This window comes from Lacerta agilis, chromosome 8, assembly GCF_009819535.1.
Source record: "Lacerta agilis isolate rLacAgi1 chromosome 8, rLacAgi1.pri, whole genome shotgun sequence".
Classification (NCBI taxonomy): domain Eukaryota; kingdom Metazoa; phylum Chordata; class Lepidosauria; order Squamata; family Lacertidae; genus Lacerta; species Lacerta agilis.
This window is the reverse complement of record NC_046319.1, coordinates 82,995,958-83,117,853: the sequence shown is the minus strand read 5'-3', so window position 1 is coordinate 83,117,853 and position 121,896 is coordinate 82,995,958. Positions and strand designations below refer to the sequence as shown.

General features: G+C 47.9%; 7 protein-coding genes across 8 annotated transcripts; 2 read left to right on the top strand and 5 right to left on the bottom strand.

Annotated features, from left to right (window-relative positions):
* Positions 1-1,487: 1,487 nt before the first annotated feature.
* On the bottom strand, positions 1,488-2,348 carry SDHAF1 (succinate dehydrogenase complex assembly factor 1). Its single transcript, XM_033159486.1, has one exon. It carries the CDS (start codon positions 2,300-2,302, stop codon positions 2,039-2,041), a length of 264 nt encoding a protein of 87 aa, XP_033015377.1. The 5' UTR covers positions 2,303-2,348; the 3' UTR covers positions 1,488-2,038.
* A 6,134-nt stretch (positions 2,349-8,482) lies between these two features.
* TBCB (tubulin folding cofactor B) lies at positions 8,483-18,758 on the bottom strand. Of its 2 annotated transcripts, XM_033158629.1 has the most exons (7): positions 18,602-18,701; positions 16,474-16,603; positions 14,950-15,093; positions 13,081-13,177; positions 11,095-11,286; positions 9,939-10,011; positions 8,483-9,083 (listed from the first exon to the last, which is right to left on the bottom strand). In XM_033158629.1, exons 3-7 carry the CDS (start codon positions 15,052-15,054, stop codon positions 8,963-8,965), a joined length of 588 nt encoding a protein of 195 aa, XP_033014520.1. In that variant the 5' UTR covers positions 15,055-15,093; positions 16,474-16,603; positions 18,602-18,701; the 3' UTR covers positions 8,483-8,962. The 2 variants fall into 2 exon arrangements, with proteins under 2 accessions (XP_033014520.1, XP_033014519.1); XM_033158628.1 differs by lacking the exon at positions 16,474-16,603 and having other exon boundaries at positions 18,602-18,758.
* Positions 18,759-21,451: 2,693 nt separating this feature from the next.
* Positions 21,452-34,840, bottom strand: LOC117052498 (sphingolipid delta(4)-desaturase/C4-monooxygenase DES2-like). The gene is made up of 3 exons (XM_033159484.1): positions 34,697-34,840; positions 30,334-31,076; positions 21,452-21,597 (listed from the first exon to the last, which is right to left on the bottom strand). Exons 1-3 carry the CDS (start codon positions 34,776-34,778, stop codon positions 21,454-21,456), a joined length of 969 nt encoding a protein of 322 aa, XP_033015375.1. The 5' UTR covers positions 34,779-34,840; the 3' UTR covers positions 21,452-21,453.
* Positions 34,841-44,064: 9,224 nt separating this feature from the next.
* On the top strand, positions 44,065-52,679 carry POLR2I (RNA polymerase II subunit I). The gene is made up of 6 exons (XM_033158627.1): positions 44,065-44,194; positions 48,900-48,954; positions 50,084-50,157; positions 51,219-51,293; positions 51,569-51,620; positions 52,430-52,679. Exons 1-6 carry the CDS (start codon positions 44,136-44,138, stop codon positions 52,490-52,492), a joined length of 378 nt encoding a protein of 125 aa, XP_033014518.1. The 5' UTR covers positions 44,065-44,135; the 3' UTR covers positions 52,493-52,679.
* A 3,183-nt stretch (positions 52,680-55,862) lies between these two features.
* On the bottom strand, positions 55,863-57,961 carry OVOL3 (ovo like zinc finger 3). Its single transcript, XM_033158823.1, has 2 exons — positions 57,807-57,961; positions 55,863-56,155 (listed from the first exon to the last, which is right to left on the bottom strand). The coding sequence occupies exons 1-2, from the start codon at positions 57,919-57,921 to the stop codon at positions 55,863-55,865; spliced, it is 408 nt and encodes a 135-aa protein (XP_033014714.1). The 5' UTR covers positions 57,922-57,961.
* Positions 57,962-70,435: 12,474 nt separating this feature from the next.
* WDR62 (WD repeat domain 62) lies at positions 70,436-104,366 on the bottom strand. The gene is made up of 30 exons (XM_033158822.1): positions 104,116-104,366; positions 100,015-100,106; positions 99,328-99,390; positions 97,562-97,619; positions 94,222-94,392; positions 93,716-93,850; positions 93,105-93,287; positions 92,848-93,008; positions 90,317-90,491; positions 89,027-89,164; positions 88,592-88,767; positions 87,787-87,878; positions 87,383-87,508; positions 86,471-86,538; positions 85,962-86,083; positions 82,529-82,604; positions 82,217-82,328; positions 81,160-81,223; positions 80,842-80,964; positions 80,612-80,748; positions 79,315-79,367; positions 76,410-76,613; positions 75,576-75,718; positions 74,807-74,943; positions 73,912-74,043; positions 73,308-73,434; positions 73,124-73,229; positions 71,452-71,518; positions 71,099-71,184; positions 70,436-70,864 (listed from the first exon to the last, which is right to left on the bottom strand). Exons 1-30 carry the CDS (start codon positions 104,206-104,208, stop codon positions 70,598-70,600), a joined length of 3,687 nt encoding a protein of 1,228 aa, XP_033014713.1. The 5' UTR covers positions 104,209-104,366; the 3' UTR covers positions 70,436-70,597.
* A 2,572-nt stretch (positions 104,367-106,938) lies between these two features.
* THAP8 (THAP domain containing 8) lies at positions 106,939-119,836 on the top strand. Its single transcript, XM_033158625.1, has 4 exons — positions 106,939-107,059; positions 112,325-112,517; positions 116,647-117,684; positions 119,446-119,836. The coding sequence occupies exons 1-4, from the start codon at positions 106,977-106,979 to the stop codon at positions 119,590-119,592; spliced, it is 1,461 nt and encodes a 486-aa protein (XP_033014516.1). The 5' UTR covers positions 106,939-106,976; the 3' UTR covers positions 119,593-119,836.
* The last annotated feature ends 2,060 nt before the right edge of the window (positions 119,837-121,896 follow it).

The window sequence follows — 121,896 nt, the reverse complement described above, 5'->3', positions numbered from 1 at the left end:
CATTTTTGGGTGGTTTCCCCACCCCTCCTGACCCCAGGACCCGCATGTTGTTCAGGAGGGCCCAGCAGCCTCCAGAGAGGCTCCATCAGAATGTGAACGGCTGCACGGCGGTTACGAGGGGAGAGAAGGAACTGCAAGTGTCATTTCCACAAATTTCCCTTTCATCTCTTTATCTTGGGACCCAAGCCTAAGTCTTTAAGGTGCTGTGGGCCTCGTTGTTAAATTTACCACCCACATTCCCAAAATTAAGTACAAAGGTATTCAATACACACAAAGGTAAAGCAGTTTTATTTCAGCTGCTGTGTGAGCAACAGTAGTGTTTAGAAACACATATTTTTAACACAATACCATAGAATCCTAGAATCCTAGAGTTGGAAGAGACCACAAGGGCCATCCAGTCCAACCCCCTGCCAAGCAGGAAACACCATCCAAGCATTCCTGACAGATGGCTGTCAAGCCTCCGCTTCAAGACCTCCAAAGAAGGAGACTCCACCACACTCCTTGGCAGCAAATCCCACTGTCCAACAGCTCTTACTGTCAGGAAATTCTTGCTAATGTTTAGGTGGAATCTTCTTTCTTGTAGTTTGAATCCATTGCTCCGTGTCCGCTTCTCTGGAGCAGCAGAAAACAACCTTTCTCCCTCCTCTAGATGACATCCTTTGATATATTTGAACATGGCTATCATATCACCCCTTAACCTTCTCTTCTCCAGGCTAAACATACCCAGCTCCCTAAGCTGTTCCTCATAAGGCATCGTTTCCAGGCCTTGGACCATTTGGGTTGCCCTCCTCTGGACACGTTCCAGCTTGTCAGTATCCTTCTTGAACTGTGGTGCCCAGAACTGGACACAGTATTCCAGGTGAGGTCTGACCAGAGCAGAATACAGTGGTACTATTACTTCCCTTGATCTAGACGCTATACTCCTATAGATGCAGCCCAATACCATTTCCCTTTCTTTCCTTTTGCGGGGCTGGGAGGGAGGGAGGGAGGAGCTCTTCCCAATTTGCCACCATCTGATGGTAGCACCAGGGGAACAAGTTCTTAGTTGAAGCGTTAAATGGTATCCCAATAACGATAATCCATTTTCAGTATCTAAACATCGGACCGTCCAAACATCCAGGAGTGATGTGCAGTCAGGAATACCATAAATATTAAGTGGAGAAGCAGTAGCTTAAAGACGTCAAGCTGCCAAACTGACTCCTCCTTAAAATTCAGATTATCTGCCTAAGCAGGACCTCCGTCCTCTGTTACAGACAAGAGGTCCTCTGCGTCACCTTCTACAAAAACCCCATAGGCTATTGTTAAAACATTTGCACAGGAATATGGCAGCACGCATCAGTTCCTTCTCCCGCCTTCAGGGCTTGATGTGGATCCTTGCAGCAGCTATGACCCGGTGGAAGCGATTTGGGCGACTGACAGAAAGGCTGTTAGAACAGGGCTCATCCTAAACAGTAATTTTTTAAAAAAAAACAGCTTACAAATAGCTGTTTGGCAATTTAGTTTATTCAAATTCCCGCCAAGACAGAACAACCAAGGTAGCAAGGAAAAACTGAGAAAGTGGGTTTGAAATGCGTCTACACAGGGCGCCTAAACCGGTTCAACCGCCATGTGAGCGTGTTGACGATCTCCAATACCGAATTCCCAACTTCCACACGGCAAACCCCAGAGTCTCTTGAGGTGAGCTGCGTCAATCAGACCTGCTTAAACCATTCTTATATCTGCTGGGAGCAAGTGTTTTTAGTTCCACTATAAGAAGGAGGATAAAAATGCGATGGGAACAGAATGATTATGTATTTCTCAACTGCGCCCTCGAGCGGCAACTGTGGGCAGCTCTGTTCAGTCATTTCTGAGAGGGCAACCCAGATCCTGTATTCTGGATTTGCTAAGCTGCTAAGCAGCAACTCCCATCACCCTGGACCACTGGCCACGCTCACGGAGAAACATCTGCAAGGCCACAGATTCCACGCCTGCAATGCCAGCAGCTAGGAGAAAGGACCATTCCAGGGAACCGTTTCCAAAAAGTAAAATTCCCGGCTCATCATTCCTCCTGTTCCGTCCTGACGAAGGCACCCATCTGCTTGGTGTGGGCGTCTCTGAGCTGCTCCAGCTGCCGCTGCCCGCGCCGGACGAGGTACTCTATAATCATGACATCCGTCCGGGGGATCTGGGCATTTTTCCTGAACTCGGCCCGTATCTGAGGAAGGAAGCCGGGCTTGTCCTTGCCGGCCCGCAGGAAGCTGCGGTAGAGGCCGAGCACTTGCTTCTGAAGCTTGCTGTGGCGGGCCATGGGGCGTTCGGACATCCCTTCCGGTCAGCCAGGGAGGGTCGCCCAAGGAGCAGGTCAGGGGCTGGGGAACCAAAAGGAGCAGCGTCAGAACAAAAGATGGTGCGAAAGTACCGTATTTCTCGCTCCATAAGACACACTTTTTTCCTCCTAAAAAGTAAGAGGAAATATCTGTGCATCTTATGGAGCGAATGGTGGTCCCTGGAGCCAAATTGACCAGGGGCCAAAAGAGGACCATGCCTTTTATTTTACAAAGAGAAAAGGGGGTGTTGAAAGGACCCCGCTCAGCAGCTGATCAGCAAGAGATCGGGAGAGAGATAAGAGTCCTGGCTCCCTTTCAGCCCGCCCACCTTTGTTGAATGTGCTGCAGAGGGAGGTTGTTTGTTTCCCCAGCGACATGGGACTGGCTGATTAGATTATCTGTCTGGAAACTGTAGAAAAGGCTCCCTTTCCTTTAGAAGCTGCAGAAATGTGAGTTGAACCCCATAAAAACGGGGCTTTTCCTCTTTGCAAAAAAAGCTGTAAAACTTTTAGCTGATCCTAAAAAAAACAGGGCTTTTAGAGGAGGAAAACCAGAAAAAAAATTTTTCTTGTTTCCTCCTCTAAAAACGAGGTGCACCCTATGGTCCGGTGCGCCCTATGGGGTGAAAAATACGGTATAAGGGTGGTGCCCAAGCAAGGCTGGAGGAGGGCGGGAGCAATCAGCCCTGGGTCCGAGTTCCAAGACCTGTGTCAGGGGTGCCAAATTGAACAGAATATGGGGGGGGGGGCACCGTATGCACACGCATAGGCAGGCCCTTGCAGAGCCAGGCAGAGGCCCAGGCCAGGTAGATAATGTGCCCCCCCTTTTTTTTACCCTGGGAATTTCAAGGCTTGAACCGTATCTGCATATAAAGACAAAATGGAAAATATAGATATACAATAGTGCTTTTTAAAAATACATAGGGAAAAGGATTGTTTTAAGTATTTACATTTGTGAGCGATTGTGAATATGCTGACCGAGGCCCCCTTTGGAATCGGAGGCCCGGGCCAATATTGGCCCATATGACACCCCCCCCCCTCTGTTTGGGCCTGCACATAGGCCAGAAATGCGCAGCCGTGATCCGGCCCACAGAGCAATCTCCGCAGGAGTGAACCAACCCAGGCGAGGTAAACCTTGCTGACCCCTGCTCTGCAGCATGTGCAGAAACCGCCTTCTTGACCCTTGGTCTCCACCTGCCCAATCAACCAGAGCCTGTCTTTGCATGCAGGGGAAGCCCCTAACTCACTGAGGGTTTGAGACCCATCGGCTGCCCTCACCTGGTTTAGCCATCCTGGGATTGTGGCCGCTGCCGACAGCTTCTAGGAGCGGCAGGTGAGAGCTGAGTGCAGGATGGGGACCAAAGGTGGACAGCCCCCCCCCCACCAGATTAAGCGCTGCAGCCTTAGCAAAAAGGCTCCACAGCGAGGAGAATGAAAAGTACAAAATCAGAGGCTAATTATTAATGGTCAGCGATGTTTCGGGCATGGGGGCCGGAGGTATCTTTGGGAACACATGGGCCACCAGAAGCTGCCCCCCCCCAACCCAGCGCCGGAATTACATATAAGCTAAACAAGCTCTATCTTAGGGCCCCACTCTCTTGGCCCCCCCCCAATAATTTAAAGGGAAAAAACACCTAGATGTGCATTTCGAAAACAGAAGATAAAAAAAAACAAATAAAAAAAAACCTACATACGGCAGCAGTGTTTTGTGGTCGAAAAAAAGAATATTAAAAAAATGTCCAGTATCACCTGAGAGAACAACTAAGTAGTTCTGGGTATAAGCTTTCGTGTGCACGCACACTTCTTCAGATACTTTTGTGTTGTGTCGGCTCCTATGATGTAAGTCATGGGCCCCCAATCATTTTAAGTTAGAGCTTAATAATTATTTCAATATTAATATACTTCTTCTTAATTGTATACTTCTTCTTAATTGTATTTCACTATTAATATACTTCTTCTTAATTGTATTTCAGTTCAACCATGACTTTGATAAGATACTTATTTTGTGATGCCCAAATGGCTTGAGATACCTATTAGGTCCATCAATTACCATCTAGCGTATAGTTACAGGTAGGTAGCCATGTTAGGAGAAGGGGACGACAGAGGATGAGATGGTTGGACAGTGTTCTTGAAGCTACTAACATGAGTTTGGCCAAACTGCGAGAGGCAGTGAAGGATAGGCGTGCCTGGTGTGCTCTGGTCCATGGGGTCATGAAGAGTCGGACACGACTGAACAACTGAACAACAACAACAAAGCCATGTTGGTCTGCCATAGTCAAAACAAAATAAAATAAAAAAATCCCTTCCAGTAGCGTCTTAGAGACCAACTAAGTTTGTTCTTGGTCTCTAAGGTGCTACTGGAAGGAATTTTTTATTTTACTGTATTTTGTTTTGACTATGGCAGACCAACACGGCTACCTACCTGTAACTGGAACTATGGAAGGCACCACATTGAGCCGCATGAAATGGAAGTCTACCAACCTCACCAAGAAACTTGCACATGTACAGAGTGACATCTTCTTTCTGACTAAATGCAAGGACTTATACCAAGAACAAACTTAGTTGGTCTCTAAGGTGCTACTGGAAGGAATTTTTAATTTCATCTAGCGTATATTCAACACAACACAAAGAAACAGCGACAATTTGTTGTTGGCAAAGGACAGCTGGACATTTAAACCTAAATCCGGCCCTGCCCCCTCCCCCCTGACCCGACTCGGGCTTGGCAACAGAAACAGCCCCCAATTCTAGTGGCCTTGAAGCGATCGCCCTGAAAACGCAGTCCGAGAGGACCTACCCCCCCCCCTGGTTACCCGGCGCCTGGTCCGCGATCCCGCGACGCTCCCCGCCGGAGCTCCGCTCTCACCTGCTCCGCCGCTCCTCCATGCGGACTCCGGCCAAAGGAGGGGATCCCCGCCTCTGTGCGTCACAAGCCGTAGAACGTTGAGACACCGCCGGCGCGTTCTACTCGCTTCCCATTGGCTCGCCGCTCGCGAGGGGGGCGTTCCCAGGAAGCTCCCGGCCGCTGCTGGAGGCCACGTGGGCGGGGGAGGCGGAGCGTCATTGTCCTTAAGGAGACCCCCAAGGAAGGGCGAGGGGGGGGGAAGGGTCGCCTCTTTGCCCTGGCGATCCCCTACCCGAGAAGGTGACCCAAAGGGGGCTCCACGTTGGCGATTGTATTCGGACTCACTGACTGGGTGAATGGAAGCTTTGCAAGAAATTTACTTTATTTTGAAAAATAAATAAACAGTGGGTGCATGTGCGCAGATTGCGGCTTCCCTATCCGCTGCTCCCACAACAACCTAGGCTTGATTAAGGCACACGGGAGTTAAAGGCCTCGTCCCTGGCGCGCCCCAAACGACCTGCCTGCCCCCCCTACACCCGCTAAAGAATTGTCCCTGTAGGTCTCTTGGAGGATCATACCGAGAGCAGCCAAGGGTTTCGGGCTGCCCGTGTTGCTTCAGACAGAGATAGGGAATCTGTGGCCTTACATATACCCAGGGCCGGTGCTATCACAAAATTGTACACCTGGGGCCGCGAGGGTCATCTAGTCCAACCCCCTGCAATGCGGGGCTCTTTTGCCCATGGTGGGGCTTGAACCCATAACTCAGAGAATAAGAGTATCACGTTCTACCTAGGGTGCAGTACTGACCTTTGAGGGGCTGAGTTTTTATACAGATTAAGTTTTTGTTTATCCTACGAATTTCTGACCATATTTTACTTATACATTTTGGAGAATTTTTTATCATTTCTACAAGATGGGTTTTTGAAATCTGAAGTTGGCGATTTCCACAAGGCACAAAATAGCCTGGCACCAGCACTGCATAAACTTCCTCTCAGCCCCGACAGCCAACTATGCTGGCTGGCACTGACAGGAGGTGGGAGCCCAGCGTCAGGTGGGGGGGGGGCAAAGATGTTCCCCAGTTATGGCAAGGGCTGGCATCTACAGTTCAGGCACTGTTCGCTCGGGGCTCCCCACCACCTGCCCCCAGAAGCCCTGGGTGGGCCTTCCTCGTTAAGAAGGCTTATGACACTTAGTCCAAACTCGTTTCCAAAACAAACGTTTAGGTTTCCTGTCATATGCTTTGCTTGAGGGCTTTAAGCAGCAGATTGGGGTTTGTTGTGTTTTTAAAATCCAATCATTTTTGAGGAAGAACTCAAACAGGGAATGTTACAGGTGGGTAGCCGTGCTGGTCTGCCATAGTCGAAAGAAAATTCTTTCCAGTAGCACCTTAGAGACCAACTGAGTTTGTTCTCGGTATGAGCTTTCGTGTGCATGCACACTTCTTCAGGTATCTGAAGAAAAGAATTTTCTATTTTGTTCAAACAGGGAATGTGACTATCATAGTAATCTATGAAAGGCAGTATAGTTTGAGCCCACTAACTTTCCCAGGCAAGGGACGCATACACACACACACACACACACATTTATTCGTTGTTGTTCAGTCGTTCAGTCGTGTCCAACTATTTGTGACCCCATGGACCAGAACACGCCAGGCACCCCTATTCTCCGCTGCCTCCCGCAGTTTGGCCAAACTCATGCCAGTCACTTTGAGAACACTGTCCAACCATCTCATCCTCTGTCATCCCCTTCTCCTTGTGCCCTCCATCTTTCCCAACATCAGGGTCTTTTCCAGGGAGTCTTCTCTTCTCATGAGGTGGCCAAAGTCTTGGAGCCTCAGCTTCAGGATCTGTCCTTCCAGTGAGCACTCAGGGCTGATTTCCTTCAGAATGGATAGGTTTGATCTTCTTGCAGTCCATGGGACTCTCAAGAGTCTCCTCCAGCACCAGAATTCAAAAGCATCCATTCTTTGGCGATCAGTCTTCTTTATGGTCCAGCTCTCACATCCATACATCACTACTGGGAAAACCATAGCTTTAACTATACGGACCATTGTCGGCAAGGTGATGTCTCTTGCTTTTTAAGATGCTGTCTAGGTTTGTCATTGCTTTTCTGCCAAGAAGCAGGCGTCTTTTAATTTCGTGACTGCTGTTACCAAATATATATATATTTGGCAAGCTTGCAGAATGCTGCAGCCACAAGACCACAGCGGTCACATTTCAGTGCTTGGATAGAGGCTTAAGTTTTCACTCACATTCATTTTTGCTCAACTACATGAAAAGCTCCCCCAATTACTACGGCACATTTATCCAGCCCAGCCGTGAGCGAGATGCAACAGCACCCTCCTAAATGATGCGGCCCTTGACCACAGAGCTTAAGATTCAGGAAGGGCTGGGAGAGGTTGAACAAATGAGGCGGGGGAACAGATGATTCGGATGAGGAGCAAACGAGTTGAAGCCTGGGCGATGAAGGATTTTGAAGGGAAACAGGACCAGCTGAGCAAGACTGAGGGATAGCGTTACCAGCTGAGGGAGGAACAGGCTGCGAAGATGAGAAAGGAGAGCAACGGCGGAATTCCACTTATGCCGAACGGACAGAGTGAAAGCAGCGCAAGGGACAGATAGTAACTAGCAGCTTGAAGCAGATGCAGAGAAAATCAGGGTTAAGCGCTTAAGGAGAGGGAGAATGTGAATTTAGCAGATGCTTCCCTAGAAGATCAGAAACAGAGCTGTCCTTGCAGTCAAGGCAAGAGAGGAGCCGAGCATGGAGATCACGCTAGAGGCAGGATGGGGAATCTCTCGTCCTCCTAATGAACGCGGGACTAAAACTCCCATCATCCTCCACCACTGGCCATGCCGGATGGGGCTGATGGGAACCTGAGTGCACCATCAGCTGGGCGGCCACAGGTTCCTCATCCATACATTGGTACTAAGGGGGCACACCCTCCCCACCCGTATTTGTAATCTTCAGAGGAAGGGGGAGAAAAACCCAGCGGCAGGGCTGCGCACTCTTTCCCTTGCACAAGGTTCCAGGTTCCATCCCTGGAATCTCCAGCTGAAGTGATCTGGAAAGCGAGGCAAGGAGACCCAAGGATCTGGAGAGCTGCTGCAAGACGACCTCCTATACCTCCACCCAGCTGGGACCCCCAGGAACTTGGCGTGCAAGATGGAAGAAGCTCACACAGAAGCAGCACTCGTGTCTGGAATGTATTTTCCCACCAACTTTTTTTTAATTTATCGTATTCACATAGCATCGGCCAGCAGCACAAAAAAAGAAGTTTTCACAATGGGGAAAAAAATGCATGGTCATAGAAATGTCTGCGTTAACTTTTTTTTAAAAAAAAAAAGCAGGAAGGGTCTTGTACAAATCTGCTCAGAGGTTCTCTTTTCAACCTGCTCAACTAACTGCTTCTGCAACCAGCAGGCCTTACTACCGGGGTGGGGTGGGGTGGGGTAACCAGGAGCGACTTTGCTGCCACCCCCAGGCCCCACCCTTTCGAGGATTGCTACAACAAGGCAAGGACACTCCGGTTTCCTCTGGGTTAACTCAGCTGGCACAGAACGGTGCAAATGTGAGAAAAATCAAGGGGATGTAGCATCTTCACGGAACAGACAAGAGACAACCAGGGGAAGGGGGGGGGGCAAGGAAACCAGCAACACAAGTCGAGGAACACACAGCGGTTTTTCGCGCCTTCTCCCTCTGGCTTGCTCAAGTGACCTCGCGCACGGGATCAGAGCGCAACAGCCAGCCATGGACAGAGGCCGCGTGGCGACCCGCTCCGCTTCCTTCAGCCACCCCTGCACCTCTTCCTCTCCCCGTCACATTTCGTCATCCAGGCCGTAGTCCACCACTTCCGGGAAATCCCCCACGGTGACGAAGCGAGGCTTGACGAAGGCCCCGTACTTGAGCTGGCACTCAAAGTACTGCTTTCCATTGACGCTGCAGGAGAAAGACAGTCACACTCAGGCTGGGGCGTCTCGAGGGATAGCAGTCAGTCGGAGGACAAGCCCAGCTGGCCAAAGGGCGGCCGAAGCCCCCATCCTCAGCACAAACCGCTGACTTTTTAAAAAGGAACACTTCTGCAATCTACATTCTGTGCCCTGTAGAAATTACAGGAGTTGCCTGTTTTGCTCTGCATTCTTTATCCTGCTCCCGCCATTTAAAAAATCTTTAAAACAACTATATGACTTCCAGAAGACATCCAAAGGTTTCACTGTGTTTTTGATATTTTGTTGGAAGCCGCCCAGAGTGGCAGGGGCAACCCAGTCACATGACTGACATATAATAAAATTATTCATATCATTATTTTACATTTACAAAAAACGTTTCCTCTTGTTTTGCTGGCTGTTAAGAACGGGTGGGAACCATGCGGGACTCTTGACATTCTGCCCCCAACTGCTGTTAATGTTATTCAGCCACCCCTCCGGCAGAATTCTGTACTCAATGCAACATTCGGCACTCTTGTCCTTCTCAACAGAGAAGCCGTATATTTAGTGAATTGCTGCCAGCAACACTACAGAGGAAGACCTGAAGCAAACTCGGACTTGCTTTTATCTTTCTAAGGCAGCCTAAAACGAACTACAAACACTATTTAAAAAAAAAAAAAAACCACGCTGAATGTTAACTGGCCCTGCAACACTCCTGTTAAGAAGCTGCGGACTGCCTTTAGATGCAGACCTAAAATGTCGATGCTTCAACATCAAGCTCTGAAGCTACCAGAGCCACCCAGATCCCATTATCTATGAAGCTACCAGAGCCACCTGCAAGAGACGTCAGGTGGAGGGAGCGATTTACCTTCCGTCGTGCTTCCCCACAGGCTCATCGTACTTGATGCCGACCCAGTAACCAGGCTTGAACTCCGTTAAGCCTATGGAGAATAAAGGAAAAGGTGGAAAGCTTACAATCCTAAGTCAGGCACAAGCGCAGTGGGCCCTACTTCCAAGGAAGCGTGCTTTGGACTAGAAGTCTCGCCGGGACTTGAAGCAGCTTATCTGTTTTTTGCAAGGAGGGAGGGACACTCACAATCCTTGTTCAAGCTGAAAAGCACCATCAAATTTCATAGAATCATACAGTTGGAAGGGACCCTGAGGTCTCTCTCTGTGTGTGAAAGGATCATTTGTTCCAGAAACAGAGATGAAGTTTCAAGAAGCAGCAGAAGGCTGGAGTTTTTTTGTGTGTGTGTGTGTGCGTGTACGCAAGGACTTTTTCCATGGGAACTGTTCTTTGGACATGCGCAGTGTTGATAGGAAGTACTGATAACAATGATTCTGTTCAGTAGCACCTTAGAGACCAACTGAGTTTGTTCTTGGTATGAGCTTTCGTGTGCATGCACACTTCTTCAGATACCTGAAGAAGTGTGCATGCACACGAAAGCTCATACCAAGAACAAACTCAGTTGGTCTCTAAGGTGCTACTGGAAAGAATTTTCTATTTTGTTTCGACTATGGCAGACCAGCACGGCTACCCACCTGTAAATGATTCTGTTGTAACTTGTCTCTTGCTTGCGTCTTGCAGTTAAGAGAGAGAGTCTTGGGACTCTTGTTGGACTCTAAGCATGCCTTGACTACGGCAGCAGTGAATGTATATATTCGCTACCAATAAGCTTTTATGCCTGTTTAGTAAACCTCAACACTTGACTGAATCTTTATGGCGTCCATGAGCGTTTATTTGCCTACTGTGTGTACCTTCAACCCCAAAGATGCTTCCAAGGATGGAGCTGCGTTGAGATGTAACTCTGCTGAGTGTTGATACTGACACACACGCACAGCCAGATGGAATCCTACTAAATCATCCATCAGAAGTTGATGGATTGATCCAACAAATCTAGTCCAACCCCTGCTCCTCACACTGGTTTCTGCACCGTATTTTAAATGTCCCACCCCCCTCCAATCCCTACAAAGTGACTCTCTTCTACAGTGCAGGAAGTAGGGACATGCAGGCAGGTACTCACCAACGTACATCACTGTCCCCCGTTTGTTGGGCTGCCCCGCTGCCCGCACCTCACACCTCGACCCCACGGAAATGGCTTCCGCCTGGGCCTTCTCCTCCATCAGCTTCTGTTCCCTGTCTGCTTCCCTCTTCACCATTTCTTCCGCATTGTACGGCCCCAGCTTACTTGTTTTCATGAAGGAGCGTGCTGTATCTGCAGGACAGAGAGAGTAGAAGAAGGGAAGAAGTGTTTGGATTTGATATCCCACTTTATCACTACCCGAAGGAGTCTCAAAGCGGCTCACATTCTCCTTTCCCTTCCTCTGTGAGCTGAGTGGGGCTGAGAGATTTCAGAGAAGTGTGACTAGCCCAAGGTCACCCAGCAGCTGCATGTGGAGGAGCGGAGACGCGAAGCCGGTTCACCAGATTACGAGTCCACCGCTCTTAACCACTACACCACACTGGCGGGAATCCATTAAAAAGGAGTAAACTCGTTTCTCTTCAAGCAGCGAACAGGAAGCTGGGTTCCCTCAAGAAACATTCAGGCTGAAACAAGGCCATCTACAACAGTACCACTGAGCCTTCACTGAGAGCCAGTGTGGTGTAGTGGTTAAGAGCGGTGGACTCGTAATCTGGTGAACCGGGTTCGCGTCTCCGCTCCTCCACATGCAGCTGCTGGGTGACCTTGGGCTAGTCACACTTCTCTGAAGTCTCCCAGCCCCACTCACCTCACAGAGGAAGGGAAAGGAGAATGTGAGCCGCTTTGAGACTCCTTTGGGTAGTGATAAAGCAGGATATCAAATCCAAACTCTTCTTCTTCTATGAATTAGTTCACTCAAGCAAAGGAACAAAGGTCTATCTAGCCCAGCATCCTGTTCTCAGTGTGGCCAACCTGAACGGGAAGCTCACAAGCAGGGCCTGAGCACAACAGCACTCTTCTCGCTTGAGATTCCCAGCAATGCCACAAGACACTGAATCTTAGAATCACAGATCTGTAGAGTTGGAAGGGACCTTGAGGGTCATCCAGTCCAACCCCCTGCGATGCAGGGATCTCATCTAAAGCATCCATGACAGATGGCCATCCAACCTCTGCTTAAAAGCCTCCAACGAAGGAGAGTCCACCAGCTCCCGAGGGAGTCCGTTCCACTGTCAAACGACTCTAACTGTCAGAAAGTTCTTCCTGTTGTTTAATTGGAATCCCCTTTTTTGTAGCTTGAATCTATTGGTTCGAGTCCCGCCCTCTGTAGTAGCAGAAAACAAGCTTATTCCCTCTTCCAAGTGACAACCCTTTAGATATTTGGAAATGGCTATAGTATCAGTCTTCTCTTATCCAGGCAAGGTAAAGGACCGCTGGACGGTTAAGTCCAGTCAAAGGCGACTATGGGGTTGCGGCGCTCATCTCGCTTTCAGGCTAAGGGAGCCGGCGTTTGTCCACAGACAGCTTTCCGGGTCATGTGGCCAGCAGGACTAAACCGCTACTGGCATACGGAGGACCGTGGCGAGTGCCAGAGCGCACGGAAATGCCATTTACCTTCCTGCCACAGCGGTACCTATTTATCTAATCACGTTGTTATGCTTTCGAACTGCTAGGTTGGCCAAAGCTGGGATAGAGGAACAGGAACTCAACCCGTCGCATGGATTTGATCTGCCAACCTTCCGATCGGTCGGCAGTTCAAATCCCCGTGGCGCGGAGAGCTCCTGTTGCTCTGTCCTAGCTTCTGCGAACTCAGCACTTTGAAAGCATACCAGTGCAAGTAGATTAACAGGTATCACTGCAGCGGGAAGGTAAACAGCGTTTCCATGCGCTCTGGCACTTGTGACAGTGTCCTGATGCACCAGAAGTGGTTTGTCTCAACCTCTTTCGAAGCAATCCAAGAATGTGAGCAGTTGGAACCCAACACACAAAACGAGAAGCCAGTTTCAAGAACCTAAGATACAATGGATGGGATTAGACAGATTCTTTTCTTTCAAACACAGATTCATTTGGGACACTGCCATCAGCTCTCACCTGATCGCTTGTCATATTCAGCATCGGTTATCTCGAATTTCTCCACCTTTGACACATTTTCGTATTCCCCGATGGTTGCACCGCTCTTGTCAATAACCTACAGGCCCCCACAAAACACAGTCATTTTATTTAGTCTTTAAATGCAGAAGCAAAAGAGAAATTTCTAAGCTTCTTTTTTTTAAAGGCATTTGTTGACACCAATTGCAAAGCGGCTCCAAGTTCTAGTTCACAGATGGCCATGTGCCGCATGTTTCATTCCATCTTTTTTTAAAAAAAATAAGGATTAAATTTATATATAGAACACAGTGACACAGTTACTACTAGGAATAGACCCCACTATGGAAAATACTCCAAAAATCAATTAGTCACATAATTTAATTATTTGCAGTGTGGCACCAATGTGCATAATGCTGCTCAGAGGAACATTAAGCAATGGAAGAGAGCAGGTCCCCATTCCCATGGAATGTGCAAACTACATTTCAGTAGCCAGGGAACCTCACTTTCATCACCCACTCACGAATCCTTTGGCAGAACCAAGTAATCTCCATAACCTACTGCAAATAGGAATAAGTGCATGCAGCTGAAATAAACGCTTCTTCTTCCCAATTCTCCCCACTTCAGTTTCCCTCCCCTGTGTCAATTTCTAGATCATAAGGACCCTGGAATGTGGCAGGGACCTGTCCTCCCATTCTTTACAGAGAATTATATTTTCTTTTATTTTGTTTATTAACATTTACTAGCAACACCAGTAGACCACCCATAATCACATCACTCTGATCACAGGGGGGTTGCCAACATATTAAAACATACAGCCAGCACCTAAAAACACACTGAATAAACCTATCATTTCTAAAAAGAAGGTTAGTGTACGCAGCAGCATAGAAGACCTAAAGCAAAGGCGGCATTCACAAGTTTATCGCCAGTGCATGGAAGAAGTGAAATGCTTTTACTTGGCAGTGGGATCTCATCAGGGCCTCTGCCGTCCCCAGCTTTGGGGAACGGTGCTATAAGGGGAGATGGTGCTGGAGGAGACTCTTGAGAGTCCCATGGACTGCAAGAAGATCAAACCTATCCATTCTCAAAGAAATCAGCCCTGAGTGCTCACTGGAAGGACAGATCCTGAAGTTGAGGCTCCAGTACTTTGGCCACCTCATGAGAAGAGAAGACTCCCTGGAAAAGACCCTGATGTTGGGAAAGATGGAGGGCACAAGGAGAAGGGGAAGACAGAGGATGAGATGGTTGGACAGTGTTCTTGAAGCGACTGGCATGAGTCTGACCAAACTGTGGGAGGCAGTGGAAGACAGGAGTGCCTGGTGTGCTCTGGTCCATGGGGCCACGAAGAGTAGGACACCACTAAACGACTAAATGGAAAAAAAAATCCCTTGACTGCACATGTCTGAAAGTACATTGATGCTGCTATATAAATACAGTTGTACCTCGTGTTACGAATGCCATATGTTGCGGTCGTCACGGGTTACGAACCTGCCGAACCCTGAAGTACCGAAACGGGTTACTTCTGGGTTCGGCGGTTTGTGCAGACGCGCAAAATGACATCACGCACATGCGCAGAAGCACCGAATTGTGTCACACACATGCGCAGACGCGGCGCTTCAAGTTGCGGACCTTTCAGGTTACGAACGGGGATCTGGAACAGATCCCTTTCATAACCAGAGGTACCACTGTAATAGGGGGAAACAGAGGGACAGCAACAGAAATCAGAAGGCGGCTTCTTATCAGAAGCGTAACAGGCCCTCATGCAGTCCAGGCCCCAGGACAGCTTCCCCCAATTTCTTGCAATAGCAAAAGTATTTTGAGGAGAGCCTCAGCCCGCGTCCTCTCGATCCAGGGAAGAACCAGCCCAACACTCACATGAATCCTGCACCCGTCGTCAATGGGGTAAGACCCCAGCAAGGCCTCATCGCTGTCGAGTTTCATCACAAACTTGTCGTCCGGAGTATAGAGCTCGAGGTCCATGCATGATGCCGGACTTCCCACAACCAGTTCCAGCTTACACTGTTCAGACAGAAGGGGAAGAGCATTTATCACAGGCAACAGATGATGCGAAATATCCCACCCCTCGCTCACCCATTCCCACCACCCCTCCCCACCCTCTCACTTTATATAAGGGTCTGGTGACTTCTGTATCAGTGTATCTGAAGAAGTGTGCATGCACACGAAAGCTCATACCAAGAACAAACTTAGTTGGTCTCTAAGGTGCTACTGGAAGGAATTTTTTTATTTATTTTTTATTTTGTTTTGACTATGGCAGACCAACACGGCTACCTACCTGTAACTGGGACCAGTCGTGTTTGTGACCTCTAGTGATGGGGATATGTCAAAGCATCTTAAAGCTAAGGTCAGCCACAAGTTTGCTTCAGTCTAACCTGGCTGTACGAATATGCTTTCTGGCCTGCCAGTTGTCAATCTGAAGCTCAAAAGAGACAGACAAAGAGGTGCCTGTGGCGACAGAGTGGGCAGGCCAGGCACTTTATGGGGCGGGGCTGCCCACCCAACCCCTCAATTACTTCACAAAATGGCCCTGCAGAGAAACTAGTTGCTGACCAAGGCACTACACACCCTCTGAGCAAGAAACAGGTCTCCCCTCTGTGATGCAGCCTGCACAGCTCCCAGCTCAGGGTGCTAAGTAGGGGATAGTGACATTCCTGACAGAGGTGGGGACTGCAAAAACAGCATCTCCATCCTTAAATTGTCACGCTAGTTCCTCACTGCCAGGGCTGGTGGGAAACAAAAGGCAGAATTTGGCAGAAGGCCACATGCTGCAGCCGTGGGGGGAGAAAAAGAGAGCTGGTTGGCTGGCTCACTCAGCTGGGCATTTTTGTTATTGTTGACCCAGGCCTGTTTGCTGGGGACCATAGCTCAAAATGGGGTCGAGTGCTGTTCTGCTAAGGACACCCCTCACCCCAACCCCCAAAAAGGCAGAAGCAAAGAGAGGCAAGTTTGGAACTTGAAGCAAGCAAATATAAGGGTTCCCCCCCCAAGATGGGGGGGGGGCAGGTGGGTGGAAGAAAGCATCAGCTTCCCAAGCAAGAGCAGGAGGCAAGTCCAACGACCATCTGTGCCCGCATGCAATGGGTGTAAAGGGCGTGCCATGCAGCTAAAAATCTAGCTGCAAAGCCTAAACCCACCTTCCCCCTGCAATGTCAAAGCAGAGGGAGCCGATTCTTCCGCAAGGAAAAATCCCCTCGTTTGGCGCTGGATGGGCAGCGCAGAAATCAACCTGCACGTGCAAGGCCTCTAACAAGCAGCCGCAGCTCTCTGCGTTCCTTTGGTACCCCATCGCACGTGCTTGCAGCAATCCTGCTGCCACCGCAAACCCATTCGGCGTGGAAGCAAACAGGCCGCGCCGTTGCCAGCGGCGCAGGAGTCGCTTACCCCAGGACAGGGCACCACCCCATCCGTGCCAGCTTCCTCTCTAGGGAGCCTGCAGGTGCCGCTGTGCGAACAGGCCAGAGCAACGCAGCAAGCAATTCGGATGATGCTCCGGGCGGCAGCAAGGGGAGCCCTGAGCCACGCCAAGTGTCTCTCGGGACAAAGACAACAGGGACAGGCGCATTAAAGTGGTCTCAGCACACACACACACCCCAAATCAGTGGAGCTTCAGGGGCCCTCGATATTTTTAATGCCCTCGGAAATGCACCTCTGTTTGGAATTACAAGAGAGCAGAATAGAGGAGTCTGTGCCAAACGCAACTGTTTTGAGAACCCCCACTTTCGTTGTAAAGGCCAGAACTTTCTTTTTTTGGGGGGGGGAAGAGATGTCATGCTCCTGGAGGAAGGGGAGGAAAAGTCCAAATTCAGTCTCTGATGGGACGGGAGGAATTTAGATTTAAGTCCATTTCCGAGAGGGGGACGCACCCCTCTGAACTGTGCGCTGGGGTGTGTGGAATCCAGCTCATCTTGGGGGGGGGGGGGGAGGAAGCATCCTCCTTTGATATCCCCACCCCACTTTTTAGTGGAAAGGAGGTTCCCCTGGGAAGGCTGTTTGCAGTGAACGGCTAGCTTACAAAAAACAAAACAAAACAGTGGCCCATTTTCCAGTATAGATTCAGGATGGAGAAACACATAGCAGAGGAAAGGAGGCAGGCAGGCAGTCTGGGTTGCATCTGGGTTCCCAAAGGGTCATAATTCAGTTCCCTTTCTGCGACGGGAGGGCCATAATTATTATTATTATTTGGGGGGTGGGTGGGCAGGGGAGATGAGGGGTCCCATCCATTTCTGCTTTTCATGAAAGGGCTGGTTAGGTGCCGCCAGGGCCGGATTGAGGTTTGATGCGGCCCTCAGCTCCTGAAGGTAAGGGGGGGCCCTTTATATGTGCAGCTGTCCTTTGTCCACAACAAATTGTCGCTGTTTTTTTGTGTTGAATATACGCTATCTATCACAAGAGACCAGGGCCCTGCGGGATTTGGCATCTTTCCGCAGGGCCTGCAAGACGGAGCTGTTCCACCTGGCCTTTGGGTTGGTTTCTGTTTAATATTTATGTTTCATCTTTTATTGGTGGGTTATTCTGAAACTGAGACCTGCAGTTTTAATTGAATTTTTAAATGTGTATTTTAATCTGTTATTTTAAATTGATCGTTTTTATGTTTTTTTGCTGTGATTTTAATTGATGTTAGCCGCCCTGAGCCCGGTTTTCTGGCTGGGAAGGGCAGGGTATAAATAAAAATATTATTATTATTATTTTATTATTATTATTTGTTATTATTATTATACGGTAACTGATGGACCTAATAGGTACCTAAAGCCATTTGCACATCACAAATAGGAGCCTACACAACACAAAACACGGTTGCTGTATGTAGGTTTTATTTTATTTGTTTTTTTATCTTATATTTTGGAAATGTACACCCAGTTTTTTCCCCGCTTTGAATTTTTTTGGGGGGGGCCCTAAACTAAAGCTTGTTTAGCTTATGCGTAAATCCGGCACTGGCCCCGCTGTTTCTGTTGCAATAATAGGCCTGCCCGTTTCCAATACATCCTTTTACATACATGATGTACTAGCCCTCTGGCTAGTATGTATGTATGTATTTACAGTATTTATTTCCTATACCGCCCTACCTATACCCCAAGGTCTCAGGGAGGTTCACATAAAATATAAAATACATTAAATCAAAACAAAACCAACAACCCAATTTAAAAAAAAAAAACCCAAAAGAGTCAGCATTTTTTTTTTTTTTTAAAAAAGGGTATAAAATGTTTTCATCCTGCAAAAGCTGGATCGTTTCTCAATGATCGCCTCCCCGCTTCGCCTCGCGCACGTTTTGAGCAGCCCCCCTTTTCTAATAAATAATAATAATAATAACTATTATTATTATTTCTTTGGAAGGGGGATCTCACCAGCAGCCCTCTTTTTAACGGGGGGGGGGGAGGGGGGTCTCCTCCCAATTCGGGCCCCTCCCCTTTTCTCTGAGAGAAGGGGGCTGAAGAACACGTGTTCTTTTTAGACACGTTTGCGCGCGTCTTCACGTGCCCGGCTTCTCCCCCCCCCCGTCCCGCCCCCTCACCTTGAACTCGGCGAGGGTGAGCCCCCGGGCGTATCTCTTGAGGGCCCGGAAGGAGTTGAGGGTGCTGCTGATGGACACGGACACCACCGCGGGCGTCCCCGTCACGACGCTCATCCCGACCCGGCTACCCGACCGACACGAGAAACCGCCGCCTCAGTCGCCTCAGCCGCCGCCTCACAATCCCCTCACGGGCCGCTCCCGCCTCCCGGCCAATCAGCCGCCGGCAGCTCCCTCGGCCAGCCAATCGCCCCGCGCTCTTCCCGCCCCCGTGACGACCCTCGCCAATCAGCGTCCGAGGCTCGCCACCACGCACGAAGAAAAACGCAGCTTTCCTTCCCTTCCCCCCCCCTCGCCGCCTCTCTCTCTCTTATCCGTGAAGCCAGAGCGGGGAATCCACCAATAGAAAGCCGGGATGTTTCCAGAGTGGCCAATGGCGAGGAGAGATGAGGAAGCGAAGGAGGGGGCTGAAGCCGGCTGGAAGTTAGGGCAAGGATGTACGCAGTGCAGGCAGGCAGGCATTCACCGATAGGGAGCGGAGGCAGAGAGGTGGGGGAGGGGCGGTTGTAGTACTCGTAGTAATAGTAGTAATAATAGTAGTAATAATACTAATAGTACTAATAGCAATTGCAGATCCCAATTTTGATCAGGCTCAAAAACATAGACTGTTGAAATGGAATAAGCTGGCAAGGTGGGCTCAGTCCAATTATGCCCAAAGGTGAAACTTTTATTTTATTTTATTTTTTTGCTCTAGCCTTTAGGGAGCTACAGTTCCCAGGACCCTTTGCAAACTATGGTTCCCAGGAACCGTTGCAGGGGGTTGGACTAGATGACCCTGGGGGTCCCTTCCAACTCTCTAAGATTCTATGCATGCCTGGGCTTCTAGGTGAACGTCCCTTGTGGGAATTATCGCTCCTGGTGGCTGCAATTTTCTCACGACATCCACGACATGGTTGGCATCGGAGCGCCAGATTGCATCCCACCCATCACATTGATTTAACCCAGATCGATGTTTCCCGGGGGAGGGGGGAACGAACCCCAATGCATTTTTTTAATTGAAAAAACAACCTGTTGTTGTCGCTGCTTATTTGCAATATCGAGCCCCCATCGGGAAGCCCCTCTTCACTAGAGGGCGACATAATGCAAGGAATACGCCAGTTTTATTCCCTGCAGTACATGATGCTCAATTTTCTGAGCATGGACAAAGCGATTCCTACCCTTGGGCCCTCCCTCAAATGTTGAGCTTGGTCATCTGTTGAGGTCAATCTAATTTAAGTTAGTCCTGGCCTTCATGAGGACCATCTCCCAGCGCAACAAACCGTCTGGACCCCACCCCATTTTTTATACAAGTATTTGATTTTTTTAAAAAAATCCGCTTGACATCTTATAAATTTAAAGGCCTTCTCTCCTGTGAGTACGGAAGGACCTTTGCACATCAGCTGGTTTTAAATAAATTGGGCTACTTACTCCTGTTCCAGAAGTGAAGTGTTTTTCCCTAGTCATGGGCAAACTTTTGCAGATTCAATTAATAAGTTAACTAACTAAACCCTATCCGATTTAGCATCTATAATTTCTTTAATCGGGGGACAGCTGGTGGTGTAGTCTAAAATATCTAGAGTGCAACAAGTTGCGGGAGACCTATTTGAGCCAGCTGCCCTCCATCTTTTGATGGGGGTAAGAAATGAGTGGGGCGGTGTGTTGGCAAGATGCCTTGCCCCCTTTCGTATTCACCCGTGTTCTCTCCTGTGCCACTCTCTGACCCCCCACCAAACCCTGCTTGGAAGAAGTGAAGGGATGAAGCTGGTTCTGGCATCTGGGAAAGGGTTGGGTCTTCCTGCTGGTCTGGGGAGTCTGGCATGATTTGCACACAGAACCCCTTAATTCACAGCCCACACACACACACACACACACACACCCCTAGAGATTAAGCGTAACTGAGTCATGGTAAAATCAAAAATTCTTTCCAGTAGCACAAAAATTCTAAAATCAAAGAATTTTTGATTTTGTTTTGACTATGGCAGACCAACACGGCTACCCACCTGTAACTGAGTCATGGTAGAATTTGACAATAGTTGATGATGATAGCCCTGTATACGGAAGCTGTTCAATGTTTAATTTTTTATTATGTGTTTATATATGTTTGGCCAAACTGCGAGAGGCAGTGAAGGATAGGCATGCCTGGCGTGCTCTGGTCCATGGGGTCACGAAGAGTCGGACACGACTGAACGACTGAACAACAACAACAACATATATGTTGGAGAATGGCTGGGGCAACCCAGTAAGATGGGAGTGTTACAAGTAATAAATTATTATTATTATTATTATGAGAAATTCGTAGGCCCACGATACCGCCGTTTTGATTCCTAGCCCCACGACGCTGCCATGTTGACGGTCCCTGGAGGTAAGAGGCACACGACTCCATCCCCGTTAGGAGCTTCCATGAGAAACTGGAAATACGTTTCAGATCAATTTATTGTGCCCAGGAATCTCTCTGACTCCTCCCAACATTTGGAACTTGTGGACATCCAACGAAGTTTCAGTTGCAAGATTCAGGACACATGAAAGGAAGTAGCAGTGCAGAGTTAAACTGTGGAACTCCCTGCCACAGGAGGCAGCGGTGGCCACCATCTTGAGTGGCTTCAGAGGAAGATTAGACAAAATCACGGAGGAGGAGGAGAGGGCTGCAATGCTCTGCCTCCACAATCGGAGGCAGCAATGTTTCTGCACAGCAGTTGTCGGAAACTGCAGGAATTATGGGGCATCTGGTTGGCCACTGTGAGAACAGGATAGTGGAATAGTGGAGTAGATGGGCCATTGGCCTGATCCAGTAGGCTCTTCCACCGTTCCCTCCACCTTCATAAGGTCTTGTCCCCCTTGGAGGTCCTCTTCACGCGGGAAAAGAGCCCCAGCTCACTTTTGAAAACAAAATCCCAAAGCACAAGGATCCAGGAGTTGTGGTAGGGAAGGTTGTCGTAATACTCCGGGGCGATTTTCCTCACCTGGAAGGAAAAACATTGAAACACTCAAAAATCAGACAGAAACAGAAGAACGAGGGGCGTATGCCAATCAGGGCTGTCTTTGCCTGGGGGTGAAAATTCTGGTGGGCACCCACTGCTGAAGCCGCCTAAGCTCTTAACTAACTATCTACCTGTGATGAAATAATAAATAATTTTGAACGAGCTAGAAAAACAAAATCCATATATACCTAGGTATTACCAAAATGTACACCTGCTGTTTCACTAAAGGACTTGGTGTGTTCATTTACCAAAGATCGCAACGGCGGTGCTTGTCAAACTGGGGCGCTGGGCGGATCTTTGCACCCCGGCGGCGCATATGCTAAAGACTCCCCTGATGCCGCCGATGATGGGATCTGAGTTCAAGTCAGGTTCTGGGGAAGTGGAACCTCCCCAACTGATGTGTTCTGGGCTAGAACTGAGATACGCTGAAATCACAGCTCAATTCACTTTCATAATGTGCGCATATATTAATGAGCACATGTTCCACAGTGGAACGGTTTCCCGCGAGACGTGGTGGACTCTCCTTCCCTGGAGGTTTTTAAGCAGAGGCTGGATGGTCATCTCTCGTGGATGCTTTAGCTGAGATTCGTGCATTGCAGGGGGTTGGACTGGATGACCCTTGGAGGTCCCTACAGTTCTGTGATTCTATGACTCTACTTACTATCTTTCAAAAGGAAAAAGATCCAAATGATTCAAGACTCTTTTGCACGCACATGGAAAAGGGACGTGATTTGCTTCATTGAACGGCTATTATTTTTTTCATTCACGGTTTCATAGATTCGTAGAAATGTACAGTTGAACGGGGCTCCAGGAGTCATCTACAGGTGAAACTCGAAAAATTAGAATATTGTGGGAAAGTCCATTTATGTAAGCAATTGTTTTCATTAGCTACCGGAGTTTCATATATGAGATAGACTCACGACATGCAAAGCGAGATACGTCAAGCCTTTGCTTGTTATAATTGTGATGATTATGGCGTACAGCTGGTGAAAACCCCAAAGTTGAGATTGTTAATTTGGGGTTCTCTGCAGCTGTACGCCATAATCATCACAATCATAACAAATAAAGGCTTGACATAACATATCTCGCTTTGCATGTCATGAGTCTATCTCATATATTAGTTTCACCTTTTAAGTTGAATTACTGAAAGAAATGAACCTTTGCACGATATTCTAATTTTTCGAGTTTCACCTGTAGTCGAAGCCCCTGCATAGCAGGAAGCCCAGCTAAAGAATCCCTGACAGATGGCCACCTGTTGGTTGAAAAATCTGCAATAAAGGAGAGTCCAACACATTAGGTGGTCTGTTCCACTGTTGAACAACTCTTACCACCAGAAGGTTCCTCCTAATGTTTAGTCAGAGGCTCAGACACATTTCCTCTTGCCCCCTGCTCTTTATCGCTCAGTTAGAGCAAACAGGAAATTCAGGTTTTCTCAGGGTTGACATTTGCTCTGATTTAGCACTAAAGGACCGGTTTCCCCCAGAACAGGAGGTGTGGGAGGAGAACTTCCTGAAGAAGTGTGCATGCACACGAAAGGTCATGCCAAGAACAAACTTAGTTGGTCTCTAAGGTGCTACTGGAAGGAATTTTTTATTTTATTTCATTTTTCCTGAAGTGCGGGTGAGCCAATAATCTCCTTTCTTGTCAGTTGAAACCATGGGTTTGAGTCCTACCGTCCAGAACAGGAGAAAACCAAGGAGTGTGGTGGAGTCTCCTTCTTTGGAGGTCTTTAAGCAGAGGCTATGGTTTTCCCAGTAGTAATGTACGGAAGTGAGAGCTGGACCATCAAGAAGGCTGATCGCCGAAGAATTGATGCTTTTGAATTATGGTGCTGGAGGAGACTCTTGAGAGTCCCATGGACTGCAAGAAGATCAAACCTATCCATTCTCAAGGAAATCGGCCCTGAGTGCTCACTAGAAGGACAGATCCTGAAGTTGAGGCTCCAGTACTTTGGCCACCTCATGAGAAGAGAAGACTCCCTGGGAAAGACCCTGATGTTGGGAAAGATGGAGGGCACAAGGAGAAGGGGACGACAGAGGATGAGATGGTTGGACAGTGTTCTTGAAGCTACTAACATGAGTTTGGCCAAACTGCGGGAGGCGGTGAAGGATAGGCGTGCCTGGCGTGCTCTGGTCCATGGGGTCACGAAGAGGCGGACACGACTGAACGACTGAACAACAACAACAACAACAAGCAGAGGCTTGACAGCCACCTGTCAGGAATGCTTGGATGGTGTTTCCTGCTTGGCAGGGGGTTGGACTGGATGGCCCTTGGGGTCTCTTCCAACTCTAGGATTCTATGAAAACAAGCTTACTCCCTCTTACTTGTGAGAGCCCTTAAGATGTCTGAAGATGGCTATCATATCTCCTCTCAGTCTCTTCCTCTCCAGGCTAAACATGCCCACCTCCTTCAACCGTTCCTCATAAGGCGTGGTTTCCAGGCCCTTGGTCACCTTGGTCGCCCTCCTCTGCACGCCATCCGCCTTAAAATGTGGTGCCCGGCAGTTCCATAGCCAGGGGCGTAGCAAGGGGGGGTGGGGGCGGTTCTCCCTGGGTTCCAGGGGAGGGGGGTTGACACTTCGGCCGGCCCCCTCACCCCGCCCCGCCAGGCGGGCCCCGAACGGGGACATGCCGCCTTTCCCCCCCTTCCAGCGGCTATTTTTCAGCGCGAGGGGCGGGCCAGCGAGGAGGGGGCGTCACGCTTGTCCCTGGCATGATGCCCCCTCCTCGCTGGCCCGCCCCTCGCACAGAAAAAAAGCCGCTGGAAGAGGGAATTTCCCCCTTTCAGCGGCATCCACGTGCGTCGTGACGTCACGATGCATGCGCCGTGACCCTCCCCCAGGGGGGTGCCTCTGCGCCGCTGCCGCCCCTGGCAGCGCAGAGGCTTGCTACGCCCCTGTTTATAGCAAAAACAGATAAGTAGCAATACTGTATTTCTAACCAGGACATGGTACGTAGCTCATTCTCCCAACTGCTGCTCCTTATGCGGGCAAAGCAACACCACCCGGCCTTAAGGGGTTTGCAATCCGTGCCCTCTCTCGGAGGAAAAAACACAAACTCTATGGAAAGGGGGTATCAAAAGCTGCCCGGTGAGGATCAAGAATGCTTTTAGTCCTTCGTTTTAATGTTGGAGGTGGAAACAGAGAACTGGAGGCAGAGGGGAGGGGAACGGAACGGAACGGAGTATCTGGGAAAGGGAGATGAAATGGCTGGCTGGCTTGGATACTGCAGAGGAGCACTCTGCACGGCAACATTTTGCAGGAGGTCCAAATTGTTTCAGTAACTGAGGGTCTTGGGTGTTTTAATGGTGTATTTTTATTTTATTTTTTGGCTCTATTCGAACGGTTGTCTCTGGTCCAAGCCTGGTTTAAAAACCAATAGCCCTACAGAGGGAAAGAGCCTTGAAGCTATGAAGATTACTCCTGGCACCCTGGAACCAGAAACCAAAAAGCAAATTGCCTTGCCAAGACGCTTCCTCCTTCCCGCTGAATCAGATAGCACCTGCCCGGGGTTAAAAGAAAAAGGCTCTCCCTATTTGCATTATTTAAAATAGCGCTTCCCTTGAAGTCGACTCTGCCTTTGTTTTCAATTAGCCGGCGCTCCAACTTTTCATACCAAGTAGACCGCAAAAGCACTGTTTAGATAATAGCTGCCACCCGTTTGTCTCCAGAGACAATGGAGTGCAGCTCAAGTCAAAATTCTGTTAGCAACATTGAAGTGACCTCTCCGAGGCGCAAGAGGTCCTGGGCTGCCCAGATGACAAGACACCCCCAAAAAAGCCTTGCTGATGTGATCCAAAGGAAAGCAGAGCTATGCATTTGGCACCACCTTGGCAGCAGGAGTTGCCGGAAGTAAATAATAATAATAATAATAATAATAATAATAATAATAATTTATACCCTGCCCATCTTGCTGGGTTTCCACAGCCATTCTGGGCGGCTTCCAACAAAATATTAAAATACAATGATTCATTCAGCGACTGATACCAAGAAGCATCAGCACACTTATGGGTCCACAGAGTCTTCGCAGCATGCATCAATAATAATAATAATAATAATAATAATAATAATAATAATAATAATAATAATAATAATTTATTATTTATACCCCACCCATCTGGCTGGGTTTCCCCAGCCACTCTGGGCGGCTTCCAACAGAACATTAAATTGCAATAATCTATTAAACATTGAAAGCTTCCCTAAACAGGGATGCCTTCAGATGTCTTCTAAATGTCAGATAGTTGTTTATTTCCTTGACATCTGATGGGAGAGCATTCCACAGGGCGTGTGCCACCACTGAGAAGGCCCTCTGCCTGGTTCCCTGTAACCTCCCTTCTCGCAGTGAGGGAACCGCCAGAAGGCCCTCGGAGATGGGACCCAGGTGTCCGGGCTGAACATTGGGGTGGAGATGCTCCTTCAGGTCTACTGGGCCTTTGAGGCCGTTTAGGGCTTTCAAGGTCAGCACCAACACTTTGAATTGTGCTCAGAAACATACTGGGAGCCAATGTAGGTCTTTAAGGACCGGTGTTATGTGGTCCCGGTGGCCGCTCCCAGTCACCAGTCTAGCTGCCGCATTCTGGATTAATTGCAGTTTCCGGGTCACCTTCAAAGGTAGCCCCACGTAGAGCGCATTGCAGTAGTCCAAGCGGGAGATAACCAGAGCATGCGCCACTCTGGCCAGACAGTCAGAAGGAGGCGTACATGGCGCCATCCAAACATCTTAAAGAGATTCCACTCAGGATTTGTGGAAGTTTTTCTGCTGAGCCTTTCCTTCTCCACACACACACACACACACACACACAGCTTAGAACTTTGTTTTTTTGCCTTGCAAGGCGGCAGAAAAATCAACGCTTCAGAGCGGCTAAAATTGATGATGTCGGACTGTATGTCTCCCACCTTTTGGGTGCCAGGATATGTGCAGAATCTTATTATAGAATCATAGAACTGTAGAGTTGGAAGGGACCATGAGGGTAATCTAGCCCATCCCCCTGCGATGCAGGAGTCTTTTTGCGCAGCGTGGGACTCGAACTCACAACCCTAAGATCAAGACAGCTTCCAGACAGCTCAGTCACATTGGCAGGATGGATTACACTAAATTGACAGGAAGCTGAATCAATTAGTTGGGAGGCCACTCCGCCCCACGCTGGTATTTCCCCAACTTTCGAAATTCCAGCAAATTCACAAAATGCCACACGCCTTTTGATTATTTCGAAAGGTTATCTTTCCTGAACTAGGTCATCCTGCTTCTGATCTCTTAGTAAAGTAATTGCAGGTGACTGTTTGAGGTGTTAGCATGTTAAAAAAAAAAAAAACCTCCCTGGCAACAGAAAAATTCATACTTGTACATTCATTTGTACAATGAAACCACCTTTCTTTGCCTCTAAGAACTGGACATTTAATGAAGCAGCATTAAAGACCTCCCTTTTCATGGAGTCTCTGCTTTGATTTCTGGCCTTTATCTGTTTCAGGCAAACCTTTCCCACCCGGTAACGAACCGCAAGGTGAATTGATTTCCCCCTCAACAGTGAACGGCACCTGAACAGCAGGCAGGAACACAAACCACATGGCTTCGGTTTCCCCCTCTGTGGCGAAATGCAGTATATTTCTAAATTTGCATCGCTTTATAAATTAGCATCTTAAAAGGCAAAGACATCACCTTGCCGACAAAGGTCCGTATAGTTAAAGCTATGGTTTTCCCAGTAGTAATGTATGGAAGTGAGAGCTGGACCATCAAGAAGGCTGATCACCAAAGAATTGATGCTTTTGAATTCTGGTGCTGGAGGAGACTCTTGAGAGTCCCATGGACTGCAAGAAGATCAAACCTATCCACCCTTAAAGAAATCAGCCCTGAGTGCTCACTGGAAGGACAGATCCTGAAGTTGAGGCTCCAGTACTTTGGCCACCTCATGAGAAGAGAAGACTCCCTGGAAAAGACCCTGATGTTGGGAAAGATGGAGGGCATAAGGAGAAGGGGACGACAGAGGATGAGATGGTTGGACAGTGTTCTCGAAGCTACTAACATGAGTTTGGCCAAACTGCGGGAGGCAGTGGAGGATAGGGGTGCCTGGCGTGCTCTGGTCCATGGGGTCACGAAGAGTCAGACACGACTGAACGACTGAACAACAACAATAAATTAGCATATTCACAATGGATGTAAATTTGTGCCCTGTTTTTCAATGTGTTTCCTTTCCCTGTTATTATTATTATTATTATTATTATTATTATTATTATTATTATTATGCAATGCACAAGCGGCCACTCTAGTTTTTGGCTATTTCGTGATGAATGTGACCTTTTCTTCTTCCTAATAATAATAATAATAATAATAATAATAATAATGGGTTCAGTAGTTTGAGAGCTGCCTTGGGCTTACATGAGACACAGTGTTGCGTAGTGGTTAGAGTGCTGGACTAGGACCTGGGAGATCTAGGTTTGAATCCCCACTCAGCTGTAAAGCTCACTGGGTGACCTTGGGGGCCAGTCACCATCTCTTTGCCTAGCCTACCTCATAGGGCTGTTGTGAGGCTGAATAAACAATAATAATGTAAATAAACGAAAATAATTTGGTACTAAATACCCAAAAGACAGTAGAAATGGTAATTGATTTCAGAAGGCACTCTTCCGTCCTGCCACCACTTTCCATTCTTTGTAACATGGTTGAGGTAGTAGAGTCCTTTAAGTTCCTGGGCTCTATAATTTCTTATAACTTAAATTGGTCAAGCAACATCAATAGTATTATTAAAAAGGTCCACCAGAGGCTGTATTTCCTGCGTCAACTAAGGAAATTTAAATTGTCCCAGGAAGTGTTGATCCAATTCTACAGAGGCATCATTGAAACTGTTCTCTGTAATTCTAGAACAGCTTGGTATGGTACAGCCTCCAAGAGAGACAAGAAAAGGCTCCAACGAGCTGTAAGAATTGCAGAAAGGGTAATTGGTGTTAGCTTGCCTTCAATAGAGACAATTTATGCTACCCGAGTTAGGAAGAGAGCAGAGAGAATTGTAGCAGATCCTTTACATCCCGGTCATCATCTGCTTGATTTACTTCCATCTGGACGTCGCTACAGGACTTCATATACAAAATCGGCCAGGCACAAGAATAGTTTTTTTCCCTTGTGCCATTAAATTGTTAAATTCGTAGTTGTATAGCTGAAGGGGAGGTAAATTATGGGTGGGGTTTCTTTGCTTCTTTGTATTGTGAGAGGAACAGTGTCTGTATGTTTACATTGCAATGTAGCCGAAACAAATTCCAAGTATGTTGGAAAATGTACTTGGCCAATAATATTCCTATTCCTATTCCTAAATAATATGTTGAAATATTATCACCATTATAATTAACTGTTGTAGTAATAAGGACGCCCTTTGCACATCCTGTTTTGGACTGGGGGATGGCAGGCAGGGACTATACTGTTTTCTCAATGCCTACATAGTCTGGGCTGCATGAATGCAAATAATTAGCGTGGGGTTTTCCCCAGAATATTGCAAGATATGATCAACAGGCAATGGGACCAAACAGGCTGGGCGGTCAAACAGTACACTCTTCAACTGCTTAGTTGCTTATATGTGTGTCATGCACCCTGCCTTTTGAAGGCACGCAATACGTTTCGCTAGGACAGCGTGGTCCAACACGCATGCGGCCCTTGCTAAGTACCTAGTGAGCATTGCTGGGGGCAACGGGAGACCCAAAGCCAGTGCCGGATTTTGTTGTTGTTGTTGTTGTTCAGTTGTTCAGTCGTGTCCGACTCTTCATGACCCCATGGACCAGAGCACGCCAGGCACGCCTTTCCTTCACTGCCTCCCGCAGTTTGGCCAAACTCATGCCAGTCGCTTCGAGAACACTGTCCAACCATCTCATCCTCTGTCGTCGGATGCTGGATTTACGTATAAGCTAAACAAGCTCTAGCTTAGGGCCCCACTCTCTTGGGCCCCCCCAAAAAAAACCCTAGATGTACATATCCAAAATATAAAAAAACAAATAAAATAAAACCTACATACAGCAACCGTGTTTTGTGTTGTGTAGGCTCCTATGATGTAAGTCATGGGCCCCGCCTGCTAGCCTGATCCCGAAAACATCACTGGTTTGCTCCTTTCTATATATAGGGTGCCTACATTCTGCTATTTGTAATTATTAATAGTTTGCATCATGCCTATTATTGAGATACCTACAAGGTCCATAAATTACCATATAGCATATATTCAGCACACACAAAAACCCAGCAACCATTTGTTGTGGACAAAGGACAGCTGGACATAGAAAGGGCCCCATTACCTTCAGTAGCTGAGGGCCCCATCAAACCTCAATCCGGCCCTACACAACGTCCAGGATCCCTCCCACGACCGGTTGATTTCTCACGGCAGGAGCAGCGACAAATCCTTGCACTCTGGTGTTGTCCGAAAGTCCCGCCTCCCCACTTTCCCAGGAGCGTTCGGAGGGATGGAAGGCAGGGGCCTTGAGGTCCCGGCGGCAGCTGCTCTGTAGGGGCAAGACCTGCTGGGAAGGGCAGCCGAGTCGCATGCCGCTTCCTGGACTAAAGAGTTAACATTGCCCACAACGGACGCTGCCTCTTCGCCCCGAGCTGCATCTGACTCCAGCCTTGGCAAGGGCTGGGAGAAGTCTGCCGTTGGTGAGACCCCACTCGCCCTCGGCGGATCCCCCCCTCTGCTACACCGAGCCTGGGAGGCTCTACGCGACGGCAACCCGAGGGAATCTGCTGGCCTTACCAGTGGCAACCTGCTTCCTGGGATGCTGGGGAAGTCGTGGTGCTCCATGTGGTAGCCCACGTTGAAGGTGACCCAGTTCAGGGGCCCGTAGTAGGAGACCGTGTCGTAACCCTTGGCGTACATGTAGTGCTCAGCGATGAAGTGCCCAGAGAAGGGGTGGAGGCCCATGGCCAAGACGGAACCGGCGACCATGTAGACCAGGGGCTTGAACCCCCACAAGCTGTATATGAGGAGGTTATAGCCCATTTGCACAGCTGTGTTGATGACCTCCATCTTGGAGACAGGCTTGGGGTTGATGCAGAGTGGCCGCAGGACGTAGAAGAGGGGCTGCAGGAAGAGCCAGAGGACCTTCCTCAGCGGGGTGTTGAAGAACCGCCCCTCGAACTCGGTGGGGACGTCGACGTCCAGCCCATCCATGGCCAGGCAGCGGTGGTGGTCGACGTGGTACTTCTTGAAGGAGGTGGCGTAGGGGAAGCCGATGGGCAGGTTGGCGAACATGCCGAAGAAGCGGTTCCACCTGGCCCTCTTGTTGCCGAAAGGCACGTTGTGGGCGATGTCGTGGATGGCCAGCGTCATCGAGTGGTTGACGCAGCCCCCAAAGGCGTAGGCCCAGAAGAAGACCCACTTCCAAGGCAAGCCCATCACCAGGTAGCAGGCGAGAATCTGAGTCAGGACCATGAGGGTCACCACCCACTTCATTTTGGGATCGGGGCCCATCAGCTTCTTGATCTCCGGGTACTTAGCTGTTGTGGAGGAAAAGAGGGGCGAGAGGGGGAATCGTTAGCCCAGGAATGGAAAACCAGCAAGGTCCCAACTCACGAAGAGCGGCAACTTAAGTTGACAGATTAAGCACAGCTCGCAGACTTAACATATGGAATAAGAGAACAAGAAAAACGTACGCTTAAAAAAAGAATGGAAAATGTTTATTGATCATACGGGAAACGATTGTGTACAGCTGAAAACGCTGGCAGCCTTAAGATAAATCCAACAGCGCAAACAAGTTTTGATGGGTGCAATAATGGGACACCGATTGGTATAGTTTTTGAAAAACAGGCAGGGATTTACGATATGTAAAATGAACCATGGAAAGAGAAGAAAGGAAGCCATTGGTATCTTAAGGATGTAAAATGAGTATTTAAAATTGTAAAACAAAATTTGATAAAAATTATATACGGTGGTACCTCGGTTTAAGAACAGCCCTGTTTATGAACGATTCGGTTTACAAACTCCGCAAAACCAGAAGTAGTGTCCAGGTTTGTGAACTTTACCTCGGTCTAATAATGGAATCCGAACGGTGGAAGGGCACCGGTGGCGGGAGGCCTCATTAGGGAAAGCGTGCCTCGGTTTAAGAATGGTTTTGGTTTAAGAACGGACTTCCTGAATGGATTAAGTTCGTAAACCGAGGTACCACTGCATATACCGTATTTTTCGGTCCATAAGGCGCTCCGGACCACAAGACGCACTTGTTTTTTAAAGGGGAAAAACCAGGGAAAAAATATTTTCCTGGTTTTCCTCCTCTAAAAAACACGGAGGGGAGTGCTGGAGGGGAAGCCCCTTCTCCCTTCACAGCGGCTCATCCCCGCTTCCTTAAAGGGACATGGGGACGAGGGGAGAAGGTTTCTCCCCTCCTCCCCATGTCCCTTTAAAGCAACAGGGGATAAGCCTGCTTTTGGCATCGGGGTGCAGGGTGGTGGAGAAAGCAGCAGCATCCCCGCTGTTTCCTCCACCACCCCGTGCCTTGCACCGATCCTTTTGGGATCGGCGGGCAGCGCGTGGGGTGGTGGAGGAAATCCTCTACCAACCTCCCTGCCGCCCACCGATCCCAAAAGCAGGCATCGCAGCTGCCTCCCCCCACCTCCCGCCGAATACGGCGGGACGTGGGGGGAGGCAGCAGAGATGTTGGTGGTTCATGCTAGCAGCTCCGTGAACGGAGCTGCTGGCACGATCCACCAACATCCCCTTCTCTTCCCGCCGCCTCCCCACATCCCCCGTCGCGTTAGGCGGGACGTGGGGGGAGGCGGCGGAGGTGTTGGTGGATCATGCTAGCAGCTCCGTGAACGGAGCTGCTGGCACGATCCACCAACATCCCCTTCGCTTCCCGCCGCCTCCCCCCATCCCCCGTCGTGTTCGGCGGGAGGTCGGGGGAAGCAGCGGAGATGTTGCTGGATCGTGCTAGCAGCTCCGCTCGCCGAAAGAAGCTTCTTTCGGTGAACGGAGGTGCTGGCATGATCCGGCAACATCGCTGCTGCCTCCCCCCACCTTCCGCCGAACGCGACGGGGGATGGGGGGAGGCAGTGGGAGCGAAGCCTTCGCTCCATAAGACGCACAGCGATTTCCCCGTCCATTTCAGGAGGGAAAAAGTGCGTCTTATGGAGCGTAAAATACGGTATATAGGCTTGTGGGCTTCCCATCGGGGGATCTTGCTGTCAGGGGCTGGTTGGATGCAGAGGAGAGGTGGAAGGTGCCAGCTGGGGAACCCCCAAGGGAGATCCCAAAGGGGGAAGACTCGGAGCCCGGGGACTGGTGGTGGGACACTGAGGAGAGGTCAGAGGAGGAAGCTTGAGAAGAGATGCTGGATACGGAAGGGACAACAGGGTTTAGTGAGAAGGAGGAGCTTGTGACAGAGAGCAGTTCAGACTCCGATGGTGAAGCAGAGGAGGGGGGTCTAGAGATCGTTGAAGCATCCCAGGAGCATCCCCCTGCAGCTGCAACAAGCTCTCCTCCCCACTGGTCTCCAAGAACCCGCAGGATAATGAACAGAGCAGAGCAAAGGCCAGAGGTGTGCAGATGCAGTTTGGGACTACTTGGGAAACATCCGGGAGAGGAGGAGCCTTAGGAGGGGTGCAAGGCAAGGATCTTCACTCCTGGCAAGAGCTGCTGGGAAGAGTTGCTGAATTGCATGCCATTTCCTGGACTAAAGGAGCGCCCTACTCTCATGTAGGACCCTGGCAGAGACACATGCCCAGCTGGCATATTCTCTCCCTCCTGTTCATTCGTTCGGGAGCTTCAAAAGCTTTCTTCTGCCCGAACATCACAGCGACTGATACCAAGAAGCATCAGCACACTTAGGGGTCCTCAGAGTGTTCGCAGCATGCGTTAATAATAATAATAATAATAATAATAATAATAATAATAATAATAATAATATTTCTACCCTGCCCATCTGGCTGGGTTTCCCCAGCCACTCTGGGCAGCTTCCAACAGAACATTAAAATGCAATAATCTATTAAACATTAAAAGCTTCCCTAAACAGGGCAGCCTTCAGATGTCTTCTAAAAGTCTGGTAGTTGTTTTTCTCTTTGACATCTGGTGGGAGGGCGTTCCACAGGGCGGGTGCTACCACCAAGAAGGCCCTCTGCCTGGTTCCATGTAACTTGGCTTCTCGTAGTGAGGGAACCACCAGAAGGCCCTCGGCACTGGATGTCAGTGTCTGGGCAGAACGATGGGGGTGGAGACTCTCCTTCAGATATACTGGACCTCAGCAACTCAGCATTTTGGCTAATCTACTTTATTTACATATACACAACACACACGGAGCAGTGCAACATGGCTCCCTCTCTCTCTAGCATCAGACAGCAAAGAAAAATAAACAAAGAACAATAGTCCCACTTCACGGAACACAGTAAGACAAACATCCTGTCTTCCGTCACTTCCCACTTCCCACTCCGTGGAATTAAAAGATACACCATCATTTGAGAGATAACAATCCTATGACTGCAGACATGGGGAAGTTAATAATTGTTGTTGTTCAGTCGTTCAGTCGTGTCCGACTCTTCGTGACCCCATGGACCAGAGCACGCCAGGCACGCCTATCCTTCACTGCCTCTCGCAGTTTGGTCAGACTCATGTTGGTAGCTTCGAGAACACTGTCTAACCATCTCGTCCTCTGTCGTCCCCTTCTCCTTGTGCCCTCCATCTTTCCCAACATCAGGGTCTTTTCCAGGGAGTCTTCTCTTCTCATGAGGTGGCCAAAGTACTGGAGCCTCAACTTCAGGATCTGTCCTTCTATTTCACTATTAATATGCTTCTTCTTAATTGTATTTCAGCTCAGCAATTACTTTGATAAAATACATATTTGGGAATGTGCAAATGGCTTGAGATACCTAGTAGGTCCATAAATCACCATATAGCATACTGTACTCAACACAAAAAGCAGCGACCATTTGCTGTTGACAAAGGACAGCTGGACATAGAAAGGGCCCCATTACCTTCAGGAGCTGAGGGCCTCATCAAACCTCAATCCGGCCCTGCTTGTGGCTGGTAGCCATGTTGGTCCAGTTCCCTGCCCGGCTTGTCCCACTTCACCCACTTCGCCCACCCTCCAGTCTCTCCCCTTGGCAGAGTCCTCCACCTACAACCTCACCCAGGATCTCCTTCCTTCTGCTCGTGTGGGGTTGCTCCGTGTAGACCCACTCAAAGTCATCTCTGCTCCCGGTGTTACCCATGGGAAGGACCTCTCTGAGACTGACTCAAGAAGACTCTCCCCGCTTTTATGGAGAGTCCCTTGGGGTGTGCTCCCCACAGCTGAGGGTGAGGTGATGCCTCCAAGACTACTTTCGTTGAACCCAAATCCTGTCCAACCTGCTGGACCAAGGCACCCGCTCAACCAGTTTGCTCTCTCTGAGGAATTCCTAACTCTGTGGGCAACGGTGGGTGAGCCGGAATAGATTTGCACTTCGGAAAGTGTGTCATTATCACACGGGACTAACTCCTCTACGGCGAAGAGGACGATTTGCTATATTCGAAAGGAACAGTGTGCAGTTCTGGTTTGCATCGTCTGGAAAAAGGAGATATTGTCCTGCCAGGGGAACCTGTAGCTGTCAGTCAAGGGTAATTGTTAAAATCAAGGGGCTGTAGTGACTCTGCTCTGTGAAGAAAGATTTCAGCGTTTTGGGCCATGTTTAGGAAGGTGTGGTTTGTGTCTTAACTGTGTATTGCTGTAGTTGGTTTTTGTAATTACTCTTTTGAATGATGGGTGGGTTTTGTTTAAAGACTGTTGTGCAGATCATTAGCGACAGTGTGACCATGAGACTTGCATACAGTGGGAAGGGTGAAATACACTCGGAGCATTTTCTTCGTGTTTGAGGCTATTAAATCAAATAAGGGGTGTGCGCGAAGGTTTTATGGGCATATTTGCAGGGGGTGAACTAGAGGGCCTTTGGGGTCCTTTCCAAATCTACAGTTCTATGGTATTATGGTTCTACTAGCTGTCCCGGCCACGCGTTGCTGTGGGGTGTTTTGCTTTTTAAAATTCTGACCCCGAGATTATTCTGGAAGCTCCTGTTTTCGTTCTTCCCTGTCCCTCTAGAGCAGGGGTCAGCAACCTTTTTCAGCCGTGGGCCGGTCCGCTGTCCCTCAGACCATGTGAATGAACGAATTCCTATGCCCCACAAATAACCCAGAGATGCATTTCACATAAAAGAACACATTGGTCGGTGGTATTGATCACTTGGGACTGTGTGTGTTGAACATGCGAAGCTGCGGCAGCCATTTGAGGTGAGGGCACTTGGGAAATTGTAAAATGCCTGTGAGTGTGCAGCGGCCATTTTAAGTGAGGGCACTGGGCACCTTATGGAGGCCTACTGTGGGCCTTGCTGTGGTTTTTTTACTGTAAAAGTGCCCCACCACCACACAAAGACCCTCCTCCTCACAATTAACTGGCCCCATGCTCTACGCCATTAAAAAGAGCATTCTCCCCCACCCCAGCGACAAAATCCCCTCAGAGCCGGTCTTACTCCCTGCGACCTCTCAGGCAGCCTTGGGCTTATTTCGCTCCCGCCTTTTTCCCCTCCCCCCTCTCTTCCGCAACTGCCCTGCCTCCTGCTCCGTCTTTCCCCCACATTTCCACTAAGCAGTTTGTGTCAGAAAGTCCTTGGCAGTTATAAAATGGTGGACGGGGCATTATTTGTCGGCGCAGGTCTGATGACGTCAGCAGGCAATCCGCCTTTCTATTGGATGCTGTTGCGAGTCTTCATTCCTTTTGCTGGTGAGGTATAATAGGCGCGCCACTCCCCACCCCCTTTATCCTTTATTTTAGGTATGACAGGTGAGGTTTTTTATATTTTTTATTATGCCAGATCCTTCCTTGATGGTCAAGTTACGCTTTGTCCTAATTTGATGCTGTTACTAATTTGATGCTGTTACTAATTTGATGCTGTTGCAGCGGTTACAGAGAACATAGGTTTCCAGCGTACATGAAATGGGAATATATATATATATATATATATATATATATATATATATATATATATATATATATAGACTGTGTGTGTGTGTGTGTGTGTGATATGGGGGGTGGGTGGGTCAAACTGATGTACATTTGGCTCCAGGTTGTTTGTTTGGTCAGAATTGAGTATACACTCGCTGAGTAAATGCTAAATACATGGCTTCTGCTCAAGGAACCACCATAGCTTCTAGAGGGCCATGAACATTTGTGTCCTGGGCTTTTTAGACTCATCTACCCATGTACTATGTGAAACCAAAGTGGAACAATGGCTGCCATATGTGACTTCCCCCCCCCCCCCCCAGCTCTCCCACCCCGCTATCAGGCGTCTCCTTGCCCCTGAAATGATCTTTATAGGGACAGCTGTTTGGTAATCAGTGATTTTGGTTTTCCTCTTCCCTCCCCGTCCTTTCCCCCTTGCGTGCCGTGTCTTTTTCCAGATTGTAAGGCTGAAGGTAGGGAGTGTCTTGTTCCGATTGTATGTAAACTGCTCTGGGAGCCTTTTTGGCTGAAGAGCGGGGCACAAATGCTCTGAATAAACAAACAAACAAACAAATAATGAATGAATGAATGAATAAATAAATAAATAAACAAATAAATAAATGAATATTATTATTTATACTCCGCCCATCTGGCTGGGTTTCCCCAGCCACTCTGGGGGGCTTCCAGCAAAATATTAAAATACAACAATTCATCAAATATTAAAAGCTTCCACAAACAGGGCTGCCTTCAGTGAAACTTATCCATAAGTGAAACCTGGGTGTGTGTGTGGACCCCTCTCGCATGAATTAGAGATTTTGTGCTGTCTGCATTTTTCCATGTTGTTTTCAGAAATTATTTCAGGTCAGGTCAGTTTGAACCCTTTGGGGCCTTAATTGGAAACAGGGTGTGATAATTACAGTCCGAAACCGAGTATTATGCATTTAAGTTTTAAACAATCAACCTCTTGTTTTTTCCTGTGTAGTGTAGTGTATCTATTGCTAATAGCCAACATGGTCGATCATTTTAATAAGGTCTTCGGCTATCAAAAAGAAATAATAATGTTTCTGGCTCATGGACAATTATCAATTTGGATATCCACTGTTGGCAAGCAGCATCGGGGCTCCGTCAATGGATGCATCTGCGATGGTTTCAGCGTTGTTCCCTGAGCTGTCGCAAGAACCAACTATATCTGTCCAACAACTTTAGCCAGGCTAGCTGGTTACAACTTACCCCTATAAATTCATTGGGAAAACAGATTCCGTGTCTCTGCCTCTTCTGACATGCAGATTTCATGTTCCGGAGAACAGGCTATAATTCCAGTAGCTTGTAACTCTGTTCCCGCCGATGAACAGTTCTGTGAAACTCCAAACTCTGCGCACTCCACGTTGTCTATCAGCCTTAATGTTTCCATGCTGTAAAATGGGAGATATGCATAATTAACCGTGCTTCTTTTCAGAACCGGATTGGCAGACCGTTTCGGGGTAATTTACAAACCACCCCAATCTCTGAGCGGTGTGAGATTCCAGGGGTACCAGACATGCTTATTAGGGTCTCTGTTACCTTTCGGAACAAAGAGGCACAGCGGAGTCTGCGGTGCCTTTATGATATACTAGCTGACCTGCCACGTGTTGCTGTGGCTGAATAGTTGAATAGTTGAATTATTGAATTGGTTAAAACAAAATAGAAAATTCTTTCCAGTAGCACCTTAGAGACCAACTGAGTTTGTTCTTGGTATGAGCTTTCGTGTGCATGCACACTTCTTTAGATGCACTGAAACTGAAGTCACCAGACCCTTAACTATAGTGAGGGAGTGGGGAGGGGTATTACTCAGAAGGGTGGTGGGAAGGGGTGATCAGCTGATAGGTGTGGAAAACCTGTTGCCGACTGTTAACGACTGCATTTGGTCTTACAGGAAAAAGCAAGGGGTGAGATGGCTAAAGATAGCTTTGTCATGTGTAATGAGATAAGAATCCAATGTCTTTGTTCAGACCAGGTCTCTCCGTGGTTTTGAGTTTGGTAATGAGCTGCAATTCAGCCACTTCTCTTTCCAGTCTATTTCTGAAATTCCTTTGTAATAAGACAGCTACTCTGAGATCTTTTATAGAATGTCCTGGGAGACTGAAGTGTTCTCCTACTGGTTTCTCTGTCTTGTGATTCCTGATATCAGATTTATGTCCATTTATCCTTTGGCGTAGGGTTTGGCCTGTTTGTCCAATATAGAGAGCTGAAGGGCACTGTTGGCATTTGATTGCATACACAATGTTGGAAGGTGAGCAATTAAATAGTCCTGAGATGGTGTGTTTGATGTTGTTGGGACCAGTAATGGTGTTGTCCGGGTTTATGTGGGAACAGAGTTGGCATCTGGGTTTATTGCAACTCCTTTTATTACCCAGGTTTATTATACCTGAGTTTATTACCCAGATGCCAACATTGCTGCCACATAAACCCGGACAACACCATTACTGGCCCCAACAACATCAAACATACCATCTCAGGACTATTTAATTGCTCATCTTCCAACATTGTGTATGCAATCAAATGCCGACAGTGCCAAAAACTTCAGTCCCCAGGACATTCTATACAAGATCTCAAAGTAGCTGTCTTAATACAAAGGAATTTCAGAAATGGATTCTTATCTCATTATACATGACAAAGCTATCTTTAGCCATCTCAACCCTTGCTTTTTCCTTTAGGACTAATTGCAGTCGTTAACAGTTGTCAACAGGTTTTCCACACCCATCAGCCACTCCCCCAATGGGAACATTTATATTATATCTCTCTCTATAGATATATATATAGATATAGATGGTTTATTTCCACTGTTACGGAAATTACAGGGGGGGGCACATCTTTAAAGTTGTTAAATGTTACAAATATTATTCATAAATGTATCCTTTCGATTTGACAGCTCAGCGAAGTTATCTAGCTTTAAAAATCATATAAAATCAACTCCTTTGCCAGTTTCCTCCATTCCAACGCTATTTTGCCCTTGAAAAGGGACTCCAGGAGGTGCCCAATGGTGACAATTGCTGAGCTGAAACAAAATAAAATAAAAAATTCCGTCCAGGAGCACCTTAGAGACCAACTAAGTTTGTTCTTGGTATGAGCTTTTGTGTGCATGCACACTTCTTCAGATTGCTGAGCTGATTGTTGGCCAAGGAAAGCATAATTCCATCCCCAGACTTGCCAAGGGGTCCAGACATGCAAAGGAAGTTCTATTGTGCTTGGAGTGGTGGGACTTCAGAGGTGTTTGCCTAATCTTATACCTGGGTCTTCATAGAATCATAGAATCCTAGAGTTGGAAGAGACCCCAAGGGCCATCCAGTCCAACCCCCTGCCAAGCAGGAAACCCCATCAAAGCATTCCTGACAGATGGCTGTCAAGCCTCCGCTTAAAGACCTCCAAAGGAGGAGACTCCACCACACTCCTGGGCAGCAAATTCCACTGTCAAACAGCTCTTACTGTCAGGAAGTTCTTCCTCATGTTTAGGTGGAATCTTCTTTCTTGTAGTTTGAATCCATTGCCCCGTGTCCGCTTCTCTGGAGCAGCAGAAAACAACCTCTCACCCTCCTCTAGATGACATCCTTTTATATATTTGAACATGGCTATCATATCCCCCCTTAACCTTCTCTTCTCCAGGCTAAACATACCCAGCTCCCTAAGCCTTTCCTCATAAGGCATCGTTTCCAGGCCTTGGACCATTTTGGTTGCCCTCCTCTGGACACGTTCCAGCTTGTCAGTATCCTTCTTGAACTGTGGTGCCCAGAACTGGACACAGTATTCCAGGTGAGGTCTGACCAGAGCAGAATATAGTGGTACTATTACTTCCCTTGATCTAGACGCTATACTCCTATTGATGCAGCCCAGAATTGCATTGGCTTGTTTAGCTGCTGCATCACACTGTTGACTCATGTCAAGTTTATGGTCTACCAAGACTCCTAGATCCTTTCCACATGAGCTGCTCTCAAGCCAGGTGTCACCCATCCTGTATTTGTGCCTTTCATTTTTTTTGCCCAAGTGTAGTACTTTGCATTTCTCCCTGTTAAAATTCATCTTGTTTGCTTTGGCCCAGTTCTCTAATCTGTTAAGGTCATTTTGAAGTGTGATCCTGTCCTCTGGGGTATTAGCCACCCCTCCCAATTTGGTGTCATCTGCAAACTTGATCAGGTTACCCTCAAGCCCATCATCCAAGTCCTTGATGAAGATGTTGAATAAGACTGGGCCCAAGACAGAACCCTGTGGCACCCCACTAGTCACTTCTCTCCAGGATGAAGAGGAGCCATTCATGAGCACCCTTTGGGTTCGGTCCGTCAGCCAGTTACAAATCCACTGAATGGTAGCATTGTCTAGCCCGCATTTTACCAGCTTCTTTACGAGAATATCTTTTTTTTTTTTTAAGAATAGCTTGTTTACAAGAATATCAAAGGATATCAAAGATGGATGGATAAGCTCCATATGTTCCTTATGTAGATGCTATCTTTTAATGACAGAGTTGCAAGCTGCAATTTACACCCTGGTCTGAATATCGTGTAAAATGTCTTTCCTACTCACATACTGTGGAGGTGGGGGTTTTATTCTCCTCTCTCTGTTCACACTGAGAGCCAGTGTGGTGTAGTGGCTAAGAGTGGCAGACTCGTAATCTGGTGAACCGGGTTCGCGTCTCCTCTCCTCCACATGCAGCTGCTGGGTGACCTTGGGCTAGTCACACTTCTCTGAAGTCACTTAGCCCCACTCACCTCACAGAGTGTTTGTTGTGGGGGAGGAAGGGAAAGGAGAATGTTAGCCGCTTTGAGAATCCTTCGGGTAGTGATGAAGCGGGATATCACATCCAAACTCTTCTTCCTTCCAAGGGAGTCAGTTCCACTGCCAAATGGCTCTTGCTGTCAGAAAGTTCTTCCTACGGTTTTGTCGGGATCTCCTTTCTTGTTTTTTGAATCCATTGATTTGGGTCTTAATGCACACAGTTCTGGGATTGTTTATTTTTTATTTTGTTTTGTTTTATTAAAGCAGCAATGACAATCTGCTGTGAGATTGCAAGCTCCATGGGGGCGGAGCGATGTGCTTTGCTCTCAGTGGACACCAGAGGGTGGTGTAGTGGTTAAGAGCGGCAGACTCGCAATCTGGGGAACCGGGTTCGTGTCTCCACTCCTCCACATGCAGCTGCTGGGTGACCTTGGGCTAGTCCCACTTCTCTGAAGTCTCTCAGCCCCACTCACCTCACAGAAGGGGGAGGAAGGGAAAGGAGAATGTGAGCTGCTTTGAGACTCCTTCAGGTAGTGATAAAGTGGGATATCAAATCCAAACTCCCCCTTCTTCTTCTTCTTCTTCTTCTTCTTCTTCTTCTTCTTCATGACTTCTAACATGGCTTCACTTATGTCAAGGAAGCAGCGTCTTTTAGGCATTTGGTATTGTCCTCCAAGGGACCCAGGTGGCACTGTGGGTTAAACCACCGAGCCTAGGGCTTGCCGATCAGAAGTTCGGCGGTTCGAATCCCTGCGACGGGGTGAGCTCCTGTTGTTCGGTCCCAGCTCCTGCCCACCTAGCACTTCGAAAGCACATCAAAGTGCAAGTAGATAAATAGGGACCGCTCCGGCGGGAAGGTAAACGGCGTTTCCGTGCGCTGCTCTGGTTCGCCAGAAAGCGGCTTTGTCATGCTGGCCACATGACCCGGAAGCTGTCTGCGGACAAACGCCGGCTCCCTTGGCCTATAGAGCGAGATGAGCGCCGCAACCCCAGAGTCGGACACGACTGGACCTAATGGTCAGGGGTCCCTTTACCTTTACCTATTGTCCTCCATGTCATATTCCCTGTTCATTGGGTGCGCTCTTACAACATCATACTTGATAATACTTGCTGGTTGCATTATCCTGGCCAGCCTGAGCCATCTTTTGAAATGGTACATACCCTGGTTCCATAAACCATGGTCACACAGACCTCCCCTATCGCTATCCATGCACAAAATGTGCTCTTTCGGGTGCCTCTGAAGGATTTGTTAAGTGAAAATAATAACTATCGGGAGAGGTTTTCCCAAGATATTTCCTCCCGCAGAGGAAATATTTGCGGTCAGGACTGCTCCCCTGCACTATTTCAGACACGGGGTTTAGGTACTTACGTACGCTTTATGAACATTCGTTTTTATTTGTGATACCTTAGAATTCTTAATAATTTTTTTTAAAAAATCCTTCTAGTAGCACCTTAGAGACCAACTACTGGAAGGATTTATTTTTTATTTTTTTATTAAGAATTCTATGGTGCTACAATGAATGGGGTAACTGTGCCCCTGAAGGACCAGGTGCGCAGCCTGGGAGTCATTCTGGACTCACAGCTGTCCATGGAGGCGCAGGTCCATTCTGTGTCCAGGGCGGCTGTCTCCCAGCTCCATCTGGTAGGCAGGATGAGACCCTACCTGCCCGCAGACTGTCTCACCAGAGTGGTACATGCTCTGGTTATCTCCCGCTTGGACTACTGCAATGCGCTCTACGTGGGGCTACCTTTGAAGGTGACCCAGAAACTGCAATTAATCCAGAATGCGGCAGCTAGACTGGTGACTGGGAGTGGCCGCCGGGACCACATAACACCAGTCCTGAGAGATCTACATTGGCTCCCAGTACGTTTCCGAGCACAATTCAAAGTGTTGGTGCTGACCTTGAAAGCCCTAAGTGGCCTTGATCCTGTATACCTGAAGGAGCATCTCCACCCCCATCATTCAGTCCGGACACTGAGATCCAGCGCCGAGGGCCTTCTGGTGGTTCCCTCACTGCGAGAAGCAAAGCTGCAGGGAACCAGGCAGAGGGCCTTCTCGGTGGTGGCGCCTGCCCTGTGGAACGCCCTCCCATCACAGGTCAAGGAAATAAACAACTACCTGACATTCAGAAAATACCTGAAGGCAGCCCTGTTTAGGGAAGTTTTTAAACTGTGATATTTTAAATGTATGGAAGCCGCCCAGAGTGGCTGGGGAGACCCAGTCAGATGGGCGGGGTACAAATAAATTATTATTATTATTATTATTATTATTATTATTATTATTATTATTATTATTACAGGAAGGATTTTTTTTATTTTTTATTTTGTTTTGACTATGGCAGACCAACACGGCTACCTACCTGCAACTGGAACTTAGAATTCTTGTGACACTGTGAAGAGGGTTGGAGGGGGGCAGCTACTGGAAAGAATAATCATCATCATTATTATTATTATTACATGATTAATGTGTGGAATATTAAATTGTAAAACCAATAAACATATTTGAAAAAAATATTATTATTATTCCCTTATTTTTTATCATTACTTATTCCCAGGGTATAACCTTTCTCCAAAGCGGGGATCCTCTGGATCATTTGGGGTCCCCTTTCCCCCCCTGAATCCTTTTCCAGGCGAGGCGACCAGAACATCCATCTCTGCGCGCGCAGGCTCCGGAGCGGCCGCGCTCGAATCTATTCTGGCCGCTGACGGCTGCCGTAGCCGAAGCGCCGAAGAGAAGAAGAGCGGGTGCGGGCGCCAGGAGCCGCGCCTGCGCAGTCCGAGTACGGGAAGCCGAGCCTGAGACGGGATACCGGCGGGAGGACCGTTTTGCGCCTGCGCGGTCCGGACGGTTGCCATGGAGTCGGAAGGGGCCTACGAGCCGGGCTTCGTGGGGATCCGCTTCTGCCAGGAATGGTGAGGCGCCGAGAGCCTGGAGGGTGAGCCGGGGGGGGGGGGGGGCGAGATAGAGAGACGGCGGGGGCCGCGTTGAACGGCCCCCCATCAGTCACCTTAGGGGGCTGGGCTAGATGACCCCGGGGGTCCCCCTTCCAACGCTGCAGGTTTGTGATATGCCGAGAAGGCGCCGGGGGGGGGGTATACTGTATAATCAATAACCGAAAGTAAGCAGGGACTGGGATGGTTTTCCAAAACACACCTGAAGAATCTGAGGAAGTGCGCATGCGCACGAAAGCTCATACCAAGAACAAACTTAAATGGTGCTACTGGAAGGATTACTATTATTATTATTATTTTGTTCCAAAACACAGTCAGGGGTTGGGGAGAGATGCACGTGGTGGAGCAACAGCAGCAGCGATCATAGCAAGAGGAATAATAGGAAACAAACAAACAAACAACCAACAACTTATACCCCGCCCACCTGGCTGGGTTTCCCCTGCCACTCAGGGCGGCTTCCAGACTAAATATATCTTACCCTCAGCTGTTCTTGAAGGTAGATACCAAAAAATTCCAATCGAGATCCGGCTATGCCCCTGTGGATCCGGTTATGTAGAGACTGTGTCGCACGTACTCTTGTCCTGCCCCCTATATAAAGACCGGAGGGATGAGACCATCACGCCGCTCCTATCTGCCATCCCAGGCCGCTCTTGTGAAGCCAAATTCTAGCCGACCAGAACAGCTCGATAACAAGAGAAGGTTGCCAGATTTATCGAGAGAGCAATGAGATTGAGAGCTGCTATCTGAACGACAACAGTGTAGTCATCCGGATTCCCAGCATAGGATTTTATTATTATCATTATTATTAATATTTTACTATTTATGCTAAGTTCCAAGAAGATATTGCCTTGAGTTTTAATAGGTTATAAGGTTTTATTGATAACCATATATGTTGTATTTTTGTTGGTGTTTGTCTTTTGGATGCTATGGCCAGTCGGCTACGCAAATAAAGTTTGAATTTGAATACTAAAATACAACAATTCTTCAAATAATAGAAGCTTCCCTAAACAGGGCTGCCTTCAGATGTCTTCTAAACTTCAGATAGTTGTTTATTTCCTTGACATCTGATGGGAGGGCGCCACCACCGAGAAGGCCCTCTGCCTGGTTCCCTGTAACCTCACTTCTAGCAGGGAGGGAACCGCCAGAAGACCCTCGGAGCTGGACCTCAGTGTCTGGGCAGAACGATGGGGGTGGAGACGCTCCTTCAGGTCTACTGGGCCTTTGAGGCCATTTAGGGCTTTCAAGGTCAGCACCAGCACTTTGAATTGTGCTCGGAAACATACTGGGAGCCAATGTAGGTCCTTCAAGACCGGTGTTATGTGGTCCCGGCGGCATAGCTGTCAACTTTTCCCTTTTCTTGCGAGGAATCCTATTCGGAATAAGGGAATTTCCCTTTTTTTTTTTTTAACAGAATTTATTAGCATTTTCGTACAGAAAAAAGAAACACAAACCCGACCCCACACCTACAAATATAAAAACAGATACAAACACACATAATGCCAGGATTTTCTTCTTAGTTATATGCCTAACAAAGAAAAAATTTCTACTTTCAAATCTTGACGCTTGACTTCCCCCGCCTTTTCACCTTCGGTTTTAAATCAATATACTTAATTCCTTAACAACTTCACTCTATAAAAATTTAGTTTTACTTGAAAATAACACAATTATCTTAATTTTACTATTATAACCTAAATCATAATCAAATATTCTTATAACTAAACTTATTTCTTCTATCCTTTAACATGCTGCTTTTAACTTAAAGTTCAATATCTCCTTTCTTACTTAGAATAACCTTATACTTAACAGACTTCACACACCGATTTCGGATACCATGACAGACCATTTAGATTGTACATTTAATACTTCAACCCACTCCCCTTCTGTCCATTATCTTTTTCTGTCTTTCACCAGAACTGGCTCTCCAATAAACTCCTTCCAGACGTCCACAAGTCCAGGCTGCATTCACAACAAACCTTGCGTCGAGCTTCAGGGTGTTCAGCATTCTCCTTCTGGGCTCCTCCGTTTCTTCTTGCCATTCTTGTTCTTGTAAAAATCTTAATTCCATGTCCCTCGACGCCAAGCTGCCACCTCGGCGTCTGGATATTCTGAATTTCCCCGTCCTGGGGCTGCCACCCCCAGAGATCGGTTCCTGTTTCCGGAGTTGCCCAATCGCTTCAAAATATTTTCCAATCACCCCTTCTAGCTCTTTGCACAGGCATGATTCCATTTGATCAATCTTTTTCCAAGCCTCCTCTGTGGAAAGTAAATTCTTTTCCCTTAGAATTCCACACAAAGCTTGTAATTTACGATTTATCAGTTCCAGCCTCAAAACAGTAAGCCTTTCTTCATCTTGTAAGTCCAAATTCAGCGACAGTGCAATCGCAAAGTCCAGCATTTTCAGAGGGAGAGTGAGTATCCAATTTCAGTTCCTGTCTCTTCCTCCCTTTGTATCAATTTTTTCCCACGTCAGTCCCGGTCGCCATTTCTCCGAAGCCGAGGTGTAGAGCCCAAAACTTCAAAAGGAGATATTTTATTCCCAGTTAACCCCCAAAAGGAGATCTCTGCAGTCTCAGTTTTAAAATTCCCAATGCTTTCTATCGATTGTAGTAGCAGCAGTCACTTAAAGAGTTAATTTCTTTTCATGCCGAAGGGAGGGAAGGCGGGCTGCCTTTCTTCTTTCCCCCAGATCGTTCCAAGAATACAAAGAGTCATTCAACTACTCACAGTCACTGGGTTCTTATCAGCTCATCAAAGACAGGTAGAACTTAGACGCTCATCAAAGGCTCTGCCGCCGCATTTACATCCCGGTTGGGGCATGTCCCCTAAAGCCCGGCTCCGTCGTCCCTTCACCCCCACTCCCCCTTTACAGGGGGAGCGGGGGAAGGGTTCAGAGCCACAATGGGCACAGCCGGGGAGCCCAGGGTGGGGGACGCTCTTCCCCCACCCCAACCGGAGCCCCGATATGCGGGTACAGGGCTCCTAACCCCCGGGATGTACTGAGTTGCCTCGCAGCCGAGGCAACTCACGACCACCATTCAATTGCGTCGCCGCCGGAAGTCTCGAATTTCCCTTTTTTAAAAAGGGGGAAAGTTGACAGCTATGCTCAGCGGCCGCTCCCAGTCACCAGTCTAGAGTTATCTGGATCCATTTTAATCTGGTTTTGGGATTTAGATTCAAAGCCACAAGAGCCTTGATGCGCTGGCTGGTGAGCTGTGGGACTGTTCCCAGAGAGAGGCGATGGAGGGATGAGCGCCATCTGCCCTTCTCTTCCCTCTGTAGCATGGACAGTAACCGCCTTCTTGGCCGCTGGACCTCCTGTTGGTCTCATTTGCTCAATTCGCTGGAAACTGTCTTCATACGTAGGGGAAGTTCCTAACTCGCAGAGGATTTGAGACCCATTGGCAGCCCTCCAGGGGCATATGGGGGGTTAGGGGAGGGGACATGTCATTCTCCTTCCACCTTTGGTCCCAGCCTTGCACTCAGCTCTCATAGAATCCTAGAATCCTAGAGTTGTTTATGTGTAAGAGAAGCCCACACAGGTCACGCAAAAGATCTCCAAACCTCCAAGCCTTCTTGGTAGTGGTGCCCACCCTGTGGAACGCCCTCCCATCAGAGGTCAAAGAGATAAGCAACTACTTGACATTCAGAAACTACCTGAAGGCAGCCCTGTTTAGGGAAGCTTTTAATCTGTGATATTTTAATGTATTTTAATATTTGTTGGAAGCCGCCCAGAGTGGCTTGGGGGACCCGGCCAGATGGGCGGGGTACAAATAATAAAATTATTATTATTATTATTATTATTATTATTATTATTATTATTATAACAATCATTATACCCTTATTGTCATTACTAATTCCCTGTGTGTGGCGGCAGTTGCATGCTATCGGATTCAAGGAGCCACAGGTGAGAGAAGAGAAGCTTAAGGGGTGATATGATAGCCATGTTCAAATATATAAAAGGATGTCATATAGAGGAGGGAGAAAGGTTGTTTTCTGCTGCTCCAGAGAAGCAGACACGGGGCAATGGATTCAAACTACAAGAAAGAAGATTCCACCTAAGCATTAGGAAGAACTTCCTGACAGTAAGAGCTGTTGGACAGTGGAATTTGCTGCCCAGGAGTGTGGTGGAGTCTCCTTCTTTGGAGGTCTTGAAGCGGAGGCTTGACAGCCATCTGTCAGGAATGCTTGGATGGTGTTTCCTGCTTGGCAGGGGGTTGGACTGGATGGCCCTTGGGGTCTCTTCCAACTCTAGGATTCTATGATTCTATGAGTCAGACTTATTGGTCCATCCAGCCTAATATTGTCCACACTGACGGGCAGCAGTGGTCTCCAGGATTTCAGGCAGTGAGTACCTCCCAGCCCTACCGGAGATGCTGCAGAGAATTGAACCCGGGACTTTTTCCACGCAAAGCAGCTGCTCTCTACCACTGTGCCACAGCCCCTTGTAGCTTTGGGCTTCAGCTCCTGTCAGCTCAAGGCAGAACAGATGTTGCTGCCCACATCTGGAGGGCACCAGGTCCGGGCAAGGCTGCTCTCAGCTGTTGACAGCCCACTCCCCACTTCATTGGATGTCTGTCCACTAGTTCTAGTTTTACATTTCCGCCTCACCTTTTCTCCAAGAAACTCACTTAAATCTTTCTCTCTCTTCTCTCTCTTTTTTTAACAGCAACAACATGTTGTACCCTAAAGAAGACAAAGAGAACAGGATCCTTCTCTATGCTGTGAGTGTCAGGTGGCAATGCTCACTTCAGGTAGACTCTCTTGAGTGCAGAGTTTCACCGTGAGCTGTTGTGGCTTGGTGGCAGTCGAGCTTGCCCCAAGTTTGCTAGCTTAGAGCTGTGGACCTTGGGAGGCAGCCATAACTCAGCCTTTTGAGATTGCTGGGCACGGATCGCGAGTGTGCAGTATCAGGAGCGAGACAGCAGTGGCTCACACAGAGCAGGTGGTTAACTCTTTATTAGAAAAACAGGATCCGCACAGGAATGCCAGGCCTAATGAGCACAGCCACTCTTCTTTGGTAGGTCTTGTCGTTTATGAACCAGTCGCGGAGACTGAAGGCCCCCGCCTTCGCACAAGTCTCCTCTCCCAAGTCTTTCCTAAGCAATCTGAGACTGTGCCTGCAGTTCTTCCTTTGCTCCTCACACTTCATACCTCTGCTGGTCCTGGGAGCCCGGGGAAGAGGGGCGCTTGTCACAGCAGGAGGGGAAAGACACCTGTGCTGCTTCACCAGCCTGACTCATCCCTGCCTCTTGGCCTCCCTCATCCTGCTCTGCCGCTTCCGCCTCTGTCTTGACTTTTCTCTGCCACAGACTCCGAGCTCACTAAGCCCTGCTACATCTTCAGCTTCTGACACCTCCTCCTCCCCATCTTCTCCCTCTGACCACTCATGGTTGTCCCACCACCAATCCCCGCACTCGGAGCCTTCTTCCCTTGGGGGTTCCCTAGCTGGTGCCTCCCACTGTTCCTCTATGTCAGGGGTCAGCAAACTTTTTCAGCAGGGGGCCGGTCCACTGTCCCTCAGACCTTGTGGGGGGCCGGATTATATTTTGAAAAAAATATATGAACAAATTCCTATGCCCCACAAATAACCCAGAGATGCATTTTAAATAAAAGCACACATTCTACTCTTGTAAAAACATGCCGATTCCCGGACTGTCCAAGGGCCGCATTTAGAAGGCGATTGGGCCGCATCTGGCCCCTGGGCCTTAGTTTGGGGACCCCTGCTTTATGTCAACCAGTCTGTGACATCCAGGCGGTTTCTCCCTCCTGCCATCAGTCTTGCAGGTAATGTTTTGCCCCAGGGCTTGCTGGGAACGTGAACGTGTGACCGTTCTTCTCTTCTCCCTGCAGTGCCGGAACTGCGACTACCAGCAGGAGGCCGACAATAGTTGCATCTACGTCAATAAGATCACGCATGAAGTTGAGTAAGTACCAGCAGCTGCCTTGAAGGAATTGCTGGCCCTGTGTTGATCTGCCGGAAACCCCGGGGAGGCCGTTGCCAGACATGCTACACAAGGGAATGCTCTGACTTTGCATAAGGCAACCTCCTGTATTCCTGTGTTGCAAATCCAGCCTAGTTTTGCGTCCGCTCTGTTCAGACAAGTGAAACATGGGGAAATGCCCTAGTGGTTGATCGCAAGCCGAACGTGAACCGGCAAGGTGACATAGCTGCAGTGAAAAGTTATTTCTCGGCTGCCTTCACAGAACCATAGTTTCCAAGGCAGGTGCCAGGCCAAGAGAAGAGGGGGGCTTTTTGGAAAATCCAGAAAGGTGGTAAGGAAGCAGCCAGGTGTGATGGGGGAAGCGCAATGAGAAGAATGATGAGTGCAAAAGGGCAGGGTGTTGTCCCCCCCGGGGGTGTGGGGCTGACTTTTGACAGCAAGAGATTGCCGTTCAACACATGATGGTTTGCAATGTACAGTGGTACCTCTGGATGCGAACGGGATCCGTTCCGGAGCCCCGTTCGCATCACGAGCAATCCGCATCCTGAGTGCCGCATCTGCGCAACGCGATTTGGCGCTTCTGCGCATGCTCGTGACATCATTTGACGTGTCTGCGCATGCGCGAACCGCCAAACCTGGAAGTACAGTGGTGCCCCGCCAGACAAATGCCTCGCTAGACGAAAAACTCGCTAGACGAACGCATTCGTCTAGCGGAAGGCTGCCCCACAACATGAATTTGTCTATGGGGCTGCCTCGCAAGACGAAAATTTTCCCAATTTTTTTTTCGTCTAGCGAAAACCGCGGTTTACATTGCCGCTTCGCTAGACGAAAAACCCGCTAGACGAAAAAACTCACAGAACGAATGATTTTCGTCTAGCGGGGCACCACTGTAACCCGTTCCAGTACTTCTGGGTTTGGCGCATTCGTAACCCGTGACACGCAGCGTTTGTAACACGAGGTACGACTGTAGTTTCAAGATGGGCTGGCTGGGAGTGCGCAGGCTAACTATCGGAAGAATCACTTTCTAACCATCTGCATTTCAGTGAACTAACCCAGATCATTGCTGACGTTTCCCAGGACCCAACTCTGCCCCGAACAGAGGACCACCCCTGCCAGAAGTGAGTGCTGAGCTGTAGCCATTCTACTTTTTTAAAAAAAAGTCTGGCAAATGCCACAAAGCATAGAACAGCCTGGGAGAAACAAAAACCTTCGATGGAGGAGGCTGGCCTTCCCCGACTTGGTGCCTCCCAGACATTTTGGACTACAACTTCCATCACCTAGTCCAAAACATTGGGCACGGGGTACCAGGTTGGGAAGGCTGGGTGTGTGCCATTTCCTCTGCATTTCCGGGATCCGCCTGCCTCAACCAGATCTTTCTACCCCTGTCTTCCAGGTGCGGCCACAAGGAAGCCGTGTTTTTCCAGTCTCACAGCGCAAGGGCTGAGGTGAGGAGCCAGTGTGGTGTAGTGGTTAAGAGCGGTGGACTCATAATCTGGTGAACCGGGTTTGCGTCTCCGCTCCTCCACATGCAGCTGCTGGGTGACCTTGGGCTAGTCACACTTCTCTGAAATCTCTCAGCCCCACTCACCCCACAGAGGAAGGGGAAGGAGAATGTCAGCCGCTTTGAGACTCCTTCGGGTAGTGATAAAGCGGGATATCAAATCCAAACTCTTCTTTTGAGATCTAAGGCAACTGGTGTTTTTGTAACCCCTGGCAGCAACACCCCTCTTAAAAATTACGAGCAATGACATTCGCTTGCTTTGCATGTGGGTTTCCCCACATCGGGTCCTCTACTTCAGTAGCAGAATTTCAGCCGTGACTCCCACTTGATTTGCATGTCTTGTTTTCCACCCTCTGCCCCACTCACTTATTCAAATATCTCCTCTTAAAGCCAGCCGGGCGACCGCCATAGAGTTTGGAGTCTCTGTCGCTTAAAAATAAAACCACCGTGGGTGTTTCAGCTGAGCTCCTTACAGACTCGCAAAAGGGCGTTGTTCCCAGTGCCAAAACAATTTTCAGTTCTGCATAGAGGACAGCTCAAAACAAAACAGCATTATGGTTAAGTTGCAAACGCAACTGGAGTTCTCCCCCCCCCCCCGAGCTCCAAAACCTGGGGATTAGGGTCTGTGGAGGTTTGAAAAGTGGCCTCTGGTTCTGTTTGGTTTTAAGCCTTCACATTTCCCGGGAGGTCATGGGGGCAAGGCATGAAAACACACCTGGAATACCCGTCTCACCCCTCCCCTCTCTGCTTTAGGATGCCATGCGACTGTATTACGTCTGCACAGCCCCACACTGCGGTCACCGCTGGACAGAGTGAAGCCCGTGGAGATGTCAGCCTCCTCCTTGTCCCTTTCCTGCCGTTACCTTCACTTCTTCTCTCCTTTCTGACAAACTTCCGGATGATTCAACTGCTGCCTGCCTGTGCCTAGACACCCTCTTTGACGTGGGTGGTTTGTGTTTTCGGCTCTGTTAATAAAACATGGTATATATTTTTACAAAAGTCCCAGAGTTGTGCTTCCTCAAGCCTTCCTGGGTGGGGCAGGTGCGGCTGGCACATTTGTAGGAATAGGAATAGGAATAATTTATTATTGGCCAAGTACATTTTCCAACATACTTGGAATTTGTTTCGGCTACATTGCAATGTAAACATACAGACTCTGTTCCTCTCACAATACAAAGAAGCAGAGAAACCCCACCCATATTTTGCCTCCCCTTCAGCTATACAACTACGAATTTAACAATTTAATGGCACAAGGGAAAAAACTATTCTTGTGCCTGGCCGATTTTGTATATGAAGTCCTGTAGCGATGTCCAGATGGAAGTAAATCAAGCAGATGATGACCGGGATGTAAAGGATCTGCGCCAATTCCCTCTGCTCTCTTCCTAACTCGGGTAGCATAAATTGTCTCTATTGAAGGCAAGCTAACACCAATTACCCTCCTTGCAATTCTTACAGCTCGTTGGAGCCTTTTCTTGTCTCTCTTGGAGGCTGTACCGTACCAAGCTGTTATAGAATTACAGAGAACAGTTTCAATTAAAGTGGCTTGGCAAGAATAATAAAGCCTTAAGAGTTGGAAACCTAGACAGCATCTTAAAAAGCAGAGACATCACCTTGCCGACAAAGGTCCGTATAGTTAAAGCTATGGTTTTCCCAGTAGTGATGTACGGAAGTGAGAGCTGGACCATAAAGAAGGCTGATCGCCGAAGAATGGATGCTTTTGAATTCTGGTGCTGGAGGAGACTCTTGAGAGTCCCATGGACTGCAAGAAGATCAAACCTATCCATTCTCAAAGAAATCAGCCCTGAGTGCTCACTAGAAGGGTAGATCCTGAAGTTGAGGCTCCAGTACTTTGGCCACCTCTTGAGAAGAGAAGACTCCCTGGAAAAGACCCTGATGTTGGGAAAGATGGAGGGCACAAGGAGAAGGGGACGACAGAGGATGAGATGGTTGGACAGTGTTCTCGAAGCTACTAACATGAGTTTGGCCAAACTGCGGGAGGCAGTGGAGGATAGGGGTGCCTGGCGTGCTCTGGTCCATGGGGTCACGAAGAGTCGGACACGACTGAACGACTGAACAACAACAAGAGTTGGAAGCGACCCAGGGGTCATCTACTCCACACCCCATGATCTAGGCTTCAGATCATGTGTGATAAAGCATGTGCGGTTTGCCTACCTCTCCCTCATTCCAGCCCACTCCATCTCAACCAGGATGATGGGCCTGAGTGTCTGGTTTAGAGGTGTGGTTTTAAAGATAGCTTGTGTCCTCCCGCTTTTTAAAAAAATGAGCTACAATGCAAGACTGCCATGTTCAGAGTGGAGGCCGGTTACGTTGCTGCTTTTAAGCAAGAAGCAGAACAAAATATGAGGAAACATGGTTTTTAATATAATTTTATGCTGCCTCGCCACCAATATTGGCCCCCCCCGGAGGGGGCATGCGACAAAACGCAACTCGTTACAAGATTAACAGATTAGAAACAGCCACGTATTCAGCCCAACCAAAACCTTGGTCAGGCGCAAAAAGGTTTTGGTTGGTGCCTGGAAGAACGTCACAAAGGCCGAAATGCCTGCAAGAGAGCGTTCCACAGCTTGGGGGCCGCCACAGAAAAAGCGCTGCCCCTGGTGGTCACCCATCTCGCCTCAGAAAGCGAGGGCACCTGCAACCGAGCTTTGGAGAGAAGACGTGAAAACACAGCCTTCTGGGAACCTTCATTTTGAAATGAAAAGTTTCTAGTCCTCTGAGACTGCCGTCGCGTGCTTTGCTAACAGCTAATTTTGAGTTACAGGTAGGTAGCCGTGTTGGTCTGCCATAGTCAAAACAAAATTAAAAAATTCCTTCCAGTAGCACCTTAGAGTCCAACTATGTTTGTTCTTGGTACGAGCTTTCATGTGCATGCACACTTCTTCAGACACCTAATTTTGAGAAAGTGAAATCCTAGAATCCTAGAGTTGGAAGAGACCCCAAGGGCCATCCAGTCCAACCCCCTGCCAAGCAGGAAACACCAAGCATTCCTGACAGATGGCTGTCAAGCCTCCGCTTCAAGACCTCCAAAGAAGGAGACTCCACCACACTCCTTGGTAGCAAATTCCACTGTCCAACAGCTCTCACTGTCAGGAAGTTCTTCCTAATGTTTAGGTGGAATCTTCTTTCTTGTAGTTTGAATCCATTGCCCCGTGTCCGCTTCTCTGGAGCAGCAGAAAACAACCTTTCACCCTCCTCTATATGACATCCTTTTATATATTTGAACATGGCTATCATATCACCCCTTAACCTTCTCTTCTCCAGGCTAAACATACCCAGCTCCCTAAGCCATTCCTCATAAGGCATCGTTTCCAGGCCTTGGACCATTTTGGTTGCCCTCCTCTGGACACATTCCAGCTTGTCAGTATCCTTCTTGAACTGTGGTGCCCAGAACTGGACACAGTATTCCAGGTGAGGTCTGACCAGAGCAGAATATAGTGGTACTATTACTTCCCTTGATCTAGATTCTATACTCCTCTTGATGCAGCCCAGAATTGCATTGGCTTTTTTAGCTGCTGCATCACACTGTTGACTCATGTCAAGTTTGTGGTCTACCAAGACTCCTAGATCCTTTTCACATGTGCTGCTCTCAAGCCAGGTGTCACCCATCCTGTATTTGTGCCTTTCATTTTTTTTTGCCCAAGTGTAGTACTTTACATTTCTCCTTGTTAAAATTCATCTTGTTTGCTTTGGCCCAGTTCTCTAATCTGTTAAGGTCATTTTGAAGTGTGATCCTGTCCTCTGGGGTATTAGCCACCCCTCCCAATTTGGTGTCATCTGCAAACTTGATCAGGATGCCCTCAAGCCCATCATCCAAGTCATTGATGAAGATGTTGAATAAGACTGGCCCAAGACAGAACCCTGTGGCATCCCACTAGTCACTTCTCTCCAGGATGAAGAGGAGCCATTGATGAGCACCCTTTGGGTTCGGTCAGTCAGCCAGTTACAAATCCACTGACTGGTAGCATTGTCCAGCCCACATTTTACCAGCTTCTTTACAAGAATATCATGGGGAACCTTGTCAAAGGCAGAAGAGGTGCAGAATCAGCACAGTGGCCTCTTGCCACGGGCAGCGGAACAACTTGCTCCAAATGCACGATTTGGCTAGTTTTTTCTACTCCCTAGTTTTTCCGACATGCCCGGTTTCCTCGGCCCTGGCGTCTGGGCCTCAGTATGCGGAAGGGTAGAGGACGTGGAACCTGGGCTGGAGGTCGGCCGGCGCCACCCTCTGTAAACCTCTGGCCAGGAGCCCGTGGCTGGGGTGCAGGCTGCGGACGTGGCCGTAGTACTCCTCGCTCTCGCCGCAGGTGAAGCCGCACTCCTCGCACACAAAGAGCTTGGAGCGCCGCTCGCGGTAAGCGTACCGTTGCTGGACGCCGTGGATTTTCTTGAGGTGCGACTCCAGGGAGCAGCGCTGGGTGAAGGCTTTGTCGCAGACGCAGCAGCGGTACGGGCGGATGCCTGCAGAGGGGCAAAGGGAGGGCAGAAATCACGTCAGCTTGACAGGCCGATATCCTTATCATTTACTGAATTTATATACCGCCCTATACCTGGGGGTCTCAAGGCGGTTCGCAGAATGAAATCAAGATATCAAGCAGGTGCCAAGGCAATAAGCAGCTACTGTATATTCTGGCGCATAAGACTACTTTTTAATCCAGAGAAATCTTCTCAAAAGTCGGGGGTCATCTTATACGCCGGGTGGAGAATCTGCGGTCGAGTATATCTCAAACTCTATATTTTAACTGGAGAATTTGGAGGTTGTCTGATACGCCAGAAAATATGGTATTACTTTTAAAAGACAACTGAAGGCGGCCCTGTTTAGGGAAGTTTTAAATGTTTGATGTTGTATTGTTTTTAATACTCGGTTGAAAGCCGCTCAGAGTGGCTGGGGAAGCCCAGGCAGATGGGCGGGGTATAAATAAATAAATAATTATTATTGTTATTATTGTTATTATTATTATTATTATTATTAAACAAAATAATACAACCTGCAATTCAGTATTTTGCCCATCTTCAACTCCAGATATTGCAAGTTCATTTTTGCTTTCATGCCAAAAAGGCCCTTAGAAATTTCCAATCCTTAATGAGTGTCAGTAATGAGTTTTCTCTCGTTAATTACGTAAACTTTGCCATCTCTGGGGAATTTTTTTTTAAAAAAAAAATATTTTTATTTATTGGATTTATATACCGCTGTATACCTGTCTCAGGGTGGTTCATAGAATGAAATCTAGATATACTGTAAATACATAATCAAAATAAAAACAACCCGATAGCGCCCCCCCCCCATTATTATTATTTTTTAAAAAAAGAGCATAGGATGTCCATCAGGTCAACCAAAGCCCTGGCTAAAGAGGGATGTTTTTGCCTGGCGCCTAAAGGTGTATAATGAAGGTGCCAGGCGAACTTCCTTGGGGAAAGCATTCCACAGATGGGGAGCCACTGCAGAGAAGTCCCCGTTCTCGTTTTGCCACCCTCCGGATCTCTCGAGGAGGAGGCACACGAAGAAGGGCCTCAGAAGATGATCAGAAGTTATGGTTTTGCGGATTCAAAATGACCTTAACAGACTGGAGAGCTGGAGCTCAAATTACCACCATGACTTTCAAGAGGGACAAATGTAAGGGGTCTGCACTTCGGCAGGAAGAACCAGATACGCAAATATAAAACGGGGAGACACCTGGTTTGCTAGTAGTACATATGAAAAGGATCCAGGGGAGGGGTGTCCAAAGAGGGCCAGATTTGATGAAGTGAACATGCGCGAGGGCCGACCCGACCAAAGTTGACCTTGCGATTTTACCCCAAAGTTGCTGGGTCGTTCTCCTGTCGTCCCCATGTCCCTTTAAAGCAAGCAGGGATGAGCCGCTGTGAAGGGAGAAGGGGCTCCCCCCCCAGCGCCCCCTCCCTCCCTTTTAGAGGAGGAAAACCAGGAAAATATTTTTTCCCTGGTTTTTCCCCTTCAAAAAACAGGTGCGTCTTGTGGTCCGGAGTGCCTTATGGACCGAAAAATACGGTATGTAACCTGAGGTAAACACAATACGTTGGTCAATACAGATGTGACGTTTGTAAATTCCCCAGCAAGGTGAGCAAAAAGAGCCTTGCAGGGTGAGGTCCCCACCTGTGTGCGTCCTCAGGTGCCTCTTGAGGTCGAAGGTGTCGTTGAAGCCCTTGCCGCAGTACCTGCAGACGTGCTTCTTGACCGAGCTGTGGCACTTGAGGTGGCGCTTCAGCATGCGCTGCAGAGGGAAGGGCTTGCTGCACACACAGCACTGGAACGGCAAGGCTGCGGGACTCCTGCCCTGGACGGAGAAGGAAGGAAGGAAGGAAGGAAGGAAGGAAGGAAGGAAGGAAGGAAGGAAGGAAGGAAGGAAGGAAGCGGGGCAGGTTGGGAGTCGCGGGTTTCTGCAAACCAGATGCTTTGAACTACCATTCCCGTCAGTCTCAGCCAGCATGGCCATTCCGTTCATTATTCTTTTCATAGAAGGTGCGCAGCCTGGGAGTCATTTTGGACTCACGGCTGTCCATGGAGGCGCAGGTCCATTCTGTGTCCAGGGCGGCTGTCCACCAGCTCCATCTGGTACACAGGATGAGACCCTGCATGCCCGCGGACTGTCTCGCCAGAGTGGTGCACGCTCTGGTTATCTCCCGCTTGGACTACAGGTGAAACTCGAAAAATTAGTTACAGGTGGGTAGCCGTGTTGGTCTGCCATAGTCAAAACAAAACAAAACAAAACAAAAAAATTCCTTCCAGTAGCACCTTAGAGACCAACTAAGTTTGTTCTTGGTATGAGCTTTCGTTCTTCAGGTATCTGAAGAAGTGTGCATGCACACAAAAGCTCATACCAAGAACAAACTTAGTTGGTCTCTAAGGTGCTACTGGAAAGAATTTTTTATTTTGTTTTGTTTCGAAAAATTAGAGTATTGTGGAAAGGTTCATTTCTTTCAGTAATTCAACTTAAAAGGTGAAGCTAATATATACGATACACTCATGACATGCAAAGCGAGATATGCCAAGCCTTTGCTTGTTATAATTGTGATGATTAGGGCGTACAGCTGATGAGAACCCCAAATTAACAATCTCAACTTTGGGGTTTTCATCAGGTATGCGCCATAATCATCACAATTATAACAAGCAAAGGCTTGACATATCTCGCTTTGCATGTCATGAGTCCATCTCGTATATTAAACTCCAGTAGCTAATGAAAACAATTGCTTACATCAATGGACTTTTCCACGATATTCAGATTTTTCGAGTTTCAACTGTACTGCAATGCGCTCTACGTGGGGCTACCTTTGACGGTGACCCGGAAACTACAACTAATCTAGAATGTGGCAGCTAGACTGGGGACTGGGAGCGGCCGCCGAGACCCCATAACACTGGTCCTGAAAGACCTACATTGGCTCCCAGTATGTTTCCGTGCACAATTCAAAGTGTTGGTGCTGACCTTGAAAGCCCTAAATGGCCTTGGTCCTGTATACCTGAAGGAGCGTCTCCACCCCCATCATTTTGCCCGGACACCTGGGTCCTATCTCCGAGGGTCTTTTGGCAGTTCCCTCCCTGCGAGAAGCAAAGCTACAGGGAACCAGGCAGAGGGCCTTCTCGGTAGTGGCGCCCTCCCTGTGGCACGCCCTCCCATCACAGGTCAAGGAAATAAACAACTACCTGACATTTAGGAGACATCTGAAGGCAGCCCTGTTTAGGGAAGTTTTTAATGACCGATGTTTTAATGTATTTTTTATCTTTTGTTGGAAGCCGTTCAGAGTGGCTGGGGAAACCCAGCCAGATGGGAGGGGTAGAAATAATAAATTATTATTATATATTATTATATTTGGAAGGGATCCCGAGGGTCATCTAGTCCAACCCCCTGCCACGCAGGAATCTTTTGCCCAATGTGGGGCTTGAACCCACAGCCCTGAGATTAAGAGTCTCGTGCTCTACCAAGTGAGCTCCAATATTTATTGCACATAATTTATATAGCGCAGGATTGCAGGAAACAAACCTCCAAGCAGTTTACGAAAACGTCAATAGAATTATCGTTACGCGATTGAAAAGGTTCATAAAAACCACAGCAGAATAGATGAAAACAAGTCAAAACTCACGCGAGTTTCCTAAACTATCTAGGTAGGCTTGTCTAAAGAAGAATGTCTTCAGCAGGTGCTGATAAGTATACAGTGAAGGCACCGGCCTGATATCAAGAGGCAGGGAGTTCCAAAGGGTCGGTTCTGCCACACTAAGCGACTTTGCTCTTACAGACACAGGGGGAGTGTTTTGTGGCACCTATTTTTGCGACAACATTTATTTGGATAAAGAAGCACCTCCACTGCTTTTGGAAAACCAAATGATTTTTACGTTTGCTAAACATAATGCTAAATAACAATAATATATAATTGTCCAGTAGCACCTTAGAGACCAACTAAGTTTTTTCTGGTATAAGCTTTCGTGTGCATGCACACTTCTTCAGATGAAGAACTTACTTGGTCTATAAGGTGCTACTGGGCAATTTTTTTATTTTTTTATTATTTCGACTGCATTAGACCAACACAGCTACCTACCTGAATAATATACAGCTGCAAGCACTTGGAAATCATTTTTTATGGGTTCTGTGAACCTTTGCACACATTTTACGTACCCAGCCAAACTTGACATGAGTCAACAGTGTGATGCAGCAGCTAAAAAAGCCAATGCAATTCTGGGCTGCATCAATAGGAGTATAGCGTCTGGATCAAGGGAGGTAATAGTACCACACAATAGAACACACTCCCACAAAAGGTAGAATCCTAGAATCCTAGGGTTGGAAGAGACCCCAAGGGCCATCCAGTCCAACCCCCTGCCAAGCAGGAAACACCATCCAAGCATTCCTGACAGACGGCTGTCAAGCCTCCGCTTCAAGACCTCCAAAGAAGGAGACTCCACCACACTCCTTGGCAGCAAATCCCACTTTCCAACAGCTCTTACTGTCAGGAAGTTCTTCCTAATGTTTAGGTGGAATCTTCTTCCTTGTAGTTTGAATCCATTGCTCCGTGTCCGCTTCTCTGGAGCAGCAGAAAACAACCTTTCTCCCTCCTCTAGATGACATCCTTTGATATATTTGAACATGACTATCATATCACCCCTTAACCTTCTCTTCTCCAGGCTAAACATACCCAGCTCCCTAAGCCGTTCCTCATAAGGCATCGTTTCCAGGCCTTTGACCATTTTGGTTGCCCTCCTCTGGACACGTTCCAGCTTGTCAGTATCCTTCTTGAACTGTGGTGCCCAGAACTGGACACAGTATTCCAGGTGAGGTCTGACCATACAGTGGTACTATTACCTCCCTTGATCTAGATGCTATACTCCTATTGATGCAGCCCAGAATTGCATTGGCTTTTTTAGCTGCTGCATCACACTGTTGACTCATGTCAAGTTTATGGTCCACCAAGACTCCTAGATCCTTTTCACATGTACTGCTCTCAAGCCAGGTGTCACCCATCCTGTAGTTGTGCCTTTCATTATTATTATTTTTGCCCAAGTGTACTACTTTACATTTCTCCCTGTTCAAATTCATCTTGTTTGCTTTGGCCCAGTTCTCTAATCTGTTAAAGGTCATTCTGAAGTGTGATCCTGTCCTCTGGGGTATTAGCCACCCCTCCCAATTTGGTGTCATCTACAAACTTACCTTGTTGCTCCTGGGATATTTTCCCACGGGACCCAGTTGAGGACGACATGGGCTTTCAGCGACGCCTTGGAGGAAGTTCCCCGCCTGGGTTCTTTCCCACACACTCACGGAGCTGCCTGCGACGATCCTGGGGTCTACCAGGGTTTGAGCCAAGCTGCCTTCTGGAAGAACCAGTGCCAGATTTACATATAAGCTAAACAAGCTCTAGCTTAGGGCCAAACTCTCTTGGGGGCCCTCAAAAAATTGAAAGGAAAAAACAACAACTGGATGTACATTTCCAAAATATAAGATAAAAAACAAATAAAATAAAACCTACACACAGCAACCGTGTTTTGTGTTGTGTAGGCTCCTATGGTGTAAGTCATGGGCCCCGCCTGCTAGCCTGCTCCCGAAAATATCACTGCTTTGCTCCTTTCTATATATAGGGTGCCTATATTCTGCTATTAATAATTATTAGTAGTTTGTATCATATATTTACAACTATTATTATTATTTCATGTTCTAGCAAGTTTCTAGAGACTAGATAATCAGTCTTTGTAAATTGTGTTTCTCAAGGAACTTTTGTTATTGCCAAATGCCAACGTGTTTGCATTATGAAGTTTGTTATGAATAAAAAAACCATTTTAAGTTAGAGCTTATTTCACTATTAATATACTTCTTCTTAATTGAATTGCACTATTCATATTTTGTTGTTCAGTTGTTCAGTCGTGTCCGCCTCTTTGTGACCCCATGGACGCCTATCCTCCACTGCCTCCCGCAGTTTGGCCAAACTCATGCCAGTCGCTTCGAGAACACTGTCCAACCATCTCATCCTCTGTCGTCCCCTTCTCCTTGTGCCCTCCATCTTTCCCAACATCAGGGTCAAAGTACTGGAGCCTCAACATCAGGATCTATAATTGTTGTTGTTCAGTCGTTCAGTCGTGTCCGACTCTTCGTGACCCCATGGACCAGAGCACGCCAGGCACGCCTATCCTTCACTGCCTCCCACAGTTTGGCCAAACTCATGCCAGTCGCTTCAAGAACACTGTCCCACCATCTCATCCTCTGTCGTCCCCTTCTCCTTGTGCCCTCCATCTTTCCCAACATCAGGGTCTTTTCCAGGGAGTCTTCTCTTCTCATGAGGTGGCCAAAGTCTTGGAGCCTCAGCTTCAGGATCTGCCCTTCCAGTGAGCACTCAGGGCTGATTTCCGTCAGAATTGAGAGGTTTGATCTTCTTGCAGTCCATGGACCTCTCTACACTCTCCTCCAGCACCAGAATTCTAAAGCATCCATTCTTCGGTGATCAGTCTTCTTTATGGTCCAGCTCTCACTTCCATACATCCCTACTGGGAAAACCATAGCTTTAACTATACGGACCTTTGTCAGCAAGGTGATGTCTCTGCTTTTTAAGATGCTGTCTAGGTTTGTCATTGCTTTTCTCCCAAGAAGCAGGCCTCTTCTAATTTCGTGACTGCTGTCACCATCTGCAGTGATCATGGAGCCTATCCAAGATCCAACCGATCCATCCTTAAAGAAATCAGCCCTGAGTGCTCACTAGAAGGACAGATCCTGAAGTTGAGGCTCCAGTACTTTGGCCACCTCATGAGAAGAGAACGACTGAACAACAAAATATACTAATATGGATATTCCATGGACTGCAAGAAGATCAAACTGATCCATCCTTAAAGAAATCAGCCCTTGAGTGCTCACTGGAAGGACAGATCCTGAAGTTGAGGCTCCAGTACTTTGGCCACCTCATGAGAAGAGAAGACTCCCTGGAAAAAGACGCTGATGTTGGGAAAGATAGAGGGCACAAGGATATGGGGGCGATTGGAAATTTCTAAGGGACTTTTTGCTTGAAAGAGAAAAGGAACTTGCAATATCTGCAGTTGAAGATTGACAAAATACTGAATTATAGAGGGTTCAATGGTTGGATCTTAATGAGTGAATACCGTATTTGACTAGTCCTTTTATCTTTTGTTCTCGTTCTTTAATCCTTTCTTCTCTCCCTCTCTCTCTTCTTCAGCTTTCTCTCTCCTTAAGTCTTTTCCCTTTCCTTTTCTACTTTCATGTTGAAGGCAGTGCCAAAAAAAAAAATTAGCACACCTACCTGGGATGTACAAATCTCCGCGGAGTTGGTCAGAGAGCTGTCCCCAATCCTGGGATGCCGGTCGTGTTGAGACTCGCCGCTTTACCAGGAATGATTTGGGCATGGCTAGCGCAACCGTGGGCTTGCGATTCCAGGGCGGTACTTTGGCAAGATATGGGGGACGTGATCAACAATGGAGAACACCTTCGAGGGAAAGGACCACAAAACCATTTCTCACAAAACTGATCTGGAATCAAACAAGACCAATTTCTAACCCTTACTGCTCTAACCTAGAGCCCTTGCTTCCATCTTGCAAAAGGGGAAAGGAAGTTTATTGGGTTGTTTTTGTTTTTATTATCCGCTTTGTGTGAATCCTGACAAGACAAAAGTACTGTTTTGGGGGGACAGGAGGAGGGCAGGTGTGGAGGATTCCCTGGTCCTGAATGGGGTAACTGTGCCCCTGAAGGACCAGGTACACAGCCTGGGAATCATTTTGGACTCACGGCTGTCCATGGAGGCGCAGGTTAATTCTGTGTCCAGGGCGGCTGTCTCCCAGCTCCATCTGGTACGCAGGATGAGACCCTCCCTGCCCGCAGACTGTCTCTCCAGAGTGGTGCATGCTCTGGTTATCTCCCGCTTGGATTACTGCAATGCGCTCTATGTGGGGCTACCTTTGAAGGTGACCCGGAAACTGCAATTAATCCAGAATGCGGCAGCTAGACTGGTGACTGGGAGTGGCCGCCGGGACCACAAAACACCGGTCCTGAGAGATCTGCATTGGCTCCCAGTAGGTTTCCGAGCACAATTCAAAGGGTTGGTGCTGACCTTTAAAGCCCTAAACGGCCTCGGTCCTGTATACCTGAAGGAGCGTCTCCACCCCCATCATTCTGCCCGGACACTGAGGTCCAGTTCCGAGGGCCTTCTGGCGGTTCCCTCACTGCGAGAAGCAAAACTACAGGGAACCAGACAGAGGGCCTTCTCGGTGGTGGCACCCGCCCTGTGGAATGCCCTCCCACCAGATGTCAAAGAGATAAACAACTACCTGACATTCAGAAAATACCTGAAGGCAGCCCTGTTTAGGGAAGCTTTTAATGTGTGATATTTTAATGTATTTGATTTTTGTTGGAAGCCGCCCAGAGTGGCTGGGGAGATCCAGCCAGATGGGCGGGGTACAAACTATTATTATTATTATTATTATTATTATTATTATTATTATTATTATTATTATTATTTTGTGATTTTATGTCGTAACCACTCTGAGACCTGCGGGTATAGGGCGGTATACAGATTGAATAATAATTTATTTATTTTTTAAACTTGGCTCTTAAATTTCCAAACCTCTCTACACTGCACGTTCTTCCGAAGCCAGAAATCAGAAAGATTATTGCCACCTGCAGCCAGACATATCCCTTTCCTCCAAGTTAACGAATCTGGAGGGCCAGTGTTAGCGTAGTAGAGCGCCAGACCTGGCAGACCAGGGTTCAAATCCGCACTCGGCCATGAAGCTCACTGGGTGACTCAGCCTAGCCCACCTCACAGGGTTGTTGTGAGGGTGAATAAATAAAAATAAAATAATAATAATGTAATAAACAATATGTTGAAATATTATCACCATTATAATTATCTGCTGTAGTAATAAGGATGTGATAAATGAGGAGCGTGAGGACCACGTATATACCACCTTGAGCACCTTGGAGAAAAAGGGCGAGATAAATGCAATTAGGAAAAACGACTCGCACTCAATATTTTGTAGAGCCCTCGCTTTTTACCAGGCTTTTAAGCTTCCTGATAGAAGACAGAAGTTTGGTTTAAAATGCTTTGAAGGAGACACGTTCTTCAGTATACCTTGAGATATGTGAACCAACCCACTTTCCCCCTGCTCTGCTTCCTTTCCAGATCAGAGGCTACAACCCCAGTTATTCATTCAAAAGGTAAAGGTAAACGGACCCCTGGCCATTAGGTCCAGTTGCGAACAATTTTGGGGTTGCGGCACTCATCTTGCTTTACTGGCCAAGAGAGCCGATGTTTGTCCGCAGTTTTTCCAGGTCATGTGGCCAGCATGACTAAGCCGCTTCTGGCGAACCAGAGCAGCGCACGGAAACGCCGTTTACCTTCCCGCCGGAACGGTACCTATTTATCTACTTGCACTTTGATGTGCTTTCAAACTGCTAGGTTGGCAGGAGCTGGGACCGAGCAACGGGAGCTCACCCTGTCAAGGGGATTCGAACCGCCGACCTTCTGATCGGCAAGCCCTAGGCTCTGTGGTTTAGACCACAGCGCCACCCGCGTCCTTCCAGCAAAAGCAGGAACAGGCACCCAGAAGTCATACCACTCACCTTCTGGTCTGCTGGCCAAGCCGAATACAAAATCTCTGCCCGAGTCAAGTGAAGGTTGTGATTCTGGAGATGAGTGCGAATGAGCCTGGGCTGTTTAAAAGAGCGACGCTGGATATCTCGCGATTTGAATTAGTGTTGCGGGGCAGGTGTGTGTGTGTGTGCGCGCGTTCTGAATGCGAACCGAATCCCAGCTCCTTTGCATACTTTGTCCTCCTAACTGCAAAGGCAACAGGAGATCTCCGTCCTCTCTATGCAAATCCTGCACTTCAATAAGAAAGGGAAGAGCCGAGGACGGTTAGCCGGCTTGCCTCTTTGAACAGGACAGCTGCAGGAAACTGGGGATTCACCCGATACTCGATGGCAGCAACGCTCACGCACACGTGTGCCAAACTGGACGTTGAAACAAGCCAACCTGTTCACCGCCCAAACACCATCAGTTGGCCTTGAATTTAGTGACCGGAAAAACTGGGCACGTTTTTGAAAAGTAAGCTTTGCACTCTAATGCAACACGCCACCGTTAGATCTTCGCCCGTCACCGGTGTGTTCTGAGGAGTGCACCAGGTTGGCAAAGGCTGGGCGAAAGGGTACGAGAAAGGCCTTCTGTTATGTACTGAGTTGAATAGGATCCAAAATGCACCAGTCTGATTGGTCCTAGAACAATAGGATTGATATTGCAGCAGTCTGACTGGTCCCAGAACAATAGGATTGAGATTGCAGCAGTCTGATTGGTCCGCAGGAGCCACCCAATCCAGCTCCAGGTGGAAGTGAATCTGCACTCCGATTGGCACACAGGAGTATCCCAGAATTAGCCAATCACGTGGGGCCCATTGTGTAAATAGTGTATATAAAGCAAACGTTTTGGGGGAACTGCATTCCTCACTACTATGAGCTGAATAAAGAGCATGAAATTCACACTGGACTCCGAGTATATTTCACCTTCCTTCCCACCGCAGAAACGGCCCACTTTGTGAGCAAGCCTGGGAGTGAGGTTGTTTGGGCAGCCTGCTCTCGGTGGGTTTTTCCAGCACTTAGAATCCTAGAGTTGGAAGAGACCCCAAGGGCCATCCAGTCCAACCCCCTGCCAAGCAGGAAACACCACCAAAGCATTCCTGACAGATGGCTGTCAAGCCTCTGCTTCAAGACCTCCAAAGAAGGAGACTCGGCCCGGATGTTTGCAAGCAAACAAATCTCTCCTTTCAAACAGAGCCACATTTCCATGTCTCGCTCAGATTTGAATAAACCCGTTTCCATGGACAGCTTTCTGAGCAGTTTGATTTTATGCAGCCAACTCTCTCTCTCTCTCCGATTTTGATTAACAAACCATGCCGGAGAGTTCAACCGAGGCCTTACCTTTCCGGTATCGCTAATCAGGAGTTGCTGCAGAAAGTTGCCGTGGGAAGGGCTCCTGAACAGGGTTCCAGACAAGCAATTTTCCGGGAGATTCCATTCCGTCCCTCACGCCTCCCATTTCCGTATCTATTCCATAACTATTCCATATTTCCATCCACTACTGAGTTAGGTTCAAGAGCCTTGTATTAATTTAAAAAGCGCCGAACAACTTCAGCCAGCCCTAACTGGGGGAACTGCCTAAACCTTTATATCCCCGCTCAATCACAGAGATCGTCTGCAGGACCATAACTGGTCGTTCCCCGTGTTGGCGTGGCTCATTTGACAACAAGAAGGAACCAAGACTTCAATGTCAGTGGGCCCCGCCCTGTGGAACTCTCTGCCACTAGATTCAGCAGGAGCCTTCCGTTTTGACTTTTAAATGCTTGCTGAAAACTTTTCTATCCCAGCAGGCTTACGCATGCAGTTGAGAATACATTGTACCTCCATAGTGAATAGTGATCTTAATTTTTAATACTTTAAATCTACTGTATAGATTTACAGGTGAAACTTGAAAAATTAGAATATCGTGGAAAGGTTAGTTTCTTTCAGTAATTCAACTTAAAAGGTGAAACTAATATATGAGATAGACTCACGACATGCAAAGCGAGATATGTCAAGCCTTTATTTGTTATAATTGTGATGATTATGGCGTACAGCTGATGAGAACCCCAAATTCACAATCTCAACTTGGGGGTTTTCATCAGCTGTGCGCCATAATCATCACAATTATAACAAGCAAAGGCTTGACATATCTCGCTTTGCGTGTCACGAGTCTATCTCATATATTAAACTCCAGTAGCTAATGAAAACAGTTGCTTACATCAATGGACTTTTCCACGATATTCTAATTTTTCAAGTTTCACCTGTATGTATGTTTGTTGTAAACTGCTTTTATATGTTTTAAGAGGTAACGAAAATAAATAAAGGAAATAAATGTTTTCCTCTCAACGGTAGGTCTTCAGAACATGGAAGAGCCCTCCTGCAGGATCATACCCCCCCCCCCAGCCCAGTCCTAGTCAGCTGCTAGGAATGTAGAAAGCTACCAAGTCAGACCATGGCTCCATCAAGTTCAGTACTGTCTACACTAACTGGCAGCAGCTCTCCAGGGTTTCAAAGATCGTTCCCAGACCTACCTGAAGTTGGCTCTGCAATGCTGCACCGTTGAGTTACAGCCCCCTCCATGTGCATAACCACACATTCATGTAAAGTCCATAAGCAGGATATGATTCCTGCTTGTGCAACAGGACTTCACCTTCCATTCTCTCTCTCCCCCCCCCCCAGCTCTCTATGTGCCCCCATACCGTATATACGTGAGTATAAGCCGACGCAAATATAAGCCGAGGCACCTAATTTGACCACAAAAAACTGGGAAAACTTATTGACTTACGTATAAGCCGAGGGTGGGAAATGCAGCAGCTACTGGTAAATTTCAAAAATAAAAATAAATACCAATAAAAGGCTTGGAAAGAAAGGGTCTCTTACAGGGAGGGCTCAGGGGGTAAGGGGGCATATTGTGGGTACATTTCAGGGGGCAAGGGGAATATTCTGGAATGGATTAAGGGGGAAGGGGGCAGATTCTGGGAAGGTTTCAGGGTGGGTGGGGCATATTTAGGGAGGGCATGAGAGGCAAGGGGGCATATTCTGGGAAAGTTTCAGGGTGGGCAGTTTCTAGGGTGGGCAGAGCTGGGATGGGCAGGGGTTAAGAGGGAAGGCTTGGAAAGAAAGGGTCTCTTTACAGGGAGGGCTCAGGGGGAGGGGGCATATTCAGGGAGGAATTAAGGGGGGAGATTCTGGAATGGATTAAGGGGGAAGGGGGTTGATTCTGGGAATGTTTCAGGGGTGGTTGGGGCATATTTAGGGAGGGCATCAAGGGCAAGGGGGCATATTCTGGGAAAGTTTCAGGGTGGGTAGTTTCTAGGGTGGGCAGAGCTGGGATGGGGGAAGGGGTTAAGAGGGAAGGCTTGGAAAGAAAGGGTCTCTTTACAGGGAGGGCTCAGGGGGAGGGGGCATATTCAGGGAGGAATTAAGGGAGCAGATTCTTGTAAGGTTTCAGGGGTTGATAGTTTCAGGGTGGGCAGTTTCTACAGTGGGCAGAGCTGGGATGGGCAGGGGTAGAGCAGGCACAGGATCATAGAGTCTCAGCGCAGTTTCTACAGTGGGCAGAGCTGGGATGGGCAGGGGTAGAGCAGGCACAGGATCATAGAGTCTCAGCGCAGTTTCTACAGTGGGCAGAGCTGGGATGGGCAGGGGTAGAGCAGGCACAGGATCATAGAGTCTCAGCGCAGTTTCTACAGTGGGCAGAGCTGGGATGGGCAGGGGTAGAGCAGGCACAGGATCATAGAGTCTCAGCGCAGTTTCTACAGTGGGCAGAGCTGGGATGGGCAGGGGTTAAGAGGGAAGGCTTGGAAAGAAAGGTCTCTTTACAGGGAGGGCTCAGGGGGAGGGGGCATATTCAGGGAGGAATTAAGGGGGGAAGTTTCTGGGAAGGTTTCAGGGGTGGGTAGTTTCAGGGTGGGCAGTTTCTATGGCGGACTGAGCTGGGATGGGATGGGGGCAAAAGCAACAGGCTCTCTGGGGCTGAGCCGGCTCGCGCGCCTGCTCGATACTTGTCCTCCTCCTGCTCCCGCTGCCCCGTCGCTACCTCTGTTCCCCTTGGGGAGAAGGGACGGGAGGGGGAGGAGGAGGAGGCGATCCTCGCGCAGAGCAGGCACAGGAGGAGGGATCAGAGAGCAGGCACAGATGGGGGATCGGCAGGGCAGGGGAGACAAGCAGCAAGAAAGGATCCCTTTCTTGCCGCTTGTCCCTTTGCAGCCGCCCGCATCACTTGAGTATAAGCCGAGGGCGGCTTTTTCAGCCCAAAAAATGGGCTGAAAAAGTCGGCTTATACTCACGTATATACGGTAAGTCTCTTCTACAGGGTTGGGAGCAGATCTGGAGCAGATCTGGGAAGCATGAAGGGGGATGAGAGGAAGTCTGCTCACTCGGCAATGGGTCCCACCCAATCAACACACACACACAGACACATTCTTTTCAAAAACTAATACAATTTTATTAATTCTCAAAACCAGGAAAAAAAACAGCAAACGTTTTAAGAACCGCTGTTGCAAAGCAGCGTTCGCACTCACACCCGCAGACAGACGAGAAAGCGCCCATAAGAACTCGCAACACCTGCTTCTCCTCCTACTTCCCTCATTCTTATAAAGAACGTTTTTTTGTAAGAGGTCCCTGGGAAAAGCTAAAAACAAGTTGTCAGTATTTGCTTCGAGGGAAAAAAATGGGGGTGGGGTGGGGTGTACACAGGAAAGAGAGACTAGAGTTATAAACCCTAATCCGTTCCCTTTTTGACTGCTGTTAACTCCTCAGGAGTCACACGGAAATTAATGGGCAAGTTCTCTTGACCTCAGCGCTGCAATAAAGTTTGTTTGGGGGCGGGGCAGATGTATCCCTTGCCTGGGGCGATTCAGGCGACATCCGCCTTGTGGGTTTCCTCCAGCTTCTTCTGGACCATGTTCAGCAGCGAGTCGGAGTAATGCTTCAAGAGAGAGCGGGTCTCGCTGTCCTGAAGGCGCTTCAGCCAGGGCGACGGGCTGTCTGTGGCCGTTGCCACGTCCGCGTTGTTCCTGACGGCTCGGGAGTCCAGCTCCCTTTTCATCCAGGAAAAAGTGCTAGCCAGCTGGTTCTTTATGTGGAGAAGCTCCTCCTCGGTGGAGTGGCTGCAAGATGTCACCTGCACAGCAAAAGGAAGAACGCTTTCACAGCCAGGATTCGCACCCGTGACCCAAACTGGGCTGTGACAAGGATGCCAGGGACACACACCGCCACAGTAGTACCCCACGGCCCAATATAAACCACCCCCTAGATATCTGACACGATAATCTGATGACCAAAAAAAAGTAGATTGAGAAGATTTTTTTTTTTTAAAAAAAAGTTCTTACGTTTGCTGCCTTTTCCTATATCTTACCTGATCGTAAAGCTGCAAAGTCTCTTGAAACTTGGTGCACAAAGGCTGCAGGTTTATTTCAAAGTTTTTGACCAGGACCTGTGATTCTAAGAACATAACGGGAGAGAGAGATTTCTACATTTGGAGCCTTCCCAGAAGGGGAAGAAGGGAACACGCCCAGCAGCATTCTTCAGTTTCAAAGAAGAACGAGAACTGATCGTATCAACTCGCATTTCTGGAAATCCACCCTACACAGTGACAGTGTCAAATCTACACCCTGCAGCAGCGAATCTTTCTCCACAACAGGGAGCAGTAATAGTTTCCGCCTCTGCTATATGACAAACCTGCTGCAAACATTCCAGAAAGTTTCCTACCTGAGGCGCTGAATGTTCTGGCATCAAGATTTTCCTTCAGCTCACAGTTGGTTTCTTCAGAAAGTTTCTAAAGCAGTTACATTACAGGCTGTTAGAAACCGAATCCCTGGGCTGCAAGTTTAAAAGCATTGCCGATGTCCAAAACCCAAATCTCTCGGTCCCTTCCTTGCCTGCAAAGTAACTAGCCACCATTTCACATGCATCAACTCTGAGGCCTGAGAGTTTGGGTATTTCAGCAGGCTACAGAGATGCCAGTGCAGCATTTGCCAACCTGGTGCCCTCTGGAGGTTCTGGACCACAACTCCCATTAGCCACAGCCAGTACAGCTGCATTAGTGTAACAAGAAATGCATTGGGAATTCCACACACACTAAATGATAACGGGCAACTCCCAATTAATGCGGGGTTTCTGTTCCAGTTAAACTGGTTTCAAGTCATTTACATTTGCATATGTGGAGGGACCCAGGTGGCGCTGTGGGTTAAACCACAGGGTCTAGGGCTTGCTGATCAGAAGGTCGGTGGTTCGAATCCCCGCGACGGGGTGAGCACTCGTTGCTCGGTCCCAGCTCCTGCCCACCTAGCAGTTTGAAAGCACGGCAAAGTGCAAGTAGATAAATAGGTACCACTCCGGTGGGAAGGTAAACGGCGTTTCCGTGCGCTGCTCTGGTTCGCCAGAAGCGGCTTTGTCATGCTGGCCACATGACCCGGAAGCTGTCTGTGGACAAACGCCGGCTCCCTAGGCCTATAGAGAGAGATGAGCGCCGCAACCCCAGAGTCGGACACGACTGGACCTGATGGTCAGGGGTCCCTTTATGTGGAGGGATCATATCTGTCTAGACGACAGCCTAGTGGGGTCTTTTCCGAGACCACATAACACCGGTCCTGAAAAACCTGCATTGGCTCCCAGGACGTTTCCGAGCACGATTCAAAGTGTTGGTGCTGACCTTGAAAGCCCTAAACGGCCTCAGAGGCCCAGTAGACCTGATGCCCGTGATGGAGGAAGCCTCTCCGTCACCCGGTGCGGGGCGGCGAGGGGCAGGACGAACCGTATCCTCAGCCACTCTACAGCTGGGGGAAGGCAGCTGGCCACCTTGTCACCCCCCAGGGTGGCACCCAGGGCGAACCGCCCCCGCCCCCTATCCATACGCCCCTGCCTTAAGGAGTGCCTCTACCCGCCATCGTTCAGCCCAGACACTGAGGTCCAGCTCCGAGGGCCTTCTGGCGGTTCCCTCCCTGCGAGAAGCCAAGTTACAGGGAACCAGGCAGAGGGCCTTCTCGGTGGTGGCGCCTGCCCTGTGGAACGCCCTCCCAGCAGATGTCAAAGAAATAAACAACTACCTGACGTTTAGAAGACATCTAAAGGCAGCCCTGTTTAGGGAAATTTTTAACGACTGATATTTTAACGTATTTTTTTAATCTTTTGTTGGATGTGGCTGGGGAAACCCAGCCAGATGGGCGGGGTATGCATAATAAATTATTATTATTTTCCATTGTGGCTACCAGAGATCTTTTAACTGAGATTCCCTTCTTCCTGCAGAGCCCCTGTTCCGCTGCCACTGAGTCGTGGCTGTGCCCAATCTTCATAGAAGGGCTTGGAGACAAGACGTCTGCCAAGATGCAAAAGGTAACGGCTGAGCCCAGTGGCTCATCCTCGACTTAGGCGGTCAACTTGCCTCTGGTTTCTTGTGCTCGTCGGACAGCAGACTCTCCTCTGCCAGTTGGTCTGCAGCAGCGGCCTGAGACTGTTGACGGACCCTCGGAAGAAAGGCAGCTGCAAACCTGTGTGAAAGGAACACAGCCGTTCAGATTGTTCTTTCATGAATGGAGGGTTTAAAATATAGGTATATATCCGCCAACCTGCTGTTTTTTTGGCAGCTGGAGAGAAAACGGGTAGATATACTCAGGCGAGGGTTCTGGAACAAGGCAGCCTCCTCCTCTTCCTCTTCGGGTGCCTTCAGATCCTTTAGGCAGCCATCAAACTTTTCTGCATCAAAAAGGGGAGACCAAGAGGGAGCTTTTCTCAAGTCCTTGACACAGCCAGTGTGGACTAGGACCTGGAGACCAGGGTTCAAATCCCCACCCGGCCATGAAGCTCAGTGCGTGGCCTTGGACCAGTCACTGCCTCTCAGCCTAGCCTACCTCACAGGGTTGTTGTGAGGATTAAATGAGGAGAGGGAGAACCAGGCACCCCACCTTCAGATCCTTGGAGGAAAAGGTGGGAGATAAACACAGCAGCAGCTGAAAAGGGAATACTGTCAAACACACCCGAGGCAAATGACCTCTAATCTGCCGTCAAGCTGCCAATCGCCTGCCAAAGGGTCGGCTACTTAGTTGGTGAATCAGAAGAACAGCACCCTGAGAAATTGCCCCTCCGGCTGTGCCCATTAGGCAAGGGGTTCTTGCTTATGGGAAGAGCAGAGCCGCTGTGCCGTTCGGCTCATTGCCGCAGCTCTCGCCTTACCTTCAGTCTGGGCATCAGCCAGCGTCTCAAAGTGATTCCGGAGGTATTTCTCTTGCTCGGGGGTTTGGGGCAAAGAGCTGGTCTGCTGGGAGTTCTCATCCACGTCGGTCATTTCCGCTTCTGCCTCCGAAACTGCAGCGTCCAATTGGCACGTTGTACAAAGCCAGGGCCAGGGGGAAGGAAGGAAAGAAAGAAAGAAAAAGCTCAGAGGCGAGCTCAGTCTGCAGACTACAAAGCCATTCTGGATTCTGCGCAAAGCACTGGCTTCTTCTCCCACCCAAATCTCCTGAATGATCTGGCACATGAATGAACCAGAAGCCAGTGCTTAAACTCAGAGCTGCGGGTTCAAGACTCACATTGGGCAAAAGATTCCTGCATGGCAGGGGGTTGGACTAGATGACCCTCAGGGTCCCTTCCCATTCTACAATTCTATGCTTCTCCTCCTCTCCCTGATTCTCCCTTTCTTGCAAACACACACCTCATTCCCTACAGCTGACTTATAGAGGGTGTGGGAAGGTCTCATCCTGTAACTTTAAGTCCCTTTTTCCTTAGCTGCTGCCTTTCATGCAGGATCTTTTTTGGGGTGGGCTGTGGCCCCTGTGACAGCAGATTCCCTTCCCGCTGCCCCTCTACCAGCCCAATTTGTAGGGTGCGGACAGAGGCCGAGACAGGCTGCATACCCATCATCTCTTCTTGGGCACAGCAGACAGCTCCCCCCTCACATGCACTTGGGGGTTCAAGGGCCAGGTCTTCCTGCTTCATTGGCCCCTGGAAACTGGCACTAATTGGGCAGGGGTGGAGGCACAATGGCCAACTGAGTGGTGAGAGTCCTTCTGCAGCTCAAGCACCAAAAAATATCCCAGATGTGAGCAGGAATAATCGTCCTTCAGGCTACCTTCTTGCTGGTGGCTGAAAGCAGAGACCTCTGAATCTAAGGATGTCACAGAGTAGATTTTGTCTGGCAGCTTCTCCTTGGTGTTTGCCTCTTCCTTCTGGTATGCCGGCTGAAGGAGCAGCTCCTTCATGTAGCTCCTTTAAAGGAAGGGGAAAAGTGGAAGTGGAGGGGTGGAGAGAAAAGCATTCATTCATCAGTTCAAGCTTCTTTCAAAATTTCAAGGGCAGAGGGCCCCAGGTGTGCCCTTGAGATGTCTCCAGCCAAATCCAAACCAGATCAGGCTCTCCCACTCTGTAAGTCCTGCAGGTCTACCCTAAGCGCATTTACTCGACGGTAAGCCTGCAGAGGAGGAGACTCTTGAGAGTCCCACGGACTGCAAAAAGATCAAACCTATCCATCCTTAATGAAATCAGCCCTGAGTGCTCACTGGAAGGACAGATCCTGAAGTTGAGGCTCCAGTACTTTGGCCACCTCATGAGAAGAGAAGACTCCCTGGGAAAGACCCTGATTTTGGGAAAGATGGAGGGCACAAGGAGAAGGGGACGACAGAGGATGAGATGGTTGGACAGTGTTCTCGAAGCGACTGGCATGAGTTTGACCAAACTGCGGGAGGCAGGAGAAGACAGGAGTGCCTGGCGTGCTCTGGCCCATGGGGTCACGAAGAGTCGGACACGACTGAACGACTGAAAAACAACAAAGCCTGCAGACTTCAAGGGCAGCTCCTCCCAGGCCAGCTTCTGCAGCCCTGAGCGTCCAAGCAAGGACTGACCTTTCGCCCTCTGGGGTCCTGCTGCCACTCTGTTCGGGGCACAGGCTGTCCCCACTGATATCAAGCTCTTCTTTCGCCTCATCATCAGAGGACAGATCTGGCTGCTGGAAATCTTCAATAATGTTGCTGGGGTAGTCCTTGGCCTGGAGGGGAAACCAAAATTAGCCTGTGACCTGCCCCCCCCCCGAAAAGGGAATTAGTCCCTGTGACTCTCCCTTCCAACTTTTTAAGAGGATTCAAAGACAGACAGCAGAAAAGATGGAAGTAAGAAATGTTCTGGAGCCAGAATATTCAAGGGCTGCAAAATAAGTTTAAAGGAGCATGAAAGCTCTCATCGACGGATGACTCCAGGTTCAATCAAACTAAAAAAAAATCACAATGGCTAACTGGAAGATCTGCTTGCCACCTTGTGGAAACCCAAGGCAGCTGCACCCTCCAATAATCTGGTTTTGTAAGAGAACACCTGCCTTGATTGGTTGGTTTGTGTGCTGTTAAGAGCTGGGGAGCAGATGCAGGTTCCGCTGCAAAAAGCCACAAGCCTCCTAGCGCAAGCTCTGCCCGAAATAAGCAAGAGCCACGGAAGCACATCCAAAGTGCAGCCCAAAAGGGAAATATTTCTCCCTGCTTCCCAGGTGGATTGGGGCTCATTGGCACACACACAGCATGCTCCAGGAAGAAGCACCACCCCTGAAAATTAGTTCCAAGCCTTGTCCCTGGGCTTCTATCCCTGGACTCAAAGGACACGGGGTCTGTTTTTCAGACGGAGAGTGTGTGGGGGGGGGGTGCAGGTGGACAGCAAAGTTAAGCCCCTTGTACCAAGTAAACTTTTCTCACCTCCGAGAGCAGCTGATTCAGATTCTGCGGTTCCAGCTCACTGTCATGCAGGGTGCTGTTTTTAATGGGGGTGAAGTAATTCAGGTCTGCATCCAGCATGGTCTTAATGGGCTCTTTGGTGGCACGTTCTGCCCATCGCCCTTGCGGCTGGTAACTCACCCTGGAGTTGAAGGCGCCGGTGTCTGCATTATCTGCCTCTCCGAGCTAGAGAGAGGAAAGTTGAGAGGGTGTGTGTGTGTGTTGGGGGGCGGGCTGTTCTTCATGCCACTCATGTGGTTGGATTAAAAATCACCAAGCCAGAGAACTAATCATGGATGGGTAGATGGCTAGCAGTTGATGTTTTGTAACCCATTCCTAACCTATATTATTATTATTATTATTATTATTATTATTATTATTATTATTTATCATTTCTACCCCGTTCATCTGGCCGGGCCTCCCTAGCCACTCTGGGCAGCTCCCAACAGAATATTAAAAACATGATGAAACATCAAACGTTAAAAACTTCCCTAGGGCTGCCTTCAGATGTCTTCTAAAAGTCGGAAAGTTGTTTATTTCCTTGACATCTGATGGCAGGGCATTCCACAGGGCGGGCGCCACCACCGAGAAGGCCCTCTGCCTGGTTCAAATGCTTCACTTGACTCCTCTGCCTCGATCTGCAGAACATTTGGAGACCCACAGATCACAGTAGAAGCCCCCCCCCCATTTGAATATCAACACACTGAAGAGGACCATTTGCCTCTCTGCAGGACCCGGCAAGATCGGTTCTCATTTTCATCCTAGCCAAGCAAAACTTGCACCAACAACGCAGCCAACTGCTTAACTGTCAAGCTGGAGGACTGGAGCTCCTTTCATTTTTGGAGCAGCATGCAAAAATAACTGCAGTTAATGCTAACCCGGATGGAGGGAGAACCCTTTGTCTCTTAACCATGGGCGACGTTGCTGCCAGTGGCCACATTCGGACACCACGCTAAGCCACGCCACATCTCCAGAGGGAGGGAGGGAGGGAGGGGATGGAAGCTTTTTCAGGTTGGCACAGCACAGAAGCTAAGCCAAACCTGACATGCAGCCAGGCCCAAGAAGTGGAGCAAATCCACCCCTGCTAACACCACCTATTTCATTATTATTTGCCATGCCCTGGCTCAGGACCAAAGGAGCACTTTCTGCAGTATCAGCCAACTCTTGCTTGGAGATCTGCAGGAGAGGCCAGGTTTTTGTGCTGGTGCACATCACACGAGACAGGGCCTTCTCAGTGGTGGCACTCCAGCTATGGAAGTCCCTCCCTCCTGAGGTCAGGTGGTCCTCCCCGTTATCAGATGGCAACTGAAGACCTTGTCGTTCTGACAGACCTTTGGAGCATAATACGAGTGACACCATTTGTATGATTTGATGCCAACTTGCCTGCTGTACTTTGTACTGTGATTTTACGTTTCTTTTTATTCTGCACCTTGGTTGTTAGATGCCCTGGGCAAGATATAGGAAATTAATTATAACAGGAAGAACGGGATTCTATGCCTCATAATCCATAGAATCCTAGAGTTGGAAGAGACCCCAAGGGCCATCCAGTCCGACCCCCTGCCAAGCAGGAAACACCATCAAAGCATTCCTGACAGATGGCTGTCAAGCCTCCGCTTAAAGACCTCCAAAGAAGGAGACTCCACCACACTCCTTGGCAGCAAATTCCACTGCCGAACAGCTCTCACTGTCAGGAAGTTCTTCCTAATGTTTAGGTGGAATCTTCTTCCTTGTAGTTTGAATCCATTGCCCCGTGTCCGCTTCTCTGGAGCACCAGAAAACAACCCTTCTCCCTCCTCTATAGGACACCCTTTCATATATTTGAACATGGCTGTCATGTCACCCCTTAACCTTCTCTTCTCCAGGCTAAACATACCCAGCTCCCTAAGCCGTTCCTCATAAGGCATCGTTTCCAGGCCTTGGACCATTTTGGTTGCCCTCCTCTGGACACCTTCCAGCTTGTCAGTATCCTTCTTGAACTGTGGTGCCCAGAACTGGACACAGTATTCCAGGTGAGGTCTGACCAGAGCGGAATACAGTGGTACTATTACTTCCCTTGATCTAGATGCTATACTCCTATTGATGCAGCCCAGAATTGCATTGGCTTTTTTAGCTGCTGCATCACACTGTTGACTCATGTCAAGTTTATGGTCTACCAAGACTCCTAGATCCTTTTCACATGTACTGCTCTCAAGCCAGGTGTCACCCATCCTGTATTTGTGCCTTTCATTCCCCCCCCCCCCAAGTGTAGTACTTTACATTTCTCCCTGTTCAAATTCATCTTGTTTGCTCTGGCCCAGTTGTCTAATCTGTTAAGGTCATTCTGAAGTGTGATCCTGTCCTCTGGGGTATTAGCCACCCCTCCCAATTTGGTGTCATCTGCAAACTTGATCAGGATGCCCTCAAGCCCATCATCCAAGTCATTGATGAAGATGTTGAATAAGACTGGGCCCAAGACAGAACCCTGTGGCACCCCACTAGTCACTTCTCTCCAGGATGAAGAGGAGCCATTGATGAGCACCCTTTGGGTTCGGTCAGTCAGCCAGTTACAAATCCACTGAATGGTAGCATTGTCTAGCCCGCATTTTACCAGCTTCTTTACAAGAATATCATGGGGCACCTTGTCAAAGGCCTTGCTGAAATCAAGATGGGCTACATCCACAGCGTTCCCTTCATCTACCAGGCTTGTAATTCTGTCAAAAAATGAGATCCAGCCATGGTTAACCAGGTGCCCTCCACCTGCTTTGGATTACAACTCCCATGAGCCCCAGTCAGCTGTGTCGGCCAGGGCTGATGGGAGTTGTAGTCCAAAATACGAGGAAGGTTGGCAATGGCTGAATTAATCCATCTATAAAAAATACCTTTTTTGTAAGAACACATTATTACATACCAGCTTTTTGGCCCACATGGGTAGTTTCCCATTGGTGAGAACGCATGCAGGAGCTGGAGAGAGCAACAGGGGAGGGAGATCGGGGTGAGCAATGGGACAGCAGAGTCAAAACTATTCATACAAGGCACATATATATGAACAAGAAATCCCCCCTTTGCATTTAACACAGAGCAAACGAGAAAATACTGAAAAGCAGAATTGGGTCCCGTGGAAACTTTATCTAGCAACTCCCAGAAACCAAAGCAAGTAGAAATAAGAGGGGTTTTGCTTTTCAAAGTAAAGCAGGGTACAGATTCTCAGCAATGCTTCTGAATAGCAGTCGCTGGAAACTGAAAGAGAGCGCTCTTGTGTTTGTGTCCTGCTTGTGCATTTCGCATTGGGGCACCTGGCTGGACTAGATCGGCCTGATCCAGCAAGTCACTTCTTATGTTCTGAGGTCCTCCCCCACCAAGCTTTGCATCCCAACAAAATATTGCCAGAAATTTTATAGGGGGCAGGGAAGAGAGGACAAAAGAGGTCACCAGGGTCTCCACCTGGGCCTGTCCTGAAACCAGGGGCGTAGCAAAGGGGGTGGGGGGCGGGCCACCCCGTGTTCCATAATGGAGGGGGTGACAAATTATGAAGGAAATGTTTTTTTGAAAATGCCTGCTCCGAAGGTCTTATCTTACTATACTAGGGATTATATAGCTATATATGAAATTTCATGCATATTGGTTAATATCTTGACCCTCCTCCACCAAAATAGCTGTTCACTTGGCTGTTTTCCTATGTCATAAAGGCTGAAATTTCAGTTCAGAGAACGCTTTACTGTTCCCAACCCTAACCCTGTGGAAAGCCATCTAATTAAACTTTAATTTGATTCTGAGATGTTTTTAGGAGGTAATTTAATTCTTGTTCGATTTTATACCAATGTTATGTATCTGATGTTAGCCACCCTGAGCCCGACTTCGGCCGGGGAGAGCGGGACATAAATAAAAGTTTATTATTATTATTACTTGTTATTAATCCTTTGTAAGAAAATATGAAATAATGTAAAACCATTTGTTGCGGGGGGGAATCAGAGTGTGTGTGTGGGGGTTTGACAAGAAATTTTCCGCACCGGGTACCACCTTACCTTCCCATGCCGGGGGGGGGGGACAAATTTTTTTTTGCCCCCGGGTACCAATTTACCTTGCTACGCCCCTGCCTGAAGCAGGATGCAGTTTGATGGGTTTGCTGTGGTTTCTCGCCAAATCACACGCACCCCCTGGGCCCACTCCCTTCCAGCTGCCTTGGGAAGTGTCTCGTGCCTCCATACCTGTATCAGTGACAGCTTTGGGGGGCGTCAGAAGAGCAGCGTCTTCCTCTTCCCTCTCCTCCTCCGTGTCATAGTCAGTCAGGTGTTCAGTCCCACAGGGAGTCGCTTCGCCTGGCAGAGCAATGTAGGGCTCCCCCCTGGAGGAAATGAAGAGTTAGAGGGACAGAGTCACCCCAGTCCCCCCACTGGGAGCAGAGAGCATCACCCCAAGACCGCAGCTTTTCCAGTACCTGACCTGATGAGGCCACACTGGCTCCCTGGCTTTCCTCTGCTGCTGAACTTGATCCAGGTCCATCAGGTGCTGCTTCATGCAGGTGGTAATTTCAGGACTCAGGTGCCAGATAAAGATGCAACTGGAGAGAGGGAAGAGGGCGGAATCAACGGCCTGAAACGTTCCACATCCCTGGTGTGTTTCCTGCTCTCTCTTGCCTAGATCTGAAAAGGCCACACGCATCTGGCAACCCCATCCAGAGGTCCTCTTCCCTTAAAGCGGATTGAGCAATAAACGCACACTCAATGATCCCACTTTCGCAGTTCAAGTTGCCCACCTGTCTCCCGAGACGGTGATCAAATGTTTGCAGTCAAAGGTGAATTTCATCCCGGTAACGACTTCTGCAATATAAAGAGGTTTAAACTTTAGAGTTTAGGTTTAAAGAGAGCCAGTGTGGTGTAGTGGTTAAGAGCGGTGGACTTGTAATCTGGTGAACCGGGTTCGCGTCTCCGCTCCCCCACATGCAGCTGCTGGGTGACCTTGGGCTAGTCACACTTCTCTGAAGTCTCTCAGCCCCACTCACCTCACAGAGTGTTTGTTGTGGGGGAGGAGAGACTTTGAGACTCCTTCGGGTAGTGATAAAGCAGGATATCAAATCCATAGAATCCTAGAGTTGGAAGAGACCCCAAGGGCCATCCAGTCCAACTCCCTGCCAAGCAGGAAACACCATCAAAGCATTCCTGACAAATGGCTGTCAAGCCTCCGTTTAAAGACCTCCAAAGAAGGAGACTCCACCACACTCCAAACTCTTCTTCTTCTTCTTCTTCTTCTTCTTCTTCTTCTTCTTCTTCTTCTTCTAAGAAGAGGTTTAAAGACTGTCTCAAGGCAAATCTGAAAAACTGTAGTATAAACACTGACAACTGGGAAACACTGGCCTGTGAGTGCTCCAGTTGGAGAACAGCCTTCACCAAAGGTGTCCTGGGCTTTGAAGACACTCGAACTCAGGATGCAAGGGAGAAACGTGCTAAGAGGAAGGCACGGTTGGCAAATCTACACCATGATCAACTCCCGCCCGCAAACCAATGTCCCCAACTGTGGAAGGACGTGTGGGTCCAGAACTGGCCTCCACAGTCACTTACGGACTCACTGTTAAAACCGTGTTTATGGAAGACAATCTTACTCGGGTATGAGGGATTGCCAAAGAAGAAGAAGATAAAGTTGCAGCATTGGTTGTTTGGTTGAATCAGTTATCACTACAATTTATAAGAAACAGACTGTAGTGTCTGGGGCTAATGGGATCCAAAACAGGCAGAGGGCACCAGGCCGGGATAGGCTGTACTATGTACTAGATATGCGCTTGCAAAATAACTGAACCAAAAAACAGCCAAACAAACCTGAGTGTCCAAACATTTTGGCAACACACTCCCCAGAGTGGAAGTCGATAATGGAAATGCTCTTGTCTGAGCAACTGGTGGCCAAGAATGTTCCAGAAGGATCCAGTTGGACCTGCACAGGGATTGGAAACAAAGAGGATTCACTCTTTTTGCTTGAATAATGAACCACTTATTCGCAGTTCAACAAAGTGAGTGTGCTTGGCATTCCTTACGCCGTTTAATGGGAAGCAATAGCTCACGGGAGTATTTGGCCACATTCCAGGAGGCGTGGAATTATTTCTACCGGCACTTCCCGCATATCAACTCGGTTACCTTCAGAAGGGACCCGTCATCGCCTTGAGAGCCTTTGTAGCACCACTTCTGTTTCCCGCTGGCTGTGTTGTATACCCTGGAGGAAGGTCAAGTTACATTTTGGTGTGTGCAAAGGCTTGTCGGTTTGACACTACTGAAGAGCTACGCTTTGATACTGGGCTTTGCACCCTGTGCCCAAAGCCTTTGAAAGAGCAGCGGAGCAACAGGTTCATTATGCAAACACTGGTCCTTTTCTCTGGGAATGAAACGCACTCTCAGCGCACACAGGCCGGGAGTCAACGCCTCGGGCTTCCTAGACGTGACTGTGCTGTGGGCACACAGATGCTCGTAAACTGGCCAAAATGGCAGTTTGCAAGCGTAAAGTTAATCTGAAGGAATCGGTAAGGTAATTAAAATACACAGGAAAACAATCTCATCAAAATGAAACAAACATGTATAAGAGCTAAGCTACTACTATGGGGGACAGGAGGAGGGCAGGTGTGGAGGATTCCCTGGTCCTGAATGGGGTAACTGTGCCCCTGAAGGACCAGGTGCGCAGCCTGGGAGTCATTCTGGACTCACAGCTGTCCATGGAGGCGCAGGTTAATTCTGTGTCCAGGGCAGCTGTCTACCAGCTCCATCTGGTACGCAGGATGAGACCCTCCCTGCCAGTGGACTGTCTCACCAGAGTGGTGCATGCTCTGGTTATCTCCCGCTTGGACTACTGCAATGCGCTCTATGTGGGGCTACCTTTGAAGGTGACCCGGAAACTGCAATTAATCCAGAATGCGGCAGCTAGACTGGTGACTGGGAGCGGCCACCAAGACCACATAACATCGGTCCTGAGAGATCTACATTGGCTCCCAGTGCGTTTCCGAGCACAATTCAAAGTGTTGGTGCTGACCTTGAAAGCCCTAACGGCCTCGGTCCTGTATACCTGAAGGAGCGTCTCCACCCCCATCATTCAGCCCGGACACTGAGATCCAGCACCGAGGGCCTTCTGGCGGTTCCCTCACTGCAAGAACTAAAGCTACAGGGAACCAGGCAGAGGGCCTTCTCGGTAGTGGCGCCCGCCCTGTGGAACGCCCTCCCATCACAGGTCAAGGAGATAAACAACCTGACATTCAGAAAATACCTGAAGGCAGCCCTTTTCAGGGAAGTTTTTAATGTGTGATATTTTTGTATCTGATTTTTGTTGGAAGCTGCCCAGAGTGGCTGGGGAAATCCAGCCAGATGGGCGTGATACAAATAATAAATATTATTATTATTATTATTATTATTATTAGTCCGAGGGGTGCTGCTTCTGACTGGTGAGAGGACTTACCAACTTTCCTATTGCGGGATTGTACTCTGGATTTGAACCCGGACCCCTGTGCATGCAAAGCATGAGCTAATTTTCCTGGCTAGCACTTCTCCAACAGCCACTCTGCTTTTGGTATCTAACTGGGCCTTGGAGCTGGAGTTTGAGAGATGAGGATGAATTCCCTGGTCGGTCTGGCTCCTGCCTGCTGCTCTAGCCAATTGCTCTGTGGTGCTTGCAGTGATTTGCACGGATCCGGAGCTTCATATATTTCCTCTCTGAGGCTCCTTCCAGCCACTACAACTCATACGGGTCCAATTTACAGACCTTTGTGGAACCAGCAGAGCCCTCCATAAAAAGCAACCGAGGCGTAATAGGAGGGGAAAGCCCTTGCAAACTCTTAGAAAAAGGGCCAAAATAATTAAGAAATTCTCATATTTTGTTTAGAAGAGTAAGAATATCCCATTGATTAAAGTCCTGATATGATAAAAGGATAATTCAGCTGTCCGTGACTCAAGAGCTGCCACGGGGTTTTTGTGATTCTGGAGATGTTTAATCCCAGCTCTTCCCATGGAATTTCCCTCTCGGATTTAGGTCAAAAGCAAAACTTGAAAACAGCTGAAGTTTTGCAAGTCGCTTAGAGACTTTACAGAGCATGCAATTAATAAATTGAATAAATAATACTTTAAATCGGAAACACTCTGGCAATAATAGTTCCACAAACAGAGCGCTTTACTATATAAATAAACAACGATATGACATTTAGAAGACATCTGAAATCAGCCTTGTTTAGGAAAGTTTTTAATGTCTGATGTTTTAATGTATTGTTAATCTTCTATTGGAAGCCACATAGAGTGGCTGGGGAAGCCCAGCCAGATGGGCGGGGTAGAAATAATAAATTATAATTATAATTATCTCCACATCAAGATCTGCCAAACCAAAGTGGCCCAACCCCACCGCTTGTTGCAGGAACGGCTGCCTACGAAATGGCAGTAATATATCTAAAGAGCATTAACTTTTACAGAGAACGTCAAAAGATTTGAGATGATTTAGAATCGTAGAAATGTAGAGTTTGGGCGGACCACAAGGGACATCTAGTCCAACCCCCTGCAATGCAGGAATCTTTTGCCCAACGTGGGGCTCAAACCCACAACCCTGGGATTAAGAGCCTCATGCCCCATCAACTGAGCTACGCTCTCACCCTACTTTTCCCCTTACAGGAAACTGTATCCCAAGAAAAGGACCTAATCAAAATGGGGAGATTTGAGGCAGTCAATGTTGGCGTGAGTGAGTGTTTCATTCATTTCCAGAACAACAGAAAGAAGTTTGAAGCAGCAGCTAAGTGCTGGTTGTTTAGACTATCCAAGAACACTTTCTGAGGGTACCTATTTCTGGACGTACGTGGTTTCCTACAGAACACAGCGAACTGTTTTTCCAGTCTGCGTTTATCTCCTGAACGGACAACATGTAGAGAGGGGGAGAAAGATTTTGCAGCTCGGAAGAGGGCAAGGCCTCGGAACTTTTAAGTGTACCTTCACCTGCGGCTGCGGCGAAAGCCTGTCAATACCCGGAACCATTTACACATTTTATTACAAAATAGAAAATTCCTCCAGTAGCACCTTAGAGACCAACTGAGTTTGTTCTTGGTATGAGCTTTCGTGTGCATGCACACGAAAGCTCATACCAAGAACAAACTCAGTTGGTCTCTAAGGTGCTACTGGAAAGAATTTTCTATTTTGTTTCGACTATGGCAGACCAACACGGCTACCCGCCTGTAACATTTTATTACCTGCAAGTAAAGAGTAATGACTTGTCTGAGCTTCACTGCTTCCACGATCTATTTCTTCTCCGGTGTCTGGGCTAGAGCGCCTGTGCGCTCTGAAGAAACGCACACAGCTATGTTGATTTATGGCCACTAGCATGCGCAGTGACTGTGCCAGACCTGATTCTTTTATGGTTCAAAGACCGTCAGTCTTAACAATCCATTGATAGGATAGACATATGCAACAATGCAGAACAGCAAACGTGCAGCCAGGTTAAGAGGAAGGCTGGATGTCAGTAGGAGGAATATGGAAGGCAGCAGCCTACTATCTTCCAGCTTTCGGCTGCGTGGAATGCCTAAAATTCTGCGGTGGAAAATGCAGAACAGTTTACCTGACATTTCTGTCCTGACAGGCCACCGCAACATACTTCTGTGTTATGTCGATATCCATGTCGTACAAAGTCGTTTTCTCAGCAACGTGGTGAGTTCTGATGAAGTTAATTCCGTCCGACACCTGTGGAGTGAAACCGACCCAACTAAGATCTGAAGTGGTGCGGGAATTTTACCCCAACAGCAGCGCAGCAGGTCTGTAGCGGCCTCACACATGAACGAATCAGATAAAACTTTTATCTGGATACAAAAGGGGAAAGGTCCCCCCCTTTCATTATTTGGCAATGGGTCTTTGGAAGAGGAAAACAAGCTGCTCAAGTTCAGATGAGAGCGGCACTTCTGGATGAGGCCAAAGCTGCCTCCTCTGGCTCAGGATCCTGCTTCCATGGCGGCCAACCAGGTGCCTCTGGGAAGCCCGCAAAGGCAAGAGCCCTCCCTGCTGCTGCTGCTTCTCAGCAGCTGCTATTGCCACACCTCCTGGTGGCTTATTCCGTAAATGAATTGTAAGCACCTTTTGCGCACTGCGAAAATATATGCTTTTGTCGGCGCCACAGCTGATCATTTGAATCTCTCCATTTCCTGTAAGCGAGAAGAAAAGAACAGTGGAGAGAAGTGAAATTTTCCTTGTATTTATTTAGATCCATGGTTTCCAAGCTTGTTTAGACCAGGTTAATGGCCTTTTAGGGACACGGGTGGCGCTGTGGGTTAAACCACAGAGCCTAGGGCTTGCTGATCAGAAGGTTGGCGGTTCGAATCCGCATGACGGGGTGAGCTCCCGTTGCTCGGTCCCAGCTCCTACCCACCTAGCAGTTTGAAAGCACGTCAAAGTGCAAGTAGATAAATAGGTACCGCTCCGGCGGGAAGGTAAACGGCGTTTCCGTGCGCTGCTCTGGTTCGCCAGAAGCGGCTTTGTCATGCTGGGCCATATGACCCGGGAGCTGTATGCTGGCTCCCTTGGCCAGTAAAGCGAGATGAGCGCCGCAACTCCAGAGTCGGACACGACTGGACCTAATGGTCAGGGGCCCCTTTACCTTTAATGGCCTTTTAGGCTTCCTCCACATGAACAGGAGTTCACTTTTTGAATAATAAGAATTATATGTCATGGGGGGGCATCAGGATTTTAGAGATGCTTAGGTGGGGAGGGCATGGCCAAAAAAAGGTTGGGAACCACTGATTTAGATGTACACCCCACTCTTCAAAGACATTAACCAGGGTGGCTTACAATAAAACATGATGAACCCCAGGAAAACACTGCGCTGGAAACTTCTCCCCTGCAAGCCAACTGAAACTGGAGTTGTGCGAGAACACAGGGAGAAGCGAAGCAACTGCACATAGAGGTTCCGTGCCTGAACCGATACCCATTCTGGGAAGAGCAAGGCTCCCAGAAATACAAGCAGGTGGATCAGATTGTTTGGCAACTTACCAGCAAACTTTACAGCTGTTATGGCTGAGGAATGGTCGTCCAACGTCTGCTCTAGTTTGTAATTTTCCTCCACGTTTAGCACATGAATCAGCCTGTCTCGGCTCGCTGAGGCCAGCAGGGCCATCCCTACAGGAGGCAGAAAAGATGCGCAACAACTCTGCATCCGCTCCAAAGGGACTTAAAGCAATTTAAAATAACAAGCAGACCCGCTGAAATTAAAGGACATGCTGAAGTTAGGTCCGTTCATTCCAGTGGGTCTTCTCTGAGTTGAATACCACCCAGCCACCATAGTCCCAATCCTGTAGCGATGGGAGCGAGTTTGTGTGTATCTCTATACAAAAAAGCCCCAGGCACGAGCCTGGAATAAATGCCAACTGCACACATATTCAGATTTGAAAATTTACCCGTTTCTGGCTTAGAATATTGTAAGCAGAGAACTTCTGAATCGTGAGCTTCCACTTTAATGACTTCATCCATATATTTTAGCTCGTGTATCCTGTAAGACAAAACACACATTTTGATAACTTTTTCAGTATTTGGGGGCAGTCCTGCCAAGGCTGGTGTTCCTTAGGAGCTTGCAACCCGGTTAGATGGCCTGCATATAGCTCGCTGAGATGACCGGGAAACTTCGTGGCCAGAGGGACGACGCGGTGGAAGAAGATTGGAAGAAATTTAAACTGTATTTTAAAAAATTATTGTACGATTGATAATTAGATATAACTAGGAATGGAAGGCTAAACTGTAGATTTAGAGTAAGGTTAAGTGTTTAAGATAGATGAATATGAGTTAGGAAAAATAGTTACCGGTAAGATTAAATAGATAGATAATTTTTATAGTAAATAAGATTTGGCAAGATGTTTAGAAATTACTAAAGATGATAGACAAGGAACGCCGGAAGAGGAGACAGGAGAAAGTCTATTTACAATGTGAGGGATAAATATTAGGTATAAGATATATCTTTATGTTTTTGTTTTTGTCTTTGTTGGTGTATTTGTGTATTTTTTCTCTGTTTTATAAAATTTAATAAATATATTTAAAAAATAATAATAGATGGCCTGCATATAAATAATACAATTATCGTTGTTGTTGGGGAATCAGAGATGTAGAAACCCACCACGTGTGACTGGCATATGCAGTGGCTTAGCTACGACCACGCAATTATATGAAAACACAGAATCTGGCAGTAGATACAGAATAAAACAGACCCACCTCAGATTTCCAGCTCTGTCCCCAGAGGCCAAGTGCTGGCCATCAGGGCTGACTTGCATCACACGGACACCAGATTTCACATCCAGGCAGTTGGCATTTTCACCTCTGTCTGGCAAATTTGTTAAATCTTGCAGGTGCTGGATGTTATTTTCCACATATATAATCTTCAGCAAGTTCTGTTATAGAGGAAATAATGTTTTAAGAGATTATCTCTCTATACACAGACACCCATTCTGTTAAAAAGACTCATCAAAAGGAAATTAATTTGTAACAAACCAGAAGGGAACTAAGTCAACAAAACCTCAATTAGTTTTAATTACTAGCATGCCTTCCAGACATTGAAATGCACAACCTACGCACTGGTATAAATCACTCAGGTTTAATCTGGCATCCTATAAAGTCTGAACTAGCCTCTTAATAAGCAATAATGCTTACATTACTGTAGACGTTCTTCTGAAAATCCAAATGTGTGCCATTTTCCAGGTTCCAAAACCGTATAGTATTGTCCGATGAGCATGTTAAGAAGGACCCTGGAGGTAAACATCCTCTGTGGTCTTCAAACTCAGGATAAACCTAAGATGTATCCACAAAGAGCCAAGGGGAAAAACGGAAGAATCAAGACACAAAACCCAAGCCGTATGATGGACCTAGTTTGTTGAACACCATTAATAATGTGTGGGCTTTAATTATTACTTCCCAAAATTGGAATGGCCCATTTTATTTCATTTTCTTTTTTTTTCTTTTATTATTAAACTTTATTCTTTTAAAAGACACTCAGACGTATAACAAATATCACAACATTAAGAACTAAATACAACAAAACATGACATAAAAGAAGGAGAAAAAAAGAAAAGAAAGAAAGAAGGATGTAAATGAAGAAAGAAAAAGAAAATTAATACAAAGGAAAAATAAAATTATTTACATTATTACCAAAAAGAATAATCCAATACAAACATCAAAAACAAAAATTGTAACATAATTTCCACAAATTAAAACATTTCGATGTTAAATAAAAAAGACTTCCAATTAAACTCGCTGTTTCTGCTATTCATTGTCTATATTTATCGCACAGTTATAAGTTTTTCTTTTTGTTCCTCTTTATCTCTTTATTAACTCTTACTTGATTTATCATCTGGTTCAGTCTATTTCTGCCATAAAGGAGCTTCTAATACCATTATTCTCCAGGTATTCCTTAAATAACTTCCATTCAATGTGGACTTTTTGTTTGGTCTGCTCTCTTACCCTTCCAGTGTTTATCGCTAGCTGAAGATACTCTAACATCAAATTTTGCCAATCAGTCATATTTGGTAAAGTCTTGTTCTTCCAATTCCTGGCTACTAATATTCTGGCCGCTGTTATTCCATACAGTACTAATGTTCTTTTTGGTTTTTTTAACTCATCTGGCACTATACTTAATAAAAATAGTTCCGGTTTTTTCTTAAATGTACATTTCAGTAATTTTTTCAGTTCTTCATAGACATCATTCCAGAATATACTAACCTCTTGGCAATTCCACCACATGTGCATATAAGACCCATATTCTTTACCGCATCTCCAACATAAAGGTGATCTATTTTTATACATTTTGGCTAGTTTTTCATTTTCATCGTGTAAGCTACTTCCTGATTTTTATGAAGAGTGGCACACAGATAAATGGAATAAAGAAACGTTGTTTTCTCAATCCTTCACATCCTTTTTGAAAAAGAAGCAGCAGCATCCACTCACCTCGACATTCCACACAAACGAGCTGTGGAAAAGGTCGGACCACACTTTCCCCACTTGACGGGTGTCCTTCACATCCCAAATGTAGACACTGTGGTCCTTGTAAACGCAGGAGAGCCAATGGTGGCGGGGGTCAAAGGCCAAGGCAATCGTGTCTGAGTAGGTGGCACCTGGCCTTCTTGAAAAGATCAGAGGGAGGGGGGGAAGCATGCTCCTTGGTTACCAAAAAGAACCAAACGGATGAGCTTCATTTTACACACTGACGCTTAGATAAGCTGCAAAGAACTTAAGTGCAAGGGAATAATAATAATAATAATAATAATAATAAATTTTTATTTATACCCCGCCCTTCCCAGCCAAAAACCGGGCTCAGGGCGGCTAACACTAATTAAAATCACAACAAAAACATAAAAAAAACAATCAATTTAAAATACAGATTAAAATACAAATTTAAAAATTAAAAATTAAAACTGCAGTCTCATTTCCAAATAGCCCACCAATAAAAGAATGAAGCATAAGTATCAAACAGAAACCAACCCAAAGGGCAGGTGGAACAGCTCCGTCTTGCAGGCCCTGCGGAAAGATGCCCTGGTCTCTTGTGATAGACTGTTCCACCAAGTTGGGGCCAGTACTGAGAAAGCCCTGGCCCTAGTTGAGGCCAACCTAGTATCTTTGTTGCTCGGGACCTCCAAAAGATTATTATTTGAGGACCTTAAGGTCCTACACGGGACATACTAGGAGAGGCAGTCCATTAGGTATGAGGGAAGTGGGAACACGCACACAATCAAAAGAAAGGGGAAGTTAAGCTTGATGTGGAGGCAGGGGCAGCAACAGCCTGCTAATGTGTGATGTCCCCAGCCCCATCTCTCGTTTGCTTCACACACGCGCGGCCACCAGAAACATGAGAGAAGCTGAAAGTCACCAGACAGTAGCATTTTGCCAAAACTGTGCAAGGACGACATATCCCAGTGCAAAATAAAATAAAAAAATCCTTCCAGTAGCACCTTAGAGACCAACTAAGTTCGTTCTTGGTATGAGCTTTCGTGTGCATGCACACTTCTTCAGATACACTGAAACGGAAGCCACCAGACCCTTAAATATAGTGAGGGAGTGGGGAGGGGTATTACTCAGAAGGGGGGTGGGAATGGGTGATCAGCTGATAGGTGTGGAAAACATGTAGACGACTGTGCAGTTGGGAATCAATAGCCTAAGCCAGTGGTTTTCCACCAGTGTGCCATGGCACCCTGGGGTGCCTTGAATGATGGTCAGGGGTGCTGCAGGCAACACTGGCCGAAGTCCCTCTTTCCTTCCCTCTAATGCCCTCTCGCATCTCTGCCTCCCAAAGGCTTGAACAGCTGTTTGTTGCAGTGACGCTGGCCACAAGCTCCCCAGGCTAATGGTCCCTCTGGGTCTGGCCAGGGGGTGCCGGCTGCCAGGAGCTGACGTGGCCTCGGAGTAAGCAAGCAAATGGGTGAGGGAGCCCAGCCAGTCAGTCCTTGCTGTTGGGAATGGTCTGACAAGTGGGAGGCCATGCAGGCAGGCAGGCAGGCCCCCCATTGGCCTTTCTTGTGCTTGCTGCCTGCCTGGGAGCCTTTCCGCCATGCAGCCCAGCGGCACCCACTGTTGGCCCTCCCAAAGTGAGTAAGATGGCCTCACGTTCACCTGTGGCCGGTCTCTGTTGGGCCGCTTGGGCTGGGGGCATCCTCTTCCCAGGCGCCCAGGGGGTGGCATGAGGCGGCACTTCTCTTTGGAGCGACCAAGGGCAGTGGAGGCAGCTGCCCTGAGGACTCCCAAGGAGAGAGGAGAGGAGGCTAAGGGAACGCTCCATAATAATAATAACAACAATAATAATAATAATAATTTATTATTTATTATTTATACCCCACCCATCTGGCCGGGTCTCCCCAGCCACTCTGGGCGGCCTCCAACAAATACCAAAATACAATACAAAGTCACAGTTTAAAAACCTCCCTAAACAGGGCTGCCTTTAGGTATTTTCTGAATGTCAGGTAGTTGTTTATTCCCTTGACTTCTGATGGGAGGGCGTTCCACAGGGCGGGCGCCACTACCGAGAAGGCCCTCTGCCTGGTTCCCTGTAGTTTTGCTTCTCGCAGTGAGGGAACCCACAGAAGGCCCTTGGCGCTGGATCTCAGTGTCCGGGCAGAATGATGGGGGTGGAGACACTCCTTCAGGTATACAGGACCGAGGGCGTTTAGGGAGGGTGTTTGAAAAGGGGTGAGGGGCTGCCAGCTCTGCAGGCAAGGGGTGACATAGCTGAGCTCCTGAGCCCCGGAGTGCATTTCCCCACAAGGGAGCTGCAGAAAGAATGTAGTTGGTCAAGGGAGCCGTGGACACAAAAGGGTTAAAAACCTCTGGCCTAAGCAAATGCACTGGTTTTTTCATTTCTTGCAGAGTTGCGAGCTTGCAGGGTTAAAACACCACCACTACCTGTGAATTCATCGGCATCAAAGCATTAAAGCCTGCAGATTTTCCAGCCCAGCTCCCACACCTGCTGGGCCCCCAGAGCTTTGTACCTCAGCATTTCGTCTCCGGCGACGTCGATGCCCAGGTGGTGCGGTTTAGGCAAGTCTGAGAGATAATGCAAGTTGTGGGTGTGGAAGATGCGCACGGTCCCATTTGCACAGCCGCAGAAAATAAACTCTTCGCTAACGCAGATGCAGTTGGCTAGAGACACCTTTAAAAAGGGAAGGAGGCGTGTGCAGTTAGATCGCAAAGGAGCAGGCTTCTCGTCTTCCACCCGCCGCCCCAGAAACAAAAACGGCATTTGTACCTTCAGGTCAATCCACTTCTCCAGCACGCGCTTCTCGTTAAACTGGCAGAGGAGGCCAGAGTAAGAAATGCAGAATGTGCTACCTGACATTTTGCCCTGCCCACACGCCACATCACAGAAGATGTTGTTGTGAAGCTCTCCGAGAAGACCAGAGCGTCCAACCAGTGGAACGGTCTGTTTGATCTGAAATGACACACCATCTCTAGCGCAACGGTTTAAGCTAGCCTATGTCTTGCACTGAAAACAACAACGGAAGGACATCAACTAATTTTCTCTCTGGGGCTTCATAAAATCCAAATAAAACTTCTCTGCATGCCCAGGGAACAGAGCCCTGTTTTATTTTGTTTATTCAACCTAAGACAAACGTGATGAAAGTGGTTCATTTACTTCTTTAAATGTCTCAAAACAGTCAGTGAGACACATTGGCGGACTGGGTCATAAGAGTGAGGGTACAAAAGGATGCTAAAATATAGAATCTAAGGGGCTTGTTTAGAATTCTGGAGTTCATAGAGTTGCAAAGTAATTTAACTGGCCAAGAAGGGTTTCCAAAAAAAAAGGGAAAAATGAATGAAGAATGGAAGGGGCTAGCTTAACCAGGGAGACAGGTTTACCTTAAACTCCCTGGATTCATCCAAGAACCAGAACTTCACGTGCCGGTGGCCGACAGTAACAAAGTAGCTGTCCTCTGAAAAGGAGATGGCCATAACCTTGCAGGAGATTTTATTGGAGGCAATGAGGGCGCCTTTCTGCAAAACAGAAACATAAATGCCCACCAATCATTCCGGCACGAGATGCAAATGGCACGAAGAGCCCTTGAACAGAACCCATTAAGAGTATGTATCAATCTTTTCCCAGTGAGAATGTATATTAAAGCACACACAATTGCACTCCTCCAGTCTTAGTATCTGGGTCCTCACACTGAATAACATGCATATTCCAGGTCCTTGCACATCTTCTCCCACTGAGACACCCTAACGTGGCCTGATGGGAGTTGTAGTCCAAAGAGCCTGGAGGCCATCAGGTTGGAGAAGGGCTGCCCCAGCATCTCCGATAACACCCCTACCCTCAAACACAGCAGTGGCTGCCTGCCCCTGGACCCCACCTTTCAGTGCCTTACCTTCCAGTCCCACACGTTGACAATCATGTCATGCGGATATCCCACCGAGACCAGGTATTTCATATTGGGGGAAAAGGCCACACACGCCACGCCGTGCTTGTGGCCGTGCAGCTCCGACACTTGGGCTTTCTCTTCGACATCCCACACGCGGACTGCCGGCCTGTGCCCGTTCTGCAGGAGGAAAAGCCAGAACTGTGGTCACTGGGACCGTGGCCAGAGAGTGCTCAGCCCACGCTGATTCCATCAGGCCCCTAGAGAGGGAGGGAGCAGCCACATCGCAGGGCCTCTCCATTGGCTCTGTTAAAAGGTCTCCATCACTGAAAGCCGACACCTGAGCTTGCTTTTTTCCTACTCCCTCCTATCCTCTTTTCCTTTTGTGTTGTTGACTCTGAGATTGTGAGACTAAGAGGAGGGGCCACCTTCTTCTTTTTTTAAGGGAGTGTTTTTTTAATGTTGTTAATGCACATCTATGCCAAACAATCTTTTTCTAATCACTATATTGTCCTTGAGATGAAATTTAAAACCCAGCACCTACTCTCTAAAGGCCAGGTTGTTTTCTTTTCTTTTCTTTAAATATTTTTATTAAAGATTTTCTTGATTTACAAAGGTAGTGCAACGTCTCTCTCGTATTTTTCCATATAACATTTTTACAGATCAGTTTTTGTTGTTGAGACATTAGGAAGAAAAGGGGGAGAGAGGTGGGTGGGATGGGGAGATAGGTGGGGTAGGGTGACGATGTTTCTTTTTTACTTGATATGAGTAGGGTTTAGTGTCAGCGTTATGTAGGTTCTCCTAAATTTTGTGTATCTGCCATTAGACGTAGGAAACAAGAGCTTCTTAACGGCTGACCCTTTTAACGGCAACCAGTGGGGGCATGCCAACATTTAATCTTAATTGCTGTTTGACTTGCACTGTAATGCTCTTTGTATCCCTCTTATGTTTTGCTATGTGATTTGTTGTATAAGCTGGAGCTGGTCTGAGACCGTTTAATAAATTATTATTATGTAGGTTCTCTGTTGTTTGCTTGTGCTCCTTTGGCAGTGAGAGACGTCGGGGTTGGCGTGGGGTGTGATTGTTCTTTTGTGGTTTCCTGTGTGAGTGGGGTGGGTGGGTGTTTTGGGTCAGGTTAGCCATATTGATTTGTACGCTGTCGGTAGATATTTGTCATTGTCTTGTTGGGCTGTGTGTGTGATGAAAGGGAACCATACCGGGGTGAAGGTGTCTTCTTCCATTTGTCCCTGTGTCAGTTTCAGCTTACTGGTTAGTTTTTCTAGTAGGGCTGTTTCCTATACTACTTGGTACCATTGGTCCATGCTTACTCCTGACAGGTCTTTCCAGTGTCTAGTTATGATGTTTCTGGATGCTGAGAGTGGATGGGTTATGAGGGGCCACCTTCTCACTGATATTTGCAAGGTGCTCTGGGGACTTTTTTGGCCAACCACCACCAAGGGACTTCCTTGAAGGATGTCCAGAGAGCACTTTTTTGCTCACTTGCCGATGATTTTCTCAGGTCACAAGGTGCGACTTGTAGGCCATCTTAAGCTCTGGCACGTCTCTTGATAATTCTCACACAGCCACCGTCCATGCCACTCTACGGTGGGCTCAGAGAAAAGAGAAACTGTTTAGAACCGTGGTTCCCAACATAGGGCACATGCCCCACGGGGGGGGGGCAATTTGATTTTTAAGGGGGGGGGGAAATTTGATAATGAGTCATTAACAGTGATTGGCCTTTTAGGCTTCCTCCATGTGAACAGGACTTCACTTTTTGAATACAGTGGTGCCCCGCTAGACGAATGCCTCGCTAGACGAAAAACTCGCTAGACGAACGGCATTTGTCTAGAGGAAGCTGCCCCGCAAGACGAAAAAGTCAATGGGGCTGCTTCGCAAGACAAAAATTTTTCGTTTTTTTTTCGTTTAACGAAAGCGCGGCTGTCATTGCCGCTTCGCTAGACGAAAAACCCGCTAGACAAAAATTTTCGCAGGACGAATTATTTTCGTCTAGCGGGGCACCACTGTAATAAGAATTATATGTCGGGGGGCACCAGGATTTTAGAGATGTGTAGGTGGGGCATGGCCAAAAATGGGTTGGGAACCGCTGTTTTAGAATGTCAAAGGGAGCACATTGGAATCATCCAGTGCTAGGACGTAGGTGGCGCTGTGGGTTAAACCACAGAGCCTAGAGCTTGCCGATCAGAAGGTTGGCGGTTCGAATCCCCGCGTTGGGGGGTGAGCTCCCATTGCTCAGTCCCTGCTCCTGCCACCTAGCAGTTCGAAAGCACGTCAAAAGTGCAAGTAGATAAATAGGTACTGCTCCGGCGGAAAGGTAAACGGCGTTTCCGTGCGCTGCTCTGGTTCGCCAGAAGCGGCTTGGTCATGCTGGCCACATGACCTGGAAGCTGGACGCCGGCTCCCTCGGCCAGTAACGCGAGATGAGTGCCACAACCCCAGAGTCAGACACGACTGGACCTAATGGTCAGGGGTCCCTTTACCGTTAGAACACCACTAGAGGGCATGATTAGGTAACTTTGAAAACACGAGACAAAATATTCCTATGAACCTATGATTTCAATTGGCATCAGGGCCGTCTCGTCCATTTGGGCTGGTGGCACGGCGCAGCAGGGCGCCAGGCCCAAAGGGGCGCCCCCGCGAGCCTGCCGGCATACCGGGCGCCCCCTCCTCAACCCGACCCCACGAGCAGCCGGGTGCTTGTGCCGCCAGCGCTCTCCCCCGGACGCCCTGGACACATGGGGGCGCTGGAAGGATCGAGTCCACCGGCATACCGGCTGCCCCCCTCCCCAACCCGCCCCCACCCCCAAGGGCGGGCTGTCGGCCGGGCGCTCGCACGCCAGCGGCGCAACCACTGCCGGCCATGCTGGTCCCGGGCGCCACGCCCCTCATCCCCTGCTCGCCCACCCTCCCTCCCGAGGGGCGGCAAGCGCGAGAGGGAGGCAGCGGAGAGGCGGTATGCCGGGACGCCGGAGGGATCACTGAGCCACGGCGGCTGATCTCCTTAAGACGGCTCTGATTGGCATTCTAATCCTAAACACTCTTATTTCAGTAGCTTGTGATGGCCTGTGACTGCTGCATTAAAGCTAACACAGGTATCTCCTTCATATAACTTTGGCTGTCACCAACCAGGGATTCAAAGTGGTATGATTGAGGTGCAGGTCTCTCGCCAAAGGGAGTTCAAGGCATTGCCACAAATCACAAGTGATAAAAGGAGGCTTCAAAAATGTATTAGTATAATTTGCATGTTTAGAGCCGTAAGATTTTTTTCTTTTAAACATACTTTGTACTCCTCGCATAATTTTTAAAGACAATCCATTCAGGCAAAACTCACCTCACCAGTTGCAATATATTTCCCATCAGGAGAGAAAGATAGAGCACTAATGGTTTTCCTAAAAGTGGGAAGAGAGAAAAGAACACCTTTGCATTTTATCTCTCCATGCAATGAATTCCAAAGAAACGTCATGGAACTCTGTTGCAGGAAAAGCAACAAACATTTATGGCGGCAGAAACCTGTGTGTGGACAAAAGCCAACTTTTCAGGTGCTCAGAATGACATTGCTCCAGATGGAATGGGCGCTAGTCCACAAAAGCTTTTGCCACAAACTATTTGTGAGTCACTATAGAAAGGAAACAACACAGACCTTTAAAGTCATCTGCACATCCTGATGATTAACAAACTGAGTGTTTTCTTAAAATTATTATTAGCCCACTTCATTATTATTCGTTTAAACCAGTGATGGGGGACCATTTTTTTTAAAAAAAAACCATAGCTACCAGCTGATGGGCAAGGGGACGGGGTTCGCTTCTGCACTGGCTGAGAGCTGGCGTGCAGCATTTAACCTTCCACTCGTGAACTGATTGATGGGCAGGGGTTAAATCCTGATTAGTTTGGGTGTGCATTCCTGTCATGAGTAGGAGGAATGTCACACACAGTAGAAGCAAAACATGGAGCCAACTGTAAGCCCTGTTTAGGGAAGTTTTTAATCTGTGACATTTTAATGTATTTTAATATTTGTTGGAAGCTGCCTAGAGTGGCTGGGGTACAAATAAATTATTATTATTATTATTATTATTTTACAAACCGCTGCATGCTGGTCTTTAAATAATAATAATAATAATAATAATAATAATAATAATTTATTATTTATACCCCGCCCATCTGGCCGGGTCTCCCCAGCCACTCTGGGCGGCCTCCAACAAATACCAAAATACAATACAGAGTCACAAATTAAAAACTTCCCTAAACAGGGCTGCCTTTAGGTATTTTCTGAATGTCAGGTAGTTGTTTATTCCCTTGACTTTTGACGGGAGGGCGTTCCACAGGGCGGGCACCACTACCGAGAAGGCCCTCTGCCTGGTTCCCTGTAGTTTTGCTTCTCGCAGTGAGGGAACCGCCAGAAGGCCCTCGGTGCTGGATCTCAGTGTCCGGGCTGAATGATGGGGGTGGAGACGCTCCTTCAGGTATGCAGGACAGAGGCCGTGTGGGCTTTAAAGGTCAACACCAACACTTTGAATTGTGCTCGGAAACGTACTGGGAGCCAATGCAGATCTCTCAGGACCGGTGTTATGTGGTCCCGGCGGCCACTCCCAGTCACCAGTCTAGCTGCCGCATTCTGGATTACCGGTAATTGCAGTTTCCGGGTCACCTTCAAAGGTTCTGGGAGGTTCAAAGTGCTGTGCAGAGCTTTTGCAAATAGGTCTGCACTGCTCTTTAAACCTCCAAAAACCAGAGGTTTGAAGAGAAGTGTGGGGCTATCTGCAAAACACCATTCAAACTGCTCCACTTAAAGGTCCAAACAGTTGGGGCTCCAAAGCAAAGTATTCTATGATGAGACGGCCCTGCCCTCCCGTCAAATTTGGCTCTCCGCTGGTGTGATAAGAATCTGGCCTGCTACCAAGAAAAGGTTCCCCATTATTTAAACCAATTTACTGGTCAAATAAACAACACAATAATTTTCTATTTTCCGGGAAATCACTTTCAACAAGCTTCACCAATACTTGGCCAGGAATTCACATGCAAGCAGCATTTTATTATTATTATTATTATTATAAACACTCCAATTAGCAAGAGTGATACGAAAACTAATATATACATTACCTAGCAGTATTAAAAATATGCCTCTGTTTATTCTGTCGAGGATTTAAAATCACAACCACACACCTGGAAAGAGAGATCAAAACATTTACATGAGGGAGAATTTCTAAACTCTAAAGAGGAGAAAGTGACTAACTTTTACTGCCTGGAAAAATGTACTCAGAGGAGGGAAGAATTCATTTACAAAAACTATGGTTTATTATCAAGGATAGATCAAATCAACCATAGTGAAAATCAACCACAGTTCCTAGTTCAGACATAATGGCAAGCATGCTTCACTGAAAATGGAAGCAGGTGCTTCCAGTCACTTTGTCATACCAAAGGAACAGAGGAGAGGGAAAGGAGAGTATGCAGGCCTGAGGCTTGTCCAGAATTCTTCCCATAGCATGATTTCGCATTATGTGGAAATTAAGCCAATATGATGGGTCACAAATTCCCTTCCTTTCTAGCGACACAACAGGAAATAGGATATTTGCAGAAGACAATCAACAACTACCACAACAGTGATGAACAACTTCTGTCTAAGGGTCTAATTGATGGTCCCAAAGATCTCCCCCCTGCCCCCCAAAAGACTGGCAAACAAATCTATACTTCCATTCTAATAGTACAGCTTATTTATTCCAACCACCCGTTTCACCGAGCACCAGTCTGCAAAATCTCTAGCTTCACGGACGACAGCAAAGCACCTACCCTGTTGGATAGGCTATCTGCCCCGTGTTTGGGTCACAGGTTAAAGCACTGCTGGTTTGAGTCGTTATTCCCAAGACTTTCTCTAGCATAACCTGTCCAAAGAAAGAAGAAAGAAAACAGTGACATATATCCATACGCAATAATGCCATGATTTCCTTGGTGTGCTGTGAACAGCCAAAGGGAAACCCATGGAGGTGGGAAGTGTGAACTCAGTTCTCCCCAGCATTTTGACCTTCCCATGGTAGAAGAAGAAGAAGAGTTTGGATTTGATATCCCGCTTTTCACTACCCGAAGGAGTCTCAAAGCGGCTCACATTCTCCTTCCCCTTCCTCTGTGAGGTGAGTGGGGCTGAGAGACTTCAGAAAAGTGTGACTAGCCCAAGGTCACCCAGCAGCTGCATGTGGAGGAGCGGAGACGCAAACCCGGTTCCCCAGATTACGAGTCTACCGCTCTTAACCACTACACCACACTGGCTCTCCTCACACTGGTATCCTCATACACTGAACGTGAATGCAAGTGAAGAGGTCGTGTCCACAGCCCAGTGACCCAGGAAGGATCTTTCCCTAGGCCTTCGCTCCTCTAGTATCGTTCTCATTTTTCATGTTTCACAACAAGCAGAAACTCGCCTGAGGCTTTTCTCGGCGTTCAGATGCTGATTCCATCGGTCACAATGGAAACTTCCAAGTCCCAACTTTACAATAAGTGTGTAACTGAATGCCCTGCTTGCGGGTGTCCCAGAAGCCTCTACTTGGTCACTAGTGGGAAGTGGATGTTGGACTAAGTGGATCTTCGGTCTGATGTTCTTAGTGATGTGGTAAGTTTGGACTACAGAATTTCTGCTTGTCACACTGCTGTTCAAGACGCAGTAGCCTTCCTGGCAGCCCTAAAGCATAGTAGATGCACCCCAATACTTACTTTTCACCAGAATTCCCTCCTTCCTTCCAGTACAGTCATACCTTGGTTGCCAAATGCCTTGGTACCCGTACATTTTGGCTCCCGAACACCGCAAACCCGGAATTGAGTGTTCCGGTTTGCAAACGTTCTTTGGAACCTGAATGTCCGACGCTGCTTCCGATTGAGTGCAGGAAGCTCCTGCAGCCAATCAGAAGCCATGCTTTGGTTTTTGGACATTTTTGGAAGTCAAATGCACTTCCAGAGCAGATTCCGTTCGAGAACCAAGGGACGACTGTATTTATATGTTGCTTTTCTGACAAAATGATGGCACATCAAAGTGGCTTACAAGGCAATTTAACCCCATCCACCCCTCTCTCTCACTCAACAGTACATTCCCCTCCCAATTTTAAACATATTGCCCAATCACAAAACATTGCTCATTGTTGTGGAAACTTGACAGATAAAGTACTATTTTAGAAATGTTTCCCTTGCTTTCCTTTCACTGGAAGAACTCAAAGCACCTAATATAATTGATGTCAAAGATTTTTAAAATAGCAAGTTTGTGAAAATATTGAACAGACTTGGCAGCTCAGCATCCCACATGGGTCCCTTTAAAAAGAACAGGTCTTCCACTAGGCAGCAGAAATTATATAGCAATTGTAAATACTATATAATTTTATAGTTACAGAGGTGAGTCTTCATGCTCTTGACACTGGTTGTGTACAATTTTACAACCCACCTTCTTTTTGTGGCTGCATATTGTTTTACACCCTTTTTAATAATGTGCTTTAACATTGTAACCCGTCTTGGGGTGGAGGGCAGGTAATGAATAATAATAATATCCTGCCTTTCCGCCAAAAAGTGCAGCTCACAATAAAAAGTAAGTGCCTGATATAATGTGTGTAACACATGAATGTGTCACAACCCCAGGCAAGAGCCCTCAAATACAGAGCCAAGGAACTGTATCGGCAGCCCCATCCCCCAGAAAAAAACATTTTTTGCCGCAAGATTATTTGTCTAAAAATTAATGCTAAAATGAAATTGATTACTGTCCATTTAGTTGTGAATGCTTTAACTTCGTTGATTGAATGCTCCATGCAATTTAATGGTGAAAATAATAATAAGTACATAAGCCAGTGCTTTTTTTTCTTAAAAAATGGTTAGGGGTACTCTCATTTTCCTACTCATATTGGAATACTGCCCCTCAATGAGGCCAAACTTGGATTCACAAAATGGTTTAGGGGTATGCGTACCCTGCGTCCAGGGCCGGATTTAGGTTGATGAGGCCCTAAGCTACTGGAGGTAATGGGGCCCTTTCTATGTCCAGCTGTCCTTGGTCAACAACAAACTGTCGCTGTTTTTTGTGTTGAATATATGGTCTTTATGGTAATTTGTGGACCTAATAGCTATCTAAAGCCAATTGCACATGCTGCCCTGCAACCAGTCCATGCAGAATGCAGGCACCCTATATATAGAAAGGAGCAAACCAGGGATATTTTAGGGAGCAGGCTAGCAGGCAGGGCCCATTACTTACATCATAGGAGCCGACACAACACAAAAGACTGTTGCTGTATGTAGGTTTTATTTGATTTGTTTTTTATTTTATATTTTGGAAATGTACAACCAGTTTTTTCCCCCTTTAATTTTTTTGGGGGCCCCCAAGAGAGTGGGGCCCTAAGCTAGAGCTTGTTTAGCTTATATGTAAATCCGGCCCTGCCTGCGTCCACCTGGAAAAAAGCACTGACATAAGCCAATCATGCACCATAAAACACACACACCAAGAACTCTGGCCAGAAGTTTCAAAACTAGGAATAAATCCTACTCATGAGTTGCAGTCAAATAAAGGTATATGCACCATAAGCAGAAAGTCAATATACACCATAAGCATTACTGAGTTATGCACTACAATACATGGAATAAATGTTTTAACAGAACCCGAAATTATTAATCCTGATTTAAAATTACTTTGTTACTAACCCATTCCGACAAGGCTGTATATTGTCTCCCTGCTTATTTAACTTATATGCAGAATTCATCATGCGAAAGGCTGGACTGGGTGAATCCCAAACCGGAATTAAGATTGCCGGAAAAAATATCAACAACCTCAGATATGCTGATGATACTACCTTGATGGCAGAAAGTGAGGAGGAATTAAAGAACCTTTTAATGAGGGTGAAAGAGGAAAGCGCAAAATATGGTCTGAAGCTCAACATCCAAAAAACTAAGATCATGGCCACTGGTCCCATCACCTCCTGGCAAATAGAAGGGGAAGAAATGGAGGCAGTGAGAGATTTCACTTTCTTGGGTTCCATGATCACTGCAGATGGTGACAGCAGTCACGAAATTAGAAGACGCCTGCTTCTTGGGAGAAAAGCAATGACAAACCTAGACAGCATCTTAAAAAGCAAAGACATCACCTTGCCGACAAAGGTCCGTATAGTTAAAGCTATGGTTTTCCCAGTAGTAATGTACGGAAGTGAGAGCTGGACCATAAAGGAGACTGATCACCGAAGAATGGATGCTTTTGAATTATGGTGCTGGAGGAGACTCTTGAGAGTCCCATGGACTGCAAGAAGATCAAACCTATCCATTCTGAAGGAAATCGGCCCTGAGTGTTCACTGGAAGGACAGATCCTGAAGTTGAGGCTCCAGTACTTTGGCCACCTCATGAGAAGAGAAGACTCCCTGGAAAAGACCCTGATGTTGGGGAAGATGGAGGGCACAAGGAGAAGGGGACGACAGAGGATGAGATGGTGGGACAGTGTTCTTGAAGCTACTAACATGAGTTTGGCCAAACTGCGAGAGGCGTGCCTGGCGTGCTCTGGGCCATGGGGTCACGAAGAGTCGGACACGACTGAACGACTGAACAACAACAACATATGCACCATAAGCAGTAAGTTAATATACACCATAAACATTACTGAGTTATGCACTATAATACATGGAGTAAATGTTTTAACAGAACCCGAGATTATTAATCCTGATTTAAAATTACTTTATTAACCCATTCTGTTCCGACTTCAAATGCTTCGATTACTGCATGCAACCCCTTAACCCCACCCACTGCTGTAGCCCCGCCCACAGCCCCTCCAAGCCCCGCCCCTGAGCTTTCTTATCTCCCGCCTCTCTCCAGCGTTCGAACGGCAGCCGCCTTTGGCCCCGCCCACCCGCGGCCCCGCCCACCCGGTCTTTGGCCCCGCCCCTCACCGCCTCCTCAGGCCCCTGGAGTTTCGACCGCCGCTCAGGCTGAGGAGCGGCGGCGAGTCCGCGCCGGAGGCCAACGGTCGCGTGTAAAAACATCCTCCGCCGCCGCCGGCCATCTCCCGCTGGCTTTTGAGCTCTTGTCCGAGCCCCGCGGCGTCTCTTTTCTCCCCCCTCAAAGACCGGCGCCGCCGCCGCCGGTCTCCTCAGCCGCAACCGTCCCAAACAGCGCGCGGAAAACCGCCTCTGCCCTGCCATTGGGCGTATATCCCGTCAGTCACGCCTGAATGTAGCCAATGAAGAGGGCGAGGCGTGTCCGCCAACCGCCTTCCCCCGTCGGAGCCGCCGGATGCTGTTAAGCCAATGAGGAGGCGCCGTCCCGCCCTCCTCGCTCTCCGCGTTCGCGGGTTCGAATCTCATCTAGCCCCGCATCGATGCACGTTAATTTAATTAAAATTTTAAAATCTCATTCCCCCTTCCCTACTCTGTTCGACGGCTTCGATCGGCGGAATTTACACTGCCATATAGGTGTCACATAATGTCCTTTCTGCATTTGTAACAACTGGGCTACACTTTGGAACTCCCTGCCTCTTGACACCAGGTGGGCGCCTTCACTCTGGGCTCTTTTTGGGCCTGCCGAGAACATTCCTGTTAGACAAGCCTACCCAAATGCGCAGAAAGTCGATGCAAACTTTAATCCGTTTAAAAGCATTTTGACTTTTATATGTTTTAAAGTAGGGTTGTAAATTTTTCTTCCTTTTATTGTCTTTTCTGCAAACCGCTTTGAGGTCGGTTGGTTGGTTTTCCAATGGAGCGATGTGTGAATTTAATGAGATAAATATGAAAATACCGGTCCGGCTAACAAACGGAAAATTGCTCCAAATGTCCATAGAAGAAGGCGCCTGTTCAGAGTGCAAGTTTAGAAATTAGAATTTAAAAAGAAAGAAAGAAATGTGTCTACTCAGAAGTAACTTCCACCGAGATCAGCGGGGTTTATTCCCAGCTGACAGTCCCACGGAACTCCAACAGGAATCACTTCTGAGTAGGAAAAACCTCTTGGATCCGAGTCACGCGTGGTTTGCAGCTTCCGGGTTGCCTTTCGACGTCCAAGCAAATCGGAATCATTGAATCGAATCATGGGATTGTAGAGCTGGAAAAGATGGCAGAGGGTCATCTAGTCCAACCCTCTGCAGAAATACCCGAGCAGCTGTCTTTTTTTTCCCCCGCACCCCCTCCCCCCAAACAGGAGCTCTTTCTTTAACGCATCAATGTACAGTTACATGATGCAGGTAGCCGTGTTGGCCTGCCATAGTCAAAACAAAATAATAATAATAAAAAAAATTCCTTCCAGTAGCACCTTAAGAGACCAACTGTGTTTGTTCTCGGTGTGAGCTTTCGTGTGCATGCACACTTCTTCAGATGCACTGAAACGGAAGCCACCAGATCCTTAAATATAGTGAGGGAGTGGGGAGGAATAGGAATAGGAATAATTTATTATTGGCCAAGAACATTTTCCAACATACTTGGAATTTGTTTCGGCTGCATTGCAATGTAAACATACAGACACTGTTCCTCTCACAATACAAAGAAGCAAAGAAACACCACCCCATATTTTACCTCCCCTTCAGCTATACAACTACGAATTTAACAATTTAATGGCACAAGGGGGGGGGGAGAAACTATTCTTGTGCATGCACACGAAAGCTCATACCAAGAATAAAATCGAAAATTCTTTCTAGTAGCACCTTAGAGACCAACTGAGTTTGTTCCTGGTATGAGCTTTCGTGTGCATGCACACTTCTTCAGATGCACTGAAACGGAAGCCACCAGATCCTTAAATATAGTGAGGGAGTGGGGAGGAATAGGAATAGGAATAATTTATTATTGGCCAAGAACATTTTCCAACATACTTGGAATTTGTTTCGGCTGCATTGCAATGTAAACATACAGACACTGTTCCTCTCACAATACAAAGAAGCAAAGAAACACCACCCCATATTTTACCTCCCCTTCAGCTATACAACTACGAATTTAACAATTTAATGGCACAAGGGGGGGGGGAGAAACTATTCTTGTGCATGCACACGAAAGCTCATACCAAGAATAAAATCGAAAATTCTTTCTAGTAGCACCTTAGAGACCAACTGAGTTTGTTCCTGGTATGAGCTTTCGTGTGCATGCACACTTCTTCAGATACCTGTAACCAAGAATAAACTTAGTTGGTCTCTAAGGTGCTACTGGAAGGGATTTTTTTATTATTATTATTTTGTTTTGGCACCCATGTACAAACTTTGAAAACGTTGGCAAACTTCTCAGAACCACTTTCCCCCCACGAAATAAAATCCCAGGTGTGTGTGGGGACGGGGGACGGGACAGCCGCTCCTCTCCTGGCTTCTTGGAAGGAAGGAGACTCGCTCCCCAGTAAAGTATTTCCATCCTGCGCAATTGGAGTGGGCAACCATTTTCCATTTCCAGGGGGTTGGACTGGATGGCCCTTGTGGTCTCTTCCAACTCTATGATTCTATAATTCCTATCTCTACGGTCTCGCCTGCATTGCCTCCGCCCCGCACCCTCACGCTGGCGTGCTCTATTTTTTTCCTATCTCTACGTTCCCACCCCGGGCGGAATTACCCCGGATGCCGGCTTCCCGGCCCCCCGTATGCGCGTGCGTGAGAGGGCGGAGCCTACGGGTCGGCAGGAGGGACGTGGAGGAGGAAGGGCGGCGTGAGGCGCTGACGTCGCGACGTCAACAAACGCCCGAGCTGAGGCGGCGAGGCTGGGCCGGGCTCTCCTTTTCTCCACAGGTTCTGGTGCCGCCGAGCCGCGTGAGGGACCGGGGAGAGGAGGAGGAGGAGGAGGAGGCGGCCATGACCAAGTACTGCCGGGCGCCCAACTGCTGCAACTCCGCCAAGGAGCCGCGGCCGGACAACCGGCGACTCAGTTTTTACAAGTCAGTCAACTTTCGGGAAGTGGCGGAGGGGGGAGGGGGAAGAGGGGGGGTTGTGGGAAGGGAGCGTGACGTCACCGGGGGTTGTGACGTCGCGGGGCAGGGTTGTGACGACAACGGGGGTGGGGGGACTGGGACGGGGCCGCTCAATCCCGTGCACGCGCGCAGCCAGTGCCGGATTTATTTGCCCGCACCCACCCCCCCAAAAAATTATGAGTCTTTGCAAATTGTGTGTTTCTAAAGGAACTTTTGTTATTGCCAAACGCGAATGCGTTTGCGTTTTTCAGTTTGTTATGAAAAAAGAATCATTTTAAGTTAGAGCTTAATAATTATTTCACTGTTAATATGCTTCTTAATTTTATTTCACTATTAATATACTTCTTCTTAACTGAATTTCACTATTAATATACTTCTTCATACTGTATTTCAATATTAATATGCTTCTTAACTGTATTTCGCTATTAATATACTTCTTCTTAACTGTATTTCGCTATTATATACTTCTTCATAACTTTATTTCACTGTTAATAATACTTCTTAACTGTATTCACTATTAATATACTTCTTCTTAACTGTATTTCACTATTATAGACTTCTTCTTAATTGTACAGGTGAAACTCAAAAAATTAGAATATCGTGGAAAGTCCGTTTATGTAAGCAATTGTTTTCATTAGCTACTGGAGTTTAATATATGAGATAGACTCGTGACATGCAAAGCGAGATATGTCAAGCCTTTGCTTGTAATAATTGTGATGATTATGGCACAAAGCTGATGAGAACCCCAAACTTGAAATTGTTAATTTGGGGTTCTCATCAGCTGTACGCCCTAATCATCACAATTATAACAAGCAAAGGCTTGGCATATCTCGCTTTGCGTGTCACAAGTCTATCTCGTATATTAGTTTCACCTTTTAAGTTGAATTACTGAAAGAAATGAACTTTTCCGTGATATTCTAATTTTTCGAGTTTCACCTGTATTTCAGTTCAACAATTACTTTGATAAAATACATATTTTATTACATGCAAATGGCTTGAGATATTTATGAGGTCCATAAATGACCATATATAGCATATATTCAACACAAAAAACAGCGGCCATTTGTTGTGGACAAAGGACAGCTGGACATTGAAAGGGCCCCATTACCTTCAGGAGCTGAGGGCCTCATCAAACCTAAATCTGGCCCTGTTTGCAACGCTTGACACCCTCCTGCTCATGGGGAAGCCAAGGAAGTGGGGAGGGGGCCCCCTCAAGGCATTGGTGTAGTGGGGATAGGGGGACCCCCCTGGGTCGGGAGTGCTTTAAATCGGGCAACTTTTCTGAACCCAGGAGCAGAGCTGTCCACCTTCCTTTTTTTTTTTGCATTGGGAAACGGCCATAGCTGTCAACTTTCCCTTTTTTTGCAATGGGAAACGGTGCTGGAATAAGGGAATTTCCCGCAAAAAAGGAGGAAGTTGACACCTATGCCCAGGAGCCATGCGTTTTTGTGGTCCCATTTCTTAATCTTTCACCATATATTTCGGTTGGTGCCCCTGTTTCCGCCTGCCCTGGATCAGGCTGTGACTCATTGGTGGGTCCCAGCTCACCAGTTGAAGACCAGTACTTCAAATAATAATAATAATAATAATCATTACAGTCATACCTCGGGTTACGAATGCTGCGGGTTGTGCGTTTTCGGGTTGCAGACCGCACCGAACCCGGAAGTACCAGAACGAGTTGCTTCTGGGTTTCGGCGCATGCGCAGAAGCGCAAAATGACACCATGCGCGGAAGCGCCGAATCGCATCACGAGCAGGCACGGCGCTTCAGGCTACGAATGCTGCGGGTTGCGAATGTGCCTCCCGCACGGATCACGTTCACAACCGGAGGTATGACTGTATTTTGTTATTTGACCCCAGCGCTCTGTGCAGCTACCAACATACATATCAAAACATTGCATATTAAAAAGCTTCTCTCTACAGGGCTGCCTTCAGATCTCTTCTAATGGTTATATAGCTACTCACCTCCTTTACATCTGATAAGAGGCCGTTCCACCGTGCACCGAGCTCCCGGCTGTAGCCTAGATACTTTGCTGTCTTGTGTGCATGACATCACGTTAAGCCCGCCTTTGCCAACCAGGTGCCCAGCCTCAGGTGTTTTGGACTGCAACCCCCATTAGGAATTGTAGCCCGGAATTGCGGGGGCGTGGCAGGCGGCAGGTTGGTGAAACTGGCTTAACCCAGGCCTGCCAAGCTCAACATGTCGACACTGGCATGTATATTATGATTTGCTTTTAAGACTGTGGTCTTTTGAAGGAATGGCGTCCCAGTCCTTTCCCTCCAATTTCACTTCCTAGTAAGCCAACGTCCATGACCCAACCCGAGGAAGCCAGAAAGAGGAACCAGAATATGTGGTTGTGCTTTGTAGCATGGTCATGTTGCATACATCTCAGGCCGTTTTGGTTGTCTGTTTTTGCAGAAAAACAAGATATCGGCACAATATTATTTAGCCTTTCATTTCTAGAGCTTCAGGTATGGGGTGTTAACCTTGGGAGTCGGCTCTTGAATGGATAGTGAAGAGCCCTCCCACCTTCTCACAGAAGATCCTTTCTGGGCAGCCTCCAGATTGCTTCACCCTCCTGTTATCTCCCTACTTCTTAGATCTTGAATAGCTGCGTTTCTAAAGCCACTCAGTAGTTGCTAAGGCTACTTAATTCACTCTCTCCTTGATAATAGGAGACAGGCCAAACTAGATCAGAAGTTGGTGATAGGAGAGCCTGACGGGTGGGCTTGCTGTGGTTTTTTTTTTTGCATTTATTCTGGAAGTGCAGGGTGGGACTAAATATGGACATTAGCCCTGGGAGGAGAATAGTTTAATCATTCTCTCTCTGCCCCCGCCTTGCTATTTTCCCAGTGTAAATCTTCCTCCCACCTCATTTTTCCAAAACAAAATAAATAAAAAAATCCAGTAGCACCTTAGAGACCAACTAAGTTTGTTCTTGGTATGAGCTTTCGTGTGCTTGCATGTGTGTATCTGAAGAAGTGTGCATGCACACGAAAGCTCATACCAAGAACAAACTTAGTTGGTCTCTAAGGTGCTACTGAAAGGATTTTTATTTTATATTGTTTTGTTTTGACTATGGCAGACCAACACGGCTACCTACCTGTAACTCATTTTTCCAGTGGGACTATTGTAAGGGGGGAATTTACCTTGCTGGAAGCAGGGCGGCGTCAAGAAAGGAGTATCCCATTTCCCAGCGCTAAGGCTGTGTACATACCCACACCTTTAAAGTACATCGAGAGAACATTCTTTCCCCCAAAGAATTCTGGGCATTGCAGATTGTTAAGAGTTGCTGAGAACTGTAACTCTGTGAAGGGTGAACTGCAGTGCACATAATTTTTTTTTGAGGTGAAAGAATGTGTTTTGAGTGTTCTCTAAAGGTATAGCGTGTGCAGAGCCTGCGATTCTGATCTGATTCACACTTGCACACCCTGTGGCTGCTTTTTAAATAAAAAGCAACGGGATTGGATATTCAGTCACTAAGCTTGTCTCATTTGACTGTTGAGGTGTGTATGTCTCCCTTGTAAAACGAGGGCGTCTCACATCGTACTATGTACTGTACGTGTTCAATGAAAGGGTGCTCAGGTGTGTCAGTTGTTGTTGTTGTTCAGTCGTGTCCGACTCTTCGTGACCCCATGGACCAGAGCACGCCAGGCACCCCTATCCTTCACTGCCTCCCGCAGTTTGGCCAAACTCATGCTAGTCGCTTCGAGAACACTGTCCAACCATCTCATTCTCTGTCGTCCCCTTCTCCTTGTGCCCTCCATCTTTCCCAACATCAGGGTCTTTTCCAGGGAGTCTTCTCTTCTCATGAGGTGGCCAAAGTACTGGAGAGCCAGTGTGGTGTAGTGGTTAAGAGCGGTAGACTCGTAATCTGGAGAACCGGGTTCGTGTCTCCACTCCTCCACATGCAGCTGCTGGGTGACCTTGGGCTAGTCACACTTCTCTGAAGTCTCTCAGCCCCACTCACCTCACAGAGGAAGGGGAAGGAGAATGTGAGCCGCTTTGAGACTCCTTCGGGTAGTGAAAAGCGGGATATCAAATCCAAACTCTTCTTCTTCTTCTTCTTCTTCTTCCTTCCAGTGAGCACTCAGGCCTGATTTCTTTAAGGATGGATAGGTTTGATCTTCTTGCAGTCCATGGGACTCTCAAGAGTCTCCTCCAGCACCAGAATTCAAAAGCATCCATTCTTTGGCGATCAGCCTTCTTGATGGTCCAGCTCTCACTTCCATACATCACTACTGGGAAAACCATAGCTTTAACTATACGGACCTTTGTCGGCAGGGTGATGTCTTTGCTTTTTAAGATGCTGTCTAGGTTTGTCATTGCTTTTCTCCCAAGAAGCAGGCGTCTTCTGATTTCGTGACTGCTGTCACCATCTGCAGTGATCATGGAGCCCAAGAAAGTGAAATCTCTCCCTGCCTCCATTTCTTCCCCTTCTATTTGCCAGGAGGTGATGGGACCAGTGGCCGTGATCTTAGTTTTTTTGATGTTGAGCTTCAGACCATATTTTGCGCTCTCCTCTTTCACCCTCATTAAAAGGTTCTTTAATTCCTCCTCACTTTCTGCCATCAAGGTAGTGTCATCAGGCGTGTCAGTATATTTATTTATTTGGCACCAGTTGTGCACGTGCTGCCTTAAAAAGACCAAAAGGCAGCAAGCAGAGGCTGGCCTATAAGGGCAAGTATGGTTTTGCCCCACCAACCTTAGTCTGCCCTCAGGCAGGCAGCCATTACCTGCCAGCCTTCTATCTTAAATCCAAGCCAGAGGGTGGCACTGCTTTGTCATGAAGAGTCGGACATGACTAAACAACAACAACAACAACAACAACAACAACAACATTGTCCTTGTAAAACTCAGCAGGGAGGAGGATGGGGGCAAAACCAGAATTTGTTAGCTCTGCCTGTCCTTGGCTCTGCTTCTGCCTGCTGTAGGTCTTCCTGCCTTGGGTCCATAACTGTCAACCTTTCCCCTTTTTGTGGGAAATTCCCTTATTATAGCATTGGGAAACAGCAGGGAGGGTTGACAGCTATGCTTGGGTCCCAGTAGGTCCAGGACACCCCTGGCGAAAGGAAAGGTCCCTTCCCCAAGAGGCTTACATGCTAGAGAAAACATTAGGGAGACAACAGGGGACCTAGAGAGGAATGGAGGCCTGGGCTAAACACGAGGGAATGTGCATTTATTTCAGCTACAGGTGTGTAGACTTTGGCATTTATTCACTCCTCCACACAGGTTTCCTCTGCACAATCCTGAACGTCTCCAGCAATGGCTCTCCCAGATGAACCAAGAAAAGTGGGTCCCGACGAAGCACCAGCACTTGTGCAGCGATCACTTTGCCCCGTCCTGCTTTGAATACCGGTGGGGGTCGCGCTTCCTGAAGCCTGACGCTGTTCCCACCATCTTCCAGACCTCAGATGGCTCGCTGGTGAGTGGTTAGTCACCGGCCAAGGAAGTACATTGGAGAGTTAAGGGTGCCGTTTCCCAAGCTGATGTTTTTGCTGGGTGGGGGGTATCAATAGCTGAAGGACGTACCAGAGGAGCAGGGATCCTCTGGCCAAAAGCTGTGCCCATGTTTGCCTCTGGATATGTCTGCCTCTGGCACACGGCCCCCAGGAGGCTGCTCCTTAAGCAACTTGGCCCCTGGGCTGAAAAAGGTTCCTTGGCCCTAACATAGCATTTAAATAAAATCCGTTTAGAATTGGAGCCTTTTCTGTAGTAAATGCTCAGAGTGGGTTACAGCAGTGAAAGAAAAAAGCGAGTTGGTAGCTGAAGAGTGTTTTTTTCAATCGCATTTCATAAAATGCATACACTGCTTGATTGTAAAAGGGGGGGCCCCTCAAAGCAGTTTACAAAACGAAATTATCGAAATTAACAAAAAGAATGTAAGACTTTCAAAAAGTTGAAACAACAATACCGTAGACTAAAAAAACAGATTAAAACTTGCATCTGCTTTCTAAACATCTGGGTAGGCTTGTCTAAGCACAAATGTTTCTAGGAAGGGAAAGCGCCGGCCTGATATCAATGGGTGCTAAATCATTTTGGTTGTGTGCTCAAATTTAGCAGCCGACAAACCCACAGCAGACAGCTGGTTAAATTTCAGTCATGATATTATCCTGTGTTAAATCTCTCCACTTTTGTGCTTGCTAATGACAGAAGTTCAGTCTGTACTGGATGCTTGCATGCCTCTTTGCTCTCACAAACTATTTATGCTAATGACATTATTTAGATGCAGTCTGCTTTCTAGAAACCCACCCACCCCTCAGTGGCTGTGCACTCTCTCTCTCTCTATATATATATACATATAGCCCAGTATCTTGGACTTGGATCCGAGAGCAAACAAACCTTTGCCATGTGATTTGTAACGCAAAATAAGAAACACCGCAGAGCATTGGGTTAAGAGGCGGATTTGTGTATGTTCCACTATGTGGGGCTGGGAGCATGTTTTGAGGGTAATAACTGTGGTGCGCACACAGCAACAGCCATGTGTCTTAAACACTCGGCTATGTCAGGTGAAGATCAAATGATAATTTAAGAATTTAAGAATTTATTATTTGTACCCCGCCCATCTGACCTGAGTTTCCCCAGCCACTCTGGGCGGCTCAAAGGCTGGATGAAGAGGAACCAAAGCCTTGAGTGTAGAATAATGCCCTGATCTCTTCCTTGGTCACTCAGGTTCTGCACTCCACTTGCTGCATCATTGTAGAAATATCTGCGTTTATTCGAAACACTTTCACCTGGCTCTTCGGCTTGTGTGAGATGAGTGGTGAACAAAATAGTCCCTGCCCCACAGGCTTACAATCTTAATAACGGGACACAAAATGGAAAAGGGCTTGCGGTAGGGCAGCCAAGAGGCGTTGGCTCTCAAGTTAATGCAATTCTTACGATGACCGGATTAAATATAAAATGGCTGAGGGAGAGGGACAGAGCTAACTGAGTGGCGCTGCTTTCTCATATGTTCATGTGCTGCAGACGGAAGGAATGTTTTGGTCTCTCCCCCCCCCCCCCCACTTTCCTCTGTGGGCTCCTGTAATGGGCGGCTTGGAGTAAGAGGTCCAGAACAAGAGAGGAGGGGTGTCATCTGGTTGATAATGCTTAGCCTGTAAATCAGGGGGCTGGTCCACCGTCCCTCAGACCTTGTGGGGGGCCGGACTATATTTTGAAAAAAAACATGAATGCATTCCTATGCCCCACAAATAACACAGAGATGCATTTTAAATAAAAGCACACATTCTTCTCATGTAAAAACACCAGACAGGCCCCACAAATAACCCAGAGATGCATTTTAAATAATAGCACACATTCTACTCATGTAAAAACATGCTGATTCCCGGACCGTCCACGGGCCGCATTTAGAAGGCAATTGGGCCGCATCCAGCCCCCAGGCCTTAGTTTGGGGACCCCTGCTCTAAATAGTGCTCTTTCAGTGCTTATGGTACACATTTTCAGCTATCCCTAATGAAAACATCAGTCCTCTACAGATTTACAAACGCATATATTTCAAAATAATTGGTACACTTTTTTAAAAAAAAGAATTTATTAGATTAATTGGTACACTTTGACCTGAAAACTCTTAAGACACTATTAGGTGTCTTAATTTCTTTGTATATTTCATATATGCGTTTGTAAATCCGTAGATGACTAAATCTGTAGACAACTTCAGGCTTTCGATATGATAATGAACATAGGGTCTCTTAATTTTCCAGCTGAGGAAGAATACCGAAACAAGGCATTTTCATTTCATTTGTATTACAAACCTCAAGGAATTAAACCTGCAAGAGACTTGTTAAGTTGGCCTGAGTCCCTGGTGTCCTTTTCGCCTCTTTTCTTGCTTTCTGAAGCATCATATGGCAGGCGGGCACCAGCTTTGTCCCATGTGGTCATGCTGCCCTCAGAGGCAAAAGCACAGTGTGAAATTAGCTGGGACGGAGGTGGTGGCAAACTCGTCACCTGGCAAACAAAGGCCAGACAAAACCCATGTATTCCTGGTCACTGTCCTCAAACAGTATGGGATGACTGGGGGCTGCAGATACGCCACATATTTAAAGCACGTTATCTATGCCAAAGAATCCTGGGAACTGTAGTTTATCCCTCACGGTTTACTATTCCCAGACCACAGTGCCCAGTATTCTTTGGGAGAAGTCATGTGCTATAAATGTATGGTGTATAAGAACAGACTGGCTGCCTGCTGAGTTTGGAGCTCCGGTGGCATTTGGACTGGGCACTTCCCAGCTCACACCAGAGTTCTCCACCCTCTCTTGCATCGTAGCAATGCAGCAATCCAGCAGCCTAGATGTGGACGGGAATGGTCTTCTGCTAGCAGCCCTCCCACCTGGATGCAGCAGAGGAAGAGGAAAGGCTGGGAGACACCCCTCCGTTGGCTCTGCTGGGGCCAATTAGACATTTTATCATCGTAACCTGCCCCTGGGTAAAGGGCAGATAAGAAATCGCATGAATGCAGGTGAAACTCGAAAAATTAGAATATCGTGGAAAGGTTCGTTTCTTTCAGTAATTCAATTTAAAAGGTGAAACTAATATATGAGATAGACTCATGACATGCAAAGCAAGATATGTCAAGCCTTTATTTGTTATAATTGTGATGTTTATGGCGTACAGCTGATGAGAACCCCAAATTAACATCTGAAGAAGTGTGCATGCACACGAAAGCTCATACCAAGAACAAACTTAGTTGGTTTCTTAAGGTGCTACTGGAAGGATTTTTTTTTTTTTGTTCCAAATTAACAATTTCAACTTTGGAGTTCTCATCAGCTGTACGCCATAATCATCACAATTATAACAAGCAAAGGCTTGACATATCTCGCTTTGCATGTCATGAGTCTATCTCATATATTAAACTCCAATAGCTAATGAAAACAATTGCTTACATAAATGGACTTTTCCATGATACTCTAATTTTTCGAGTTTCACCTGTAAAGCTGGTGCTTGAATTTCCAAAGAACACAAGAGCCTGCTGGATGAGGCCGATGGCCCCTTTAGCCCAGCATCCTGTTCTCACAGTGGCCAACCAAATGCCTCTAGGAAACCAAATGCAAGCAGGATTTCAAGCACAGGAGCACTTCCCCCTCCTGTTGGTTGCTAGGCCTTTCCTCCTCCATCAATCTTCTCTTCAAGCCATCTACGTTGGTTGCAGTGCTCGTTTGTTGCATCAAAGAGTCTTGTGGTAGCTTCAGGCCCAACACATTGTTTTTTTTTTATTATTGTTGTTGTTCGTCTTGCATCTGTCTTGCGCCACAATAAATCTGTTTAGTCTATTTTAAGGCACCACAAGACTTTTTGTGGTTAGCACTTGAATGTGCTTCTTCCCCTGTTTTTCAGTCTGTGTTTTGCCTCTTAGACTAAACCCGTGAGCAAAGGCTGTGGGGTGTCCTTGCCCTCTTTGCACAGCTCCTAGGAAATATCAGGCACTTTAAAAAACGAGGGGAAGGAACGCAGTGTGGGGTTCAGGGCCTCTTCTTGTCTAGCTCACCTTGTGTGGGGATCGGTAACCCTGCATCTTGGAAGGACAGCTGCTCATCTGCCTGCTTTTGCTTTTGCAGAAGAGGGAAAACCCGGCCAGGACTTCCTCCGATGTCCCAGCTAAGAAGCTCATCATTGAATGCCAAGGGGGGAGGAGTGTGCCAGGACCCCAAGCCATAAGCCACCCCGAGCCAAACGCCCTGGAAACGCTTGCCATCGCCATTGACCCCAGCGTGGCAGCTGCCCCAGTCTACGTGGAGACCCAGCCCTCCGCCTCAGACCTCCATGCCCTCTCAGGCCCCTTGGTTGGGGCTGTGAACCTGCTGCCTTTGGTCCAAATCGTGGACCCCCTCAAGGCCGTGACGCTGACTGTGGCTTCCCCGGTTGAGGCCGGCCAGCCTCTTCCGGACCGGGTGGAGCAGCAGGTGGTTGACTTCTTGGCCTCGCTGCCGCCGGCGACCCTAGAAGCTACGGCGGGCTCGTCCAGGGGGGCCTCTGAACCCTTTTGTGCAGAGGTGGCCGTGCCCTGCGAGGTGGTGGCAGCCGCCGGCCAGCCGCCGCTGCGGGCCCTGGTGGCCGACCCAGCCGTGGCGGAGGAGCAAGGGGCTCTCATCATCGAGAATGTCTCCATCGAGCCGTTTCTGGAGGCTGAGCCCTCCGCCGTCCTGAGCTCCCTGCAGGAGCCGCCCGCCGAGATGGTGGCGTACTTCGAGACCATCCCGACGGCGCCCATCACGGCCGCTGCCTCTTCCGGCGTGACGCCCCCCGAGACGGTGCTCTCCTCTGCCCTGAGCCTCCCCATCGTCTCCACCGTCCCCATCGTCTCCAACCAGGCGCCTCCGGAGGCCCCCCCGGCGGAAGAGGAGGAGGAGGAGAAGCTGGAGGAGCTGAGCTCGGCCGAGTCGCTGGAGGAGCAGCTGGAGGAGCACCGCTACCACAAGCACGAGGGGACGACCTCGGAGCTCGTGGAGGTGGTGTTCGGCCTTCAGAAGAAGGTGAAGGTTCTCCAGCAGAGGCACCGCCGGCACTGCGCGAAGCTGGAGGCCATGGAGGGGGTGGTGGAGCAGCTGCGGAAGGAGAACCTGGTGTCCGAGGAGAAGCTGAAGCTGCTGGAAATGGTAAGCTGGCTTTGCGGGGCGGCTGGTCTCATTGGGCTGCATCCGCAGCTGGGAAACGGAGAGAGGCGAGCACAGGTCCGAGATCAGGTCCGCTGGGATTTCTCAGCTTCTGCGTTTTCCTCTTTAAGCGTGAAGTTTCTAGACCTCATGAGTACAGGGGGTGGTTGGGAATATATATGAAAGGGAAGAACCTTGAAACAATCGAGGAAGGTCTCTAAGGTGCTACTGGAAGGAATGTTTTTTATTTTGTTTTGACTACGGCAGACCAAGACTGTAGGCAGACCACCTACCTATAATAAAGATAGTCTCTCTTCCGTGGCGGGGGGTTCTTTCCGTGGTGAGGGCATGTGTTGAATGGTCCTCCTGTTCCCCTGCCCAACCCTGAGCTAAAGGTTCCGCAGCTGTTATCCACGATAGAGCCTCCAGTTTGAGGGGCAGTCTAGCTCACAGTCGCACCCAGAAGCAAGGTGGCGGATGAGACGAAGCCGCTTTGGCCTGCTCCAGCAAACCCACCCTTGCATTTTTAGCAAGGTCTGCCCGTTTCTCTGAAACATCTGGAGGGCGGCATGTTGGCCAGCCTCGGCTTGTACATTTATTTCAACAACTTACAGGCCACTTAATTGCAGGGGGTTGGACTAGATGACCCTCTGGGACCCTTCCAGGTCTACAGTTCTGTAATTCTATGATCCACAGCTCAATGGTAGAGCATCTGCTTTGCATGTAGAAGAACCCTTCTGGATCAGGCCAGTGGCCCACCTAATCCAGCATCCTGTTATCACAGCGCCCAATCAGAAGCCTATTATGGGAAGCCCGCAAGCAGGACACGAGCACACGAGCCCTTTCCCCTCTTGTGGTGCTCAGCAACTGGTATGCAGAAGAAGCACTGCTGCTTCTGACAGTTTTCTTGCTGTAAACTGCTTGGATTTATTTTAATGACACAGTGATATACAGTTACAGGTGGGTAGCCGTGTTGGTCTGCCATAGTCGAAACAAAATAGAAAATTCTTTCCAGTAGCATCTTAGAGACCAACTGAGTTTGTTCTTGGTATGAGCTTTCGTGTGCATGCACACTTCTTCAGATCCACTGAAACAGAAGTCACCAGACCCTTATATATAGTGAGAGAGTGGGGAGGGGTATGACTCAGAAGGGTGGTGGGAATGGGTGATCAGCTGATAGGTGTGGAAAACTAGTCTTGCAGGGAAGGCAAGGGGTGAGATGGCTAAAGATAACTTTGTCCTGTATAATGAGATAAGAATCCAATGTCTTTGTTCAGACCAGGTTTCTCCATGGTTTTAAGTTTGGTGATTAGTTCCAATTCTGCCACTTCTCTTTCCAGTCTATTTCTGAAATTTCTTTGTATTAAGACAGCTACTTTGAGATCCTGTATTGAATGTCCTGGGAGATTGAAGTGTTCTCCTACTGGTTTCTCTGTCTTGTGATTCCTGATATCAGATTTATGTCCATTTATCCTTTGGCGTAGGGTTTGGCCTGTTTGTCCAATATAGAGAGCTGAAGGGCACTGTTGGCATTTGATTGCATATTTAAGGGTTTGGTGACTTCCGTCTCAGTGTATCTGAAGAAGTGTTCATGCACACAAAAGCTCATACCAAGAACAAACTCAGTTGGTCTCTAAGGTGCTACTGGAAAGAATTTTCTATTTTGTTTCGACAGTGATATACAGATATTTTCATAAACGAACAAACCAACAAGGTGTCGGGGACCCTCTTAACCTCTCCTTCTCTGTTCTCCCCCTCACTCAGGCCTGCCTACAGTCCAGCACTCTTGTGCCCGAAGCCGGCAGTGCCGTGGCCATCATCTGCCAGGACAATGACCAGGCTCTGGTCTATGCCGTGCCCCAGCTCCCAGAAGAAGGGAACGAGGCCATCATCCATGTGGAGGAGCAGTAATCTCGGAGGCGGCAGAGGGCAGTTGGGAGCCAACCCTTGTTGCGTTCCGTTTGGCCGAAGGCACCTGCCGGGGAGCTCTCCGGCGCCTACGTCCTTCGGCTGCGAGAATCTCAGGCCTGGCGCCACCGGGCCTCTTCTGATTTCAGCTGCCTGACGCGATGGCCTTATTGCAACGGCACCTTATTTTGCGGGAAAGTTGCCTGGAATAATTGTACATAAAAATTGTCTGGGTGGGGGGAATTGAGCCACTGAGAGCGTGTGTGTGTGTGTTTGCTTGCCTCCTCTTCTGTGCCTGAGCCTTGAAGCTGCCGCCCCTGCCTCATTCGTCGTGATAACCGCTGCTTGGTGTGAGGCACAGCAAGGCACAGGCAAGGGCAGACAGGCCCATCTTGGCGGCTAAACTGCTGTACCGCTTTTCGGGCACCTGAAATTGCTGCACTTTGGTGCTGGGCCTTCCTAGGTGCCTTTCTAAAGGGCTCAGCTTGAGAGCATCTCTCTCTCTTTCTCTCTCTCTCTGTGTGTGTGTGTGTGTGTGTGAGTGAGAGAGAGAGAGAGAGAGATAATTGGCCCCTCTCTCTTCCCGCTTTCAGCAGAACTTAGTGCACAGACTGCTGGTATCTTCAGCACTCTCCACACTAATCCGAAGGCAAAAGTATTTGCTACTTGTCCCCATAGACCTTTCATACCTGGGCACATGTCAAATCATAAGGCCGCCTGGGAGCAGGTGGTGTCCGTACACCGGGGGGCGTTTAAGAGAGAGAAGCAGAAAGGAATCTCACACCCCCACTTTGTGGAGAACATGTAGTGGAAGCCATTAACAAGAGGCCGTGATGAATGGCGATCCCGCACGAGCCTGCTACAAAAGCGAGATCGAACCCAGTTCAGTACACGAGGACGTGGCGCCATCCACAGAGAGTTCCGAGGGACTCGTTTTCATCTTTCCAGCCGCCTGACAGATTGCGTAGTAACGGAACCGTTTCCGATCCAGTACTTGCACTTGCGTCGACCCATTGCAGCTCCTTGCGATCTCTTGAAAAGCGAATCTGCTTGGTCGACTGAAGGTGAAGGCTCGGTGGGGAGATTGTCGGGAGCGGCCCGTCTCAACTGTCTTAATCCAGCAAACTTCAGGGAAGTGCCAACACGGGACGCTTCATCTCGTCTGCCAAAAAGTGGAAGGCCTGCCTTTGACAACAAAGCCTCCGTAGCTTACAGCACAACCACGGAGGTCTGCCTAATCTTGAGCCCCACTCGGGTATTTAAATTCCTGGCATGGGCGAGGAGGTTGAGGATGGCTATCTCCACCCCCCTTGCCTCCCCAGAAGGTGGGAGAGCCAGACATCTGCAGCAGAGAGCCTCTTCTGCTTATGTAACCGGCAATCTAGAACCCTGGAATATCAGGATTCTGGGACCCTTCCAACACGTGGAAGGCAATATTGCCAGCTGCAGGGAGCATGAGGGAGGGCACTATCCCCAGGGCCCTACCCCTGTTCTCCCCCTCACGTGATGCAGGAAGCACACCTGGTTTGCCTAGGGCTGTTGTTTCCTTCGGATGTTGCTTCCCTAAGTCACTCTCGTGTCATCCGGGATGATAGTGGAAGGCTTTACAGGAATGTCTGCTTCCCCTTGGGTCTTCCATCTAGACTCCTTTCAGCTCTTTTCTTTCCTTTTCTTTTCTCGCGGCTACCATCTTAGGGTTTCTTGTCCTACAGCGTTTTTGTCCCATAGCCAGCCAAATAAAGAGTTTGTTTTGAGTTCGTGAGTGAGTGGGTGTTGTTATAAATCCTCCTTTTAAAAAAAATGTTGTTAAGGTTTTGCTTTAAAAACAAAACAAAACAGAAAACGGGTCTCTGTAATTGAAAGTTAATCTAGGAGTAGGAAGCAAAGGCTGAAAAATAAAAATGCGACAAATGTGATTGTAGATCTTGGCGATGGGCAGAAACTGATGGTGGGAAGAACCTCACTGGAAGTGGTGGGTGTGTTAACAGTGCTGTAGTACAAAAATAATAACCCTAATAAATGGAATATTGGAAATGGAGCAATGGCTGAGAATCCTTCTGTAAGGGGAAGCTTTGGCTGTGTTAGAACTTGGAAATTGAATTAATATAATAATAATAATGATAACAACAACAACAACAACAATAATTTATTTATACCCTGCCCATCTGGCTGGGTTTGCTCAGCCACTATGGGCAGCTTCGAAAAGAATATTAAAATGCAACAGTCTATTAAACATTAAAAGCTTCCCTAAACAGGGCTGCCTTCAGATGTCTTCTAAAAGTCAGTAGTTGTTTATTTCCTTGACAT

Coding starts and splice junctions, on each gene's coding strand:
- POLR2I (XM_033158627.1), top strand. CDS start 44,136: ATGGAGTCGGAAGGGGCCTACGAGCCGGGCTTCGTGGGGATCCGCTTC. Junction 44,195..48,899: donor ATCCGCTTCTGCCAGGAATG/GTGAGGCGCCGA, acceptor TTTTTTTAACAG/CAACAACATGTTGTACCCTA. Junction 50,158..51,218: donor AAGATCACGCATGAAGTTGA/GTAAGTACCAGC, acceptor TCTGCATTTCAG/TGAACTAACCCAGATCATTG.
- OVOL3 (XM_033158823.1), bottom strand. CDS start 57,921: ATGCTGAAGCGCCACCTCAAGTGCCACAGCTCGGTCAAGAAGCACGTC. Junction 56,156..57,806: donor GCACCTGAGGACGCACACAG/GTGGGGACCTCA, acceptor GCCCCTCTGCAG/GCATCCGCCCGTACCGCTGC.
- WDR62 (XM_033158822.1), bottom strand. CDS start 104,208: ATGTTTTTACACGCGACCGTTGGCCTCCGGCGCGGACTCGCCGCCGCT. Junction 81,224..82,216: donor CAAAATGTTTGGACACTCAG/GTTTGTTTGGCT, acceptor TTTATATTGCAG/AAGTCGTTACCGGGATGAAA. Junction 73,230..73,307: donor AGCTGCCAAAAAAACAGCAG/GTTGGCGGATAT, acceptor CCTTTCACACAG/GTTTGCAGCTGCCTTTCTTC.
- LOC117052498 (XM_033159484.1), bottom strand. CDS start 34,778: ATGGGTAACACCGGGAGCAGAGATGACTTTGAGTGGGTCTACACGGAG. Junction 31,077..34,696: donor CAGAAGGAAGGAGATCCTGG/GTGAGGTTGTAG, acceptor CCTCCACAACAG/CTAAGTACCCGGAGATCAAG. Junction 21,598..30,333: donor CAGGAAGCAGGTTGCCACTG/GTAAGGCCAGCA, acceptor TTTTCCTTCCAG/GTGAGGAAAATCGCCCCGGA.
- THAP8 (XM_033158625.1), top strand. CDS start 106,977: ATGACCAAGTACTGCCGGGCGCCCAACTGCTGCAACTCCGCCAAGGAG. Junction 112,518..116,646: donor AGACCTCAGATGGCTCGCTG/GTGAGTGGTTAG, acceptor TTGCTTTTGCAG/AAGAGGGAAAACCCGGCCAG. Junction 117,685..119,445: donor AGCTGAAGCTGCTGGAAATG/GTAAGCTGGCTT, acceptor CCCCTCACTCAG/GCCTGCCTACAGTCCAGCAC.
- SDHAF1 (XM_033159486.1), bottom strand. CDS start 2,302: ATGTCCGAACGCCCCATGGCCCGCCACAGCAAGCTTCAGAAGCAAGTG.
- TBCB (XM_033158628.1), bottom strand. CDS start 18,715: ATGAGCGTCGTGACGGGGACGCCCGCGGTGGTGTCCGTGTCCATCAGC. Junction 11,287..13,080: donor TGAATATGACAAGCGATCAG/GTGAGAGCTGAT, acceptor TCTGTCCTGCAG/ATACAGCACGCTCCTTCATG. Junction 9,084..9,938: donor GTGGGGAAGCACGACGGAAG/GTAAATCGCTCC, acceptor TTTCTCCTGCAG/CGTCAATGGAAAGCAGTACT.